This window comes from Sander lucioperca, chromosome 17 (assembly GCF_008315115.2).
Source record: "Sander lucioperca isolate FBNREF2018 chromosome 17, SLUC_FBN_1.2, whole genome shotgun sequence".
NCBI classification, from domain to species: Eukaryota; Metazoa; Chordata; class Actinopteri; order Perciformes; family Percidae; genus Sander; species Sander lucioperca.
Window position 1 is genome coordinate 12870870 of NC_050189.1, and position 121323 is coordinate 12992192.

Consider the following 121323-nt stretch of genomic DNA (forward strand, 5'->3'; position numbering starts at 1 on the left):
AAAAACATACAGACAAAGTCATACTTCTTGGAATAATACGGCCACCGTAGGAGTTAAAACACGCTCGGAATGGGAGGGACTAGAAAGTAATATTCAGGTGGTTGTCATATACAATTTCACCGCTAGATGGGAGAAATTCTTACACAATGTAGCTTTAAGTAAGTCTGTAAGTATCATCAGGAAAATGTAGTAAAAGTATTAAAAGTAAAGAAAAATCCTCCCAATTTAGAAAAGGATCCAAACTGTTGTGTGTTTAATGTTCCAATCATTTCAGCTGGACTTGTAGGCTGTTATATTGTTGGGTAAAATCTTAATTTGTAAATTAACTAGAAACTAAACCTGTCAGATTAATGTAGTGAAGTAAAAAGTCAAGTATAAAGTCACTGTGTGTGCAATTTAAGTGTGACTCGAGTCCGATTCTCAAACTCAAGTCCCTATATCTAGGGCTGTGCAGACCGCCGTTTACTGTAGCTAACACACTGACTATAGAGAACTAGCTCATACAACCACATTTCAAAACATCTGAACTGTCCCTTTAACCTATCTTATGCATAATGTCCTCTGCCGAAAAGATTTCTGACCTCAGACGATTGTGAACAATGAAAACAAACCAGTTTTCAACTATTTCTAATATGTTCTTTCATATCTATTTTTAGACTTGCAAGTGAAAATGCTTTCGTTTTCTGTTGCAACATGTTCTTTGTTTCCATGCATACTTATCCTGGCTCACTTTAACATCTATGACTGGAGAAATCAAATTATTAAACTCCATCTGAATTTTACTTATTGTTTCACCCTAGTTTAATACTGCTTTTATTGTTCTTAATGGCTGTGTCTGTTCTAATTTATATTTTTTTCACTTTATACCGTGTTGTTTTGCCTTGTTGTATATCTTTCTGTTTTTCTGTTGTCTTGTTTTATGCAACATAAGTTATGTGTTGTACTTTGTTTTGTTGTTTTCTGTCTCTGTGACGCGTTATGCTAAGTTTTGTTTTGCTTGTGTTGTTTTTTTGTTTTTTTTGTATTTTAAAAAGCCTTTTTTAACATCAAAGGCAGGGGACTACAGATGAAAAATAGCCGTTTGGCTAATTCTGGCTTTTTTAACCCATGGAAAATCATGTGTTTCATTAATTTGCGCTGTCCCCTTCCATAAATAAACTAAACTCAAATGATTAAACTATAATGAATTTCAGTTTCAATATTTCTGAACAAATTAAACGTTCTTTTAATACAGGACCGACATGACACATCTAAAAATAAAATAAGTGTCATATTTTCTGATGCTGTCAGTATTTATTATTTGGATGTAGACAGACCTTTTTTTTAGGTATGATAGTTAATAATGTACTTTTTACATCTCAGTAAGCAGCTCAAGTTCAGTCATCTTCAGTTAAGTAAGAAATACCAAAATGTTCAGTTTCCATGAATACCAACCATGGCAATACTGTCTGTTGAGTGACATGGCAGCTTGAGTGAGTAGCAAAATCATGAATCCTACTTTCTCCTTCAATTACTATTATTAGTATTATGGTTAATCAAAAAAGTGTGCCAAATAGGATCTAAATGTCGGATACACTGAAGATTTTAAGCTTTATGAATGATACGTTATCACACCGCTCACAAAAACACTTACTTGCATCAGGAGGAACTTACTTTTGAATACTGATTGGATCTTAAAGCTATGGGAGGAAGAGGAATAGTTTGTTCTTTTGTTAGTTATGATTGCCCATGTCCATCTTTCCAAAAAGACTGGTTCTGTAGGTTTTGTTTATGAAATATATCTTTAGTAACAATACAAAACATGGAGATCTATCTTTTTTTTTTTTTTTACAATCCCACAATCGTTGCATCATTAAAAGGTGCTGAAATTACAGTAATATGTCAGTAATAGACCCAAACAATATTTGTAATTCTCAATTTGCTATTCTATTTTAGGGAGTAGTGGATTGAGTGAGTGTTTTGGACAATGCAGTAGAGAATATATTATTATAATTATTTTGTTTTGGGAATTTTGATTGCCCAAAAAATCCATCTTGTGTAAAAGTAGGCTTTGTTAGTTGAGACAAACTAGTAAAGTAGTGTATGAAGATGTTGCAAGACAAAACTAAGCAAACAACCCAGAAGAATTTGGCAGAGAGAGAAACCAGACTGGACTGGCTAGTTTTAAGGCTTGTCAAGCTCAGCAGCGCGTAAACAGGTGTTATGTTGCTCGTAAAATTTGGTTTCTTTTTCCACTAAGGAGCCACACCTTACAGTTAGTTATATATATTGGAAAGAGAAACTAAACTAAACGGGAAAACTGTTGCACGTCCATCTTGAACACATCAAGGTAAGTGTGTCCTGCTTACAGTAAACTGAAACAACTGAAATACACTGTAATATCACTGAAGATATCAGTTCATATCTTATGAGTAGTAATGGGTTTTAGTTGGAATATTCTGCTGTTTGTGTGTTTTTTTTATGTTTGTTTTAGATGGATGCAATATTCAATTTACTTGCGCAGCACAGACTGGAATCTTACTACCTGAAATTTCGTGAGCGTGGTGTGAAGGATGAAAGAGATTTCATTGATGGTGTAACAGATGAAGATTTGAACAACATCGGTAAGTGTAAAGAAATGTGAAAGCACTTACAAGTCTAAAATATTAATTAGATCTTAAAAGGCAACAACCAAAGATTTTTTTTCTCAGTTCTTTAATGTAAACGGACTGTATTTATATAGCGCTTTTCTAGTCTTAACAACTACTCAAAGCGCTTTTACACAGTAGTGGAACCCCTCACACACATTCATACACGTACAAGGTGCCACCTGCTCATCAGGTAAACATTCACAGACATTTAGGGCGTTTTCACACCTGAAAGTCCGAACCAAGGTCCGGACCAAGGTTCATGTTTTTGTTCCATTGTAACATTTGATCCGGTAAGTTTTGGTTTCACACTGCAGTTATGCAAGCGCACTAAAGATCTCTACGTGACTAAACTACGTCCTGCCGTCATCACATACGTGAGCTGCGTCTCCAGATACTTCTAATTGATTGGTTTGTAGACGGGCTTCCCCGTCCTCTCGTCTCCTCTCTCTGTGTCGGAGTTTTTTCAGCTGACTGCTGCTCTCCTCTACTGACTGCTGCTCTCCCCTACTGACTGCTGCTCTCCCCTACTGACTGCTGTTCTCTCCTACTGACTGCTGCTCTCTCCTACTGACTGCTGCTCTCCCCTACTGACTGCTGCTCTCTCCTACTGACTGCTGCTCTCTCCTACTGACTGCTGCTCTCTCCTACTGACTGCTGCTCTCCCCTACTGACTGCTGATCTCCTCTACTGACTGCTGCTGTCCTCTACTGACTGCTGCTCTCTCCTACTGACTGCTGATCTCCCCTACTGACTGCTGCTCTCCCCTACTGACTGCTGCTCTCTCCTACTGACTGCTGCTCTCTCCTACTGACTGCTGCTCTCTCCTACTGACTGCTGCTCTCTCCTACTGACTGCTGCTCTCCCCTACTGACTGCTGCTCTCTCCTACTGACTGCTGCTCTCTCCTACTGACTGCTGCTCTCTCCTACTGACTGCTGCTCTCTCCTACTGACTGCTGCTCTCCCCTACTGACTGCTGCTCTCTCCTACTGACTGCTGCTCTCTCCTACTGACTGCTGCTCTCCTCTACTGCCGCGGCTCTTTGTGTTTTGTTGTGTTGTTGAGAAACAAGACACGGGAACTTTCTTTCTGGAGAATTTATTCAGAGACAAACGGAAACCTACACTGTACATTTACTACCACTTAACAAATAAACTGCTGATGTATTCTCAGCTCTGATAGCCGAAAGCTGTCTGCTCTGAGCTCATTCATCGTCACTCTCACTCTCTCATGTAGCCTACACACTAAGCACCAAGTTATTCCTTAAAGGAGCTATTCCCCGGTCTTGTAACACAAGGAGAGCCTGCCAGAGCTTCTTGTATTTGGTCCGAAAGTCCGAACTATCCAAAAAATGCTTTCACACTGTAAACGAACCGGACCATGGTTCAGTTTGGTCCGGACCGAGACCACCTCTTTTTATCTGACCAAAATTTGGTCTTTTGATCCGGACCGTGGTCCAGGGGAGGTTTCACACCTCTAATTTTGGTTCGGATCAAACTAAAAAGTCCGAAAGTCCGGACCAAATGAGGTATGTGTGAAAACGCCCTTACACTCCGATGCGCAACTCGGGGTTCAGTGTCTTGCCCAAGGACACTTCGACATGGGACTGCAGGGCCAGGGATCGAACCACCAACCTTCCGATTGGCAGGCTCTACAACTGAACCACAGCCACCCCTGTGAAGATATGAACTTTGGTCTTAAACATAAAAATACACAGATTTTCAGTATTTGCATAGACTATGCTTAAACATATGCAGTAAAAAGTAGTAATATAACCAAAAGTCAGTTTAATTTATCCTCCAAAAAATTACTACGAAAGCCACTCATAAGTTTGGAATATTTATTTCTTTTGTAGGCTAATTATAGAGCTTAAATTCATTTGTTTAACGCTATAATGGATATTTCAAGTAATGGTCCAAATAAAACAGTTTGCTATATTAAAATGTACAATTAAAATAATCACACATATTTCCAAACAGGATTAAGTCAGGTGGAAAGGAATCGTTTTTCGACCATGAAAGACTATATTCGCAGACTCAGAGCTCCAGCGGCTGCAATGTCTGTGAAGAAGTCGTTGGAGTCCTTCTGTCTGCAGTACACGTACCCCAAATGCCCTGAACCAAAATATATCAGAGGTAAGAAATTAACCTAATTTATTAAATATTCTTAAGCTTTTTTTCCACTAAACTTTTTGATTTCAGAGTGTAAGCAATCGGCAAAAACTGTGTAAAAAAAAAAAAAATAATAATTAGAAGCAGCCTTTTTTATATTCTCTAGACATGCCCAATATAATCAGATTTGTCATCATCAAATGTGACATATCTGAATAGCAAAACAGCGGCAGCAGCCGGGGGCGGTGACAAAACTCCGCTGTCAAGTCGTCCAGTTTCCAGACATTTCCAGCAGCCTTCAGGCTGAACAGGAAGTGACAGAAACACTCACATCCTGTTAGGTCAGATTCTGATTTAATAAAATGTTATCAGACCCATATATCAGCTTGTACACAAGTCTCAAGTTGTTTTTATTATGACAGAGTAGCTGTCTACATGCGATCTGTTGCGGATTTTAATTAACAACACACTGTAGATGATCCATAATCTGAACAAATTTAGTCTCTCTGACTTCTAAATGTAACTATCAGCCACACATTTGGTTTGTACAGAATAAGCCTTTAAATCAGACAAATAGCAGTTAAAATCCCTCCAATTCAAAATCAATGTTGAGTCGATTCTGTACCAAAGTTAGATCAGCTGAGTGGCCGGCATTTCCCAGCATGCCCTGGGTCCGCCTGGGTCTTGCAGTCGGTGAAAAGCAACTGCGCTGCCTGCGTCTCAAACCTGCGGCCGCCTTGATCTCGTGAGGTTATCATTGCCCACGTGTGCATGACGTCAGAGCAAGTCGGGATCAAGTCGGACACAAATCTAACCGGCATGTATTGGGCGGCGATCGCAGGTGATCGATTCTGCGCAGATCTGGCTCATCTCGAACGAGCCTAATATTAGTGACGAGTCAATATTTGACACTTCCTGTTTTATTTTGATACTCAGACTGTGTCTCCTTTCAGGTTGCCTCACTCTGTAGCTGTGTTGGAAACCGTTCCCTATCATGGAAATAGTGCACTATATAGTGTGTTCGCCATTTTGTAGTGGTGTTCGAATTCTCCGCGGTTAATTTCATTCACTACATAGTCCACTATAAAATACCCACAATGCACAGCTAATTTGTGTGTACATACGGTGTAGCCTACATTTTACTCCTGTATACTACAATGCAATGTAAATTGTTATTTTATACCACTAACAAGGCTCACCACAGTTCAATGGTAGCATCAGGGGTGATTCTAGGATCTGACCTTTGGGGTAATGAGCAGTTGATAGCAGTTAAGCTAGGGGGGTCCGGGCATGCTCCCCTGTAAGATTTTTTTTTTTTTTAAACCCTTAAATTATAACTTCTGGTGAGTTTTGAGGTTAAGAAAGAGACAGATTGAGACATGCAATTATGACAAACTATCAACAGATTCAAGGCATCTGCTGTGAAAAAAGATGGCAACTACAAAGCATGATTATTGCAGCACATACCTTGAACTGGTAAAATAAGCCTTAAAATATTTTTAGACAGGATTATTCATGTTTTTTTCTGCTGTTTCTTTTTCATTTGCATCATTGATAGAAACTGATATGGTTATACAGGGTTATGATGAATAATCTAATCTAATAATGCCTCTGAACCAGATGGGGAAAATCCATCATCTCTTTTTCTTAAGAGCCTGGGCCTGATAATAAAAGCATTTACTCTTATACAACAACTACATTATATGATAAGTAAGACATCAATAAATCTCAGAAGACCAACTTTAATGATTATTATGCAATACAGGAAATAAATCAGAGTGCCAATGAATAATATGTATCATATGTATATGTATATATCAATGGAAGTCGAATATCACAATAAGCAATGAACGAATAATGAATGAATACAACCTAAATTCAGTTGTATAATATATAAGTGTTTTCGCCTGTACAATATATGTCCACTTTCTCACCTGGTTGTTCCAGGTCACTCTCTTTGTCCACTCTCTCTCCATCCTGCTCTCTCTCTCTATCCCCCTCCCTCCGTCATATCACTGACAATCACATACAAAACATTTTGTAATCAACTAGAAAATAATCTTCAAATAAAAGAGAAAACAAAACACAGTAGTCCTACTATATATGTCTTATAGGCTACCTAGCTACCTATCTTGCTCTCTCTGCCCTTCTCCCTCTCTATTCTCCTCACTCCTTTGTGCTGTCAACCAGAAGGCAAATGTAATCAACTAATCAACAGAGAATGTTCAAGGTTCAAGGTAAACTTTAATATCCACAAATAGGAAAGTCACCATTACACACTCCATCGTTATACAGCCTACTGCATAACATTAAAAATATAAATACAAAATATGAAAAGACAGAAAACAAGGACAAGACAGACAAGGCAGGAAAAACATTTAGGAAACATATACATACATGACAAGCATGTATTTAAAAGTTGAGTGTTGATATATACAGTATGCTCATAGTTTAAGATGCCTAAGATCTTATAAGTCTGTTATTGTGCAGTCTAATTGCTTAGGCACAAAAGACTTGCTGTACCTTGTAGTCTTAATTTTCCTTTGCAGGAGTCTGCCACTTGACCTGTTGCTTCTTAGAAAATTCTGATGAAGAGGGTGGGTTGAATCATTTAGAATTTGTTCTGTCTTTTTTAAACTAAGGTCATTGTACAGTTGAGCAATTCCAATGATCTTACTGGCTGTTTTGACTATTCGTTGCAGTTTCTTCTGATCCTTAATATACATGTTACCAAAGGCATAAATAAGGCCAAATGATAAGACACTCTGCAAGAGAGCTTTGTAAAACATCTGAAGAATACAGCGGTCTATTCTAAAATTATTGAGTTTCCTTAGAAAACAAATCCTCTTCTGCAACTTTTTGGACTTGTTTTGTGCACATTCTTTAAATGTCAGTTTATTGTCTATTTCAACACCCAAATATGTGTATGTTGTAACCCGCTCTACCACCACACCATTTATATTTGAAGGTGGAACTATAATTCCCTTTTTATTAAAATCTATGGTCATCTCCTTTGTTTTCTTCGCATTAACCACAAGGAAATTATCTGTACACCATTTAGTAAAACCCTGCACCTCCCTCTCAAAACCCTCTAGGGATGCAATATTAGACTTTACAAAACCCAATAATGCTGTATCATTATAAGTGTGGTCTGAGGAGGTTGCTTGGCAGTTATTGGTGTATAAAGTGTATAGAATAGGAGACAGAATTCACCCTTGTGGTGCCCCTGTATTTATGGCTTTTAACGATGAGACACACAAGTTGAATTTGACTTGTTGACTATGGTTCGTCAAAAAGTCAAAAATCCACAAAAATAATCTTGGGTTAACCCCGAGGTGTACCAGTTTTTTTTTTTACCATCAGGTGGGGTTCGATTTTTTGAAGGCACTGCTGAAGTCTATGAACACAATCTTGACAAGACTCTGTGCCTGTTCAAGGTGCTCATATGTGTTGTTTATCAGGGTCAGCAGTGCATCTTCAACCCCTCTGTCTGCACGATAAGCAAATTGGTTTGGGTCTAAGGATGGTGTGACCTCACATAAAAGCTGTTTCAAGATAATTTTTTCAAAACATTTGATTGCTCTGGATGTTAGGGCAACAGGGTCATTAAGTTCCCTAGGTTTATTGTTTTTGGGTACGGGCACAATCAAAGATTTTTTTCCATACACAAGGAACTACACCAGTGTCTATTGACAGCTGGAACAGCCTTTGAAATGTATCATGTAGGCTACCAAAGGTTATAAATTCCCCTATTTATAACATATGTGAATATAGGGTTGCATTGGAATAATGTTAAAGACTTATCTTATACTTTCTCACCTGAACCTGGCTGTTTTCTTTTAAAAAAGAAATGTATATCCATCTTTGGGGAAACAGACTGTGGGTCAGGGTTTGTTGTTCCAGTGTTTCAGTTCTGATATAAATGAGTCTAATGATCCGTCAGGTCGAATTATTTTTCATGTTCCCCAAAGTTATCTGCGGAGACTGAACAGTAGACTGAGGCCCCCACCAATCACAGACATAGCCTACTCCTTCAGGGAATCACAGATAGGATGTTAACTTTTTTTTTATTTATTTTTATTATGGCTGTTGACTTTAGGCTACAACTGAGCTGAGCCTGTCATCATTGATCCTATTCCATCGCTAAAATCAGGTTTGCAAAAGTAATAAGGTTTGAGCACTAAAGGATTTCACAAAATCACAATGATAAGGACTTTATTTTTCAGGGGGGCTGAGAGGATATTTAGGGTGGTGCTTCAGCACCCCTAATAATAGCTAGGCGCCGCCTATGGGTAGCATAATGAGGGTCCCTACATGTAAACCGAAGCATCGAGAACGTTGTAAGTGTACAGACAGTTTATTAAAAAGATAGATTATAAAGACAGTAGCGTTCATGTTTACATGCGGGCGGCATCTTGGGAAAACAGTCATGAGCAGTCGAATCATTAACGCTGTGTTTGAGCTATGTTACTGGTTACTGGTTGCACGGGGTTCGTCGTTCGACTGCTCATGACTGTATTCCCAAGAACGCCTGTATACGAGAACGCTACTGTCTTTCTAAACTATCTTTTTAATAAACTGTCTGTACAATTACAAAGTTCTCAATGCTTTGGTTTACATATAGGGACCCTCATTATGCTACCGTGGAAGTGTGGTGCTATTTTGACCCTTGTCAATGGTATAGAAATAGCGATTTGTTTTTACTTTCCAAGTGCCCCAAATACTAGCGTTGTAAGGTAATCAGCGGTTCGCGCTAGCTTGTTTCAGGCTACAAACACATTCGATTAGCATGAAAACACATCCCAGGGAATGGTCGACTCTGTACATGTGTTATTAACCCCTAGGTTCGTTTTGCACCGGAATTGTCCTTTAAGTCCATCCTATGACAGACCTGACAGGCGAGGGCTGGCGCCTGGGTATAGCATGCAGCACACAGGACATGACACAGTATTGTGTGCAGTATCATTGTATCCCACATGCCATTTTATACTTTTACCATGGTCATTTCAAATTTGCAGATATGGATCCCGCACATAACACAGTTGAAGATTTAATGTTGAGGATCTGTCACCTTGAAAGTGTAAATCAATCCAAAGGGGTCTGTCTCTACACAGTGGATGGAATGCCTTTGACAGATGATCCCTTCTTCAACACATGTAAGCTAGATTCTAGGTCTTTATTCAGTGTGATAATGCACCACAGTTAAGGACTTTTCAACAGTTATTAGGCCTTTATATAAGCTTGTCTAATTGTTCTACAAAGAAAATTATCATCAGAATAATTTGGAATGTTCTCTCGCCACATGAAAACTAATATACCAAGTGGCTTTGGAAAAAGGAAAGCAAAACAGAAATCCACCCTGTGACTTCTGTAAAAGCTCAGCAACAAAATAGGTAAAGTGTTTGTTTTGTTCACCTACAGGGTCTTTAAAAGACAGACATATTGAAAATAAGGATGTAATCTATGCCATATTCACACCAAAGGAGAACCTGAGAGCAGCTCCTCACATGCTGACGCGAGAGGTTACTGAAACCTACGAGACTGATACAGTTCGATGCCACATCATGCTCAAGGTAAGTTTATGTACAGTACTGTAGGGAATTTCTTCCTCTTAACTAAGCAGCATCGAAGACTTCTGGATATAATAAAATGGCTATCAGTTGTAAATATTGCTTCTTTTGTCTGAACCGGAGGTGTTAAAGTTAACCTAAATACTTTGATTTTTCATCCCTGCTGCTTTTCCTTTTGTATAAGTAAAAGATGTTAAAATCTTTGTAGATATTTGTGAATTATCGTGATTAGGTGGTGTGGGAAATGTGAACAGTGTTTGTTAAATTGTATAACCTGGTGTTTTGTATTCCATTTGCATTGAATTCTGTTATTCATTTAGTGTTCTATCTACCTGCCCAGGGAGAAATAGCGAAAAATAGCAATTGTGCTAAAACCTGGTACAATGCATCTCCTCATTTTTATAAAAGGTTAATGTTCAATTGTGCACTGTCCCTGTCTAAACTTCCTAGGTGTGAACTACTTAATATGGAGGAAATATTTATTCATAATTCAAATTGAAAGTTCAAAGAGAAATTGAAAGTCCAAAGAGAAAACGAAGCGAGATCAAATTAAAATTATATTTTTTTTTAATTTTCCATTGATCAAATTAAAAATATATATATATTTTTTTAATTTTCCATTTGGCTTTTCCATTTGGATTTAATATTTGGCTTTTCGATTTCCATTTAACATTGGCTTTTAATTTGGACTTGATACATGTCAATGTAAATGAGGAGGCGTGGCCCAAAGGCTGGTGGGAGGGTCTGAAACAAAAGGGGTGCATAGGCACCTTATGAACAGCAGGGGGGGCTGACTGCTGGGGAGCACACTGTTGAGCATCTGTCTGCAGCTTGGCCACCAGGCTGGCTTATCCTCTTATTTCACATGATAGAAACTGATGATGTAGGCTAAACACAAACCACATTTCATGCAACAACAGTGAAGTTTTCATGTAGATACTATAATTGGGCCCGTGTTAGTGAGGACTAGATTAGGACTGTATTTAAAGCTGATTCTGGTTTCCAACTTCGCCCCAGGTGTGTCTGTTTAAAACACGGACGGAGACAACTTCTCTCTTTTGATGTTTCACACACACACACACACACACACACACACACACACACACACACACACACACACAATCTCAACCGGGTAGTCATCGTCCGAACTGCGACCTCTCACTTTTTTCTCCGGGTGGTGCGCGCGGTGTGAGGTGCGTGTCCGCGCTATTCTACGACAACAATAACTCCTGATTGACGGCCTTTTGTACAGCCCGTGTATGCTACTTTTTCGTTCATTTGATTTCCGATTTTGAAACAATATCCAAATTTGATAAATGGGTCATTTTAAACCTTGTTAATATTGATGACAATGGGTTCAAATGGAAAACGTGTGTGAAATAGCAGATGGAAATTATAAAAAAGCAATCGATTCTATAATCTAGATCGGGAGTTTGCCGTAGCTGCAGCAGTAAACAACTGGAAACTTTTTACAATTTTTGTCTATTTCACCACTAAATTCACTATTGAGACTTTTTTATGCGAGCAATTAACTGTGTAGAGTTTGAATATGGACAGTTTTACAAACATTGATGGCCAACTGCACATTTTCTCCGATGTTGTCAGAAGCTTCAGTCTGACGGGACAGCCAGCTGCATGGTGGCGGCCGGGATCGCCTCCCTGCTGGCCGGCCAGTGATGCTCACAGACACCGCTGTCAGCTAGAAGTCTCTCAATAGAATCATGGACAAGTTTATTTCCTGAAATATGGCTCGTTTTCACAACACATTGTCATCAATATTAACAAGGTTTAAAATGACCCATTTTTCAAATTTGGATATCGTTTCAAAATCGGAAATAAAATGAACGAAAAAGTACACGGGCTGTACAAAAGGCCGTCAATCAGGAGTGATTGTTGTGAGTACATGTCGGAGAATAGCGCGGACATGCACCTCACACCACTGTTTTAAACAGACACACCTGGGACGAAGTTGGAAACCAGAATCAGCTTTAAATACAGTCCTAATGTAGTCCTCACTAACACGGGCCCAATTATAGTAACTACATGAAAACTTCACTGTTGTTGCATGAAATGTTGTTTGTGTTTAGCCTACATCATCAGTTTTTATCATGTGAAATAAGAGGCTAAGCCAGCCTGGTGGCCAAGCTGCAGACAGATGCTCCTCAACAGTGTGCTCCCCAGCAGTCAGCTCCCCCTGTTGTTCATAAGGTGCCTCTGCACCCCTTTCGTTTCAGACCCTCCCACCAGCCTTTGGGCCACACCTCCTCATTTACATTGACATGTGTCAAGTCCAAATGAAAAGCTAATGTTAAATGGAAATTCAAAAGCCAAATATTAAATCCAAATGAAAATCCAAAGTTAAATTGAAATTCAAAAGCCAAATATTAAATCCAAATGGAAAAGCCAATGTTAAATTGAAATTCAAAAGCCAAATATTAAATCCAAATGGAAAAGCCAAATGGAAAATTAAAAAAAAAAAAATAATATTTTTAATTTGATCAATGGAAAATTTAAAAAAATAATATTTTTAATTTGATCTCACTTCGTTTTCTCTTTGGACTTTCAATTTCTCTTTGGACTTTCAATTTGATTTATGAATAAATATTTCCTCCCTAACTTAGAGGACGGCGCTTTTAATTCCCTTTGATTTACTTTTTCCCTTTATCAGTTTTGCAAGTGAGAATTTCAGGGGTGGTACTGTATAGACTGGTGTACATACCTAAGACACCAATAATTACACACATCCACCAGCAAGTGGTGCTATAATTTTCTATTTTGAATATTTGATCTAGGGAGACTTTGAGGTGACAGTGAATTTGGCAAGCGACACAATAGCTAATTTGAAGAACAAGCTCGCCAATGAAAGTGGAATCCCAGGACATGTTCTTCATTACAAGTATGTCAGAAATATTGTATTCCATAAATAGTATGGCTTTTGATCTAAATAGTGATACTGATTCGGATGTGCTTATCTATATTTTCAGAGGCGGACATGGTAGTGGCGACACATTGGAAAGTTGTGGGATCTCAGATGGGTCGACCGTGCACTTCTCCCTGTCCACGTTTCCTGAAGACGTTTCAGACCACAACGAATTCTTCATCGATGATGTTGTGCCCTCAGTGCAACAAACCCCCAAAGGAATCAGTGTCTTCTTGTCTTCACTTTATATCATTGTAAGCACAGTTTCATGATATATCTGTTTGAAATGCGGATCTATTTATTTTTTACGTAATTGTTTATCTCCCACCCTGCCACATATTGATTTATTGCGCACACATGCAGTTCAGACAAACAGCAGTGTGTGTGTTTGTTTTTTGGCATCAAAATTGGACAAACTTTTCAAGAAAGGAACTACAAACTCTTTACAGTGTTTAACTCTTTTAGATGCTCTTTCCCCTCTGTATGTGCCCAATGTAGTTTGTAATTGTTTTGATATTTTCCACTACAGAAAAATAGGGGTCTAGGACTTGGAAACAAAACTCTCATTGCATACGTACGCAAACTGACTGGATGTAACCCTCTGGCCCAAAGTTTGTATCAGTTCCTCTGGAGGAATGAGGTCATATCCAGGAATCAGAAGGTATGCAAGATCACTTTCATTACCTTTTTCTCATGAAAATAAAAAGGCGCCTTATAAATAAAGGTATTTGCATGGACCACTTTTTCAGCAGTGAAATGGAATTAAGTACATTTACTCCATTGCTATACTTCAGTACAAATGTTGAGGTACTTGTATTGCACTTGAGTCTTTTCATGCCACTTTCTACTTCTACACCGCTACATTTCAGAGAGAAATATTGTACTTTTTACTCCACTACATTCATCTGACTTTTACTTTACAAGTTAAGACTTTTGCACACAAAACACATGTAGTTTATAAAATCTGATGTTTTATTCTAAAGTAAACTAGCCAACAATATAACGGCCTACAAGTCCAGCTGAAATGATGAGACCATTAAACACAAAACGGTTTGGATCCTTGGTAGCGCTTCAAATTGCGGCTCAGTAATAAGATGGTAATAGTGGGGTAACAGTGTGATAATAAAGAGGTAATATATAGGTAATAACATGTAATTACCAAAGTAATAAGTAGGAAAGGGTTCGATAATAACCATATGTATATCTGGGTAATGGTAATATAGTTATATTAATATTGTAATAACATGGTAATAATAGGGTAATATATGTTGATGTTTTCACAGTATTATAGGCTACTATCGGCGTAATACCTTCCAAATTAGATAAAACTTCTTGGAAATTCATCCACCCTTTATGTTCCAAACATTTCGCTTTTGTTTCAAGGTAATTTCTTTTTTTTACAAATTACATGTTTAATCTTGTGACTTCTTACCTGGAAACACATCTGGTAGTTTCTGTGTAATTTCCATTAATCAGTGCCACAAAATGCAAAACTGCCCATTTCAATTGTATTACATGGTAATATTAGAATAACAGGTGTAGAGATTACCTGGAAATGCTTCTGGTAATTTATGTGTAATTTCCATGAATCAGTGCCGCAAAATGAGAAACTGCCTGTTTCTATTGTATTACATGGTAATATTGGGAGTGCTAGGGAGCTTGGGGATACTAGGGAGGCTGCTAGCTAGCCGGGGCTCAGGGAGGCTGCTAGCTAGCCGGGACTCAGAGAGGCTGCTAGCTAGCCTGGATTCAGGGGGGCTGCTAGCTAGCCGGGACTCAGGGGGGCGGCTAGCTAGCCGGGGCTCAGGGAGGCTGCTAGCTAGCCGGGGCTCAGGGAGGCTGCTAGCCAGCCGGGGCTCAGGAGGGCTGCTAGCCAGCCGGGGCTCAGGAGGGCTGCTAGCTAGACGGGACTCAGGGGGGCGGCTAGCTAGCCGGGACTCAGGGGGGCGGCTAGCTAGCCGGGACTCAGGGGGGTGGCTAGCTAGCCGGGACTCAGGGAGGTTGCTAGCCATCGGGGAATTTGAGAGGCTGCTAGCCAGCCGGGGATCAGGGAGGCTCCTTGCTAGCCTGGATTCCGGGAGGTTGCTAGCTAGCCCGGGGTCAGGAGAGCTGCACGCCAGCCCAGGATCAGGAGGGCTGTACGCCAGCCCAGGGTCGGGAGAGCTGCACATCATCCCAGGGTCAGGAGAGCTGCACGTCAGCCCAGGGTCAGGAGAGCTGCACGTCAGCTCGGGAACAGAAGGGTTGCACGCCAGCTCGGGGACGCTAGGGAGCGAGGACTCTGGGGTGAAGAGCGGGGCATGGCGCCGGGAGCCATAACGTCCTTTTCCCCGTCTTCGACCTCTGTGGGTGCAGGTGGGTTCGGCCGGGCGGACATCCTCAAGGGACTGCTGGTTGGGCGCGTATACTGAGCAGGTTGCATGGGTGTTAACAAGCAGGCTGGTGGGTGAGTCACTGGAAGTGGTTTGTAAGAAATGCTCTAGCCACTTCTTAAATACATCTAGCTGGGGAACAAAGTGACTCACCCAGGGCCTCTCCGAAAACCAATGCCGCTGAATGGCGAGCCTCTCCAAGAGAGGAGAATACTGGTCTGGCGAAGAGCAAAAAAGGCTCTGCACAGTCTGGCCGAACTCTAAAACCTTCTCCTTGAATAGAAGCTCCTCCGCTGGGTCCATGATGGTCAGATTGTTAATGTGTTGGTTAGCGGGACATAGAGGACCCAAATGCAGGGAGAGGCAGGCAGGCAGGAGATGGTTTGAACTTCAGGATTTAATATAACAAAAAACGGCAGTACAGAGACTGGAAAAACTCACAAAGTCACACAGGGAGAAATCAAAAAAGCAACGGCAACAGGCGATAACATGCACAGGCTGACGGGCAAAACACAGGCAGCAACAAACACAAAACGGACGCGAACGGATACAAAACAATCTGAGACCAGACAAAGGAAACACAGGAGCTAAATAAACTAGGTAACGAGAAGACGCAAGACAGGTGACACCAGGGCTGGGGGAACAGGTGGAGCACATCAGACAATCACACAGGAGGGAAACCAAGGGACGTAAAACTTGACATGACAAGACAGAAAACAGACTCAAGACAGACTTTTATCAAAATAAAACAGGAAACAGAACATAAACAGGGAAATGCCCAACAGAAAAATACACCACAAAATATACACAGACCACAATACACAACACAGGATAAATTACCAAGACAGGGAACAGAAAAATACAGAATACATATACAAAAACAGGAAACAGCAACAGAAATATACAAACAGGTAACAGAAATGTCCAAAACCAAAACAGTAATTACCAATTTTAAATTCCAAGAAGTTCTATCTAATTTGGAAGGTGTTATGCCGATAGTAGCCTATAATACTGTGAAAACATCAACATATATTACCCCATGTTATTACAATATTAATATAACTATATTACCATTACCCAGATGTACATATGGTTATTATCGAACCCTTTCCTACTTATTACATTGGTAATTGCATGTTATTACATCTGTTCACCTAACCCTAACCCTCTGTACAACTTCTTATCACCTTATTACCCCAGTATTACATCTTATTACTGTGATGTATTACCTAGTTATTACTTTGGTAATTACATGTTATTACCTATATATTACCTCTTTATTATCCCACTGTTACCCCACTATTACCATCTTATTACCGAGCCGTAATTTGAAGTGCTACCATTTACACTTTCTAAAATGTGAGGATTTTTCTGCATTGAGTACTTTTACTTTTAATACTTTAAGTACATCTTCCTGATGATACTTGCATCCTTTTACTTAAGGAACAATTTCAATGCAGGAATTCTACTTTTTTATTTTCATTTTTTTTTAGTATTTTTTACAGTGTGGTATTAGTACTTTTTACTTGAGTAAAGGATCTGAATACTTCTTCCAGAACTGATCGTTTTGAAGTGTTTTGAAGGTTTGAGTACATTCACATTAACACTGCATTGTTTTTAAACTGAAGCATCATTCATTTTGTTTCATTATTTGGCTTGAAATGTTATTGTCTTCATGTTGTCATGGTTTCGGTGTTTTGCTTTGTATTTTGTTCCATTTCTATTACCTGTATTATTGATTAGTGTTTGCCTTTGTCTCTTGTTAGATCGTTTTTTTATCCGTTCGTGTCTGTTAGTATGCTCACTCTGTGTGTCTGTATCTTCCCTGCGCTCTTTGTGTTCCCGCTTTTGATAACCTGTTCTTTTGTTTGACCTTGATTCTGGACTTAGTTTTTTGCCTGCCTCAGTTTGTACCCCTCATGCAGTCTGTTTTGCATTTTTTGTTCGTATTTGCTTCCTGCAAATAAATCATCGTGTGCAACCTTTTCCTGCCTGCCTGCCTGTCTCATCTCTGCGTTTGGGCCCACTTTTCCCTGCCTCCGCGTAACACATTTTTCTATTCCTGTAGATCGCAGTGGTTGAAGGCTTGTACATGCTCTTTAGAGAGCTTTTGCCAACGCTTGGAACAAAACGTGGAGACAGGATCATTGATGACCTTGATGTCTTTGAGTATTCAACATACTGCTGGGCACACCTCTTATCTGAAGCAAAGGTATTTCTACATTAGTTTGGAGGCAGAATCGAAATTCACAGAGGTGATGAGGCAATTGAGGAAATTTTGAGCGTCAAACACTTCATTTCTTGCATTCTGATACATTTTAATGCAGCGATTTATGGTGAAAACATCTTTTTTCATGTAAAGTAAAATACAGGTGACAATTCAAAATATAAAAATATAATGTAATGCAGTAAGGGGGCTTTTACTAATAGTGCATTCGGATCAGGGACCTGGAACGTATCAGAATAGATTTGACCCCAAGTCCAGTTCGTTTGATTAGTGTGAACATGATCCATGCCAAGTCCACTTGAAAAGGTGTTTTTAGTACAGTTCATGTGTTCTCCCGTATGGTTCGCATTCATCAATGTACAATATAAATGTGCAACGTATCTTACGAAATATGACCATTCTATTTAACGACTGCGGTCGCAGTTTGAAACGTGGTTAATATTGTGAAACAGAACTATTTGTTTAGGTTTAGAAAAATATCACAGATTGGGTTAAAATAAATGTGGGATGTAGTTACATACTTGTGTACATGACTTGAAAAATAACAACATTGACTTTAGGTTTCCCAGGGGACATGAACAGTGGTGTCTTGGGTGAAAGTCCTGTGTATGTTTGACTCATCCCTTCTCCCTACGCAGAATTTGTCGCTCTTTAAACTAAGTCACCTTACTTTCTATTTTACTCCCATCATAATAACTATGGGCACTAGAAGTCGCTGCATAACAACAAATTCCAATATGTGTCATAAAAAGCTGCGCCTTCTAGCTCACGATTACGTTAGTTATCAACTAATGATTGTTTACTATTTTTGTAGGTATAAGTACGAACACTGAAGTGAACTGAATACAAAAATGTTAAAGACTTCCAGTTGAGTGTTACTGCCTAATGCCCCTTGTTTATCCTTATTTTCATAGAAAGAAACGTCAGACCACGAGAACTACGCACCATTTTCTCTGATGTCTGAAGAAGGCAGCCGTTTCTGTGATCCAGTCACTCTACCTGGAATACCAGGTGTTTTTGAAAGAGCAGTTGTACTTCAAAAAATCAAAGGTAAAAGTAAAATGTCTTATGGTTTAAAATTAACCTTCCAACACATTTTCAAACAATTGATGTATTTTGAGTGGAATTAAGGTTGTTGTTATTGTAGTTTTGACCATTTTCCTCACCAAGTTAATTGCTAATATGTGTGGATGCAGTTTCACTGTAACAAAGTCCAGTATGCCAAGTAAGCCAAGCAGTTGGGCAGGGACAAAAATCACAGAACCAGTTCATCTAAACTCCTAATGTGATAGAGATAACATAACAAAGGTTATTGTAGCTAGCCTGGTTGACACCAGACCCTTCTCAGTTGTAACTGAGAGTGAGTCTGGGCAGTGGTGTAGTGGTCCCTGGAGAAGTGGGTATACTCTCAGTTTTCACCTTTTTTTTTTTTTTTTTTTTTTTTTTTTAAAGTAGTCCAGAAAAAAGCCCTGTTTTAGAAACAGTGACATGTAAGACTATGATTTAGTTTACCCAAAAATCTGTCATTTCTACTTGCTCACTATTATAAAATGATCATGACTTGATTAGGAGCAGTTTGTAGTTACTACTGGTCATACAAGCAGCCTGGATGAATGTAAAATGTATTTATCATGAGGCAAACATGGTGTTATCTCTTCTCCTCTAAATGTGCAGTCATATTGCCACTGGCAATTTGCCAGTAGTTTAAAATAATGATTCATTTGGAAACCACCTTAAAACTTACCTCAGAATTATGTCTTCCATCAACTGGGGTGGCACACCGCCGCTTGTGTTATTTCTTCAGCTGTTGTTTGGTCTGCTGCCGTTATCGTAGTCAAGTGGCACCGGCACCTGAGGGTTTTTTTTGTTTTTTTTCACTGGCACCTGAGGTATTAGCGATATTTTCCTCGGCATGACCCGCCCTACTCTGCCTCTGATTGGCTCATCAGTCCTCATGCCTAAAGTTAACCAATCTAATCAGTGAAAGCAGCTAGTACCAGCCAATTAGAGGCAGAGGAGGGTGGGTCATGGCTTCACTATCCTTGAGGAAAAAATGGGCAATCTGGCTCACAGATATTACTGAATGGTGCGCATCAGGGGGGATTTAGAAGTGGGTATACGCAAAGCTGACTGAAAAATAAGTAGGTATACGCCGTATACCAGCGTATACCCTGGACTACACCACTGGGTCTGGGAAAGGTTCATTGACAGTTCATTTCCAGATGGGCGTCACCAACGGACGCCGCTCAAATGCCTCTGGGTGCATTGGATAGTCCTTCAACCAATCAGACCAACGATCCGGGTGACGCTGCGCTTCGGTAGCCGTCATGTTGAATGTAAACAAAAATCTGCTCGCCATCGCTGCACTATCGTCGTCGCGTAAAGCCCGCCTCAACGGTTGTGATTGGTGTAAATCCCGCCTCAGTGGTTGTGATTGGTGCCTCGATTTTGGGGACATTGGAAATAGGTTTGAATCATGGATGTATTAAGAGAACTTTGAATGGGCTCTTCGCCAGACTGACTTGCAGAGCAAATCTCAAATTTGCCAGAAGTTCGTCAGGGTTTACCCAGGCTAGATTATAGCTGCAAGCAGCGATAAACGGGCCCTCGCCCCTCCCAGCATGTTGGGGGTACTGGCCGATACCATAGGCACCGATTTATGTTTTCCTCCGTGGGTGCTCACGGGCATGCCCTATAAAAAAAACTATTATAAGAACCTTAGGAAATGGACAGCGGCCGACACGAACGCACACACCTATTAACTCGATTATAAAGCCGTAAAGTAGGCTATCTTCCAACTCAGGACAACGCCACTTCTCACAGATACAGATAGGATTAGAGATGAGAAGTTTCACTGACACATCACGATCAGCTTCGTGGGAAATTTAGGATTAATGCCACTGACATAACCAATCACACTATGATGGATGCTCCACTTAGCACCAACTGCAATGTTTAATTTTAAATGAATGTAGCCTACTGGCAGTCTGGCACACGTGGGTGCTGGCTGATACCCGGTTGCTTATGTGACGCTAGTGAACACATACTAATTATATGTTATGTTGCTGTGTATCATGTGTAGACCACACTATTAAAATTTAATGTAAATCGGATGTTTGTCTCATAAGGCTGACTTCCTGTTGCCAGCAGGTGGTGCTATGACTGTGACTCAATATGGGCATATTTATGTCTCCAGGTCTGGACTCTTATCATGCGTGCAAAGTTTCAGGCAGATTGGACTATGTAAAGGTACAACAGCTTCCTGTGTTATGGCGAAACGCACAAAATGGCCACCACGCCAACATCGTCCTAGGAAAACCCAAGCTTTGCAATTTGGCAGACTGAACGTCTTGACATGCTGCTGACCCAATTTGAGAAGGATATGTTCAATCCTGTAGGAGGACTTTCAAAAAGTCCCAAACCTGTAAAGGGCCTAAAAGGGTGTGTTGTCACATGACCTTTAACATCATCGCTCGAGCTATCAAAAATTCCTTCCAAATTTTACTTTGCATGTCATTTAGCTGATGGATGTCTTTGGTCTTTGGATGAGGTTGACCTGATTGTCACATCATTCCAATTTGAAATATTTTTTTTTCTTCCCACCTAGGCTATTGGTTAAGGGCTGATTATGAGTAATGAAGGGTATACTATTTTGACTTTTTCTATTTCTTTAAGATGGCGAGAAGATTCCAAACTGCCCTGAAGTGGTTTTGAGAGAAACGTCCCTCACCAGAGCCACTGACATTGAGAAGATTTTGCTTAGTGTTCATCCGTCAATTAAAACATATCATCTCTGGATATCTCATAACAGTGTGACTGGTCAGAAGTATGTATTGTCAAATTTCATATTAATGAAAGGTGATACAGTTAGAAAAATGCACATTTTTGGACAAACAATTGCCATACATATTCAACATTTAGTACCCAGACCTAAACAAAAACATTTAAATATAGGTAATGATGTTTCCAGTTAACTGATCAATATTTAATTTGTTTTACTGATTTTGATTGGTTCTTAGTGTGGGCAATGTAGTAAGCCTATACAAGTCCTAATTGGATATTTAGATACAACAGTGCACTACTTCACAAACTTACTTAAAACAGTGTTGTTTTCCATCTCACCTTGTGTGTTAATACAGTTCTGACAGTAACACTATTGATTAAATTACAGCTTTCACATAAATACTGAGATGACATTTGGAGACATGGCAGAGGAATTGAAAACGTTTCCTCAATTTACTGTCACTCCACCACTGCTTCTGAAAGAACTGGGGTTGGATGATGTACGACTGGTTTTCCTGAGTAAAGGTACTGCACAAATCTGAATGCCTACCTTTATAAATTTGATGATGATTCAATAAATATATGACATTTGGCTAAAAGAGTAAAAAATCAGCGTCCAGAGGCTGTTGCAGCTGCACCGCCTCTATACAGCTAAGCTAAAGACAGAGAGTCCATGTTTTGTTTTGTTCTGCTTTGGTTAGAGGCAGCTTCAAGTCAGTGTTCCTAACCAAATATGTCCAACACCCCCTTTACTTAAATAACAGAATAGATCTATTGTAATGACAAATGACATACAAGACCGTTCTATTTAGCATTGTGAAACGGAACTAGTTAGATTTGAGTAACAGAATTGCGTGGTTATGTTTAGGAAACAAAACTATATGGTTAGAATTAGGCAACAAAAAACTTGGTTAGCGAAAAGATCAATCTTGGCTTAAAATGAGTCATGGACGCAACTGCAGCATGAATCTAATTACCTAACCTAAGGCCCCAATCAATTCAATTTTATTTATAGTATCAAATCATAACAAGAGTTATCTCAGTATGGTTTTATTTCAGTTAGCCTAATAGCTGGTTTGATTTGCATTGAGAGATGATCTTATGGAAAGTACCCCATGCCAATCTCTAGGTATGGTGAAGGGCATGTGATGACGTGGGGCTATTTTAATTCCAAAGGCCAAGGGAACTTTATCAGGATGCATAGTATCCTGGATCCATGAAATAACTGGCCTTTAAAAGTAAAAATCTGCCTGGCTCTATGGGAATTTAACATAGGGGTGTACTCACTTATGCCCCCTGTATTTTAAGGAAAAACATTTATTTATTTACGATACATTATTCATTCACAAAGAAAATTGGTGTCCTTAAAGGTTGGATTTTTCCTCATTTTTTTTAATTAAGGCATTAAATCAATTTCCAGAAGATGATTTTTTTATTCCTCTTTTTAGTCAACTTTAGCATGGGTGTATTCACTTATGCTTAGCACTGTAGCTCATGTTACTGTATTGTGTGAACACAACACAATACAACTTCGTCCACATCAATCCCACCAATCGGTCCCAAAACGTCGCCAGTTAGAGAGTAAATGCAGTAAACATATTCTTTGTAAATTTTTACAATCATTCCCTGAAAGAACAAATTAAGCCTGCCTTGATGGCACGATCCTAATTTTCTTCAAAACTCAACATTTTCAGCGTGTAACGTTAGCTTGCTAGCCAGAGGTTCTGGTTGTTGTTTACCCAAGCGACCAGAGTAAAAATGGCACAAAGAAGGCGGAGGGTGAGGGACATCCTGTGGAACTTTCGAAAACACCGTAACTAACTAATCCAGTAAATGAACCATCGTCGATCCAGACTATTTGTATTATGACTGTACCTCTCATGATTACTGTAGTTCGGGTTTCTTGGAATCACTCATACTAGACTGATCACACCGTCACAGATCGGTTGGTTGTTTAAAGGTCCCATGACATGGTGCTCTTTGGATGCTTTTATATAGACCTTAGTGGTCCCCTAATACTGTATCTGAAGTCTCTTTATATAGACCTTAGTGGTCCCCTAATACTGTATCTGAAGTCTCTTTTATATAGGCCTTAGTGGTCCCCTAATACTGTATCTGTAGTCTCTTTATATAGACCTTAGTGGTCCCCTAATACTGTATCTGAAGTCTCTTTTATATAGACCTTAGTGGTCCCCTAATACTGTATCTGAAGTCTCTTTATATAGACCTTAGTGGTCCCCTAATACTGTATCTGAAGTCTCTTTATATAGACCTTAGTGGTCCCCTAATACTGTATCTGAAGTCTCTTTTATATAGACCTTAGTGGTCCCCTAATACTGTATCTGAAGTCTCTTTTATATAGACCTAAGTGGTCCCCTAATACTGTATCTGAAGTCTCTTTTATATAGGCCTTAGTGGTCCCCTAATACTGTATCTGAAGTCTCTTTATATAGACCTTAGTGGTCCCCTAATACTGTATCTGAAGTCTCTTTATATAGACCTTAGTGGTCCCCTAATACTGTATCTGAAGTCTCTTTTATATAGACCTTAGTGGTCCCCTAATACTGTATCTGAAGTCTCTTTTATATAGGCCTTAGTGGTCCCCTAATACTGTATCTGAAGTCTCTTTATATAGACCTTAGTGGTCCCCTAATACTGTATCTGAAGTCTCTTTTATATAGGCCTTAGTGGTCCCCTAGGGTTACCCAGGGTTCGGTTTACACCTATCACCATTTCTAGCCACTGGGGAACCATAGGCAGGCTGGGGGCACTCACAATAATGTTAAAAAACCTCAAAGTGAAATTTTCATGCCATGGGACCTTTACATTTTGTTAAAATATCACTATGACTCTATGATCCTTGCAAAAATAATGTCAGTGAGTGACCAGCAATTATGGTTATGAAGTCTTATGATACTTGACCTTAAAGTGTTTTACTTAAGAGTTACTTAAATTAATTAACTTACTTAATACTTGTGTATTACTTTAATTATTTCTGGCTTTAAGTACAGAATTCCCCACGTCTCCCATTTTGCTTTTCCTTTTGTGCTGGTAATGTTATGTCTTGCTGTACATTTGTTTTTGGCAGACAAGCTTGGTGTCTATTTGACTAAAAATAAGGCAAATCCTATACATATTGAAGTGCATGATTGTCTGGCTGGCAAAAGACAAACTATGGATGTGAATTCATTGGCAAATACGTAAGTACTTTAATTTTTCATTTTTATTTTAAACTAAATAAAAACAAGATATAACTTTTTTCTCATCTTTCTTCTAATTGGCAACAGATCTATTAGCCCAGTAAAAATCTCAACAAGTCATGAATTTACTTAAAAACATAAGGACATAGAGATATAATAGAAACATACAGTATGAGTCATTTGTTAAGAATAACAGTCAGAAGAATGCCACAACTAATGTTATCTCATTTGTTTTCAATGCATATACGTGTAATATTTTCAGTGTACATTTTTGATGAAATTCTTAAATTTCATACAGAACTGGTGACCATAGGGATACCTCTTCAATAGACACAACCGGGACTCCAAAAGAGGCTATACTGGTAATGTTGATTCTCCACTACACAGTAAATACACCCAAACAAATCTGTCTCAATGTGCTACGCAGTGGGCTGAATGAAACAAGTAGGAGCTGTTTCTGAGATGTTTGTGTTCAAGAACAGCTATACAAAGACACGTCATTGTGATCCACTCTCATTTCACTCTTCTTCTTCCTGCTCTCAGCGAAGGCGGTCGCTTTTCTTCTCCCTCTCCCTCCCAGGCCTACCCTACTTGCTATCTTGTCTCGTCTTGTCTGTTGTTAACTTTTAGAGACTCTCCCTGCAAGGCTCTGGCTCTACAAATACCCAAAATCATGGAATTGATTAACTGGTCTCTCAGCGCAATTGACACTGTATTCTCGAGGAGGAGCACTGGTTCGGGTGAGCCAGCATGTCCTGACGGAACGTTTGCTGCGGGGTATACGATGGATGGCTGGGAGAAATGGCGTGTCGTATGTCTCTCTGCTCTTTCTGTGGAGGACGTTGAGGATATCTACCTATTCGGAACCATGATAACTGGACTGCTGCTGATTGGAGGATGCTTCGCCCTGGTTTATCGAGAAATTAAAAAGACTTTGGTAGCTGTCCAAAGCCCAAGGAAGCTGCCTGGCCTGACTGAAGCTGTTGAAAAAGCGATTATCAGTGCGCAAACTGGGACTATTAATCGTGTGATGGAATACAACATGGTAATGACCCGCGGCTTGGATACCATCATGAAGAAGGTCACTGATTTGGAAAGAAAAATTGACCAGTTGAACAATAGAATGAATGTTTAAATTAGAGCAGCCATTCGTGTAAACTAAACAAATTTAATCTTTCGGCTCCCTTATCCTGAACGGCCTTGCCGAGGCCGTTTCTTGGAACAAACAGTCACCCTGTTGGGGCTCTGCAAGCGAGATGCTCTTGGTTCCTCCCCCGTCTTCCCCACTGCCTGCTGATTGTCGTATCGGTTCTGGACTGTTCAAGGGTGTCTCCACGGCAACGTGCTGTGTTATCGCTATAACATTCTGCGGACTGATACACTAGTGGGGCTGCCGGGCTGTGCGTTTCTCAGCAGTCAAACCCCCCCCCCCCCCCCACCCTATCCCCAGTCCCACGCCTTCGCCTCTAAATGTGCAACTGTACATTTCTGCTATGTTATGTTATGTTCAGCAGTGCAAATGTACTGCTTGTGTGCTACGTGCTGAGGTGTTTTTTCCTGTTCCCACACTGTTCTTATCTTTATGAGGATGTGAGTTGCTTTTTTCCCTCTCCTCTCCTTCATGTCATGCTGTATCTGTCCCTGCTATGTTATGTTATGTATGTGATTATTATTATTATTCAGTCAACTAATAAGCAAAATACCAGTGCAGCAGTGCAAATGTACTGTTTGCGTGCTTTAAATGTGCAACTGTACATTTATGTTTGTCCTTGCGAGAGTTGTGTTGAATGTTTTGGATGTAAAACGCTTTGAGCTGCACTCTGTGTATGAAAGGCGCTATACAAATAAAGCTTATTATTATTATTATTATTATTATTATTATTATTATTATTTCTAAATGTCACACTGAGTGTGATCAGATATTGAGCAGGAGCTCTGTGGGTTAGTCTGCTTGCATCATGCATTCACAAATGTAAAAAGTCAGTCCTGCAGCTTTCAACTGTGGTCAAAGACCTCTAGTTCTAAGCGGATAACATTAACTAAGCTTAAAGGAGAATTCCAGTGGATTTCAACACGTAGCTCTGATGTTTGTAAATTTGTAAATTTGAAAACAATCGTTGCTACCTACACCGTGTTATCCTCCTGCTAGTGTTAGCATCCAACAGGCTTAAACAGGGCAAGTTTTAAACTTGTTTTTAGCTCTTAACATGTTCGAAATGTCATTATAAGTGCCTACCCATCACTGTGGTGTCAGGTTACAGAGTTTTGCTACATAGTCATTACTAAGGACATAACAACGGCAAATTGTTTTTTTGTGGAAAAAATGTTGGAATATAGGATTGTATGAGTTTGACAATCGACTAGTGTGGACTTCACTGGAAAACAGGAAATAAACAGAGGCATGGATTAACACAACTTTTTTGCCTGTCACATCTACTGCAGTCAAATTCACTGTGTTCCCTCAGAAGGAATATCTGCACATGGGTAGGCACTTGTAATGACATTTTGAACATGTTTAGAGGCTAAAAACACATGCCTGGGTGCTAACTCTAGCAGGGGGATAACACGGTGTAGGTAGCACCGATTGTTTTAGTTTTTCTTGCTACTGACAGCACTCCAAATTTACAAACAACAGAGCTACATGTTGAAATCCACCGGAATTCTCCTTTAACAGATGCTGGCAGAGAGACATTGTCCAACCGTTTTTTGTCAGATAGTGCTCTTTCAGGATCCCTATGAAGTATGTATTCAAGTTGTGCTTAATTCTTGTATGAGAAGCCAACATATTTATTTTGTTATAACTTCTTGACTTTAATTTCATCAGGTGATGATAGATACAAGTTCATCCATGGCAGAGAAGTGCTATGGAGGTGTGGACATACAGAAAATCCATGCTGTTCAAGAGCTTTTTGACAACTTTGCAACACGGACCATGGCGTATGACTTTCATCATGTCATTGGCCTTGTGAAGTTTGACTCTACAGTGGAAACTCTCCACACATTGACGGAATCACTTGAGAAGTTCAAGGTAAATTCAATACATTGCACATTGCAAAACTCTGATCAACATTTATTGTATCAGATCCTTTTTTTAGAATCAGAATTAGAATCAGCTTTATTGGCCAGGTTTGCGCAAACAAACAAGGAATTTGACTCCGGTTAATCTTTGCTCTCAAAGTACAACACTCACTTATCATATTATTATAACATAATAATAACATATAATAAAATATGTATGTACATGCTGTATTGAAGGTTGTGATCGGCTCTTTCTTTCTGTGTGTCATAGAACATGGGCTCCTGTGCCATGAAACAATATGTTATAAAACCTTAATAGACAGTTATTTTTTACTTTTTCAGGAAGAAGTCCGCACCCTTAAGGCAAGCGGACAAACTAAGCTGTACGATGCCCTGCAACATGGAATTTTTGAGTTGGACAAAGCAAAGAAGTTTATAGACTGTAAACTTCGGATTCTTTGCCTCACCGATGGAAATGATGTTGGGTAATTCTCTTTCTCTATGCTAATTGCCAATGATACCTTTGCTAACATGAGGGATCGGTCAATGTAAATATTCTGTCTCAATCAGCTCTTCATTTATAGTTTTAAAACCATCATAGTGAGGACATTTCTGCATTGTAATGACATTTTGGCCAGATAAACTATTTTAAAGAACTGTTTGAAATGAATACTTGGTTTTAAGGTCAAGTTTAGAATTAGGTTTGTGTTCATGTTAAAGTCTGTGTGTCAATTAGTTTGTCATGTTGCTTTTTAACATGAAAAATGAAAAATGATTGAGAATGATTCTTTGTGCGTAGATCTTTAAACAAGCCTGATGTTGTTGCTGCCAACCTGATAAAATCCAACATCATTGTGGATTCAATTCTTCTTGGAAAAGTGGAGAACAATATTCTCTGTGGAATCAGCAATGCAACAGGTACAGTATGAAAGCTTTAAAGCAGCAGTGGGTACATATAAAAAAAATGGCAGAATTTTAAGTAGAGGCACATATGGTAGAGAAAAATTATTGACCGACAGTTTATTTCCCCTTTGCCTTGTTATGCCTTAGCATTGTCACAGCAGAGTATGATTATGGAACCTGGGTCTAATCTCAAGCTTATTAGATAACTTTAAGATCCTGGAAACGTTGCTGTCCGTTAAAGCTGTGGTAGAAACTTTGTTTTTGGCATTGTTGGGCAAAAGTTCCAAAATGTTGCAGGAAACCAAGTTTTAGGTTTGAATCGTTGCATTCTAAGCTGGTTGATACATTGCCACCGGACAGTCCGAAATATAAAGAGAATGCTGGTACTTCTGGTACTACTACACTGTGTACCATCAAAAGAATTATATTATTTATTTCCATTTTATTAATCAATTTCATCAGTTGATAAAATATTTGCCTTTGACTTGTTAAGTTAGTGGAGGCAGTGGTTTCACAGTGTGCTTTAACAGGGATTAAATAATACTTTAGTCCTAAATGAGTTAATTGTCACTGAATGTACATTGCTTGCAATAAAAACAATGTCAGGTTTTATCCCTCCCCTTCCGCTATCTCCTCTATCTATTTTGCAAGGGCATTGTCACTTATTACTTAATACTTAATTGTGACTGGATTAAACAAGGTGAAGTATTTTCCCCACCAAAAAAAATAAGCAATGTAGCCAGACCACACAGCACTGGAGTATGGTTAGCCTGTGTGGCACCAGACCAGGGGTGTTTCTAGAACTTAAGGAGGTTCGGGGCTTAGCCTTTCTCCATTAAAATAAAGTTAAGGCAATGCAAAATGGCAATTGGCCTGTCCAGCTTCTTAATAGCAGGGTATGTTCCTTTTTAGCTTCCCAGTTTGTAGATGTTACTTAGATGGCACCAATATTTGGCCTAATCACACCTGGCCTGGCAACCCAAAGCCATAGTTGTTGTTTCACAATTTGTGGGGTGGGGAGTCTGGGGGTTCTCCCCCAGAAAACTTTGAGCATTAAACACTTAATTTCCTGCATTCTGGTGATTTTGTTGCAAATTCTTTCCAACTTTTTTCTGCATCAATTTATGATGGAAATATATTTATTTAAAAGGAAACATAAATGATAATTCAAAATATGAAAACATAATAAAATGTATTGCAGTAAGGCTCTCAGGCATTCTGTATGTCGTCAAATATTTATTCTCCTGTAATTCAACTTCTCATTTAATGTTATCTCTGCTGTAGCCATTATTTACTCATCCCTCTTCTTTTTCATCTAACCTCTTTAAATGTGCATGTGGCACATATTCACCCTAATGATACATTAATTCATTTTAATTAATTTGTAAAACCCTGGACTGTAATAGCTCAGATGTGTTTCAGCAAGATTTCTGCTCATGTTTAGAACTTTGTGAACATTCAAAATATAACTCATCCCATCTGTGTTCTCTGGCTTTGGAGGAGTTGTGATATTTTGAGAAAAATAAAGCTATATTATTACAAGAATGAAGTAAAAATATTTGCCTACCTGCACTATAGTCTGCTATACATTATGTTATTGCTCTGCTGATATGGTAGATCTCAGACCTTCTGACAGAAACATTACATTACATATCATTTAGCTGACGCTTTTATCCAAAACAACTTCCAATTAAGTGCTTTCAACCCTGTAGGTGCAAACTCCAGACAACAAGTAGTAAGTGCAAGTACCAGAGCCATATGAAAGTGCAGCTTCGGCGAAACATGCATAGGCTTTTGGCCATCCTGATGTCAATAGGAAGCTCATTCCACCATTTAGGAGCCAGGACAGCAGTCGGGACTTGGTTGAGTGATTAGTTGTCCCTCGCTATGAGGAGGCAGCAAGCAGGTTGGCTGATGCAGAGCGGAGTGGGCGGGTTGGGGTATGGGTTTTGGCCATGTCCTGGATGTATGCTGTAGCTGATCTGTTCGTGGCCCTGTATGCAAGTACTAGTGTCTTGAAGCGGATGCGGGCAGCTATTGGTAACCAGTGAAGAGAGCGGAGGAGCGGTGTAGTGTGAGAGAACTTGAGGATTTTGAAGACAAGTCGAGCTGCTGCGTTCAGAATGAGCTGCAGGGGCCGGATGGCACATGCAGGCAGGCCATTCAGGAGGGAGTTACAGTAGTCTAGACGTGAGATGACTAGAGCCTGAACCAGAACCTGAGCCGCCTTCTGCGTTAGAAGGAGATGTATCTTTCTGATATTATGCAGCATGTATCTACACGATCGGGAAGTTGCAGCAATGTTGGCAGTGAAGGCGAGTTGGTTGGTTGGTTGGGTAGGAGAGCCCTTGTCAAGGTTGAGTTTCAGATGGTGTGTGGACATCCAAGGCCAAGATACGTGCTGCTACTTGTGTAGACAAGGTTCTGAGGTAGATACTCTCCAAGTTACCCGGTAGGTTCGATCTGCCAGGTAATATGTGAGCAAAGAGAGCGCAGAGCCTGAGACACCGAGATCCTGGAGTGTCGAAATGGGGATCTGGTGGTTCACTGTGTCAAAGGCAGCAGAAAGATCCAGAAGGATGATAATGGAAGAGAGAGAGGTTGCTCTAGCAATGTGAAGCTGCTCAGTGACAGCAAGGAGGGCAGTTTCTGTTGAGTGGCCAGCCTTGAAGCCAGACTGGTGGTGATCAAAACGGGTCTGTAGTTATTTAACTTAGACTCGTCGAGTGTTGGTTTTTTGAGTAGTGGGGTCACTCTTGCCTCTTTGAGGGCGTCGGGGAAACAGCCGGTTGACAAGGAGATGTTAATGAGATGGGTGAGGAAAGGAAGAAGGTCAGGAGCAAAAGACTGGAGAGTTGTGTGGAATGGGTGGGATAAGTAAGAGAGGTTGGGTTGCGGAAATATTGCGAACCTATGCAAGGTTTGTAGTAACTCCGATAGGATACAAGAACAGGAATGGAGAAGCAGCACATTTCCAGATAAAGACACCGAGCAGTACAAGTAAGATATTAGATATCAAGAAGATATCAAGCCCACTTAACTTCCCACTTAGCCTCCCACGAAGACTCCTGCGTAGACTCCTTTGTCTTAGTTGTTGTTGTCTTGTTGGTTTTGGCTACAGGTGAGGAGGTCCCACCCTAGTTTATTACTCAACAAAGCACCTGGACAGTCGTTAAGCACCATTCCCCAACTCCACACTTCACACTAAGCTAGTCTGATTACCCTAAACAGTTTCAGTCACTTTAAGTAAGACCACAAAATTCTAGCCAAAAAACAGCAAATCCAGCAAAACACACAGCAGAAGAAGTAGAATAAGCAGCAGAACACACAGTAAAAGCAGCAAAGACAAGTAGCAAACATCTAAAGGCAGCAGAAAGAGCAAAATCAGCAGAACAAACAAGTCAATTTAACCTTGAGGCAGCAGATCTAATGACAGTTGGCAGAGAAGTCTAGTAAGTGGTCTAGTAAGTAAGTACTTATCTTAATATCTAGCTGTAAGTCTCCTCAGAAGTCAAATGCACATCTCACAGAGCCCTGTTTGAGATGCTGGAAAGAGAGTGGAAACAAAGTGACGCTCTGGTTTGCTTTAGAGCTCTGTGTGTTTGAGCCTGAACTGTAGACGTCACGTCACAGTAACAAAATCATTATTATTGCGCACCTAAACTTTGTGTTGCCTACATTTAAAATTTCATTCGGGGCTACAGTCAAAACGTTTGAAAAATTGCATGGCGATGCCTATGTGCCAGACAGGTGGTAAATGAACTTTTTTTTTTTAATCTATATTGCTTTCAGGGGGTTGCTGTTTCAAACCAGAGACGAGCAAAGATGGTCTGAAGCTTTTTGAGATCGAGACTGTTCTCTCTTTGGAGTGGAGGAAACCCAAGAACAAAGCTGACCCATCTTCCATCACTACAGTGAGTGCACCAATGGAGTGCTCTGAGAATTAAACACCATCGCAGTAATGACTTTCAAACATTGTAATGATGTGCTTGTTAATTTCCCACTTTGTATTTTTCAGAGTTTTTTAACAACCATTCATCATGGGTATGATGAATTTCCAGAGACCGTCTTGCCAAGTCAGATGAGCGGTAAAGTGACAGTAACAGAGAGGTAAGCAACAGAACTTTCTTGTATAGATTTGCTTTCTTATATTTTGTCAGGCCCACTTTTTTAAAAGATCACATGGGACATGCATGTAAACAAACGAACATTGAAATCAAGGCTTAACTAATAAGGAAGATACAGCTTTGAAATTTGTAGAATTGTTCAGTGTTCATGGATTTCACTGTGTGAAAATGTAACATCTTTTGTTTTTCTTTTGTTTTTGTCAACCTCTAAAATACAGCATTTACACTGTTAATTTACACATTTTTTAAGAAAGGAACCTTTTGACTGTTTAAATATAACTTATTTTTTTACCTATTTTCTTGAATTTAGGGTCAGTAGTTGATTATTTTGACGCTCTGCCTCAAACCCAGTCTTTCAAACATGTACACCTGAAAAGCTGCTCTATTGCAGTTTTACAGATCCAGGAAAGTTGTATATATTACTTATCTTTCTTTATCTTATTTGTACATATTACTTATCTTTTTTTATTTTATTTGTATATATTTCTTATCTTTTATATTATACTTGTTGTACGTGTCCTTATTGCACCATGGGTCAGAGAGAAAAGTATTTTCAATTGCGTATTGTGTATGTCTGGCACATATTACAGAATTGACAATAAAGTTGACTTGACTTGAAGAACGTTGATCATTAAAGGTGGAAAACACTGGCCAAAACCTTATTTATTTAGCATTGAAAGCATTATAGCAGCCTTTTTGTAGCCAGGTTAACTTGAATGACATCAGGTATGTCTTGCCTATTATACATTGCAACCCAATGAATTTGGAATAAAGTCATTATTTTGTAATTATTGGGTACATATTCAAAATAAGTACTGAGTACAATAAGGTAGTTATGGAAGAACAAAGCCAGAAACCAAATGAGAGTTATTCATTGAAAATCTCTGACAGAGGAACACAAAAAAATCTCATGTTTCACACTAGTGCTCTGAAAAAGAAGATGCGGGACGCCAAAATTGGGAAATTGATGGAAAAGGACAAACGTATCCTGGAGGAGCTGAGGAGCCTGCATTGTGACCCACACCCCTACTTTACTATCCTCCCATCAGAATCTGACTTCAGTAAGTGGCATGGATTTTATTATAAATATTAGAGTTTTTAGCGTTTTTTTTAGTAACTATCCCAACGCTGCTTTTATTACTTTTATATAAATTACAGATCAGATTCTGACAGCTGTTGCTCTTCTCACTAAACCAACAATAAAGTGAGCTGTATTAAATCAAAGCGCACAATTTACGAGTCGTAAGTGTATAGCTGAGGAACTTTTAGCATTAGAAAAATGAATGGTCATTTCCGGTGAACCAGTTAACCCTGCCCAGGCCAGTTGATTCCTTCTTTGGGAATAGAAGTTCCAACACTGTCCATGTATTCTGCAGTTTGAGAACAATGCAGCTAAAGGTTCATCCACACCTGATAGAGAAGCTCAGTGTGTAAACTGAAAAGTGCCCATGAGCTTTTGCACTAGTGAGTCCAGTAAACAACTTGAGGCACAAATAACTACTGCTTTGCAATCAATGCTTACTTGTTTGCATCCTTTTTTCCCAACATAATGCATTCAAATCTTTTTTAATACACTTGTCATGTTCAGAATAATGTGTACATGCTCTTCTCATATGTCAACAGTCAGTTCATTTAGAGCAAAATTGGATAAAGGGCAAACATTGTGTCAACTTTGCGATCTCAAACGTTTCAGCATTCTGGAAGATTCTCATGGATGGACCTCCTGACACAGCTTATGAGAAAGGAGCCTTTGAGTTGTTCTGCCAGTTTGGTCCTGACTACCCAGTGAAGCCTCCACTTGTTCGCTTTGTCACACGTGTATCCTGCCAAATAAGCCAACAGCTTCAGTAGTCTAAACAATGGGAAAGCATTGCTTCAAAGAAAAATAAAATTTCCTGAATTTAAATAATTGTAGGAAATGTATGTTCTTTAAATGCAGTGTCATTTTCTTAACATGTACAAAGATCTACCACTGTAATATCAACAGTGTTGGGCGCATCTGCCACAACATATTTGACCGGAACTACAATGCCCAAATCACCATGAGAGATATCCTCAATGCTGTATATGGACTGCTCATCGTCCCTGAGCCTGACGATCCACTGGACAGGTTAGATTCAAGACCCCACACACTCATAATACACCAATACTGTACATGCCCCTATGTTTTAGTTTTAATCCTATTCCAAACCCCATCTTACATTGTTTGCAGAGAACAACTTCCCAACTTGGGAAATGGGACCATCCGTGGAGCATGTTAATGCTCTATTGGCCTTTGTGGAGGTCTGCAGTCTCCATTTCTAGTTGGATGTTTGTTTTTGTTTTTTAACCTAAAAAACCCCTATGTGAAGAAAGTAATACACAAATAAGCGTAACACTTCACATTGCTTTAAATGCATGATATTGGTGAAAACTTTATCACAAACTTCATGTGGGCAAGAAAGACAATCAAAGGAGGTGTTGGAGGGCTTCATAAGCTCTCTCTGTAACTTAATATTCATTCAGTTTATGTTTTGTGATCTTAATACGCTAATTGTGTGCTTTTAATAATGTATGCATGTCCAAAGAAGACACATACAGGCCTCTAGTTTCACGGTAGTAAAGGTAGATAGTAAATAGAACCTCACATTTGCTCTGGTCCACACCACTGTGCTGGGTGTGTTAATACAGAGGGGAGTGTATAACAGGTGTGTGTGTGTGTGTGTGTGTGTGTGTGTGTGTGTGTGTGTGTGTGTGTGTGTGTGTGTGTGTGTGTGTGTGTGTGTGTGTGTGTGTGTGTGTGTGTGTAGCACAAACTCACTGTTGAGTTGCTATAACTGAATGTATGTTACTATATGATCAATTAAAAATAAGATACATATTAAATCCTGTCATTAGGTAGAAAGACAAAACTAGTGAATGAGAAATATAAGTTACTGTATTTGAATATATGCATGTACTGTAATGGTGTTTAAAATTGCATTAAACCACCCAAGTACCTTAAGATCCCAGTGGCAGTGAAGCATTTGATTTAATAACGTCTTTTTCCTTCAAGCATTCTGGCTGAGGAATTCATGACCAGCCGTGAGACGTATGAAAAGGAGGCCAAAAAACATACAGAGGAAACTGCCTCGCAATCACGGGATGATATGGAGAAGGTAAATGATCAAAGTGTCATAAAGGGTGACAGCTCCTAAAAATTACAATCCTATACAGTCCAGCTGCATTCTTAATTGCTTTATTTTGTCCCAGATTTTGGACATAATCAAAATTTGTTTCTGATTAAATCCAGTCAATCTAATCAAAGTTCAAGACATGGTTCAAACAAAAGCAGAACTTTCACCCAGGAGACAGCAATTGGTGTGAAACCAAAACTCAAGGTTAACTTTTCATTTTTGGTTTCACACGAGCCACTGCGATTAGGACTCAGCCTTGATGGTACGTGCTCTACCCGGTGAACTACCAGGTGCCCCTGATAATGTAGTTTTGTTTCAATTCACATGTTTAAAACTGCAATCATTTAACAACGTGCGCCTGTTGCTGTTACGAAGAAGTGTAATCCGGGAGAAAATACTTTTCTCTTAAAACGTAATTGAGAATGTAGTTTAGTTGTATACAAACATAATCTCTTAGGAGACAGAGTTGCTCCAATAGTGACCATTTTAATAAATAAAGAGGCAATGTTCTGTTGAAGCATCAAAGACTTGTCAGTGATGGTTTGGGAAAAATTGGGTATACAGTCAAAGCTCTGCACTGGTTTTATTTAGGTTATAAACCACCTATGATAAAAAAAATTAGGGGTTATAATGCAACATGCATATTATTTTTTATGTATCACACTATTGGTACACTTTTACATCAATAAGATGTGTTAATATTCACTGTCTTTACTTCCAATTTAAAAGAAATTGGTGGATCCTGGGAAACAGCTTGCACCCCAACATCTAATCTGTCCACTCACCAACAAGATGTTTGTTGAACCAGTGAGAACAAAATACGGAAATGTGTACGAACGAAAGGCCATTGAAGAACACCTCAAAACGTAAGTCTATTTATTTTTGTGTTCATTATTGTTGGGGTTTCATTTTATTTTAATCCCTGAAACATGTATACCATACTCAACACACTACAATGTCATTATGATAGGAGAAGAAGTTAGCATTTAGGAGACAAGGGGGTATTGGGGTATAAGCATTAGATGATTTGGTAATTTTACATTTTTTTTTGTTGTAATTTTCATTTTGTTAACCCGCATTTGGCGAACTGCCCCATGGACGACTCCTTTTTAAATACCCCTCACCCAAAGTTCCAAGATGAAACTGATGGAAGGGCAGGACTCTGAGAAAAAGTCACAATTACAATTACTTCACCAGCATTAAGTGCTACTAATATTTCAGAGCCATGGTCAGGGCCATAGGTTCTCAGTTGCACAATATTCAGTCAGATAAAGGATCCATGAGTCAGGCAGACTAGATGAACATATATTAAACTAAGCAACCCCTTCTGCCCCTGCACTCTCTATAACACTATGGGATGGAGAGGGGGAATGGCAGGTTAACAAGGGGGATGTATTTTGGTCATTTGGCTAACGAGAGGGATCCCCCATCATTGAGTTGCATTTTAGGTAGTGCGGCATTCAGTGTTTTTTGGAGCTTGACCCATACTGGAGATTAATTGTTGGTCTTTTCTGTTGATCAGTGTCAAAAAAGTCACATTAAATTTACTTTAATTCAATGTCATAATACAATAAAACCTGTGAACCATGTGAATACTTAGGTACAGTATGAACTGTATGAGATTGCATGTTAGGATAGGTCACAATTGTGCTGATTAGGTAGTGAGCCTGAAACTACACCCATCTTAAAAAGAAAGCCCCCAAGGTTTAAATTGGGCATGTTTCCTTGTATTTTCTAGTAACTGAACATCATTTTACAGAAACAAATGTGATCCAAAGGGTGACCCAGCAGAATTGCTCACCGAAGCTGATCTCAAACCAGCCAAAGACATGAAGAAAATGGTGATGGATGAGCGTGCGAGACAACTTCAGGAAAAGTAGCAAGAAGTTGGAGCTACAACTGTTGCGTTTTATATTTACAGTAAATATGCCAGTAAAATATGGATAGTTCATGTTGTCCAATTGTCACATTTTATAATCACATTTACATGTTTAGTAATTGAGAAATGTGCATGCAATATTTTAAATGTTTCACTTTTAATTACTACATATATGCTTTGAGTTATACACAAGAATAGTATAGTTATGACAAAGTCATCATTCGACTTTGAACTTCTTTTCTCGTCACGTTCTTTCTCATTTGAATGAATGACGTAGAAAATCGACAATTGGAATTAAAATTGAAGAAACTGCAAGTGCACTTTCCCAAAAATAAGCTGCACAATGTCAGATCAAATAAGCTTCGGTGGTTTTAAAGTTAAATCCATCCTAAAATATAATTTAATATATCATTTCTTCAATAATTTACATCCCATTTTTAATTACTTTACATTTAAGGTCAGAAAAGGAATGCTTCACTACCAAAGGCTGCAGAATTTGTAATCTGCTTTCACTGTGAAATTGATCAACAGGTCTTTTAATACAAAGACGGCAATTTTCTGATGCTGTCAGAAAAGTCTGTCACCATAGCAATACACAGACCTGTTTTTATTTATGTAACTCAACAACTGTTCAATCATATTGTAAACTCTATATTAATATTCCTTGAACCTGAATGGCAATCAGACAGATGACGATGATGATGATGATGATGATGATGATGATGATGATGATGATGATGATAATGTTTCACATGGGATGTGGTGGAAACTTTTTCAGCTAGAAGCCTTGCAATGAAATCAAATTCATTTTCATGTTGTGTCTTAAACACAAATTCTCTACTTTGACTCTCACTATTTTCTGTTGATTGCTACTTTTAAGTTTTTATTGTTAACTTGATCATGCATAAGCAAGCACATTTACATAATACTTTTAATGTTTGTGGGATAAAAATCATACCTGCCAACACTCCCGATATACGCGGTAGTCTACCTACTTTTAACCTCTTCTCCTGCCCTGCCCCCGATTGGTAATTTGTCCCGCTAATCTCCTGATTTCATTGTGATATGACTCAAATGGGTGTTTCACAGTTTCTGTGATATGTGCAGACTGTAGGATATGTAACCTAAACTACCCCGCCTGAGGTGCTGTGCGTCATTCGTAACATTCAAGTTTCCGTTCGAGTCAAGAGTCAACTGACCTGAAAATAGATGAAACTCTTTTTCACAGACCAATGTTGGCAGGTATGATAGAAATGTGTTTTTTTTTGGTGAAATAAAAGTAGATGAGAAAAAGTTACTGCTTAATTGTGTTCAATTCACTTTTTATAGTATGCCTCATGCCAGCGATAGCCAGAGGCATTATGTTTTTGGGTTGTCCGTCCCATTCATGTGAATGCTATATCTGAGGAATGAGGGAATATCTTAAAATTTTCGCAAAAACGTCCACTGGGACTCAAGGGGCTTTTCCCAATTCCCAAATTTGTACCTCCTTGACTTCTTGACTCCTCGTTCCTCCGGCTTGTGACCCAGAAATCATTCTCAGCGCGCCATGTTGAAGGACGTCCCAATTCCTAAAATGCACATCGAGGAGTGAGGATCGAGCATCGAGGAGGCTCTTCCGAGGAGTTAAAATCGAGGATACACTGATGTATCCTTGCGGAAGACTTTTTACCCGCCGTATGTAAACAAAGAGGCGTACCAGAGCGAACGGAGGAGAGAGAGCGAGAAGGGGATAGAGATATAAAGAAAAGGGGAGAGAGAGAATAATCGCAGCTCCGTGGTTAACTTTACGGATAGGGCCGATCAGATCATACAAATTAACATTCTGATTAATAGCGGTTGGGTGAAATAATACACAATCAATGAGGAAAATAGTATTAACTGTTCTCTAAAATGTGAACATAGCAGAGCTGCTGTCTGACAGACAGCTTCATTAGTAAGATAGTCTGAGAGAGGTTTGAGAAACAGCAACTTGACTTCATTAGGATTACTTTAGAATCTAAGGTCTAGTTCTGATTGCTCTGTCCAGTTCATAAAACTACAGTTAGTTTTGCTGCTTAAATATCAGCTGCAGTGGATGGATGGAAACTTTTACAAGCAGCATCTCTAATCATTAAAGTAAGCTAAATTGTTATAGAAAACACTCATAGGCTACATTAATACAATACATAATTTAAAAAGCAACGGGGACTGCCGAGGGACAGTTTAACGTCCATGTAGGTTTTAAAATTAGAGAAAATAATTCATTCAGGTGGGTGGAAGGTGGAAGATGTTAAGCTTACAGGCGGATTCACATCTAGAGCTGATCCATACTTTAATAGAGTGCGTTTGTGTGTATATAATATAGGCCTAGCTTTTATATTTGTATAGTTATTTTCAAACAAACATTTGTAGTGTTTTACACTAAATATATAGCCATACTGTGTATGTAGGCAAGGCTGTTATAAATATATAGGCCTGTGTGTGTTAAATACAACAAATACGAATGTACGACCCCCGTACATTCTCATCCACGTTGCAAATTGAATTCAAAGTAAATATATAGAAGTTTTTCACGAACACATCTGGTCCTCTGTCAGAGATCATAAAATGCAGCATGTGACTAAACAATGGACAGCTGATGCAGTGGTGCTGCACCATATGTTATGCTAATTGCCGTCGCTTTTAATGGTGGCTCGGAGGCACAGATGTCTCGTGTTTGTTAAATGCCCGTTGCCCCGACTCCTCTTTCCTCGAGGCGCTCCCCCGACTCCTCGACTCGAATCTCCTGTGGGCGGGACTAAGGCCATGTTTACACAAATACGCTTGTGGGTGAAAACGAAAAAATATTATCAGATGTGCCTTTCGTTTAGACGCCGTTTGTGGGGCTTAAAAACGCAAAAAAGTGAAACCACCCTCAAGAGTGGGAATCTTAAAAACGCTGCACCGTCACGTTACCGTCTAAAGGGTAAAAACGCACTGTGCGAGTGTGTGTGTGTGTTTGTGCTGTGTGCCGTGTGTGTGTGTGTGCGCGCCGCATGTGTGAGTGTGTGTGCCACATGTGTGCGTGTGTGTGTGTGTGTGTGTGTGTGTGTGTGTGTGCGCTGCGTGTGTGCATTGTTTGGAGCATTAACTCCACCTCCTCGTCTGTCCAGGCAAAATTGTCAGCTTTTGTTGTTCGCTTTGCGCTAGTAGGGAGAGGAGAGGGAGAGAGGAGGAGGAGAGGGTGACAAGTAGGAAGGTTCTACGCAGGCGCGCGGACTTGGTGGATCACATTTCACACACTTTTGCGTCACCATATGCACGCAGATTTCTCCCCCCGCCGTAACACTCGTCTAAACGCGGAATAAAAAGTGAGAACGCAATGCCACTACAACGCCGTCTAAACATAGCCTAAGGAGAGGAGAGGAATCGGGGATGCACAAACTGGGAATTGGGAAAGGGCTAAGGATGAACTGATTAGATTTTGGTGGCCAAAGGTCAAGAGGTCACTGTGACCTCATAAAACCCATTTTTGCCATAACTCAGGAATTCCTGCGCTAATTATGACAGAATTTTACACAAATGTCTAATAGGATAACATGATCAGGTCATGCCATTTTACATCCAAAAGGACAAATGTAAACTTCAACGTGACATCATGACGTTCTGCAAAAACACTCAAAGGGGAGACATTTGGTCGGATACTGAATGGGTGGCACTAATCTTGAAACTATGGTGATTGTACAGATCTTCTGTGCTGCCAGGTTAAAGATGGGAAGCATCCATGTTTCGCCCAAAAATACACTTAATACCTTTTATTAAATTGCTTCGAAGTTTTCACTACACATGAGTCTGACAGACACTCAGTACATTTACATGCACACCAATATTCCACTATTATTCCGAATATGACAATATTCCAAATTTGATACGGGTCATGGAAACAGCATATTCCGGTTGGATATTCAGAATAAGGCCTTTTTCCAGCTTTATTGTCATTGCACAAGTAAGGACAACCAGTACAATGAAATGCAGTTTCGTTGTACGTTTGCAAGGCTGCAGACCCGATAAGAAGGAGAAACAGCAACTTTTAAACATTATCAAAAACTTGGATATGAACAGGTTTTTGGATATGTGCACACATCGCTACGCCGACCTTTTCGAGAAGCTGGTTGGAGGGATGAAAGAGGCACGCTGTGTTGTGTGTGTCCAACAAGTCCGCCGCCGCTGGTAAACTTTGAAAAAATCGTATTTTGCACGGCTACATGTAAATGGAATATTAGTGGAATATTCCCTTTCATTAGCTGTATAAACAGCTTAGTCAGAATATTGTCTTTTCCAGAATTAGGGCAAAAACCGGAATAGTATGTACTGTAAACGTACTGATCGATGTAAACTGCAGCTTGACTGGTTGGCGGAAGCAAACAATTGCAAGGTTCTCTACTTTCAAAACGTCAGTCTGCAGGCATTGCGAAGTAGAGCGATTATCTCTGCACAGCACAACGATCCTGTTCTCTCATTGTTTCTCTCTCTGTCCTCTGTCTCTCACTTTTCAACAACAAGCTTTCTTACTCTGCATAGCTGTTACACATCCATCACAAACTGACCACTGCTACATTAGAAATCAAGTAAATCTTTCTGACAACAACTTATCTAAAACTAAAAGTATCTTTTGGGTGAATTGACTTTTAGGGAACAGACTGCAAATGTCTTCTCTGTGTATCTGACACATGTATAAACTGTTAAAAAAAAAGATCTTATCATTTAATGAGGAAGGAAATGTTAATCTCAATTAAAAATGTAAGAAAAATGTCACGTAGGCTACATGATAAAACATATTTTTATTAACAAACAATCAAAGTTCCAGTATCTCATCCTGTGTCAAGATCTTTCACAGCTTATAAAGCTCTCAACATTCATGTATGGTTTTGGTTGTGGAATCAAAGTATGAGCAATTCAACAATACAACCTCAAGTAGTGCTTTCCAGAAGTTCTTCACAGGGCAGTAAAACAAATGATGCAATAAAGTGAAGCAAAAGCACTGTTAACAGCAGCACAGTAAGGACAACTATTTAATAACTAGTATAGACTTTAAGAATTCCCACACTAAAATAATAAGTATTTTGATATATTTGGTCTCCTTCTTTGGTCAGTCAACTCTACAGTGTGTAGATGGAAAGAGGATGCAGAGCCGTAAGGTGATACGGAGACAGTTCAATTGGACGAATGAGATGTAATCCAGTCAAGACAATCACTTTGATCCCTGAGATGGTTTATAAAATCATGATCTGATGTATCAAAAGCTCAAGTATCAAAAAGCACGTATGAAAAATCCCCTGCATCAAGAATATCACAAAATCAATCACATCTCAAATATTTCAGAGCTCAGGAGAACTGGCACATCGTTTAACATTCTGTACTTGAATTACTTCATAGAAACATGGCTGTCGGTTCTGCTTTAACCATTAGCTGCATCATTTGGTCGTACCGCAGCACTTCCATAACAGATTAACCCGTGGATTAAAACCATATTTTTAACAAGAAAAATACAAAAAGACATACATTTCATGATTATACTGTAAACTATAACCTCTAACAGACGTTCCAAACACTGAGTCAGCAGAGTAATCCCTAATCTAAGTCCTTTCTTTCTTCCTATGTACTTGCAACATAGTTTGTAGGGGTGGGAAGCACCAGAGGCCTTCGTGATGTGATATTATCATGATATATTCTGAGATATATTGCAATTCATTTCTTTTTCTTTCAGCTTCAAATTACACCCCCAAAAGAACGTCTGTGCGATCTAAAAAGATAAAACATGTAGTGGACTGTAAACGCAATTGATTTCCTTCATCTAGTACCTAAAGGTTAAAATCTCATGTACAATTTAAGTAAAGACAAATACTTTGCATCTGTGTATCAATACAGTATTGCCACAAAAAATAGTGCGATATAATGCAGTATCTTATTCTATTGCCCACCCGTACTAGTTTGTGCAATCTCAGTACTGTAGTCTCAGGTGCATTTTATCTCCCAGAGCAGCTGTACTTAAACAAATTAACAGTACGGTAACAGCACCTTCATGAGGTCCAACAGAAGAGCTGCTGCTATCAGGTACATCCAGGATACAGTGAATTAACAAACTCTGGGTTGCCTTTTTTTTGAGAAAAACAGTAGAAAAATAATTCTTTATCATTTTTCTAGCAACCACTGTGTTTTCCTGAAGGCACCTGATTAAAAACAAATAGATGTAACAACAGCTTTTTCTTATTTGGTAGCTTATATTGGTAGCTGAAGAGTTATGTTGAAGTGTTTCTACATGTTGTCTGGGCTTAGGTTGATAGGAATATTATTTTTCTCTTTTTCGTGTTTGTTCGTCCTCTCCTGGCTCGTCTTGAACTCGTACCTCTCGTTTTCTTTTTTACTCCCATCACTTCCACTGAAAGCACATCAAAGGATCTTTTAATGTCCAATGTGAAAAAAAGGAATGATTATGGCAAGATATAGCTGCTGAATGAAGAGAGGAGAAATGTGTGACTTACTGATCGTTCCATATTTCTCTAGTAAAGCAGCAAACACAGCAATACAAGCGTAGCCAATACCAATGTCACTGTCACGTCCTGGAGAACAGATGTCAAATGTCAAGGTTAGTTATTTACTGTGGGATTACAAAACACAAATACTGAACCAACTCATTCAACTGATGAGATATGTCGGTTGTTACTTCAGAGTTTAAAAAAAAAAGGAAGAAAGAGACAATTAAATCAATCGAGTAAATATTCCAACCTGTAATGAACCCTTGATATGTTAATGTGTTAGCAAACAGTTGCTTATTTCCACATCCAGCCGTTATTAGTCTGTTACGGGCTTTCACCAAGGCAAATTCCACATAAGTTTACTTATTGTGGCAATAAAACCTTTTATGATACTGACGTCCTCAAATGTCTTGTTTTGTCCTCCACTCAGAGATATTCAGTTTACTGTCACAGAAGAGAGAAGAAACTAGAACAATATTCACATTTAACAAGCCGACATCAGAGTTTTCCTTTTTTCATGAATGAAATGATGAAATTATAATCATCTTTGCAGCTCTCTAATTATTCAAATGCAAATTTTGTCCGACTGTATGTCGGAGTTCAGCGGCCGGTGCTGCCTGTGTTGCTGCCTCGCCGCCCAGCCTTCCTTCCTTCACAGACCCCGGCCTGCTGGGAGGTAGATGGATCTCCATCACGGCTGGCTGCCCACGGTACTCCATACCCGCGCAAAGTCACCGTTTTTTGGGTTAATGGACTACCAAACGCCGCTGCCCTGACAGAGCTAGAGGGCCTGCAGCTCCTCTCTTCCTGCTAAATGGCCGCTGTGTGTGAGTGAGAGCGCGGTCAGCGAGCTTGTTACGCCCGCAATCTCTTACCACAGGTTCCAGTTAATCTCATAATGGATATGTGTGTTGAGTTATTTAAACAAACGATCGGGGAAATAAACGCCTCTTGTCCGCGAGTCTCATTGATAGAGCCTGCGGCTGGATGGAGCTCTATCAATGAGAGCTAGCTAGCCTCCTCTTAGACCTCTGAAACGAAACCCCTAATGTTCACAAAAATGCATTAAATTGAAATCGGACACCATAGGTAGCTTCATAAGACATTGGGGTAGATGTTCTATAAGTGGCGTGACGAAATTCAAACTGTAAATATACGAAAATTATGCCGAAAGTGTAGCAACGATCTTTCCCATAGGATTAAATGGGACACATAGCTAGCCTAGCAAGCAGCTCCTCCTAAGGAGACCCCTAATGTTCACAAAAATGCATTAAATTGAAATCAGACACCATAGTTAGCTTTATAAGACATTGAGGTAGATGTTCTGTAAGTGGCAAACGAAAGTTATGCCAGCAGCTGGCAGCCAGCCAGCTCCGGAGCTCCGCGGAGTCCCGATCCCCGGTCGTCCAGTACTCAGGGAAACGGTGACTTTCACTGGGTATGGAGTTTGCCGCTTTCTCATCAGACTGTGTGGCGCTCCTAAAGTCCGACATGTCTTACCAAATTTGCAATTAGCCATCAATTTTCGTAAAACGGCCCATATTTGAGCTTTATATAGTTGATTTCTCGCATAAAAAAGTCTCAGAAGTGAATTTAATAACGAAATAGCAGGCAAACAACGTATAACTTTGCAGTGTCTGAAATATGAGACCTGCTGTCTCGTCTCCAATGTGTTTCTATGGGGTTCGCTCAAACCAATCAGCGCACAGCTCATCTAAATATTCATGAGCATACCATATTTGGAAGAAAAACTCTTGTTCCAAATAGAGCCATATTCACAGTGTAGTTAAGGGCCTAATAAAATAGTTTTTGAACAATATTCAGCCAAACCAATGTTACATACCCTATTAGGAGACCTTAAGGAACAGTGTGAAATACCCCATACAATCATTCTATCACCCCTTTAAGTGACAATTACAAAAATGAATGCACTTAGTTTTCTGCCATCTCTATATTTAACTTACGGCTGGGTATTGGGCTTTGTTCTGCTTTCTTGGGTCGTCCACTGCAAAAAAGACAAAAGTGATTAGGTAATCAGGAAAGATGGGACTTGTGTCGTGAAGAGTCTACAGCTACATGCTACATGCTAACAGATCTGTGATGCTGCACTGAGTTCTTCCTGCAGGTCTTTACGAAATGTAGATGGATCTTCAGGGCTCAACAATAAAGGGTTGCCCGACGGTCCGGGGCAACTACAACGCCAACGGGCAAGTTAATATAACAACCCACTTGCCTGTTTGAGCGTCATCGTTTCATAAATGACTATTTTACATGGTAGACTTTTGACAGATTGACATTTTTTATGTATATATGTTCTGTTTTTTTATGCTTTTGAGATTTTTTTGTACTTTTTTCGATTGAAAACCATTTGTATAGGAGCCAGTAAAAATAGACCTTGGGCAAGTAGAATTTTTTTTTCACTTGCCCGACCAGACAAGTGAAAAAAAACCTTAACGTTGAGTCCTGATCTTGGTAGAAGTGTGTTGCGTGTTTATTGGCTTAGTGACAACTGATGAGACTTACTCTTTTGGTATTGACGAGGCACAATGACAAGGCACTAAATGGCCTTTTGGACAATTTAGAAATCTGGTTTTAAACCTGCAAACTTCTGCTTGCTTTACATGGTTGTACTTTCTTTTGCATCCTTATCCTAATTTACTCATCAAATAATTTCTCCAATTAAGAAAGTTTTAGTGTCTTTCTGTCTTCCTTATGACGGTGTCGCTTCTTTTCTGTGATGTTTTTGTCTTTGTAATTTGACTCGATGTCAGATCATTAAGGGCCGCCCCTCAATGATTTGTCGAGTATAATAAAGGTTATATGAATGGGAAAAAAAACATGCTGATTTTACAGTTACTGTAAACGTGTCCCCATTATCACCTACAGTAATGTCTGTATCTATATCATCAAGCAATGAAAGTTTACGTTACACTGTTTGATCTTCAGTTCAGTACAGCAGGGGAGTTGGTGATGTATAGTTCTAGTTCGAACAATGCATCTGTATGTTCCCGCGTCACTTTCTCGAAATGGGGAGATTTTCCACGCTAGTTTCCCTTCTCTTAGTTCCCAGCTGCTGTCAGGAGATACTCTGCCACGGAATCGCGTTGCCTGATCTTCATCAGAAAAACCTCCACTTCTGTAAACCAGGACATTGTCGGAATTCTGTTTGCATTCAAAAACAAAGGCTGTCCACTTTGTCGCATCTTGTCCAGGCTCGAGGTGGAAGTCCAAAGTGACGTCGTCTCCGACCGCTGCGTCCAGGCTCTCTGGGCAAATTAATCGAACATTTTCTGTAAAGAGAAACAACATGAAACCTTCAGAATAGAAAACTGAGCAGTTTGTGAACAGTGTTTTCTGTTGGAGATGGTAAGTCCCTTTGGGGTGGACTTTGGGCTTTTTCACTTTGTAAACCTATAACGTGCACAAAAAAAGATATATAACACAATAAAGGAACGGGAACAAGCCAAAAAAGCATAATATGAGCACTTTAATTAATGTGGTTCAATGTCACTATGAGAGTCGACAAAAATTCACCCTCTCCTTTTTTCAGTAGTGAAATATTATAACTAAAAAAACTAAAACGGAAATGATTTATGCTCAGTTTAATTTATTTTGTATTAGTTTTTTTTTAACCTGGCCTCATAGTTTCAGTTTAGTTTTGCTTCAAGGTTTTATTTTTTTATTTTATTTATTTTGGGGCATTTTGGCCTTTAATCGATAGGACAGCTGTAGACAGGAAAGGGCTACGGCAGAGAGAGGGGCAAGACATGCAGCAAAGGGCCGCAGTTCGGAACCCTGGGCCGCTGGTAAGGACTAAGCCTTGGTACATGGGGCACACGTTCTACCAGGTGAGCTACTAGGGCGCCCCCCAAGGTTTTAGTTTTTATTTAGTTTCAGTTTACTAAAAATGTTTTTCACAGCTAGTTTTTTGTTTTGGTTGACTAGAACAACTCTGCTACACACCCAGCAACATATAGGGGAGAGTGGGGACGGTTGCAATGTGTGGCAGTTGCAACATTGCTGATTTCTCCAATCAGGAATGAGCTAGAGTCATGAAACTCCTAATGCACATGCTCAGTAGGCCCCTCCATCCGTCTGGAAGTTAACAGCCACATGTCATCGTTCCTTATGGGAGAACTGAAATTCAAGGTGAAAAAGTAACTTTTTTTACGACCAGATTTTTTGTCATACTGTCTAAACTGTTTAAGTATTGATCTTTATCATTATATAGTTTGAATGTGCAGTTTCTTAGCTCTTAACAGACTTCAGTACCATGTGTTAAAGCTAATGTGTTAGGCTAGCATCACTAGTTTTAAGATGGCTTTTGGGGGTGGGGGGGACAGTTGCAACTGTCCCTCATGACAACAATAATGACAATTAGATAAAATTGACATAAAAGGCAATTCAGTGGTTTAATAACTCTGGTCTCAAATAAACTAAAAAAATAATTGAATAATTATGCCGAAGTATGAGTTTTATTACATCTAAATGACTGTTGCAACTGCCCCTCGGTACTGTTGCAACTGTCCCCATGTATGGGGACAGTATTTCTCAGGGTCCATTTAAGTTCAAATTACTTCCATATTATCATATGTACACATGTTGCAGCAGTATGGGCAGGTAGGTGACATATATGGGTTTAAAATATTTTTTTTTTTGTCTTTCTAATACATATATAACGGTTGCTGAGAAACTTTAGGAAATGTAAAAAGTGTTGCAACTGCCCCCACTCTTTTGCTATTTGATATTTGCTTATGACAAATACACATCTTAAATCTGCTGATCTTTAACACCTGACTGCTTCGAGATTCAACCATTTCTTGCAGCAATGAAGGGAGGAGTTACGTTGACACTATAAGGGGGAAACAGCATTTTTTTTAACTTACCGTGCCCCTCTCTTCGCTCTCTTTGCTCTGCCTTTGGCACTGTGAATACAGAAAAAATGACAAAAACGTGATATTAAAATATAGCATCACATCAGACTGTCCTGGAGAAACCAACATGTGTAGAATTCAGACTTCCTGTTTGCAGCATCACTCCACACTTTGTTTCACAGTATTGATTAAAACAGAGGTCTAAGCAACAGCTGGTCCTAATTGAGAATGTATTTGCATTATTTGTATGCATATGTGCATGTACATTTCCACAGTTGTCTCTGCGGCCTCAGTGAGATGACTTAACAACCAACCCTGATACAGATCTCTTTGTTCACTCCAAATGAGATAAAATTCATAAATTAAAAATTCAGAGATTACATTAAAAAAAAATCATTACAAAAATAATTAGCCTACAGAAAGAAACAAAGAGAAGACTAAAGTGTTGGTACAGCCGGATGAGTCAGCATTTCCTCCATGATTGGCCTACAATCTCTTCAGCCTGACTACTTTATGATAAGTTTATATTTGAATATTCACCACAAACTGTGCTTTCCTGTCTTATCTACATACTTGTGTATCAGGTAACTCCTCTTATCTACATCATGGAGGATTCATGGACAGAACAATGGCAGTGGTGACATTTTCAAGGAAACCGGTAACTGTCAAAGAAACATTTGACAACTGAGCGGCCGCGGGCCTGCTTTCTTTTATTTTTGCGGTTTTGAACTAAAGTTCAATCAAGCAACAAATTGCAAAAAACAACTGAAATTAACTAGGCTACGCAAATTAACCACGATCCTAAAATGCAAAAAGAAGATATAGCCCATACTGATTTAGCCCAAGTTAGTAATGATGGAAGGTTACCTGTGGTGGCTGCCATGATGACCAGAACAATAATGACAATAGATCCGAACCATAGGATAGTTCTCCAATTCATCGCTGTGTCAAAGTGTCGTTCATATGTATTTTAAAAGATTAAAAAGGTGTTACATGTCGTCGGAGCTTTTGCAAAGATATCTGCGTCATTCCAAATTTTTACTTTCGTTCTGACGAGGAAATGTCAGGACGGATAAGCTCCTGTGTGACTTCGAGGCGTTCAGTTATAACCCCACAGATCGTAGCTCCGCACCATTAGGCTCCTCAGCCAAGCACATACACCAGATGTGACAGCTACAGTGCCGGTTGTGCGGATGCGGAAACCCCGCTGCAGCGTGCCAAAAATAATAATAAATGCAAAAGCTTTTAAACACTATAAGGGTAAAAGCAACACGATAACTTTACTTCCCAGGAGTTTGTGTAACAGCTGACTGTTTCCTGCATCAAGTTCCAGCACATAGCACAGTCCCTCCGTCTCTTTATAAATGATTTCTCTCTTTCTCCGTGAAATGACGCTGCCTTCGGTGTCCCAGGATGCCAGGAACTGTGCTGGGCTCAGTGGTGTAGTCTAATGTATTGGGTATACTGTACTGTATAGTGGCCAGAATCTTGCCTTTGGGGGAGGAGGGAGCCATATCATAGTGGGGGGGTGGGGGGGGGTGGTCTGGGTGTCCTCCCCCAGGGAAGTTTTGAGCATCAACGACTTCATTTCCTGCATTCTGATAGACTTTGATGCACCAATTTACAGTGGAAGTACCTTTATTTGGCCTATGTGAAGAAGAAAAACACAGATGACAATTAAAAATAAATCAAAAATATAATGGAAAGTATGTTGTTGCGCGCCATTGAGCATTTTTAAGTTGGTATATGGAAATCCTGGAGCTTTCTTAGTGGGTATACTGTGTAAACCTGCGTATCACGTAGACTATACCACTGACTGGGCTGTAAAGAGAATTTTGTTGTTGACAAAATGCATTATACAAGGAATCAGGTAAATAGCAAAAGCATGTAGACATCGAGCCTAATTCTAACAGAAATGTGAATAAAAAAAACAATTATATAAAGTGACAATAAATTCACAGATAGGCCTACATTACATACAAAAATAAGGAAATAGAGGTACATGTAAACATATAAATCAATCACATTCAGTCAGAGGTTTCAGCTGAAAAAGCTCTACAGTTTTCCAAAAGTGTCCTACTTTTTTATTCTTTAACAGTCTACGTGTTCCACCAAAACAGATTATTAGTCAGTGCCTTGCAAAATGGCTCATGAGCATTTTCGTTCCGACCACTCTGGTAAACACATGGTTAAGTTTAGATGAGTAAAAACAACTTGGTTAAAGCTCTGTGGCATGATTAATGGCAGCCTTTAACACAATCTCCTCAGGTTGATGGGAAATACAGACTGAAAGTATTTTCTAGTTCTTCTTCATTCATTTCCCATCCTCTGTTTGTTGATGATTGAAAACACTGAAAACACTGGCAATTAAAAAAAGGCATTTTTATAAACTTAGCACAAAAAGTAAGGGAATTTGTGTTTGGTAGATTATTTCTCTGTGGTAACAATGCTTTTTGGCAATAAATCTTATACCGTTGAATGAACCCGTGAAAAATTTCCCAAATCTTCTCTGCCAATGCCAAACAGCATTCTTCTGGTTGAAGAATGGGATCCCATCCCACAGCAGTGTGTGACCAGGCTGATGTGGTCACACACTGCTGTGGGATGGGATTCCATCCCACAGCAGTGTGTGACCACACCAGCCTGGTCACACACTGCTGTGGGATGGCATCCCATTCTTCAACCAGAAGAATGCTGCTGTGGGATCCCATCCCACAGCAGTGTGTGACCACACCAGCCTGGTCACACACTGCTGTGGGATGGCATCCCACAGCAGTGTGTGACCAGGCTGGTGACCAGCATGAGGAGGAGGTGCCAGGCTGTTGTGGCTGTGTATGGTTCTTCCACACACTGCTGAGGCTCCTGTTTGTGAAATGAATACATTGTTAAATTGCCAATATGTCTTGTTTCTTCAAACTTCAATCATCCAATCCACCAAACGCAATGGCAGAATAAGCTGTTTGGCATTGGCAGAGAAGATTTGGCAAATTTTTCATGGGCGCAACCCACATACTCTCATCCCACAAATGCATGTTCCTTACAAATGGGGCCCCATTTGTAAGGGAACTAAACAGGCTTTCCAACGGTATAAGATTTATTGCCATAAAGCATTGTTACCAAAGAGAAATAATCTACCAAACACAAATTTCCTTACTTTTTGTGCTACGTTTAGAAGTTGTGGTCTGTCTGTCTGTCAGAGATCATAAAACGCAGCGTATGACAAACAGCTGACAGCTGATGCAGTGGTGCTGCACCATATGTTATGCTAATTGCCGTCACTTTTAATGGCGGCTCGGAGGCAGAGATGTCTCGTGTTTGTTAAATGGCCGTTGCCCCGACTCCTCTCTCCTCGAGGCTCTCCCTCAACTCGAATCTCCTGTGGGCGGGACTAAGACGCGAATAGAGGAATCAGGGATGCACAAACTGGGAATTGGGAAAGGGCTAAGGATGAACTGATTAGATTTTGGTGGTCAAAGGTCAAGAGGTCACTGTGACCTCCCAAAACCCATTTTTGCCATAACTCAGGAATTCCTGCGCTAATTATGACACAATTTTACACAAATGTCTAATAGGATAAAATTATTAGGTGATGCCATTTTACATCCAAAAGGACAAGTAAATTTCAACGTGACATCATGACGTTCTGCAAAAACACTCAAAGGGGAGACATTTGGTCGGATACTGAATGGGTGGCACTAATCTTGAAACTATGGTGATTGTACAGATCTTCTGTGCTGCCAGGTTAAAGATGGGTGTGAAGGATCCATGTTTTGCCAAAAAATACACATAATAACTTTTATTAAATTGCTTCGAAGTTTTCACTACATATGTGAGTCTGACAGACATTGATGTAAACAGCAGCTTGACTGGTTGGCAGAAGCAAACAATCACAAGGTGGTAGTTCTAGTTTATTTCAAAAAGTCAGTCTGCAGGCTTTGGGGAGGAGAGCGGTGATCTCTGCACGGCAGATACACGTTCCTGTTCTCTCATTGTTTCTCTCTCTGTCCTCTGTCTCTCGCTCTTCAACAACAAGCTTTCTTACTCTGCATAGCTGCTACACATCCATGACAAACTGACCACAGCTACATTGGAAATTAGTAAATCTCCTGACAACAAACAAATAAAAAAAGAAAATTGACTGTTAGGGAAGAGGCTGCAAATGTCTTCTCTGTGTATCTTCAAATGTTTAATGCATTTAACAAAAGATCTTCTCATTTAATGAGGAAGGAAATGCTGAATTCAATTAAAAATGTAAGAAAAATGTCACATAGCCTACATGATAATAACATATTTTTTTTTATTGACAAACAATCAAAGTGTCAGCATCTCATTCTCTTAGTGTCCAGCTTGCACAACTGACCACCTCCATGTGGGATGGTTGGGAATAAAGCTATTCAATATATACAGTTGTATACAGTTGTATTTCCAGAACAGATGTTGTATTGTTATAATAAGTTATTCACAGGACGGTAAGAAAAAAGATAAAAATGAAGCCAAAGCACTTTAAACAGTAGCACAGTACATAAAAAAAAACAATTTAAAAACATCAACATATCTCATGATTATCACAAGAGAACCAGAAATAGTTGCACACAGGTTTCTTGCAAATAGTTGAACACTAAAATGAAGCATAACAGTTTGTTAGTGAGCATAATTTTTCTAACAGAATGACATGCAGCAAAGGGCCACTGGTCGGAGTTGAACCTGCAGCCGCGGCGACAAGGACCGATCCTTTGTACACGTGGCCCACGCTCTAACAGATGAGCTATCCAGGCGACCCACGTTGCAACATTTTAAGAATGCCGCAGAGAGCTTGAATGTGATACTGAGATGTTTAATTAGACAGATAAGATTTAAGCCAGTCAAAAAGACCTGAGAACAACAACTTTCATCCCTGAGATGGTTTATAAAATCATCTAATTTATCAAAAGCTCAAGTATCGAAAATAACATCTGAACAGTCCCTGGATCTGCGTTGAATCAAAAATATACATCTGCCTTAATATCAAGAATAATTCACATATCAGAGATTTCAGAGCTCAAGAGAACTGGCACATCATTTTTACATCACCGTTTAAAAAGAATAAGAAAATGTACACGTTATTTCCATGGATGTTAAACATAATGTCACATTATATTTACTGATTGCCAACCGCACACGTTATTGACTTTGAATCTCCCTAGCATAGCGTTAGCTTTCTGGCTCATTGCTGTCTGAGCAGAGCAGGTATTTGTGAAATCCTCAGGCGTAAACAAACTTTGGATTTTGATTGTAAAACGCACTGAAATATAAATTAATGGTCTTAAAAACTGTTATTTGGCAAGTGACCATGGTATAAGCCGGTTAATGCCATTCGAGGTGTCCATTGCCAGGTATTAATGGACTTGGCGAAGGCAGCCGCCCTCCGTGCACGCCTCGCCATCGTCCATTAATACCTGACAATGGACACCTTGTCGAGCATTAACCCTTACTTAAAAGCCAGAATAAAAACATGCAATAAAAAACCCAATTAAACACACTTGCCCAGTAACATCTTCTACATATAACTACTACTACTTTTCTACTGTCATCCCCACGTTGATGTTTGCTGTAAGGCGGTGACCTCTAGTGGCTGTAGTAATAACCTAGTATGAGACGGGGTCAGGGTGGTTGGTGGTTGGGGGAAAACACAAAGACTTTTTATGACGGCTGCAAGGCTGAGCTGTCTCCTGTTTGTTAAATGCCTGTTGCTTCGTCTCCTCAACCCTCTTCCTCGTCTTCCTGGCACAGATCTCCTGTGGGCGGGACTAAGACTCTTTGGTTTTGTCTTGCACATGTACCTATACGACACAAAACCAGTTATTAGTCAGTGCCTTTCAAAATGGCTCATGAGCATTTTCAGTTTTTTGACAACTCTGGTAAACATATATAAGGTTAGAAGTTAGACTTTTAGGTTAAAGCTCTGTGGCAGATATGATTAAATGGCTTCAACACATTCACCTGCAGCAGAAGTTAAAAAGAAAAAGCATCTAGTTTAAGCAACAAAGAAGCCAAAAGAAAGTGAAAAGGGGATTTTTTTTTTTTATCTATCAGCAATAGTGACATTTGTTGTTATTGACAATAACGAACGCAGGTACTCGCGACTCAGAACTTCTGCTTCCTAATACAATTAAATATCTTCTGCAAAGTCCATTTGAGAGGAAAATCTGGGTGAAGAAACCGAAAGGTAAAGTCACAAATCAGTTCATAACGAGAGAAGCGGGGGGGGGGGGGGGGGTCAAGTGAAAATAATCTGCCCAAGGAAAGTGACACATACAATTATTAAATCCATGCAGTGATCACAGGTAGTTTGTCTAAAATGTGAATGTTTCTTCCTATTTTCTTTTAAAATGAGTTCTAATTACAAATAAACGTAACTGATCTTCAAAAATGCAACACATTTGTTCAAAGTTGTAAACAAAATACCATGCATTTATAACAAGTGCGATATTCCAATAGCTGGGACCACGTTTTTTGGCCGAAATCTGTGGAGCAAAAGGGGGAAACTTTTGTCGACCGACAGAGCGAGCGATAGTTTCTGGTCTCGGCTAAAAACTATTGATTTTAAAACGAGTCAGTTTTCACCCACTTGTGGGAAAGTATAGGTTCATGATTTTTGGTTCACAATTTTTGTCTTCAACCAATAGCGAAAGAAAACCCGTTAACACTGTACATATCAGGAGGAAGGGAACGGCTCCGCAGCCCCTTTGCATTCTGGGTGGAGATGTGGACATGGTTGAGGAGTACAGATACCTGGGTGTCAACATCGACAGCAGGCTGAACTGGAAGAAGGGGTTCAGCAGACTCCTGAGGAGGCTGAGATCCTTCAGTGTGTGCAGCAGAATGTCTTTTGTGGTCAGCGCCCTGTTCTCCTCCGCCATCTGCTGGGTCAGCAGCATCGGAGCCAGCGTCATAAGCAACAGTAGGTTCGGCTCCGTTATTGGCTGCAAACAGGACACATTAGAAGCTGTGGTGAAGAGGAGGTCACTGAACAAACTGTTATCTATCATGGATAAGGAGCACCTTCTCTAAGAGGCTCCGACAGCTTCGATGTCGCACGGACCGCTATAAGATCTTTATCAATACTAGTTAAACAGTTGTACATTTTTATTCCCAACTTGTATATATTTCAAATATTTGTTCTTGTATTCTATCCTATTATTATTTCTTTTTTTTATACTTTTTTATTGTGACATTGTTCTTATTACAATCATACATACACATAATACATGTTCTTGTATTCTATCCTATTATTATTTCATGTATATTGTATCCTATTATTTCAAGTATATTATGTATGTGTGCTGTCTGTCTGATATTTTGCTGCTGCAACACTATAATGTCCCATTTTTGGGATAAATACAAAATCTATCTATCTATCTATCTATCTATCTATCTATCTATCTATCTATCTATCTATCTATCTATCTATCTATCTATCTATCTAGTTTGTCTAAAATGTGAATGTTTCTTCCTATTTTCTTTTAAAATGAGTTCTAATTACAAATAAACAAATGATCTTCAAAAACGGAACACATTTGTTCAAAGTTGTAAACAAAATACCATGCATTTATAACAAGTGCGATAGTCGCAATAGCTGTGACCACATACGCCCACTGCCCCACCAAATTTCAGCTGAAATCTGTGGAGCAAATGGGGGAAACTTTTGTCGACCGACAGAGCGAGCGATAGAGCTTCTGGTCTCGGCTAAAAACTATTGATTTTAATACGGGTCAGTTTTCACCCACTTGTGGGAAAGTATAGGTTCATGATTTTCGGTACACAATTTTTGTCTTAACTAACTAAAAGCGAAAGAAAACCTGTTACACTGTACATATGGCCACTTACAGTAACTGCTGTTTTGAGACAGGGTTAAAAACTGTGAACCTATTCTTTTAAACGGGGAAAATGAAGAGAGGAGAAATTTGAGACTTACTGTTGTTTCCACATTTCTTCCATATGACATAGCCAGCAGCTGTGACAGCAGCAATGACAGCAATTACAGCAACAGCTATTATTATGTTAACAGTGAGTCCTAAAAAAAATAGAGGAGAGATGTCAAGATTTGTTTTTCACTTTGGATCCCACATAACATCCATCCATCCATTAGCATCCACTTTGCCTGCTGAGGGTCACAACTATCTGTTTTACTCTCATTGTGGTAGAAATGACCATTTAGAATATTCTCCTGAAATATCAGAACAATCAACTCTCTGCGATCATTAGTGAACTGAATTAATTTGGGTTGCAAATTGCTTTACAGTTACAACAAATAATAAAATTCCTCTTTGACTAAATATTTAAACTTGTAATAACACGAGTCCAATAATAATGAGTTCTGGGGCCTCATTTATAAAACTGTGTGGCAAATTTGCTTCAGAAGTATGGATGAAACATAGGATGCGAGTATACGCACAGAAATATTCTGATTTATAAAACCGTGCGCACACACGTCCTACGCCAATTTCCCTTTATAAATTACAATCGACTCTAAATGTCATGCCCATAATTTCTCTTAAATAGTCAGTGAAACGGCCCAAATTAATATTCATTCATACCGACATTATGCGCAGATTTTAGCTGTAGATTTACATCAAAGGTTTACAGTGTATGTATTATTTAAGCTAAAATTAAAATGCAATAATCCAATTTGCTATTTCACATCCTCGTACGGGCATTCTACGACGCTATAAAATTGAAATTACATTTTCCAAGTCTTACCACGCCACAGTGGAATATATTTATTACATTACATGTCATTTAGCCGACGCTTTTATCCAAAGCGACTTACAATTGCTATATATATGTCTGAGGTTGCACGCCTCTGGAGCAACTATGGGTTAAGTGTCTTGCTCAGGGACACATTGGCTGATGTATCGCAGGGGGAATCGAACCCGGGTCTCCCACACCAAAGGCATGGGTCATATCCACTGCGCCATCACCACCCATTAAATGTTTACTGAAATTTTTTTAAATTGAAATGCGATATAAACAATGTAACTCGGTTCTCCATTTATGCAAGCAATGTTTTAGTCAAAATGAAAATGCAATTTTCTAACAAGTTGGAAATGATGAATTACAAAAGTGTAATATCTGCATGCACATTATAGGGTATACAGGAAAAATAAGAACTTGTTTTTCCTTACCTTGATGCTTTTCTGTCTCTGGCTCTAAAAGATAAATTAAATATTAAAATATGTGATACATTTATGATCCACAGGAAGAGCAGTTATTGTGCTGGTGACAGCTTATGTGGAGACAAAGAAATGGAACTCAAGATATTTACTTACTATCATACGTCTGATTCCTTTTGTTGCTTATCTCCACTAACTCTGTTGAAATAAGTGGGTTTTAATTGTTATTTTGTGTACATTGTGTTTAAGCAAGCTGCTCTCATGAACCATTCATACACATAGATATAAAAAGTAAAGCACTGTAATTCAAAGTATTCCACATTTTTACTGCTGTATGCACCACATGATACAGGTCATACATTTCATTTATAGTTATCTAAAAAAGGTCTTAAATTTGACTTGGTAAAGCCTGCAGAAACCCTGCTATTGCAACACTGACTGCTGCTGTGTGAGAACGCTGTGGACCGCGTAGGGAGGAGGAGGTGGGGGATGTTTTGGGTCATAAAACACAGGACTTTGAAGCCAGGGAGCGGAGTTCCCTTCCTAGGGAAACATAAGACTTTCATCCAGGAAATGTGTGTTCCTTGGGAGTGTTTTAATTCAAACCACAATCTTTTTCCTAAACTTAACTTGTCGTTTTGTTGCCTAAACATCGCCGCCGCCATATGACGCTCACGTTTTGTCGGCTAAAAACCACCAACGGCCGCTGATACGACCGACAGCTCACAGAGCTCTGTAGCCGGCGCCATGTGATCAGCCGGTCGCCTATTTCTATCATACCAACCCGTTGGTTTAAGAGCTATATAGTTTTAGTACACTACTAATATATGAAGTTTTCTCTTATTTCATTAAGCAAATAATGTCGAGCGAGCCGATTGGCTGAACCCTGACCACAGAGGGGTCATGAATCAGTCTGATAGGGGTTCAATTCACAAAAACGACAGCCTCGCTCCACTTCATCCTGCTCATTACATGGCTACGTACTAAAGAAATCAATAATTGTAGAGATGCACCAGTAGACGGGCCGGTGAACGGAATTGGCCGGTTTTCACGTGCTCGGCCATGACCGGCGACCGGCAGGTCAGTCTGACATATGCCGATTTCATGCCGGTCAACGCTACAATTAACTGACAACATAAGTTATACGAGTTATAGTTCTCAAGGACGCCACAGCACAGTCTCTTTTTTCCTTTCGCTCAACTTTTCCGCCGTGTGTCACGCGTACCCACTCGCGGTGTAAAGCGTGTGTCCGCGCTATTCTTGAACATGTAGGGAACCTGGTGAATTAACCTGCAACATGTCAGCTGTTTGGGAATTCTTCAGCGTGTGTGCAGAAGATAACAAGTTTGCAATATGCAACACCTGCAAGGAGAAAGTAGGGCGTGGAGGGACGACACCAAAAAATATTGGATGTGAAAAGAAGGAAATGGTTCTAACATTGCACTTTAGATGTGTGTGGAGAAATTTATATAGTTCTATTTTATAGTGATCCATTATCTGTTCAAAAAATGTTCTATGTTCTGTGCAAAATGTTCTATTAAAGAAAAGATAGAAAATAAATATGTGTGTGTGCTGTAAAGTGGTTAGAAAAAATGAAATCGGCTAAAAGCGGTATCGGCTGGCCTAACTCAAAGAAAAAAATCGGAATCGGCCTAGAAAGTTGTAATTGGTGCATCTCTAAATAATTGGAAAAAAATATTGATTTGCAACTGATTATATTGATTTCAAAATGGTTCTCCAAAGTCCATGATCAGAACTGCGTGCTTATTATTATAATTTATAGCAATGGTCATAACAAGACCGTACAATGTAGGGATGAACGATTTGGGTAAAAACTCTAATTGCAAGTTTCCTGCCGAAAAAAAAAAAAAAAAAAGTTTAGCTAGCATTATACCATGAGACAACATCAAAACTGCTTTCTTCTGCAGGGATGAGACCATGGACATGACCTGCCAGCAATTCATATCCACGTTCTGTGTTGGTTATAATAATAAAAATAAGAATTTCAATAAAATAAATATCAGTACTGTCCTGTAAACTAGAGCTGAAGATCTTTGCCCGAACCTGACAGGACCCGGTGGGTTCGGTCTTAATTTCTATCATTTTACACAGGCTCGGGCTTGCGCTCCGGATTGGGCGGTAAATAAGCGGTCAGGTGATTTGGACTTTGCAATTCGATTGATTGCATTTCGATTAGCGCGAAAATGGATGTTGAAGAGGTGAAATGGAGGCTGGCCTCTGGCGATTACGTTTTGGTTGCACCGGCAAAGAAAGCAAAGTCTGGTGTGGAAAACTTTTGACCATGTTCATAGTGAGAAATGACTCATTCGTGACAAAAGGCAAAAGAGCTGTGCGCGTGCGTACATTTGAATAATGTCGGGCTGTAAAAGGGTTCGGGCTTTTAAAAAGCTGTCAATCAAAATGTACTTGTCGGGCTCGGGCCTTGTCGGGCCGAACTTTTAAGGCCCAATAACAGCTCTACTGTAAACTGAAATGTCTGATAGGCCTCCGTTCAACAGCAGCATCTACGTATGTTGCACCTTCTACCATTGTGTAAAATAAAGTTATACAAATATAAATTAAAAATCCACTGAAAATAGGACATTTCTTTTAACAATCTGTGAAATGTAACATCTTATGAAAAAACAACAAATATGGTAATAAAAACAGGAATAAAAAAAGGTTATACCAAATGTTCCACCCAAACATTCAACTAAATTTGATTAATCACAGTCTTCACAATTAGCTCATCGCATTCTTTCAAATCTCCATTTTGATTTGAAAACGATTAATCCTTCAGCCCTAGTAGAATGCCGTAATTAGCCAATCAGAATTGAGTAATCAACAAAACCGTGTGATAAATATGTACTAGGTTAGATGCACTCACCAACAATGAGGGTAACGTTGCCACTCATAACCTTACTCTGCAGAGTGGGAACTTGACAGGTGTAATTTCCTTCATCCAGTTTAGTTACGTTGGTCAGTTTTAGTGAAATGTTTCCTTTGGCCATTTCATCATGGAAGAGAGATGTCCTGTTTCTGAAGTTCTCGTGTTGAGCGACATACCCATTTCGATGGACATGCACAACAATTCCATCACGTTTCCACACCACTATCAGAGTGGTCACGTCGAATGGGGGCTCCAGGTGGCACGGCAGAGTGGCGTCATGACCGACAACGGCTCTAACTGTTTCATTGGAGCCAGTCACGTTAGACTGCCCTGGGGAAACAAACAATGCATTTCAGAATCAGAAAAGGGTTTGTTGCCATGTAAGTTACGAGGAATTTGCATTAGTTGTTGGTGCATACAAAAACAAACATATGAACATAAATATTTAAAATATGAAATAAAATGAAATACTGAAACAAATCTATACATACAAAATAACTGTTTAACATAAGAAAAAGGGGGATGAATTGATTTAGTGCAGAATGTGCAAATACTATATAGTATATGCAATGTGTATTGATTCTATCAAGGACTTGTGTTTAGATTAAAAGTAGGATGGCTGGGGTGCCCGGGTAGCTCAGTTGGTAGAGCACGTGCCCATATAAAGAGTTTTATTCCTTAACGCAGAGGCCCAGGGTTCAAATCCAACCTTCTCCCCCTCCTCTCTCTCTCTCTCCTTTCATGCTGTCCTGGTAATTAAAGGCAAAAAATGCCCAAAAAATAATCTTAAAAAAAAGTATGATGGCTGAACAACAGCCATTGAGAAATATTTTATTAGTGCACACAACTTCATTTGTTGTTTTCTCCCTTTTGTGTGAAAAGGGCCACTTTGTGACTGTTTGTACACTATGACCCACCCAGACCTCTCAGGTGGTCTGGGACAGGTCTGCTTGTTGTCCCCAGAGTCAGAACTAAACAGGGGGAAGCAGCGTTCAGTTTTTATGCTCCACATATCTGGAACAAACTCCCAGAAACCTGCAGGTCTGCTGCAACTCTCAGTTCTTTTAAATCAAGGCTGAAGACCTTTCTTTTTTATGCTGCCTTTCTTTAAATAATAAAAATAAAAAAAACTTCACATACAATATAGTGAAATTCTATTTCTGCATTTTGAACCCATCCTAAGTATTAGTAGCAGTGGACAGCTATACATACAGCATCCGGAGAGCTACTTGGGGTTCAGTGTCTCGCTCAGGGACACTTTGACATGTGCCATATGCCACCTACTCAAGGACTGTATACTTAAATACAGTTTTAACATACTTGACTTACACTTTACTTGTGTATTTTCATTTTCTGCTACTTTATACTTCTACTCCTTTACAGTCAAAGAGACATATTTGTAATATTATAGTTTTTTTGTTTTTTTTTACAGCACTACATTTATTTGTTCAGAAGCTGTTCAAATGATCAAATATGCTTATACCTACTGTCGTGGGTAGGTACCCCCCCCCCCCCCCCACACACACACACACACACACCTCCCTATTTGTGTCTCAGAACATTAATCATCTCAGTTAAATCTCAGTCAAATCTAATGTCACACAGAATCAAATATCAGTCAAATCAGAGACATGTTGCTCATAATAGGCTAAGTAGGACGTTGACTTGCAACAGAGTATATGTACACCACTGCCTTGGTAGTCTACTTTTACTTCATATAATTCCTTGATGTTCAAGTCATTTCCTCTAAATATGGTTTGGCTGATGCCCAAAGTCACTTGAATGGAAAATCCCCGCTGAGCAGGAAATAAATTTTGTTTTTGTTTTGGAAATGCAATATATGCAATAGTTGCTACTATTACACACATTTGTTTAACATTTTCATTACGTTGTTCAAAAAAGCAAATTTGTATTTTACTACTGTAAATTGATTACTGTAGCTGCCATTTAAAACTGACTGACGGGTTTTTAATCTACCGTGAGGTGGACACAAACATAGGATATATATATATATATATATATATATATATATATATATATATATATATATATATATATATATATATATATATATATATATATTCGGTTGCTTCACTCCCAGTCAAGAAAACGTCAAAACATGTCAAACATGTCAAAATAAATGGCCTGAAATGAACTCGACCGATCGATTTATAGCAAGTGTGTGATTCATTAGCAACTTCATCAAGGCAACAGCTGAGGGGGAATTATATTCCAAGGTGGCGGTGAGCTGACTGACTGAATGAACGACTTTAACTTACCTGTACCGCTCTTTACAGCGAGATAAACCAGCCACATCGGAAGCATTAAGTTCATCGCGGTCGCTGGATGAAGACCCTGAAAGCCGCTGAAGATCTCACCGAGATGATTTCACTCTATGAACAATACAAATATGGCCAATATAAATATTTCTAATGCGGTCCATGTGTGGGTTAGCCAACACTGACCATTTGCTTTCTCTTTCTCTTTACATTTTTTTACATTTATTTTTTTTTTATTTAACCTTTATTTAACCAGGTTAGTCTCATTGAGATATACAATCTATTTTTCAAGAGAGACCTGGCCAAGGTAGCAGAACAAATTAGTTACATATAAAAACATTTTTTTACAAACAAACTCCAGCAGCTGTGGCGGAATGTAACTGAGTACATTTACTCCAGTACTGTACTTAAGTACCAAATGTTGAGGTAGCCTACTTGTACTTGAGTCTTTTCTTTTCATGCCACTTTCTACTTCTACTCCGCTACATTTCAGAGAGAAATATTGTACTTTTTACTCCACTACATTCATCTGTTACAGCTTTAGTTACTAGTTACTTTACACGTTAAGATTCCTGCACACAAAACACATGTAGTTTATAAAATCTGATGTTTTATTCTAAAGTAAACTAGACAACAATATAACAGCTACAAGTCCAGCTGATATGATCAGACCATTAAACACACAACTGTTTGGATCCTTTACACTTTCTACAATAGGAGGATTTTTATTTACTTTTAATACTTTAACTACATTTTCCTGATGATACTTACACACTTTTACTGAAGTAACATTTTCAATGCAGGACATTTACTTGTAACAGAGTATTTCTACAGTGTGGTATTAGTACTTTTACTGAAGTGAAGGATCTGAATACTTCTTCCACCGCTGATCATCAGACATAAACATCTATGGTATTGGTATTATCTGGAAACAATTTACTTTAATTTAAAATGACTGTACATCTTTGATCTGCTCATTGATTTGGTCCACTGATCTATTCATGGCTTTATTTTACATTTTTTTTATTTAAGCACAGTGGTTGCAAACCCTAAACTGACACACATTTAACCATGCACACCCATTTGATAAGATTTTGTCCCAGGGTCCCCTAACCTGTCAGGGTTTCTGCTTTTAGATGTTGTAGTACAGGAAGTGTATGAAACCCAATACCAACATAGACATACATTTGTCATTGTGTTGCTTATGGATGGAATTATAGTGGAAATAAAGTATTCCACTTTTTTGCTGGGGACTCCCTAGAACCCCCTCAAGGACCCCTGGGTGTCCCCCAGACCCCACTTTGGGAACCACTGTTCTAGTGCACTGACCTCAGAACTACAACAGAACAATATCTAGGCTATCTAGTTTTAGCCACATCAGGGCCTGCATTCATCTTGTCATGATACACAATAAGATACATGTTTTGGATCACATTTTTGGCTTCCTATTTTCTGAAAATTCAAATGATTGTATGTGATGTTTTCTATGTTTTATGTTGTCAGAACAGTGCCATACTTAGCTATGAGGAATGCATGTTGGCCAAGCTCAGGGGGCTGAAAATATTATAATTATGGGATGCTTTTTGTACATTTTCCTCCAGACGTTTTCCACCCTGTTAGGCACATACATGGTAATCACAAAGTTTTAAAAATGTACAAGTGAAACAATACTGAACTTTTCTTGGATATAATGTGTCCCTTGTGCTATGATAAAAGTGTCATTATTGTTGCATTAACAGTTTTAATTTTATGAAGAGTATATATCTTGAATATTAAGAATCTGTACCTTTTTGGTCCCCATTTTGTTGTCTAGTATGGGGAATTTAAGCAATTAGAAATACATGTATATGTATATGCATTACATGTACCCCACTTAACAAAACAACATATAAATATACCAAACTCTTAATGTTGTGGTTAAAATATAAAACAAAAAAATCCTTGCCTAACAGGGTGGAATGGAACATAACAAGGTGGAACCAAGTGGGCCTCTAACAAGTCAGATTCAGATTCACCACATCCAATGATTTCTCCCTTAAGTCCTTCATGGTTAACCTACTGTATTGTCTGGAATAACATCAAAATAATAACAAAAACCCTGTTAGGCATACATAACCTAACAGGGTGGAATTTTTTAGCTAAGTTAGCTGTAGCTCTTTGAGTTAGCAACATTTAGCTAGCACAGATAAACAGGACTTAAATAACTATTTCTAACATGTTTTTAAAAATATTTTATCCAATAAACATTTTTCATAATATACACTAACAGGGTGCAACTTTAAGGGTGCCTCAAGCAGGTGCGTCACCTGAAATTGAGAAAAATAAAGGAGAAAGTGACTGTTGGAGCTTACCTCAGTTTTCCAGTTGAATTCCCTCCAAAAACAAATGTCACTTCCTGCAAATGGCTGTATTGATTTGTAGTTTTTTTTGGTAGGCAAGGAAATATAGACTAACAGGGTGGAAAAGGACTGTGGGGACATATCATATATTATATAACTACAGAAAACAAATGTAGTTTCACCAGATGTACTTCCTTGACTAAAGGAAGTGTGCCCTAGTCTATCAAAGTAATAAAGAATAAGTTGAGGTTTTTTTCATTTTATGGATTATATTTATTGAAGTTAATTACATTGCATTGGGGACATGCTGAATTGAACGCATATACGACAGAAAAAGGTACTTTAAAAAGACGTAAAAAATAAATAAAAGTAATTTATCTATGTTAAAGCAATAGAGAACACCTTAACACATAATAAAATTAATTTGTTATAAATGTTTGTCTAATTTTAGACAATACTGTTCCGATGCCGATACCAGTATCTGAAAAGCCTCCGAGACCGTCTAAAATACTGGTATCGGTATCGGCAAGTGAAGTTTATGCACCGTTCTTTTTTTCGATATGACTCATTGTCAAACTGGATAATAAAAGATTGTTTATGTTTGTTCATATTTCACAAAGAGTTTCACAATCATATTACATCCATGTAGGGATTGTATCGGATCTGTACTCGGTATCGTAACATTGCTGTTCTACCAACATGCCAGTAGATGGCAGTCCTAAACTAATCCTAAACAGGCGACTTCCCCTTGTGTTCCTACAGTTTAACTTGAACATGATTGCTTGGGGCTTTAGGTGTCATTTGTCATGTATTCCTTTGTTCAGCTCATACAGTACAGTAACTAAGTCTTTGTTTTTTAAAGATTTTTTTGTGCCATTTTAAGGCCTTTATTAGATAGGACAGCTTTAGACATGAAAGGGGAGAGAGAGGGGGAATGACATGCAGGTCGCAGGTTGGAATCGCTGCGCTGACAACTAAGCATCTGTATATGGACGCATGCTCTACCAGGTGAGCTACCCAAGCACCCTAAAGCCTGGTTCACACGGCAGGATAATTAGGCCGATTTTAGCCCCGATTCCCCCCTTCCGACAATCTTAAGGATGCTCCGATTATGGTAAAATAATCTGATCAGATATTCCTGCCGTGTGTGGTGTGTTAAGACTGCTCTCGTCTGCTCGGAAGGATGTCGGGACCGCTGCCATCTCAAATCGGGGATATCCAACATGTTGGATTTATTTGGCCCGATTTCTCCTCGTGTGTGGTGTCCCCCGGGGACAAACGAGCACGCAGCCTGGGGACTGTGGCGTGTAGCCAATCAGAAAGCGAGGTGACGAGGCGGCGAGGAAAGCACCGGGAAACAACATCAAAACAGCCGGCGGCACGGCGCACCAGAAAGTCCGGTGGACGTCGGAGATAAGTAGAGCAAGTACAGTCCATGCTCGCGTTGTCTCCACTTCTTTGACCATCGCATTTTCTTTTGATAACGTTTTTTTTTCGGTTAAAAACAAACTACAAACTATCGCCACTGCATCCTCTTCGTCCGCCATGATTGTTTACTCTGAAGTCACGTTTGATCTCGAGGGATTTTGCGACGGTTCGTGTGTGATGTGTTGATTTTGCCGTGTGCTGCGCACCACACGCTGTACGACCAAAACTGGTAGACCCGTGATTTTTTATCGCCGTGTGTGGAGTCTCTCAGGATTGGAAAATCGGCCGACAATTTTAAAATCGTCCCGTGTGAACCAGGCTTAAGTCTTTGTTTTAACAAACACATTTACAATGAATTTTGGAGTTTCACCAAGAACAGTGTCTACATCTGCAGTGTGAACCTAAATGTATTTAGTCTCACATTTAGTTAGCACAATTAAAAATGTCAGGACAAAAAGATCTACGAGCTTCTCCTGTGCCTTAAAGTGACCTGAAAGTTCACCCCAACATCCAAAAAAAAACTAAAAAACAAATATTTTAAGTATTGCTACTTTCACTTAAAAGAAAAGTAAAGGATCTAAATACTTCCTCCACCAGTGATTACTGACAGCATAGAATGAAATCATCACTTTCCAAATTATGATTTTTGTAAATGAATGCATGCTGACGTCTGGCTCCATTGCTTTAAACACGTTTTGAAAGCTTAGAGCTCAAGCAAGTTTGCAAAATGTCTGAGTTCCAATGCAGAACAGTGATTTTTTTTTGACGTCAGCAATGGTCGTCATGGTTTCCTGTACTTGGTAAGGATGTGGTCGACTGCTTTGAAAAACCTGAAAGAGGAAGACTCACAACACGAACAAAGAATGGAGATCGCATCACTCTACCTAATGCTCTGTAAGTCATTTAACTTAAAATATAATCAAAATCATTTCTTTTTCTCTGCTCATTCACCTGCCACTTCAGCCCTTAACATACTGTACGTACTAACTTCACGAAGCAATGGTGGAAGAAGTATTCAGATCCTTTACTAGAGTAAAAGTATGAATACCAAACTGAATAGTAAGAGTACTCAAAATGCAGTAAAATGTTTTCTTGTCAGTTATATCCGATGTTTCTGGATTAATATTCCTGCCGTGTCAATGTGTATGTTGCATTTTCCTGCTGTAGATGTTTATGGTTCATTTGAACTCCTTTATATACAGTTGGGTAGTTTAATGTACAGCAACGCATCACGGTCTATAAGATCATCATATGTGTGTAGCGTCGTTGGCCTGTGAGAACCATGTATCTCTAAAAAGTTGTCAAACTTTTCATGGTGTCAGAAAAACAGCCCTGTTTTCAGCTTTGTGACGATGCATTTTCCAGCTGATCCGAGAGGCTTTTTAAAGACTTTATTTAGCTTTAAGAAGGAGGAGAGTTTACTCAACACATAAAGGAAGACTTCATCCTTCAGATTATCACAAACATTCAACATCAACACATCTGGAGATACGAGGTTTTCACTGGACAGGAAGGGGAGGAAAAACTGTCGTCTGAAAAGTAACAAACTGTCAGACAAATGTAGTGGAGTAAAAAATACAATATTTATGTCTGAGATGTACAAGAGTATAGGTATACAGTTACAGAAAGCACTCGAGTAAATGTACTTCCAACACCTCCCCTCGGTTAATGTGCTGTGAAACTACAGCAAAGACCTAAATGAGGTCAACACGTGCTGTAGCACTGCTGGTAATTCTCTGTGGCTTTTTCTCTCTTTTCACATGACACACATATTCATTTAATTAAATATTAATACAAACAAATTGATGAATGTCGCTTTAGGTTTTACCCTTTGGCTTTGAAAAGCTTTTAGTAGCTTATTTTGGGTTCCCCATTTCGCGTGTCTTACATATGAAAATTGTAGCCTACCTTTTGAAATTGTGTCTTAATGATATGATGATGACGTGTGAATAAACTGAAACCTTAAAGGTTCCCTGCCGCACAAAACAATTTTTTGAAATATGTTAGGTCCATATGTGTTTGTGTCGTGAACGTGAAAATGAACTGCTACCTCCTCTGTCACCTCTAGCTACTGAAAAGAAATAAGCAGAGAAATCAGGCCAATTACAAAATCTGGTCAGTCTGACATCATGTTGCCTGAGCTCATTACTATTCATGAGCTCGCCCAGTTGCGCTGGGTAAAGGATGCTGATAGCCAGGCTCTCATTGGCTAGCTGTTAGCCAGTCAGAGTCAAGCAGCTTAGCTCGTTGAATTTTAATGAGAAATGGCACAAATCGAGCTGAGTCTTCCTGCAGGCATTCTATAACACGCTAGAACGGCTTGAAACAAGGTAACCAAGGCATTTTTTCCACAAAAAATGTTACAGAGTCCATGGAAGAACTTCAGACATTACCACAAAGTAATGAAATATGTGTGGCAGGGCATCTTTAACAACAGTTGATCACAGCAATGCCTGCATTTAACAAAACCTGTCACCTCTTCATCAGCCACACTGGTCGTCACTCCCGACAGATCTCAGTTCTTCCGGTATGAAAAAATCTCTCTGACTTGTGCTGCCAACTCCAGCGGCTGGATGGTGAGAAGAAAGACTACCGCTATGACTCCTGAGGCATGTACAGTGCTCAGCTGGGGGATCCCAGGCGAGTCGTCCTGCACCGTTAAAGATACTGGTGTGAGTCTCCGCAGGGAGAGCGCAGCAACACCGTCGAGATCCACGTGGCAGGTCATATACCAAATATGCATGTTATTAATCTAATTTATTAACTGTCTTCCCGTCGACCATGCAAGTTGTTGTCCTCCCAGGTCAAAAAATAGAAAATTCCGCTTTTGTCAATGTTTGTGTTGCATTTTTAAAAATGTTTTTGGCGAACCTTTTTCAATGTTTTGATGCTTTTCCCAATGCTTTTGGCACTTTTTTTATCATTTGTTTAACTTTTGCCAAAGTTTTTCATGCTTTTTTCCAACATTTCCTGATCATTAATTGTACTTGTGAAGAGCAATGTTTGGAACTATCCATGTTATTTTTGGGCAATTTGGTTAAAAAGAAACCCATATTTCTTATATAGAAACTTGGAAAATGGGACCTGAGGACAACAGGAGGGTTAAAAACACTTTGCAAACTCTACAAGTCATGAACAAAATGCAGAAAGTATGGGAATGGAATTCCTCTGTGTTTCAGCCGATGTTGTGATCCTGGAGAGTCCTGCACTTCCTGTGACGGAGGGAGACAAAGTGACGCTCCGCTGCTCCTACAGGGAAGAATATGAACAGGAATCTACATCCAACTTCTCCGCTGCGTTCTTCAAAAACAACGTGTTCATCGGCACCGAGCCTGCAGGAGAGATGATCCTCCCAGCGGTGTCCAAAACTGACAAAGGCTTCTACAAGTGTAAACACCCAACCAAGGGAGAGTCTCCGCAGAGCTGGCTGGCTGTGAGAGGTGAGAATCCTCGAATCATCTCAGTGGAGGATTAAAACCCCAAAAACCACATCTTCACATCGTTTACTTTAGTAAAAGTACTAATACCACACTAAAAATAATCTGTTACAAGTAAATGTCCTGCATTGAAAATGTAACTTCAGTAAAAGTGGGTAAGTATCATCAGGAAAATGTAGTTAAAGTATTAAAAGTAGTAGCTTTTGCTACACATCTACACTTGAATTTCTCGCCGTGCCGCGACTTTGCGTCTATTTGTGTCTTTGCATTGACTTTGTATGGAATTGCGCCGCCGATACAGAATATTTAAACAGTAAAGAGGCGATTTCGTCTGACGTCTGAGAAAAATAGCTCAATAAAATGTTTTCAAAATTAGCCTATTTTCATTTCCTGACAAGCTACGGTTATGAACAAACAAGGTTTAGACTTAGACTTAGACTTCTCTTTATTGATCCTTTTGGGATGACTCCCGCAAGGAAATTAAATATCCAGCAGCAGATTTTAGCAGCATACAAACAAAACACTCTTTAAATAGGTTAGAGGTATAGAAAACAATACAGTATAAGAATGACAATACACATAGACTTTTAGCTAAATATTTTTTACAAAAAGTAAACAAACAGTAAAACAACAATAAACTACAGATAACTATATATATATATATATATATATATACAGTCACATACACAGTCCTATATATATATATATATATATATATATATAGGACTGTGTATGGTATTGTGTTATTGTACAGTTAATAAATAAATGGCATTTAGCATAAATTAGAAGTTAAGAGCAGTTAGTGTCCAGGTATGTATGTGAGTAGATTATAAAATTATTGCACAGTGAATGAATGAGTGAGTGAATGAGTGGCTACCACTCCTTCCCTTCCTTTCTGTTATGTCCTCTTTACCCTATTTACCCTATTTCCTCCTCCCCCCGAGTGAGGAGTTGTAGAGTATGATGGCATGAGGGACAAAGGAGTTCTTGAGTCTGTTGGTCCTACACTTGGGAAGGAGCAGCCTTCCACTGAACAGGCTCCTCTGGTTGCTGATGACGGTGTGCAGGGGGTGGCTGGCATTGTCAGTAATGTCCAGCAGTTTGTCCAGTGTCCTCCTCTCTGCCACCGTCACCAGTGAGTCCAGCTTCATGCCGACCACAGAGCCGGCCCGCCTGATCAGTTTTCGCCCGACAGTGACGATATATGTGATATATTTCCTCCCAGCTCAGCCTGCAAGTGCTTCTCCTCCTCTTCCTCCTTCTCCTCCTTGGATGATGCCTCTGCCCCGGCTGCTCTGCTCCATCCTGCTCTTCCTCTTCTACACAGCCATCCTCATACTGGGTATCTTCAAGTACCGGAAGTGGGCTCGAGGTAAGAACTTCTCTGAAAAGTATACTACGCTGATGACTTAGTCCTGTCTCAGTATATTGCTGGCCGTCAACTTATGGCATTTTTTCATTACATGGTACCCGCTCCACTCGCCTTGACTCTACTCTATTGGTTTTCCATTATGAAAAAAAGTCCCTGGTACCTGCCAACAGGTACTTTAAGTATCACCTCCGTCGAGGTTCCAAGCGAGCTGAGGCGAAACCAAAAGGTGACGTGAAAACCTGCAGACTACTGATTGGTCGGAGAGAAACTTTCACTCAAGTAATATTCTAAAAGGAGACTTTAACTTCTACCAAAGTCTACCAGTTTTCTGGTAAGATACTTGTACTTTTACTCAAGTATTGCTTTTTAAGTACTTTATACAAGTCTGATGACATCAAATTTAACTCTAATGATGTCATGATTGCAAAAACCGAGAAGGATCAGAGGCAAGTTTTTCTAACCCTTCTAGCTGACCAAGCACTAAATGTGGTAAACAAAGTGAGATATTTGGGTCACATCATCAGAAATGATTTATGTGATGATGATGATGATGATGATGATGATGATGGTGATGGTGATGATGATGATGATGTGCAGCACCAGTGTTGCAAACTGTACCATATGCACAAACTTTTCCCTGCTCTGGTTTCTCCTGCAGCTCGAGCCGACAGAAAGAGGAGAGTTTCTGATCGTCGCACGCTGGAATAACGAGTTCTATTTCCTGCTCGGTAACAGACGAAAAAGAAGATGAAGTGCAGTTTGTATCTGACATTATACAGCCTGTTTATAAGCTGACCAATATCACTGGAGATAAAACTATAGGCTTTATCTCTTATTATCCATCCTATGTTTATAATTGAGTATTATCTCTTTTTTTTTATAAGCTAATAATGTGATGCTTCCATGAAAATCAACATGTTTCATATCAAACTGTTGATAAGTATGTTCTGAATGTTATTGTTTTGTATAAATTGTCTTTCAATAAAGAGTGTTTATGGCTGATGTTTTTACGGACAGGAAGGGCAGAGAAGCTGGCGTCCAATCAAACCAGAGTTGGAAAAAACTGGGTTGGATTTATCCCAACTTGGGTTGATGGTACAAATATGGACCCGTTATGTTGGAACCACCTTAGGTTGACCCAGTATGTTTGTCATGATTGTGGGTTTTCTGTTGATGTTTCTTCCTGTTTTATTTTGTAGTCTCTCTGCTCTCCCATGTTATGTCTTGTTTTACTTCCTGTCTTCTGCTTTCCCACCTGTGTGATTACCTGTCCCCGCCCCTGTGTGTTGCACCTGTGTCTCATTGTCTCCCCTGTCTTGTGTATTTGAGTTCAGTCTTTCCTTTACTCTTGGTCTGTTTTCCGTGTGTGCAGAATTCTAGCGTTTTTCCCCGTTTCCTGTGTTCCTGACTTTCTGATTCCCGTGGATTTTTGACTACTGCCTGTTTTTCGGATGTCCCTTTGCATGTTGTTTTCTGGACACTGTTGCCTGTAAGTTTTATTAGTGCTTTCATAAAGCCATTGAACTTTACTCACCTGAGTCGTGCAGTCGTGGGGCCATCTCCTGGTGTGCTTGTCAGTGTTGGGTTGTACCATCAACCCAAGTTGGGTTAAATTCAACGCAGATCTTTTGATGTGTAAACCAGGGAATTTTTTTACTGAACGCACTTTATTAAGCTACAACATAAAACAAACAAATACAGACGTTAATAATTGACAAGGCAACTACTCATCTCAATACATTTTTATAAGCATTGACCGCTCAACATACGCAGCTTTGAATCTTCATGTAATTTAACTGCAGGTATACTTTTTTTTTCTTTTTAGCTACACAGCAATTCAGAGACTCATTCAAATATGTATAGTCAAATAGAAGTACCTTAAAGCATGGTTTAGATTTTTGGAGGATTTATGAATATATTTACCTAATATTAACACAAGGTTAATACTTGTTTTGTTTTTTTTTGTAGTCAAAACCAGTGACAACACTCTTACAGTCTTCTTCAACATGGATCTTGGTTTTGCATAGTATAAATTCTTCCAAGTTTGATCAAAGCCTTGTGGAATAATAGCAGCAATAAAATAATAGATGTACCAATGTTTCAGTGTCATTATCGCAAAAAGCTACATTTGGCATCAATCTCTGTGAATTTTGATAAGTGAAAGTTGGATGGATACAGTGGCACTCATAAGTTTATGAACCCATGCTAAAGTTGACTAAAAAGAGGAATAAAAAAAGGCATCTTTTGGAAATTGATCCTAATGCGTTGATTAAAAAATTAGGAAAAATCCAACCTTTAAGGACACCAATTTTCTTTGTGAATGAATTATGTATCGTAAATAAATAAATGTTCTTCCTTAAAATACAGGGGGCATAAGTGACTACACCCCTATGTTAAATTCCCGTAGAGGCAGGCAGACTTTCAAAGGCCAGTTATTTCATGGATCCAGGATACTATGCATCCTGATAAAGTTCCCTTGGCCTTTGGAATTAAAATAGCCCCACATCATCACATACCCTTCACCATACCTAGAGATTGGCATGGTTTTATTTCAGTTAGCCTAACAGCTGGTTTGATTTGCATTGAGAGTTGATTTTATGGAAAGTACCCCATTTATTTATTTATGATACATTATTCATTCACAAAAAAAAAATTGGTGTCCTTAAAGGTTGGATTTTTCCTATTTTTTTAAAGGCATTAAGATCAATTTCCAAAAGATGATTTTCTTTAGTCAACTTTAGCATGGGTGCATAAACTTATGAGTGCCACTGTATATATTATGCGTAAACCAGGGAGGGGTCCCGCCTCCCTGAGATAACTGACGATGACTCTCACTTGTGTCAGGAGGATCATGCTGGGATAAAAGTGTGTGTTGACCAGCACTCAGACCATCAATGCCGTGTTCTTTTCACCAAAGTTTGAACACCATTTCATATTCAAAGCTTTAGTGCGTAACTTTTTGATATTAATGAACGTCCGTTACATTCAAGCTATTGCCAAATGAGTTGCTACAAAGCTAATTAAGACTATCAGCTCCACACAACTCTCTCTGTATTTCTCAGTATGACTATGTTCAGAAGATTGTGGCATCTGGTGACTTTCCCGCGCAGAAACTCAAGTGAAGATAATGACCTCTTCTGAAGAGTCCCATCATGTTATTTAAATCCTGGGGTGCGAGATCACGGAAGGCTTGTATCGTGGACGCGCCGACAGATTTGTTGTCATTAATTAAAATACCTCATGGGGGCGACAGAAAATACATTGTCTTGTTAAGAGTTGGTAGAAATGACCGGCCTACAGTTTGGAGTGGTCCTTAATTAATAAGTGCTGTGCACTTGATACTGGACTTAAATAATGAGTAGTGTTACTGACTGTGGTGGGTTAAATTTACTGATGTGCGTGTGTGTGTGTGTGTGTGTGGGGAGATTGGCCAAAGTCACTTAATGCTCACTCGTACGGGGGCTGAGGTACCCATGAATGGTGTACAATTCAGTTTATTTGACTTTGTAAGGTGAAGTCACGTTATTTGGGACACTTTTTGGTAGATTTAATAAAAAAAACATTTCTGGTGTTATACCCTTTCTGTTTTAGCTACGTGCCACGTGGCTTAGCATGCAAGTTCTGCATGGGACCAGCGACCGTGCACCAGTCCTATTAATCAAAATTAGCGTTTTAATGTAAAGGACATATCACAACATAATAAAAAGTTGGTGGCAGCAACTGGCCGTTAAATCGCTTTGCCGGGAAATAGCTTTGTAAATGTTTTGATGGATGAAATGCAGTCAACACATTTGTTGGTTCTTTACAAGAAAACTTGAAAGAAAAGTACAGCATGTAGGTCGATTTGACACATTTATTTAAATAAACGGCCATTTGATATAAAAATACAAAAGTGTGATTTCATTTGGCCATATAAATACACTCCAGTAAAACAAACATATTAAAAACAATTCACATTTCCCAAACATCACACAACAGGCTTCATTTGATCAGTAACCGCACTTAGTTGTACAGTTCATGTGCATAATTACGAGAATTTATCTCCATATGGGGTCTACCTCACTCCGATAACTGGGTCGTACCATGTAAACAATCCTTCATGTGTGATTTATGCTTCATACGTGCAGAGTGCCCCTTTATAAATATAGCATGACTTTTTAAAGTGTTTAGCACATTGCACATATTCTGGGTTCTATATAGTTTTCAGTGGGGATGTCCTGATCAGCTTTTTTGGCTCCTGATCCACTTTTTAAAATATTGAATATACAATCTGATACTTTGTATTAAAATACTTCCACACTACTGACAATTTAGCCATGTTATTGAGTAATGCCCCTATTGGCTCGGAACCAATACATCCCTAGTTTTCAGTAAACATTTTACACATTCCATCCTCTTCATCCTTTTAAATTGTAAATGTAAAAAGACTTTGGCTTTCCTTTCTCTTTGATTCTTAAAAAGGCGAAAAGATAAATGATCAGAGGTAAAACAGCGAGGTAGAGCAGAGTGCAGGCACTCGGTGTACCTCATTATTGCTTCTTGTCTAGTTGCGCCTTGAAAGGTCTTAAAACATTTCAACTTGGAGCGTAGCGCTCTGTGGCAATTTTGAGCACCAAAGGTAGAGCTTCCTGAGTTTCTCCACCGCGCTCCCCAATATTAAAACAAAAGGCACAGCCAGCGCAGTGTTTTTACTGCAGATCATGTGTAGTTAGGTCAACTCACTAATTATGTTGGCAAATTCCTCGTATGTGAACACTAAACGCTGGGCGGTATGGCTTAAAATTTCAAAATTAATAAAAAGTTGTAGCTGCTGTTTATACGGTCCAGCCGTAGTGAAAACCTATTTGAAATAAGCCTGTTTCTGATTCTGAGGATGATTGGCTACGACTGTTTTATACTGTATGTTGTGACACACCGATCACCGATTGCTGTGAGCCGTGTCGACCGATGCCGATGACCGATCACCGGGTCTATTTGAAACCTTCTATTTATCATGTCATATTTATCATATATTAATTTTAATATTCTTAACAACAATGCATAAGTATTAAAATTAACAGAAGATAATGTATTGTGAATTGTCAACGGTCTACTTTTATTGACAGGAAACATTCCACTTCCTCTGTTAGAAACACACCTTAAACAGCTTAGAGCTTAACATAGAGCTAAAGCCTTATTCAGAATAAATTACAAAAAAAACTGTCAGTGTGTTCTTCAGTGTGTCTTTAGTGTGTTCTGAGCAGGGTGGGGCCACTTAAATTTTTTACCAGCCACTTTTTCCAGAATTCAAATTTATAAAAGAGTGCACTATCATATTTTGAATTGCTTTATTAAATTATGTTTTATTATTAATACATATTTTATTAAAATAATGTATTTATTATGTGTCAGTAGCTTGTTGATCTTTACATTGTAAGTTAATTTCATATCCTGGCCTGGGACACACATTCATACGGTTTGATAAAGGACTTATTGGACTTTAACTTATCATTGATTTTACAATAACGAGTGTAGCTCATGGATGTATTAAGTGCAGCTGTCCTCAATTTAGGTCATCCTGTACGTCTCATCTCCGGTTTTTCCTGCATCCACTGTGTGTGTGTGTGTGTGTGTGTGTGTGTGTGTGTGTGTCGTCAGTCGCGGGGTAGAACTGAGCAGCAGAGAGCCAACAGATTTAAAACGGCAGCAGCTTTCAAGCGACTTAAACATCGTTACAGTCTACATTGACGTTAAAATGTAAACAGGTTGGCAGGACGGTCTGAAATGTTTTGCACGGTCTTTCGCTGTACGTTTTGTCAATGCGCCACTTGTTTGAAAAGTACCTTCTCTTTTTCTTTACTTCGCCCTCAACAGCTTGTACATCCATAGATACTGCTGACTCCGCGGCGGGCCTCTTAACACCGGGGATATGTCGCCACATTTTTTAACAGATAATTTTCCTTTCGTCTGTACCTCAGCTCAGCTAGCTAGCTAGCTAGTTACACGGCGGCGTCCCGGACTAGCGCTGAAAACTAGCTACTCGACTGGTCAAAGCCCCGGCTGTGAACGGTTTCATTTCCTGTAAGTTCTTCACAATAAAAGTCCTCCGTTATTTTCGTATTTGAATGTTTTTATTATGAAGCAGCAAAATCCGGCATTTATGGGGTGAGTTTATTAACCAGTGGAAAAATGTAGTCACTGTGTCAACGTTCTGACAGGTTTTTAAATGGTTCTCATCCCCCGGTTAACAGACCTAGATAACTCCTGTAGTAACCGGGGGATTCCTGCATGTATGCACCCTAACATAACATTGATTCTGCAAACCCTCGATTACATTCAGTTACAGCTTTTATCAATGTTCAGCGCCGGGCTTTCCACTAATGAGTTACACGGTGCACCCAACAAAGAGAGAAAGTTGCCCGGCTGTAATGAATGGGGCTGGGTACCGAATTCAATATGTTTTTAAACACAGACCAAACTGCCTCGAAAGTATCGAGTATTAAAAAATGGTCATTCAATTCCCAATTTCAATACCTAAGGAATAAACATCAGCGTCATTGAGCCAATCAGCACGCAGCATGCTTCTACCAAGATGTAATAATGTTTGTGATTGGCTGTCTAATGTTACGCTTTGTAGAGACTCGCAAGAAGTACTGGTACAGAACATTTTTGAACGATACCCAGCCCTAGTCATGAATCTCTTTTTTTTTGCTTCCATCTCAGATGAATCTGCCCCCGTACCCTCCACACCCTCCAACAATACATCCTAATAAATCATCTGGCTTACCTTGGACTCCAGCTCTTTCCTCGACCGCCTGCACTGGCCGGTGCTGAGCCACAGGAGCATCTGACCTGTTCTGCCTAACACCTTCAAAACGTTGACAGAAGCAAAGGTCTGATAAAGATAAGAGGAAGGGACACCTTCCATCAAAACCTCCAGCTGAAAGAGGAAGAAGATGGAATAATGCACACTTTCCAGGTAGAAAAGGTCTGGACCACACTCTATAATTTACATAGCCAACATTGCATTTTAAGGTTAGGTAAGGGACCGTTCGGTATTTATGGAATGGACCACCGGAGGAAAATAGGGGAGGGTCATGTCTTTTTATATTATGCTGAGGGGAGGGTCATCCAACATTTTTTAGTCTGGGTGGGGGGGTGGGGGGGGTCACCCAACTTTTTTATTCATGAAAAGAGCAAAATTTCAAAGTGGCTTGTTTGGTGCATATTTATCCATGTAGCTCTCAGTCTCGGCCCCCTAGCAGATGGGTCTGACCCCATACGCGGAGTTTGCTGGGGGGGGCAGGAGGAGCACTGCCCCCCCTGGTGGCTCAAACGGGTAATTGCATTGTTTAAAAAAATTAGTGGAATAATTAGATCTGGCATGACCAGATATTTTATAAATATCTTAAATAACACAAAACAACTAAATGGTGATAGGTAATACATCAGATTTCATATACTGCTTTGGTAAAAAAAATTATTACCTGGCTGACGATGGGAGCAGCAGGACGCAAAAAAACGAAAATTACTGTTGCACTAGTCTGGACATCTTACCGTGCCAATCTTGTAATAAAGGTTTCCTAAATGCCATGTATATAAAAGTGATGTCAGCTTACTAATTGATTGCGGGTTTTGTGTAGATTTGGACTTTTATACATTTATTCCACTTTGTTTAAACAGCGAAGTGGAGAGGCCTCGTATGTGACGCTCATATCGGCCTTGCTGGATACACCGTATCATTTACCTTTTTGTGGATCTACTGATTACTGTGGATTACTTTTTTTTTTGTCATTGGATTACGGCAAAATACGGATCTTTTTTCTCAACGTGTCTTAACGTTTTATGGTGTGACTGCGCTTGATTTCTGCGTTTGGAGAGGCATCTCAACAGACTGTAGGTCCAACACGGATTGTTCACTGTTACATTTTAGTTGAATTTAAGCGTCTGTCTATTGCGTTCCAAAACAGCCGTGCCGCGATTGGATTTCATAAGGGCGAATTGTTAAATTGTTACAATGTAACTTAAAAACTTTGAAAATAAACAATGTGTTTTGGAATATAATGTTCAGCTTCGGCAGCTTTACCTATGTGCTAAAATATACAATGACGATAGTGACAAGTCCATAGCAACCAGTGTTGAATTGGTGTGTGTGTATGTGTGTATATGTATATATGTGTGTATGTATATATATTTATTAATTAATTAATTAATATATATTAGGGCCGGGACTCGATTAAAAAAAATAATCTAATTAATTAGAGGCTTTGTAATTAATTAATCGCATTTTAATCGGTCCACGCTAACTCCTATGTGTTTTGCGTTGAGGTGATATTTGAGGCTCGATGTGCTGCGGTGATACGCTAATTCCTTGTTGCATAGCTTGCACACAACCATGCTCTTGTCGACGCTTCCATCCTTTCGTTTTTTAAAACAAAATTTCCCATCCACGGGGCCAAGCAGAGCGGTCTCGTCAGCTTCTTCGTTCATGTTCACTGTGGTTTGTTGTTGTCGGAAGTCAAGAACGCTAGTTGGTGCTCCAGTATAATCGGTCTGTCGAAACTCATTCATTGAAAAACGTTCCGTGGTGCAAAAATAAGTGTGGTTAAAATTATGTTATTTATTTTTTGCGTAATTAATTAACGCGTTAAAGTCCCGTAATTAATTAATCTTAATTAACGCGTTAAAGTCCTGGCCCTAATATATATATATATATATATATATATATATATATATATATATATATATATATATATATATATATATATATATATATATATATATATCTATCTATCTATCTATCTATCTATCTATCTATCTATCTATCTATCTATCTATCTATCTATCTATCTATCTATCTATCTATCTATCTATCTATCTATCTATCTATCTATCTATCTATCTATCTATCTATCTATCTATCTATCTATCTATCTATCTATCTATCTATCTATCTATCTATCTATCTATCTATCATCTATCTATCTATCTATCTATCTATCTATCTATCTATCTATCTATCTATCTATCTATCTATCATCTATCTATCTATCTATCTATCTATCTATCTATCTATCTATCTATCTATCTATCTATCTATCTATCTATCTATCTATCTATCTATCCCAGCGTCCTTTGCTGAATGGTCTCAATGTCTTATTGTTTTATTTCATATGAATACTAGTTTACTAGAGGAGGAACTTAGTATTTGAAGTAATGCATGAAGTGTGCATTTAGTTTCCATGCTTATTGTGTTTCCACAACAATATTAGTAAGTAAATCTACTGAAATGGCCACCACACCATAACAGAGGAGTGGGATGTGTAAGATGAGAATGCAGAGGTTAACTCCTGTACGTCATGGCTGTAAAAATCAAATGATATCTGTACTTCTTTGTTAAGTGCAAACTTGCACGCGAGGGGAAGGTCATTCCTTTTTTTTCAAATCGTTTTGGAGGGTCATAGGAAAATTATTTCTGACAAGGGGAGGGTCACGTCTTTTTAGGTTAGAGTCCACAAAACTCCTCCGGTGGCCCCTTAATTAAATAACGAACAGTCCCTAATAGTAGATAGTTGCATCAAGGTTTGGTATGTGACGGGACACAAACTATCTACATCTCCTAGAATTCTCCAAAATAAACCTAATGTCCAGCATCTCAGCACTGGTGCAGGATGTTTTTAAGTTTACTGGCCACACCCGTCAGTGATGTAGGTTTGGGTCAGTCAAACAACTTCTCAACTTAGTTCTGAGTGCCTCTTTTAATTGGTTAAGCATCCGTAATAAAAAGCTGAAAAATGTATTACTTACAGATCACCCCAGCGATGATGATGATGCTGATGATGCCAGCTGTGACTATGCCGGTGATGGCCCCGCCAGACAAAGTGTTGGTAGAGCCAGTGTTGTTACCATCTGAAAGAATGTAGGAGAGATATTAAGGTTAGTGCTACTGCAAACTCCTAACATTACAGTTGTTCAGACTATCCCTCCAGGCTTTTGGCGAGAGGCAGGAACACAAAAAAGACAAGTTTTTGATCAGGGGGAAGCATACTCCAGCTAATAGAACAACTCTGATGTTACAAATGGTTCTCGTCTCCCGGGTAACAGACCTAGATAACACCTTTAGTAACCAGGGTATTCCTGCATGTATACACTTTAGACTTCGCCATGGCAAGGACTATCAACAAGACCCGTTTCTGGACGGACCAGGAGACTTATTTCTCGCTTTCCAAGTTGTTGTGATTTTGACAATAGTCAACCAGAAGAAAAAAGCCTTAAACCAACCAGTTTTACGTTGGCAGAGCGCCACCTACTGTACCGGAGGTAGAGTTACTCTCGTCATTCTTCCCACTCTTCCCCTGCTCATATATACAGGGAGAAATGGCCAAACCCTACCCCGGTTACTGCTGTGCATGTAAACGCACTGCATTGGAGCAAAGTAGGATTTAGTAGGGATTTCTGATCCACCCTCACGGAGCTGATCACTTTCCCGCTCAAAGTCCCTCCCTCCCACTCTGCTCAATATCGCTTTGCTCTCAACTTAGACATCACTTCACTCCACTCAAAATCGCTCACCTTACGCTCCCAAAAAAAAGGAAAAAAAGTCTGCGTTGTTTTTATCAGATGAAGGCCGCCCTCCCTTCATGCCTGGAGCTCCGCCAGTAAAACATCAGCCGGAGGCACTGGCGGCATGGAGAGGGAGTGCAGGCATCCATTTGCATTAACAGTAACACAGAGACAGGTTCGGGCCTTAGTTTTTTGTGTAATGTTATTCATGTATTTCTCCACATGATTTGTATATGCAAGACCAGAAGATGTCTGTTAAATCCCCTGGTGGTGTCTTCTAATCCCATATGGGATGGGCCATAGGACACAGAAATAAAATAAAACTAACTGAATGTATCACTCTTCTCCTAACTGAAGGTATCCCAGGTGACCTGGGACTTGTACTACGGAGCAGGTTAAAGTCTTTGGGTTACCTGTGGGCTTTTCAGGTATTGAAGAGCTGGTATCATGTCGATGGTAACCATCTGATGTATTGAGTTCATGTGGATGGACTGTAGAAAAAGAAAAACGTTTAAGTATTCAGAAAGCATTAAGATCTAAAAATCAGTGCAGGCATTAAAGGGTAATTTTGTTTTTTGTCAACCTGGACCCTATTTCCCCATGCATTTGTGTCTAATAGACTGATGTGAAAAAAAAACTTTGAAATTGGTCCAGTATTGAGCCAGAACCCAGTAACCAGGCCCTCGCAAACCAGGCTGCAATTGTGCACCCTCGATTTGTGTCCACTAAAAGTGTTGTCTTGTTTTGCCTGAATGTCTGACAACATAATGGAAAGGAAGAGTAAGATCCTTTCTTTAAACATAAAATCATCTGAGAAATTGAGTTCGCTAAACTGAGTTTTGGTTGAATATAACACATACATTTACTCTTTTGTTATTGATGAGGCACTAAGGGCGTTTTCACACATACCTCATTTGGTCCGGACTTTTCAGTTTGTTCCAAACCAAAATTAGAGGTGTGAAACCTCCCCTGGACCACGGTCCGGATCAAAAGACCAAATTTTGGTCAGATAAAAAGAGGTGGTCTCGGTCCGGACCAAACTGAACCATGGTCCGGTTCGTTTATAGTGTGAAAGCATTTTTTGGATGGTTCGGACTTTCGGACCAAATAGAAGAAGCTCTGGCAGGCTCTCCTTGTGTTACAAGACCGGGGAATAGATCCTTTAAGGAATAGCTCAGTGCTTAGTGTGTAGGCTACATGAGAGAGTGAGAGTGACGGTGAATGCGCTCAGACAGCTGTCGGCTATCAGAGCAGAGAATACATCAGCAGTTTACTTGTTAAGTGGTATTAAATGTACAGTGTAGGTTTCCGTTTGTCTCTGAATAAATTCTCCAGAAAGTTCCAGTGTCTTGCTTCTCAACAACACAACAAAACAAAGAGCCGCGGCAGTAGAGGAGAGCAGCAGTCAGCTGAAAAAACTCCGACACAGAGAGAGGATACGAGAGGACGGGGAAGCCCGTCTACAAACCAATCAATTAGAAGTATCTGGAGACGCAGCTCACGTATGTGATGACGGCAGGACGTAGTTTTGTCACGTTTAGATCTTTAGTGCGCTTGCATAACTGCAGTGTGAAACCAAAACTTACCAGATCAAATGTTACAATGGAACAAAAACATGAACCTTGGTCCGGACCTTGGTTCGGACTTTCATGTGTGAAAACGCCCTAAATTGGCTTTTGGACCATTTAGAAATCTGGTTTTAAACCTGCAAACTTGTACTTGCTTTACATGGTTGTACTTTATTTTGCATCCTTATTATCCATCATTTACTCATCAAATCATTTCTCCGATTCAGAAAGTTTGTGTCTTTCTATCTTCCTTATGACGTTGTCGCTTCTTTTCTGTGATTTTTTTTTTTTTTTTTTTTTTTTTTTTTGTCTTCATAATTTGACTCGATGTCAGATCATTAAGGGCCACCCCTCAATGATCTGTCGAGTATAAATAAAGGTTATGCATGCTGATTTTACAGTAACTTACTGGCAGCTGGATGCCAGTAAGTTACTGTAAACGTGTCCCCATTATTACCTACAGTAATGTGTGTATCTACGTCATCAAGCAATGAAAGTTTACATTACACTGTTTGATCTTCAGTTCAGTAGAGCAGGGGAGTTGGTGAGTTCTATTTCGAACAATGCATCTGTATGTTCCCGCGTCACTTTCTTGAAATTGGGAGATTTTCCACGCTAGTTTCCCTTCTCTTAGTTCCCAGCTGCTGTCAGGAGATACTCTGCCACGGAATCGGTTTGCCTGATCTTCTTTAGAAAAATCTCTACTTTTGTAAACCAGAACATTGCTGGAATTGTATTTGCATTCAAAAACAAAGGCTGTCCACTTTGTCGCATCGGATCCAGGCTCGAGGTGGAAGTCCAAAGTGACGTTGTCTCCGACCGCTGCGTCCAGGCTCTCTCGGCAAATTAATTGAACATTTTCTGTAATGAGAAACAACATGAAACCTTCAGAATAGAAAACTGAAAACAATCTAAACGTATGCTTTAACCCTCAAGTTGTCCTCTATATTTTTATATCAGAAATTTGGGTTTCCATCAACCAAAGTGCCCAAAAATAACATGAATTGTTCTATACAATTAAGGATTAGTTCACTACTTTCATTGCATGTTGGGTGTTTTATTCAATTTTATAGCATTTGAAAAAAATTGAGATGGTTTTAAAACACTATCCAGACTAAACTTTGACAAGAAAAAGCTTTGAAAAAAAAAAAAAAAAAAAAAAAGGACAATGAGTTGCAAAGTCGACAGAATGACAAACACAAGGGTTAAGAAGTGGAACTATGTTCCTGCATTTAGGGCAAAAGTTAACTTAATAAGTGGAAGTTTTGAACAAACATCAAGGTTATTAAAGTTTCTAATTTTCAATTAGTTTGTATTTCATTTCAGTTTGGACTTTTGGATTTCATTTGAGTTTGGTTTAGTTTTTATATATGTAGTTTCAGTTTGTTTTGTCATGGCCAGGTATAATGTCTCAGAAGTACGTAGCTACATCAACATGCAGAAAACTTGGGTTTGGACAATAGCCATGATGTTTAATGCTTAATCTTTGAGCTACTTTAGTGTCCGATGTGAAACAGTTACAGCACAGCAGGGGACCGAAGTTCGGAATCGAACCCTGGGCTCCTGCGGTAAGGACTGAGCCTTGGTACATGGGGCGCACACTCTACCAGGTGGGGTAACAGGGCACCCCAAGGTTTTTGTTTAGTTTCAGTTTACTAAAAATGTTTTTCACAGCTTATTTTTGTTTTTTGATGGACATTTACACCTCCCGTTGCCTCAGCAGAGCATCACCAAGGACAGCTCCCACCCTGGCTCTGATCTCTTTGACCTGCTGCCCTCAGGGAGGCGCTACAGGTGCATCTGAACAAGGACTAACAGATTCAAGAACAATTTCTTTCCAAAAAAAAATGTTGGTTTGTATTGTTTTACTACTTACACAGATATTTTAAGTATACATCATTATGTTATTTACAATATACAGCATTGTTTTAATGATATTTCTAGGGGGGGGGGACAACCCTTAGATAAGGGGGGTCGGGGGGGTCAGGATTTACGCCCTTGGCCATAACCACTTTGAACTCACACATGCAGTGACTTCACAGTCTAACCCCCCCAACCCCCGGACTTTCTTCTACCCACCTACTGTGCAATATTTAATACTTTTGATAATATTGATAATACTGTGCAATTTTATTACTGTGCAATATCATTACTTCACACTACATATCACACTGTATGTAAAACCATACTTATCTTTTTATTTTTTTATATACATACATCTCAGAACTGTGCACCTTACACCCTTCCCCCCCCCACAAACACACACACACACACACACACACACACACACACACACACACACACACCACCTTTCTTTATCACTTCTTACTTTATTCCATGTTTTTACATTTCTTTTACGTAAATGTTGGCACTGGAAAAGGAGTTGCTTTTAATCTCGTTGTACATGTGTATAATGACAATAAAAGGCATTCTATATTGACTTTAGTTTGAGTTAGTTTTCAGACTGTTTCTTTGTTTCACTTTTTCAGAAAGTTTAGTTTGAGTTTGTTTTTGCCAGTTCAGGTGTAATGTCTTAGAATGAAAAGAAACCTTGTTGGAGAATAGCCATGATGTTAACGTTAAATCTTTGAGCTAATTTAGGGATCGTTCGGTATTTATGGAATGGACCACCGGAGGAAAATAGGGGAGGGTTGTGTCTTTTTATTCTTTGTTGAGGGGAGGGTCACCCAACATTTTTTTAGTCTGGGGGGGGCACCCAACTTTTGCATTCATGTAAACAACAAAATTTCAAAGTGGCTTGTTTGGTGCATATTTTTCCATGTAGCTCTCAGTCTCGGCCCTCTTTCGCTACCAGATGGGTCTGACCCATGAGTTTGCTGGGGGGCAGGGGGGGCAGGGGGAGCATTGTTGTGTATTGTGTACATCTGGCATGACCGGATATTTTATAAATATCTTAAATAACACAAAACAACTAAATGGGGGTAGGTAATACATCTGATTTCATATACTGCTTTAGTAAAAAAAATATTACCTGGCTGACGATGGGAGCAGCAGGACGCAAAAAAAGAAAGTTACTGTTGCACTAGTCTGGACATCTTGCTGTGCCAACCTTGCAATAAAGGTTTCCTAAATGCCATGTACATAAATGTGATGTCAGCTTACTAATTGATTGTGGGTTTTGTGTAGATTTGGACTTTCATATGTTTTATTCCACTTTGTTTAAACGGCGAAGTGGAGAGGCCTCGTTCACCTGTTTGGAGCTGGCTGGTGAATGTGACGCTCGTATCGGCCTTGCTGGATACACCGTATCATTTACCTTTTTATGGATCTACTGATCGCTGTGGATTACTTTTTTTTTTTTTCGTCTCATTGGATTACGGCAAAATACAGATCTTTTTTCTCAACGTGTCTTAACGTTTTATGGTGAGTTTGGAGAGGCATCTCAACAGAATGTAGGTCCAACACTGAATGTTCACGTTACATTTTAGTTGAATTTAAGTGTCGGGGCATCCCGCCACCGTCTGTCTATTGCGTTCCAAGACAGCCGTGCTGCGATTGGATTTCATAAGGGCGAATTGTTAAATTGTTACAATGTAATTTAAAATCTGCTTTAAAAATAAACATATATGTTTTGGATAATGTTCAGCTTTGGTAGCTTTACCTATGTGCTAAAATATACAATGACTGAGGAAGCCTAGTGACGAGTCCATAGCAACCAGTGTTGAATTTGTTACCCAGCGTCCTTTGCTGAATGGTCTCAATGTTTTATTGTTTTATTTCATATGAATACTAGTTTACTAGAGGAGTAACTTAGTATCTGAAGTAATGAAGTAATGCAGGAAGTGTGCATTTAGTTTCCATGCTTATTGTGTTTCCACAACAATGTTAGTGAGTAAATCTACTGAAATGGCCACCACACCATAACAGAGGAGTGGGATGTGTAAGATGAGAAAGCAGAGGTTAACTCATGTGTTTCATGGCTGTAAAATATTAAAGGGTATCTGTACATTTTTGCCAACCACAAACTAGAACATAGGGCATCAATAAGTTGCTGGGGAGGGTCATGCCTTTTTTTCAAATCGTTTTGGAAATAGAAAAATCATTACTGGTGAGCAGGCCTAACTTGATTCCTTTTAATGATTCGGGTTATTCGAGCCCGAGTCACTCGCTAAACTGATCCGGGTTGTGCGAGTCACTTGAGTCACTATTGTATGCTACATAGAATCTTTTAATTTTATTTGGAAAATGTTATATCCATAAATGTAAATGGTCTGAAGGAAAACCGAATATTCATTTAAAAATGACATGAAATTATATTTTGAAACTTTAATAGAACTGACAAATAAGAAAGCCATCCGGACTCTGAACATTCACAATGACTTACAACCTCTTTAATGTAAATTCCATGTGCCCCTTTCTTATGTATGTATATATGCATTTAATGTTTTCTATGTGTATCTGTACTTGAATAATAAACTTTTTTGAAGACAAAAAAAACATGAGTTGTCGGCAAGGTGAGCTTCCGGACTGTCTGCTCGACCTAATTGCATTTACATTTATACACCAAAACCTACAGTAGGCCTAGCTAAGCTATGTGCAGAACATTTTATGTTATTTCAGAAGTGAAAGAATAGCTTTTGTTGTGGATTTGCTTTACTCTGAGCTCGAGGAGAGACTTCACTCGCTCGTCTGAATCAGACCCACTCATATAGCCGGCTGATTCGCGCCAGAACTCATGAATCCCCGACAACTCATGAATCCCCGACAACTCATGAATCCCCGACAACTGATGAATCCCCGACAACTCATGAATCCCCGACAACTGATGAATCCCCGACAACTCATGAATCCCCGACAACTCATGAGCCCTCATTGACTCGTGAGTTCTCGAGTGAATCCCATGGTCTGTGAGCTTCCGGCTCTGAGTCTGCGGGTCAGGACTGTCTCTCTGCTCACTCAGGCGCTTGAGTTGACTTGTGGAGTTGCTGTTACCTACGAAATTGTAAGTTATAAAGCTTTTTGTAGCTAAGATGGCTAGCATAGTAGAAGCTAATGTTGCAAGAGGTTTGTGTGTGGCGCTGTTATCATTTTAGATTGAACTGTAGTAGGACTCAACTGATCAGAGTTAATGATGCTAGAGACTCGCGATTCGTGAGTTAATTTAAAGACACGGGTTAAAGATCCGAGTGAATCACGACTCAAACAGGTTTACTGGTGAGGGGAGGGTCAGGTCTTTCTGAGTAAAGATCCCAAAACTCCTCCAGTGGCCCCTTAAATAAATATCGAACAGTCCGTTAGTGGCCGATGTGAAGTGATTATGACACAGCGTCGTCTCATGTCAAGTCTGTTTAATTTCTGTGGTTCAATGTCACTATGAGAGTCTACAAAATATCATGGTGTCTCCTAAATATTATAACTAAAAAAAACTGGAAGTGATTCATGCTCATTTTAATTTATTTTGTATTAGTTTTTTTAACCTGGCCTTATAGTTTCAATTTAGTTTTTTCTCCAAGGTTTTATCTTTTTATTTTATTTATTTTTAAAGATTATTTTTTGGGGCATTTTGGCCTTTAATCGATAGGACAGCTGTAGACAGGAAAGGGGGCAGAGAGAGGAGCAAGACATGCAGCAAAGGGCCGCAGTTCGGAATCGAACCCTGGGCCGCTGGTAAGGACTATGCCTAGGTACATGGGGCACACGTTCTACCAGGTGAGCTACTAGGGCACCCCGAGGTTTTAGTTTTTATTAAGTTTCTGTTTAATAAAAAAAAAAAATTCACAGCTAGTTTTTGTCTTGGTTGACTAGAACAGCTCTGCTACACACCCAGCAACATCAGCTTTATTTGGAGAACTTAAATCTGCTGATCTTTAACACCTGACTGCTTCAAGATTTAACCGTTTCTTGTAGCAACGAAGCGAGGAGTTACGTTGACACTATAAGGGGGAAACAACATTTTTTTAACTTACCGTGCCCCTCTCTTCGCTCTCTTTGCTCTGCCTTTGATACTGTGAATACAGAAAAAAATGACAAAAACGTGATATTAAAATATAGCATCACATCAGACTGTCCTGGAGAAACCAACATGTGTAGAATTCAGACTTCCTGTTTGCAGCATCACTCCACACTTTGTATCACAGTATTGATTAAAACAGAGGTCTAAGCAACAGCTGGTCCTAATTGAGAATATATTTGCATTATTTGTATGCATATGTGCATGTACATTTCCAGTGTTGTCTCTGCGGCCTCTGTGACATGACTTAACAACCAACCCTGATACAGATCTCTTTGTTCACTCCAAATGAGAGAAAACACTACTTCAGAGATTAAATAAAAACATTAAAAAATGTAAATATTAGGCTACAGAAAGAATCAAAGAGAAGACTGCGTATTCACCACAAACTGTGCTTTCCTGTCTTATCTACATACTTGTGTATAGATAACACCTCTTGGCAATGGTGGCATTTCCAAGGAAACCGGAAACCATTAAGTGAGCGACCGCGGGCCTGATTTCTTTTCTTTTTTTTGTAGTTTTTAACCAAAGTTCAATCAAGCAACAAATGGCAAAATAACTGAAATTAACTAGGCTATGCAAATTAACCAGGATCCTATTAAAAAGGAAGATCATTTAGCCCAAGTTAGTAATGATGTAACGTTACCTGTGGTGGCTGCCATGATGACCAGAACAAAATTAAAAACATTAAAAACAATAAAAACAATAACTCCAATACATATGATAGTTTTCCACCTCATCGCTGTGTCAAAGTGTCGTCCATCTGTATTATAAATCAGAGTCACAAGTCACAGCTTGAACAAAAATTGCTGCGTCATTCCAAACTTTTGCTTTCGTTCTGACGAGGAAATGTCAGGCTGCGTTAGGATACAAAACAGGACGACCAAGAAATAGCCTACATAGAGTAAAGATAAAAGTTCGTCTTATTCGTTGTCAAAAAGCACCTGACAGCTCCAGAGCTCCCATTCATTCACAATCGGGTTGGCGCATTTACGCTGCGTCGGCGTGTGCGCAAAAGGGAAGTGCGCTGCGCTGTAAAGAGAATTTTGTTGTTGTTGACAAAATGTATTATACAAGGAATCAGGTAATAGCAAAAGCCCGTAGACATCAAGTCTAATTCTTACAGGAATATGAATAAAAAACACACAAAATAATACAAACGGACAATACATTCACAGATAGGCCTACATTACATACAGAAATAAAGAAAAAGAGGTAGCCTTCATGTAAACATAAATAAATCACATTCAGTCGGAGGTTTCAGCTGAATAATCTCTACAGTTTCCAAAGCTTTGCTACTTTTTTGTTGTTTAACAGTCAAAGTGACTTGTGTAGAGATTTTGAGAAATGAGAGAGAAAAATTAGGAGTGAATATAAAATTTGGCATGTAGAATAATGAAATTAATTGAATACCCAAGAGCTCCATTTCCCAAATCATCATAGAAACAAATAATATATTCATGGTTAAAAGAGTAGACAGAGTTAGTGGGTGCTTTAAAGCAAATTAACCATAGCCAACGGCCACACTTTGGAATTACAACTTCCTGTCTCCTTGGCCTCCCTTCCTCGAGTCTTAGTCCCTCCCACAGAGGAGGCATGGAGGAGACGCGAGGAAATCACGGGAGGAGAGAGGGAACGAGCAAATGTGTTGTTAGAGGGATGAGACTTCTGCAAAATAGCCTCGGGAAGGAACTTGTTTTAGTGGAACGTGTGTACGTTCAAAAGTTGTTTTAGTCGTGCAACAGAAAACTGAGATTGGACAGATAGTCTAGTTAGCTGTCTGGATTTACCCTGCAGAGATCTGAGGAGCAGTTAGATAGTCCTCAGAAATCCACCGGAGGTTAGAACGCCAACACAAAGACAGAGGAAGGGGACGGAAATCCGATTGAAAAAAAAAAGGACATATGGTGGAAATCTGATTTGGTTAATCTGATTGTTCTCATTGGTAAATATCATCTGGTCTTTGGTGTTATTTTGCCCCGAACGTCTCCTCCCAGGCAGCACGGCAATGGTTATGTTTAGGGTTAAGGTTATCAGCAATGAAATATATACAGTTGTATACAGTAATATTCAAATAAAATACAAATATTAAAAATACAGATCTCACTCATTTACACACCCGGGCAGGCCTGAATGACCTGCAGCTCTATATCATTATTTTTGGCTCGTTCGTTCCACGTTAGTATGAATCTGTTGGTTAGTGTACAGCATGTGGCAGCAAAGTAACACTGTCAGAAAACTGGCAGCATCTACTAATTCTTGAGAATGCGTACCTCAAATAATTAGTGTTTAAATGATTTGTATTTTCCCCTCCAGTCAGTCAACTCTAGAGTGTGTAAGAGGCGGACAGGGGATGCAGAGCTAAAGGGAGACACTGAGAAATATATTTTATATCTATGAGACGTTCTATTGGACAGATGAGATTTAATCTTGTTAAGAGGACCTGAGAACAACAACTTTAAACCCTTAGATGGTTTATTAAATCATGGTCAACACACACAAATACTAAAAAAAAGTGCTCATAATCAATGCCCTCCCTCTATTTTAGTCAAGAATATAAAAAAAATAAATCATTCACATATAAAACATTTCACATTGTTAAAAGTTCTGGATAAAAAGTTTGCACTTTCAATTATTTTATGAAAAACATGCCCAACAGTTCTGCTTTTACGTAAAAGCAGAACTGTTGGGCATGTTTTTCATGTTCCTTCAATGCATGGGTGATTTATTTTCACAGAAGCAGATTAAGGCATATATTAAGAATGTCAGAATGCATTATCAAACCCATCATGTCACTGTGCAACACTTTCTCATCAACAGGTCAGGTTTGATATCGTGCAAAAGATTATGCACAACAATTTGTATGCTATCCTAAGAAAATGATGCCGACTGCCAGCCGGTCACATGACAGTTGAGTTCATCGGACTTTAGAGTTCATTTTAGCCGACAAAAGGTGACTTTGGGCCGGGTACAGAGAACCGTGAGTGGACGGTCGTTTAAGAGGACTTTACAGTTCAGCCGACAATAAGTGGCGATGATAGTTAAGGCACCAAAACGACTAGTTAAGATTACAAAAAAGATTGTGGTTTGGGTTAAAACACCGGTCCCTTTAAGTAGTACTTGTGTAGTAGTAGTGTTGTGTGTGGACATTGGACTGGAAGCTGTGGAATTAATTACTGTTGTATTGGTGTCATGTAATTCCGTGTGGGACGGGCCACTTAGTAGCATGACACGTAACTAAAAAATATTTTTTTAAAAATCAAATCATCAGTACTCCTGGGACATGAACACCCGTTTCCTGGATCAAAGTTGTTGTGTTTTCTCCTTTACTTCTTCCCGGACATGAACTCCACTCCCCGGCTCGAAAGCCCTGTGTTTTAGGACCTGAGTGCTCTTATACAGCAGCAGTCATTGTGGTGCTGACAGTTATAAATACATGGAATACATAACAATTACAGTGCTTTATGGCCATGTATGTATGTATGTATAGGTCATGAGAGCATCCTGCACTGTGACAGTAATCTGATTTAAATAAAGTTTGTCATCACAGTCTCTTGGCTATTCAGTCATAGTAACAGCAGGCAACTGTATGACAACAGTGCCATCATGAGGTCAGCTGCTAAAAGCTCCCATCATCTTGGCCCACCTTCAACCTGAGCAGAGTTTAATCAGCCAGAATATCTGAAAACACCTGTGTGGGTGAAAACTTCGTATGCACGTTTGCGTGTGAACTGAGACAAACGGAGGTTTAGGCAGCCGAGGAAGTGAGGAAGAGAAGAGAGAGGAAGTGATTGGTTGCTGTTGTTGCTGTTTTCGGGATTCTGATTGGCTGACGTGGGCTTGAGCTTCTCGTTACACTGCCACCTACAGGTTTGGCATATATATGCTCTTGACGGCATTGACGGCGTATATATACACTGGTACGTGTAAACACTTTTCTGAAAACTGACAGCTGTGCACGATGTTATTTTTGAAAACGGAGAGGTTGAAATGTCCGTTTATGAAAATAGCCGGCCACGTGTAAACGTAGCCTTAAGAGAGAAATGCTGACACCTGAACAATAGTTTTTGAGGATTACCAGGGAGCCTGTGCGCCTAATTGATTGAAATGACTTAATTAGAGCAGTGGTTCCCAACCCATTTCCAACAATGCCATTTAGTTTTCTTCACAAAAATTAGTGATATGCTCCGTGTTGTAGCCAATTTAGACATGTGCTGCGTGCGTGTTATGTGTATAGTGTGTATAGTGTGTATAGTGTGTGTGTGTGTGTGTTAATCAGAGGTTAGAAAGGGAATCTCAGGTGAGGGAGAAGGAGGAATTTTGATCCCTCATTGTTAATCTTTCACAGTCAGTCTTTTTGTAGGTGTTTTTAAATGCATTTATAAAATAAAGAATTATTTGCACCATTGCACATTTTTTGTGGTCAGATTGCCACTACACTCTGACATAGACCAACTGTATAGACATACAGTATATAAGTGTTTGATTGTATTATTTCAATAGAATATACAGGTTTTTTTTTTTACTAACCCCTGTATATTTAACTACTAGTTTCACTGGTGCTTTGCATGTTGTCAGAAGTTTTCTTTTTGTTGTTTCTTCGCCTTTTGCGTCCTCTCCGGTATCGTTTTCCAGTCGTACCTATACGACACAAAACAGATTATTGGTCAGTGCCTTCCAAAATGACTCATGAGCATTTTCATTCCGACCACTCTGGTAAACATATGGTTAGGGTTAGATGAGTAAAAACAACTTGGTTAAAGCTCTGTGGCATGATTAAATGGCAGCCTTTTAACACAATCTCCTGCATCACATACACACAAAATTCATCTTTCTGAGGCAGCAAAGAATTTAAAAAAGAGAGACTAAAAAGGCTACGTTCAGACTGCGGGTAAAAGTGGCCCAAATCAGATTTTTTTTTGAGGACAAGTGACCAGGTCAGACTTCTTCAGAAGTAGTGTGAACACATTTAAATCTTGCCCGGATCTGATTTTTTTCAAATCAGCTTTAGGGCGTTTTCACACCGTACCCCGTACGTTTTCTTTGGCCCGAATCAGTTGGTGAGTTTGTAAACTTGGAGCAATTTGTCCTTGTTTGGTTCGGTTCGGTTTGGTTTCACACCTGGAAAAATCCAAGAGTACCAAAATGCGCCATTACAAATCATGCAAGAACGTCCACTCCTCTTATTTGTCGGATGTGTCTGGGGGCGGGAGCAAGAAAGTAAATACAGGAAGAAGGTCCTGTGTTCTGGACTAGTGCATATTTCTTGCATCTCCATGGTCAAACCAGCTCATTTCATTAAAATGATCAGACATTTTTTTGCGAGAGACGTTACTACGTCTGCTCTGGTCACCGAGACTTCGCTCTACTCTGCCGGCGTCTGTCTCCAATTTTAGCGGCAGCTGGTTTGACCACAGAGATGCGAGTGATGGACGCCGAGCTTGACCGCAGTCTATTTCTGTGATAGAAACACTGCAAGCTGCTACAGTTTGCTGCTCTGCTGCATCAGATTGTAAACACACCTGACTACAGGAGACATTAGCTCAGACTGGTTCGAGTACGGATCACGTTCTCACCACAAACTAACCGCTCCAGAGTTGGATTGAAAGCGTACCGAGACCACCTCTTCAGGCAGGTCTCGGTACGCTTGTGTGGTCTGCTTTTGGTGCGCACCCGAATGCGAATGCCGCGTTCTCACCTGCCCTGACAAACCACACCAGCGGGACAAACGAACTCTAGTGCGATTCAACCGAACTAAAGGCTGTCGGTGTGAAAACGCCATTAGTCCACTTCCATATGTGGTCCTGAATCAGACCCAGGTCTGATCTTTTTTTCAACGCGGCCGCAGTGTGAACAACCAAGGCGGATTTGATGCGACTTTTACGTCAATCTACATCGACATTTGTCACAATTATGCGGGAGTTAGCCGTAGACACAGACGGTAGAATTAAAAACTTGACTAGGCCTACAAAATGGAGAACAGTGATGGAGCAAGTCAATGGAGGGAGAGGGAGGTGTAAGACTTTTGTAAGACCTTTGGCTCTCTTTCTGTTCATTCTTCTCCTCCTCGGCACCTGCTCATTAATGTTACGGCTGCCATTACACAAACATTTTGAAATAAAAGTGAAAAATGCTTACTTCCTCTATAACCTCCCTAACTTTAGTGAAACAGCGTGCTGCGTCTGATGTCATTGTTATTGTTCTTTTGCGCATGCGGGTCAGTTCAAAAGAGTTCACACTGGAATCTGATATAGGTCACATTTTAAAAAGGTTATGTGAACAGCTAAACAAAAAATCGGATCTGAGCAAAAAATCCGAAATTAAGGATTAAGAGTTCCGGTGTGAACGTAGCGATGTGAAAAGAGCGATCAATTCATTCAGTCATTGACACGCTGTTAGAGACTCCTAATATCTGACTGGTTGTTGTTTTATGCCATTAGTAGCACCAGGAGGAGGCAGAGCAATGTCATTTTTTCACAGATTATCTGATTCCCGTAGTGCTGTCAGGATATAGTGACAGATTGAGCAAATGTATTTGTCTTAGGGAAGTCATAACTGTAGCTTTCATTACCACAGTTACTTCCGTTTCTTCAAGTTCTTTTCTTTTAAAATGTGTTATAATTGCAAATAAACATTTTTGAGGAACTGTATGAATGAGGAAGGAATGGCACAGGAGTTGTATCTGCATGTTCATTATAGCGTACAGGACTTGTTTCTTACTGTTATCTGTTTTTGGCTCTGGCTCTGTGGAAGAAAGGAAAAAAAAAACAGCATGTTAATTTGCTTACGATAAAAGAAATAAACGAAAACTGATCTTTAATAAGAATGTGTGCCTTTATAACAAAAACTATTAATTTTTTTTCAGTCTGTTTTCGAGCCACTTATCAAGTGTTAAAAGGATAGGTTCACAATGTTTGTCTGAAAAACAATAGTGAAAGAAAACCTGTTACACTGTACATATGGCCTCTGAACTGTTGTTTTGAGACAGGCTTAAAAACTGTGAACCTATTCTTTTAAACGGGGAAAATGAAGAGAGGAGAAATTTGAGACTTACTGTTGTTTCCACATGGCTTCCATTTGACACAGGCAATGACAGCAGCAATGACAGCAGCAATCACAAATACACCAACAAATGCTCCTAATATGCCAATAACTGGTACCGGGTTTTCTGAAAGAATAGAGGAAAGATGTCAAGATTTGTTTTTCACTTTGGATCCATCATAACATCCATCCTTCCATTTTTCACACCAACTTCGCCTGCTCAGGGTCACAACTCAGTGCACAGCAGTATTACCGTTTACAATATTCTCCTAAAATATCAGAACAATCAGCTCTCTGAGAAAAAATTGCAGGTCCCTAAATTCCCCTGCTGATGCTGTTAAAATGAATAATATTCCTTAATGGATCCTAAATCAGGACTTCAATATAGGTCGACTATTCGCGTCTTTGCATTGACTTTGTATAGAATTGCGCCGCGTAATTCGCCAGAATTTACATCCTGGTACAAAACACACAGGCACAGTCCAGATTCTCTGCAGGGGGGCCTCCAAATTATTGTTAATTTTTTTTAAGTTCTTTCAAAAATGAAAATGTCTTAACATGAATCCAACACATTATTAGCAAATATAAATCCCCACTGATGATAGGCTTACTGGCCTATAGGTAAGGTAGTCACTAAGGTAGCCATCCACATATACAGTTAATCCTAAGGATTCACTGTGTCACATGTATGTTTAACATTAAAAGATAATTTATAAAATCATGCTGACAATCACTATTTTAATAGCTTAGTATTCCATGCACTAAAAAGGTATGTAAAGGCTTTAGGCTGCCATACACGTTACTGTAGGCCCAGCTTAATATGCAACTTCATTTGTACAATATATGTAGTAGGGGGTCCCTGCTCTGTCTCTCTTTCAGTTAAAAAACGTTGAAGACCCCTGTTATAGGGTACAGTAAACTCAGCCCTTACCGCCACTTATGTTTGGATCTGGCCTTGGCTTTGACTCTGTGTCTGTGGAAAAAAACAAATTGTAATGTTGTGTAAATTGTGTTTAAGAGCTAACATGTTACAATTGTATAGCCTAATGGTTTCTCTTATGTCATTTAAATATGTATTAGGTTAGATGCAGCCTACTCACCAATAATGAGGGTAACGTTGTACATTCTGACTTTATTTGAGCCAGATACATTTTTAAAGCGAACATGGCAGGTGTAATTTCCCTCATCCAGTTTAGTTACGTTGGTCAGTTTTAGTGAAATGTTTCCTTTGACCATTTCATCCCGGAAGAGAGATGTCCTGTTTCTGAAGATCTTGTCCTGATTATCTAGATTGTCAGCCTTACTTCGATGTAAGTGAACTTGTTTCCCATCACGTTTCCACTCCACCATCAGAATGGTCTCATGGAATGGGGGCTCCAGGTGGCATGGCAGAATGGCGTCACGTCCGGCTACGACTTTCACTGATTGGTGGGAGCCAATCCCAACAGACAGTCCTGGGGGAAACAAACATTGCAATTAGACTTTCTTTTTCCATCATTTATCTTATTTTATTAGTACACAGTACCCAAGTTTCCATCTAAATGTTTTGCAAATAGTATCCAGGAAATCAGGAAAAGAAAATGTGAAGAATTTCTATCCACTAATGTTATGCAGGGACTTGGGCGCATCAAAATCAAGGAACTGAATATCGCATTCGAAAATGACGCCCATAAACTAAACTAAAATGAAAAATTTGCTCACTTAGTACGAAATTTCCGCACGTTAAAAAATAAATACCACTTCACGTTGTGTCAGTCACATTTACAAACTACCCCTGAAAATTTCGTCCGTCATGAAAAAAATCATACAGGGTTAAATTGGTGTTTGTTCAGGATCCACTGGTTCGCGGAAATTTGTCTACTTTTTAATATGTGGCTCCAGTATCGACATCCTGAAGTAAACTCCGAATCTTTTAGGATAATCCTGCAGCTCCTTGATAACGAGGTGGAACTCTCCTCGCTCTCTGGCCAATCTCAGGATTGGATGGAGCAAATGATTTCCTATTTCTTCTTCTCTTTTTCAGAAGAGAAGACAAGAAAATCATCATCACTGCTTCAAGACTCCATTTTGTATTGTTTTATGAAATGTTTTGTAACAGATTAATTAACACGCATTGGACTCAGTGTGCAAGTTTCTGTGACTAATTTTTAGCATGACATGTAGGAAATACGAAAATTTCTGACCTTGAATGCATAAGCCAAAAAACCGTTTTCTTGCTTTCACTGTGTTACTGTTTTTCCCACTGGCCCCCACCCAAGCATTCCTGCTCATCCCAAAGACTTCACATTGGATGACATAATGCACATACAATAAAATCACTTTTCTAGGCTCTGGGAGTTGAATTGCTGTAATTTGGAACACTGCCTTATTATGCAATAGTTGTAGGAGTTTGTTTAAACAGTTTATGAAGTGGTTGTATTGTTGTGGTTTTCATTTCTGCCTTTATTTTGGAGCACTTGATACTGTTGTCTGTGATGGGGTATTGTGAAATACCACATCTGTGTGCTTGTGACCTTGCAAATACCTGCTCCCCAAGAACACAAGTCTGTTTATTTACAGTCTTTTTCAATATAAGAAATGAAAATAAAACGTGAATGAAATAAATGTCGTAATTAAGAAATAAAAGCCCCCCCTTTTTTAAAAAAAAAATAAAACCCTATTTATATATTTACGTCTCGTTAATTTATTACAACATGTATTTCATAGTCATAGGCTATTTAATATTATGTTTATATATTTATTTATTTATTTATTTATTTATTTATTCATGCATTTATTTATTTAATATTGGACAAAATGGCATTCTGTAGGAAACTGCTACTTTAGGTTATTACATGTTACATGTCATTTGAAAGTCAAAACATAATCTTGATATCAGAAAAATGACTTTGTCACCTGAAAATCATGTTTTGGTAGTTCTATCCAAACTGTTGCTGGCAGACCGACATGCCACTTCTCTTTAGAGCTCCAAAAGGAAATTGGAGTGTACGATATATTGCCTGACCCTATTTCTGATTGCTTGAACTGATATAACTGTAACAACTAGCCCCGAGTTGGAGAATCCTCCTGACTAAGTTCTAACATATTGACCACTTGTCCAGCATTCAAAGGAAACTGTCTCGTAGATGAAATATGCTCACAAGGGTCTAGCAACGTGAAGCAAATGTAGTTAATAGGTCACTTTGCAGATAAAGCAGAGTCAGATTCAGCGACTCAATAACAAATTCAAAGTAGGCCTACTGAAAATAACATTTTAAACTGATTTAAGGCTTTGTTGTTATTGACTACCTGACGTGAAGAGCGTTAACACACCGGCTGCAGAACTACGAGTTTCTGTATTCAAGTTCTGTTAAAGTTGGATCTGAGCAACTACAGTTAAGCCTACATGTATGTCATTTTAACGTTATCTGGGTCATAATAAATGGTGTGAACCCGACCGGTCGAATGATGTCTGATCATGAGGCACACAAACAGCTGATTAAGTTCTTTTTTTCTTTAAGAATGACTGAAGTTTACTTACCGGCAATGCTGTACACAGCGACATAAAACAGCCAAGCCTGACGCATTAAGCCCATCGCTGGATACAGAGACCGAGATAATTTCACTCTTTATGAAATATTTAAAAAAAAAAGATCTAGACCTATATATTTGTCAGTGAGATAATCAAACGCTGCACTCGCCACGGTGACCTTGGAAATAACTTCGCCTATACTTTCATTTTTGTGAAGGAAGTAATCAGACGCAAACAGATGACGTTCAAGGACTCTCATTCATGTAGTTGTATTGTTGTTATATTGTAGTATCTGATGCTATTTGATACAGACTATACTGACTCTAAAGTAAAACTGTGATGACAGCTGTCACTGTAGGCTACCTCCTTTGATCTGCTGATTGGTTTGGTCCATTGATCCATTTCCTATGCGTTTATTTTACTTTTTTTTTTAAAAAATATTCTACACGGAACTCAGAACCATTCAAACAATAACATATGTTCCTGGGGAGATATGGATCCGTGCGTCCCACCTCCTGTGCGCCATGGATGTCTGAGCCTCAGCAACTACACACTTACAGACACTATTGCATTTTTCCGTGCCGATCTTTTTGTTGCACAGAGTAGATGTGTCATCTATGGGAAATACAGAGGATGACTGAAAGTAGCCTATTTTCTAAGTGAATTTTTCGTTCATCGTGTTTAACACTGCGGTCAAGCCAGCCTCCACCTCGAAATAAGCGGTCAAACTAGCCGCCCCTATATTTCGCGGTGCGCGTATACACTTGCTATTACGGTGAGACCGTCAGAACTAAAAACAGGGAATTTTCCGACGAAGGCAATTTCCCATTCATTTATTCTGTCTGCCTGTCTATCTGTCTGCCTTCCTGTCAGAAAGAAAGAAAGAAAGAAAGAAAGAAAGAAAGAAAGAAAGAAAGATTTTAGCACACCTCACAACCTTTCACTGCATGATATGCTGAATTCCAAAATAAGAGACCCCCAAAAATCATATATAAGCTGTTTGTCTACACATTCAGAAAATCATAAAAAATAAAAGTCCTAGCTTCCACAGATCAATTTCACCTCAGATGGAGAGGACTCCATCTCAAGGTGTCAACTACAATGTTTCAGGACATTCTGATGTTTTTTTCCAAAATAAGAGCCCCCCAAAAATCATATAAGCTGTTTGTCTACACATTCAGAATGTGTAGACAAACAGCTTATATATGATTTTTGGGGGTCTCTTATTTTGGAATTCAACATAGCATGCAGTGAAAGGTTGTGAGGTGTGTTAAAATCTTTCTTTCTTTCTTTCTTTCTTTCTTTCTTTCTTTCTTTCTGACAGGAAGGCAGACAGATAGACAGGCAGACAGAATAAATGAATGGGAAATTGCCTTCGTCGGAAAATTCCCTGTTTTTAGTTATGACGGTCTCACCGTAATAGCAAGTGTATATGCGCACCGCGAAATATAGGGGCGGCTAGTTTGACCGCTTATTTCGAGGTGGAGGCTGGCTTGACCGCAGAGGTTAAGTAGCATGCGAATTAAACAGTTAGTAGTGTGAAAGTTGTGAAACATTATCCACATAAATGATCCAACTTTTATAGAGTATCAGCGGATATAATTATGTTTTTTTCATAAACAACGTCACAGACGTATGCCAGTAAGTGACGCAAGCTTTTCGTGTGTACGCAACTTTTATATATGAGGCCCCAGGTGTTGTGCAAAAAAGTGATTTCCTACTACAGGAGTGCCCTGTACCCTGCATTAGGATATAACGATCCAGTCCTTTTTTCCCACTTGCGATTGTGATTGCAGCTCCTACCTTGTGTTTGAAAGGTTCTGCCTCCAAATACCTTGATTTCAATAATTACGCTTATATTTGACAAATTATAGCCCACCCAGTAGTTTTTTTTAAGTGTTTAAATAGCTATTTAAAAGGAGCAATACAACCAGTAACACACAGTTTTCCTAATGAGCTGCACACATACATATATAAACTTGGCAATACAGCTTTAACAGGCTGTGCACACTCCCACAGACAGCAATCACTTTTGGGGGGGTTGATCACTTTTTGGTATGACACCTGTTCAGGGGGCTGATACATTAATTATTTTTTACATTCGTGAACATTGTGAGATAGGGCATTTGTACGGAAGACGATTAGGGCCACGTGAAATTTTTTAGTTCTGACTTAAATCTCAGTATCGATCAAACAATTGCTCCGTCTTCCTTGATGTATGTGGGTGCCTCCCTTTATAACTGTTGACCCTCTCTATTTTGTCCTACCCTTGCGTTCACGTCCCGCTGATTACCCGGGCCGGGCTTCAATGACCAAGCAATGCTTATACGGTGGTTACCACTGATAACGCCGTCCTGACCCACGGCGACGGGATGCCAGTGCAACGCTGACACTCGGGTCCCCTGGGGGGTGTGAGCTAACCCCCAATAAGCCTGATTCAGACATCCTGCGTCAGCCGTCTGACGCTCCGGCAAAAACGCAGGTCCATTCCATTCTTTTTGAATGGGGGTAGTGCGTTAAGGCTGCGGTAGTCCATATCCATGACCTTCCACTTCCGGGATTGCTCCGTTGCCACCGGAAATTCCGCCGGATTGTCCTTTTTTCCACTTTTTTTGGTCTGAATGCCCCGTTACCCCATTACATTAGGTCTGTCAGCACTGTAGCCGTTGTTAGCGCCGTTAGCCGCCACAATTTTGGCTCAGCCACATCCATGTTTGCATGTTACGTCAAAGGTGAGACAAGAGGTGCAGGCAATCCGAGGCCCAGACTCTTGATTGTTGTACAGCACCTTTAATTTACATCTCCGCGCAGGAGTGGTGCGTGCATTTCTGCCGCTCTAAAGCCCCTGACACACCAACCCGACGGCTGACCGTCGGCAGAAAAGGCAGTCGGACTGATCAGTCGGCTCCCCGAGTTCCAAAAAGTGCCTCGGAACATACTGAAGCGACACCGACTTGAGCGTTTGTTCTGTGCATGCGTGAGATGAAATACAAAAAATGAAAACCATAAATGACGAAACACGTCACGTGGGTCTGGCTTCTCCAGCTGACCGATAATGGCGGCTTGTTCGAAAATAGTTCACCGAAACGTGTTTCTGAAAACCTTTTAAGAGAGAAATAGGCCGTGCAGTTGCTGAATCTGTCTTCATTTCAGATCGACAAAGGTCAGTTTAAAAGATTTTCATCAGATTTTGAGAGGCGTTCGTCACTCATACCGCTCGCCGTTTCCGGGTTAGCACTCCACCAATCAGACTCGAGTCACTGACCTCGCCAGACTGTCCGATGGCCTTAAGGGAAACACAAGGTGCAGCCCCTCTATTTGCAATGTAGGCTAATATACACCGACAATAACACGGTGACCTATAAAAGCAAAAAACAGCAACAACACACATCACGCAAATAGAGAAGTGCAAGCCACAAAGTGTCAACAATTATTAAAGTAGGCCAACATGTGCGTATATGTGAATGCCACAACGGCACCAACAGGGTGGAGCGTAATAAGTCCAATAGGTTCCAGACTCCTTTACAGCAGAGTCATGACAGCACAGCTATTTTCGAAATAATTACATTTCTTACGTATCTTTATACAAAAAAAAAACCTTGTGTGTAAAATACACACAGGTGTGCAGTAAGGTATCATCAGCAGGTTCAGAACTTAAAAACTAAAGGAAAAAAAGCTTATCTGACGCTAATTGGTGATTTTGATTGACAGACACACATTCCTCACCAATGCCTATAGGCCGTTGCCTAGTCTGCCTATACGCACATGCCGGCGCTGCCTCTGCTCACAGAAAACTGAACATAATGCATCTTAAAAGTAAACTTTGTTGCATCGGACTGCATTAGATTGTACAGGTGTACCTAATAAAGTGGACACTGAGTGTATTTCCATTTTCTTGTCACAGTTTGTCTGCACCATTGTTTTGGTAATTTCACTTCAGTAAAATATCTGAATACTTCCTCTAACACCGATTACCACAAGCATCAAGTGACACAGTCACTTTCCAAGTAATTCTGTATTTATTTCTGTTGGACGGCTGCAAAACCCACCAACAAAATGTCCCTGCTGGTGATCAATAAAGGTGTGTTTTATCTTAATTTAATTGAGTACATGCTGACATCTGGGTCTTTAAGCTTAGATCCCAGGCATGTTTGCAAAATGTGTGAATTTCAAAGTTTCAGGTGATTGTTTTTGTTTGACGTGCTGTTTCTCAGCGATGGCCGTCATGGTTTCCTGTACTTGGTAAGGATGTGGTCGACTGCTTTTGAAAAACCTGAAAGAGGAAGACTCACAACACGAACAAAGGATGGAGATCGCATCACTCTCCCTAATGCTCTGTAAGTCATTTCACTTTTTTAAAAAAAATGTTTCTCCGCTCATCTTCCAACTGACTTTCATTGACTTATCCTCTTCCTAAAATCCGAGCCTGCTCATAAATAAACCCAGAACTATGTATGTGTTGTTGTAGTTTATGAAACAGAGCCACAAAGCGTTTCCTGCTCACCCACGTATTGTTAGCAGAACTCAAAGGTGTGCACAACCTTCAAGTATCTGAATATGCTAAATGTGTGCCGCTAAAAAGCTCGGAACTCATTTCAGAGATAGTGAGGGAAGCTGTCATTGTGTTATCTGAAGTAAGTTTTTCAACAAATGATTATTTTTCTGAGATACAATCATTTTAAAGCTGCATTGATCAATGATTGGCTACTGGAGGGCAGAACAACATTAAAACAAGCCGGCAGACAGAGTAACATTATGATAACAATCCCTGCAGCGCATTCTCATGAACGGGTTGGTATTGATATTGTAGCGACTTCTTTGCAACCTCCGAGAGGCTGAGTCAGGGAATAATCACCTGTATGACGCACCGTTTGAATAACTCAGATCCACTCCGAGATATGCTTTCAAAGATTTATTGTTCATTTGAAAGTCGGAAAAATCATTAAGAAACGAAATACTGCAAAAAGGTGAATGTAGAGAAACTTGCGATGAAACCGCAATAAAACTTGCGGTCAACAGAAAATGCAAAAACCCAAACTCACCCCCTCTCTAGCCTCCGCCATGCAGGTGCACAGGTGTATAAATAGACTGATAATTGTCAGACCCCCATGACGTCCTACGTTACGTTATAGGTGAAAACTATGAACCATAAACAAACATAATATACATGGCTCCTATAGATATTTTACGGAAAATGTATGCAACCATTTGTATGATACCCAACGAAATTAAGGTGACCGCCGGCCGGTCACATGATAGTTCAGTTTAGCGGTCTTTACAGTTGAATTTAGCCGAGAAAAGGTGACTGTGAGCCGGGTACAGAGCACCGTGAGGGGCGTTTCAGCGGCTGTTACAGTTGAGTTTAGCCGACTAAAAGGTGACTGTCTACGGTGACAACAGTTACGTTTAGACACCCAAACGTCTAGTTAAAATTAGAAACACCGGTCCTCTTAAGTAGTACTCCTGGGACACAAACTCCTGTTTCCTCGGTGAAGGTCTTGTGTTCTCTCCTTTACTTCTTCCGGGACATAAACTCTACTCCTTCCTTTTGAAAGCCCTGTATTTTAGGAGCACAACATCCCACAAACACTGACCAATCAGAGCAGACTGGAGGCGCCTGGGTAGCTCACCTGGTAGAGCGTGCGCCCCCATGTACTGAGGCTCAGTCCGACCTGCAGCCCTTTGCTGCATGTCATTCCCCCTCTCTCTCCCCTTCCCTGTTCTAAGCTGTCCTGTCAATAAAAGCCTAAAAAATGGCCAAAAAAATCTGAGCCTACTTGGCTTTTTCCGGGGTGGGTTCTTAAAAACGGAGCGTTTCAGACAGAGGATGAACACGGGAATATTCAGACTGACAGTATGAGAAAAATAAAGTGTTATTTGAACATTAAAGCATGTAAACATGTTCTAATAGAAACCCAAAATACAAGTGTAAACCTGAAAAGGAGCATGATATGGGACCTTTAATACTTTTGATCAGCCGTGTACACAAAAAATAGTTTAAACCGTTCATAACCATTTCTTGTGTCGCCCCACCAGCCGCCTCGCTGATTGTCACTCCCAACAGATCTCAGTTCTTCCAGTATGAAGAAATTTCTCTGAGGTGTGCTGCCAACTCCAGCGGCTGGACGGTGAAAAGAAACATCTCCGCTAGGACTTCTCAGGCATGTATGTTTGGCTGGGGGATCCCAGGCCAGTCGTCCTGCACCGTTGAGTCTGCCTTCCCATCCGACACCGGAGTGTACTGGTGTGAGTCTCCGCAGGGAGAGCGCAGCAACACCGTCGGCATCAACGTGACAGGTCATATACCAAATATGCATGGTTTTTTTATTAAATTAACAGTCCCGTCAAACATGCAACTTGTTGTCCTCCAGGGTCAAAATTAATAATTAACACTTTTGTGATACTTTCTTCTGAAGTTTTCGGCACTTTTCTTTTACATTTTTGACGGGTTTTTTTCAGAGTTTTCTTCACTTTTTGTCAAAACTTTTGTTGTTTTTTTCCAAAATTTCGGCACTTTTTCCAACGTTTGTTTATTTTTTTCTACGTTTTTTCACGCAATTTTTCAACGTGTCACTTTTTTTCAGTTTTCGAAACTTTTTTCAAATTTTTCGAAACTTTTTTCAACATTTTTGTCATTTTTTTTGGATGTTTTTAGCATTTATGCATTTTTCGACACTGTCGTTTGTTGAAAGCGAGTCAAATTTGACCCAAGGAAAACAGGAGGGTCAAAAACACTTTGCAAACTCTACAAGTCATGAACAAAATGCAGCAGGTATAGAAAAGTATTCTTCTGCATTTCAGAAGGTGTTGTGATCCTGGAGAGTCCTGCACTTCCTGTGACGGAGGGAGACAAAGTGACGCTCCGCTGCTCCTACAGAGAGAAAGACAAACAGGAATCAACATCCGACTTCTCCGCTGCGTTCTTCAAAAACGACGTGTTCATCGGCTCCGAGCCTGCAGGAGAGATGATCCTCCCAGCGGTGTCCAAAACTGACAAAGGCTTCTACAAGTGTAAACACCCAACCAAGGGAGAGTCCCCGCAGAGCTGGCTGGCTGTGAGAGGTGAGAATCCTCCAATCATCTCAGTGGAGGATTAAAATCCTAAAAACCAGGGCTGTACCCACCAATAATCAGCGCTGGAAGAAGTCTTCAGATCCTTTAATTCAGTAAAAGTACTAATACCCCACTAAAAAAATAATCTGTTACAAGTAAATGTCCTGCATTGAAAATGTTACTTTAGTAAAAGTGGGTAAGAATCATCTGGAAAATGTAGTTAAAATATTAAAAGTAAATAAAAATCCTCCCATTTTAGAAAGTATAAAGGATCCAAACAGTTGTGTATTTAATGGTCTAATCATCTCAGCTGGACTTGTAGGCCGTTATATTGTTGGCTAGTTTCAATTATAATAATACATCAGATTTTATAAACTACATGTGTTTTGTGTGCAGGAATCTTAACGTGTAAAGTAACTAGTAACTAAAGCTGTAACAGATGAATGTAGTGGAGTAAAAAGTACAATATTTCTCTCTGAAATGTAGTGGAGTAGAAGTAGAAAGTGGCTCAGAGTACCTCAAATTTGTTCTTAAGTACAGTACTTGAGTAAATGTACTTAGTTACATTCCACCACTGCCAATGACGACACTGATATCATGTCCACAGTGTTTCTTTATGGAAAACTCGCGGTGGCACGAATGAGGCGAATTCGCACCGCGTGCCGCGACTTTGCGTCTATTTGCATCTTTGCATTGACTTTGTATGGAATCACGCCGCTGATACAGAATATTGAAACAGTAAAGAGCCGATTTCGTCTGATGAAAAATAGCTCAATAAAATGTTTTCAAAATTAGCCTATTTTCATTTCCTGACAAGCTACAGTTATGGACAAACAAGGTTTTCGCCCGACAGTGACGATATATGTGATATATTTCCTCCCAGCTCAGCCTGCAAGTGCTTCTCCTCCTCCTCCTCCTTCTCCTCCTTCTCCTCCTTGGATGATGCCTCTGCCCCGGCTGCTCTGCTCCATCCTGCTCTTCCTCTTCTACACAGCCATCCTCATACTGGGTATCTTCAAGTACTGGAAGTGGGCTCGAGGTAAGAACTTCTCTGAAAAGTATACTACGCTGATGACTTAGTCCTGTCTCAGTATATTGCTGGCCGTCAACTTATGGCGTTTTTTCATTACATGGTACCTGCTCGACTCGCCTCTACTCTAATGGCCTTGTTTGGTTTTCCATTATAAAATTATGTTACCTGCCAACAGGTACTTTTTTTAGTATCACCTCCGTCGAGGTTCCAAGCGAGCTGAGGCGATACCAAAAGGTGACGTGAAAACCTGCAGACTACTGATTGGTCGGAGAGAATCGTCACTAATCACTGCGTCATCATTGCTAGCGACAGACGGGGGGTGTCCCGAACAAACCCACCATTTTTAAATAGGCACCGCGTCGAGCTGGTACTAGCATTTACTAATTTGTTACTGTACATATCTGTTATTTATATTTCTGGAAACTTTTACTCCACTACCTATCCTAAATAGATTTTTTTTTTTTAAACCTTTATTTATCCGGGTAAGTCGATTGAGAACAATTCCTCATTTGAAAAGACGAGCTGTCACATTCACACAGTTCCACATTCATACCTGGAAGCTGCCCAGTTCAACCCCAGTCTGATCTGCTGGTCACTGAGCAGCTCCACTGGAGCGGTTGGAGGTTAAGAGCCTTGCTCAAGGGCACCTCAGTGGTGGTGATGAGGGAGGGTGACTTTCCCCATCCAGATTTTATCCTGCCGGTCTGGGGATTGAACCCAAACTCGCTTCCTTAACCCCTAGGCCACCACTGAACCCACTGAAGAATATATACTTTTACTCCACTACATTTCCCCTAAGCATTTTGTTGATCGTTACTTGCAAGAAATGTTTTCATACGTCGGAATGAAAGATTCTTTCTCACAACAAAATGAAAAATCTGTTTCTGTTTTTCTTTTTGTAGATTTCAGACTTTGATTTTGATGTTTAAGAATGTGTGGAAACCCTGAATATTTTTGCTTTATTAAAAGGAAGCCACAATTAAGTTCATAATCAAAGTAAATGAAAATAATCCAAATACTTCTAAAAGTTAACATTAAACATCATAAAATTACTTTTGATACATAGGTACAGTAAATATCAGATACTTTAAGACTTTCACTCAAGTAATATTCTAAAAGGAGACTTTAACTTCTACCAAAGTCATTTTCTGGTAAGATACTTGTACTTTTACTCAAGTATTGATTTTTAAGTACTTTATACAAGTCTGATGACATCAAATTTAACTCTAATGATGTCATGATTGCAAAAACCGAGAAGGATCAGAGGCAAGTTTTTCTAACCCTTCTAGCTGACCAAGCACTAAATGTGGTAAACAAAGTGAGATATTTGGGTCACATCATCAGAAATGATTTATGTGATGATGATGATGATGATGATGATGATGGTGATGATGATGATGATGATGATGATGATGTGCAGCACCAGTGTTGCAAACTGTACCATATGCACAAACTTTTCCCTGCTCTGGTTTCTCCTGCAGCTCGAGCCGACAGAAAGAGGAGAGTTTCTGATCGTCGCACGCTGGAATAACGAGTTCTATTTCCTGCTCGGTAACAGACGAAAAAGAAGATGAAGTGCAGTTTGTATCTGACATTATACAGCCTGTTTATAAGCTGACCAATATCTCTGGAGATAAGACTATAGGCTTTATTTCTTATTATCCATCCTATGTTTATCATAAAGTATTATCTCATTTTTTTATAAACTAGTAATTTGATGCTTCCATGAAAATCAACATGTTTCATATCAAACTGTTGATAAGTATGACGTTCTGAATGTTACTTGTTTGTTTAAATTGTCTTTCAATAAAGAGTGTTTATGGCTGATGTTTTTACGGACAGGAAGGGCAGAGAAGCTGGCGTCCAATCAAACCAGAGTTGGAAAAAACTGGGTTGGATTTATCCCAACTTGGGTTGATGGTACAACCCAACATAACCCGTCAAATATGGACCCGTTATGTTGTCCCTTTGCCTGTCGTTTTCTGGACACTGTTGCCTGTAAGTTTTATTAGTGCTTTCATAAAACCATTGAACTTTACTCACCTGAGTCGTGCAGTCGTGGGGCCATCTCCTGGTGTGCTTGTCAGTGTTGGGTTGTACCATCAACCCAAGTTGGGTTAAATTCAACGCAGATTTTTTGATGTGTAAACCAGGGAATTTTTTTTATGAACGCTCTTTATTAAGCTACAACATAAAACAAACAAATACAGACGTTAATAATTGACAAGGCAACTTCTCATCTCAATACATTTTTATAAGCATTGACCGCTCAACATACGCAGCTTTGAATCTTCATGTAATTTAACTGCAGGTATACTTTTTTTTTCTTTTTAGCTACACAGCAATTCAGAGACTCATTCAAATATGTATAGTCAAATAGAAGTACCTTAAAGCATGGTTTAGATTTTTGGAGGATTTATGAATATATTTACCTAATATTAACACAAGGTTAATACTTGTTTTGTTTTTTTTTGTAGTCAAAACCAGTGACAACACTCTTACAGTCTTCTTCAACATGGATCTTGGTTTTGCATAGTATAAATTCTTCCAAGTTTGATCAAAGCCTTGTGGAATAATAGCAGCAATAAAATAATAGATGTACCGATGTTTCAGTGTCATTATCGCAAAAAGCTACATTTGGGATCAATCTCTGTGAATTTTGATAAGTTGGATGGATACAGTGGCACTCATAAGTTTATGAACCCATGCTAAAGTTGACTAAAAAGAGGAATAAAAAAAATCATCTTTTGGAAATTGATCTTAATGCCTTTAATTAAAAAAATTTTGACTAACCTTTAAGGATGCCAATTTTCTTTGTGAATGAATAATGTATCATAAATAAATAAATGTTCTTCCTTAAAATACAGGGGGCATAAGTAAGTACACCCCTATGTTAAATTCCCATAGAGGCAGGCAGATTTTTATTTTTAAAGGCCAGTTATTTCATGGATCCAGGATACTATGCATCCTGATAAAGTTCCCTTGGTCTTTGGAATTAAAATGACATACCCTTCACCATACCTAGAGAGTGGCATGGTTTTATGTCAGTTAGCCTAACAGCTGGTTTGATTTGCATTGAGAGATGATTTTATGGAAAGTACCCGATGCCAATCTCTAGGTACGGTGAAGGGGATGTGATGATGTGGGGCTATTTTAATTCCAAAGGCCAAGGGAACTTTATCAGGATGCATAGTATCCTGGATCCATGAAATAACTGGCCTTTAAAAATAAAAATCTGCCTGCCTCTATGGGAATTTAACATAGGGGTGTACTCACTTATGCCCCCTGTATTTTAAGGAAGAACATTTATTTATTTACAATACATTATTCATTCACAAAGAAAATTGGTGTTCTCAAAGGTTGGATTTTTCCTCATTTATTTAATTAAGGCATTAAGATCAATTTCCAAAAGATGATTTTTTTTTTTTTTTTTTTTATTCCTCTTTTTAGTCAACTTTAGCATGGGTTCATAAACTTATGGTTACGGTTTGGAGTGGTCCTTAATTAATAAGTGCTGTGCACTTTGATACTGGGCTTAAATAATGAGTAGTGTTACTGACTGGTGGGTTAAATTTACTGGTCTTTAAATGTGTGCACTGCTGCTGTTTAACGGTGTGTGTGCATGCTAAGATTGGCCAAACTCACTTAATGCTCACTCGTACGGGGGGTGATGTGCCCATGAATGGTGTACAATTCAGTTTAATTGAATTTGTAGAGTGAAGTCTTTTGTTTTAGCTGCAGTACCCAACAGGCCACGTGGCTTAGCATGCAAGTTCTACATGGGACCAGTGACCGTGCACCAATCCTAATAATCAAAATGATTGTTTTAATGTAAAGGACATATTGTAACTATCTTCAGCTCTAAAAAAAAAAGTTGGTGGCAGCGCCGTTAAATGTACACAGGTAATGCACCGGGAAATAGCTTTGTAAATGTTATGATGGATGAAATGCAGTCAACACATTTGTTGGTTCTTTACAAGAAAACTTGAAAGAAAAGTACAGCATGTAGGTCGATTTGACACATTTATTTAAATAAACGGCCATTTGATATAAAAATACAAAAGTGTGATTTCATTTGGCCATATAAATACACTCCAGTAAAACAAATATATTAAAAAAAATTCACATTTCCCAAACATCACACAACAGGCTAACCGCACTTAGTTGTACAGTTCATGTGCATAATTACGAGAATTTAAAAGTCAGTGCTTCATCCAAACTTACCTTTTTGTATCGAGTTAAGGAGAATGCTATAGAATGGGGAGGCAGCAGAAAGGTTCAAGTTTAAAAAGGGCAAATCCAGAATATTGTAGTGTTTGTTTGAGATGTGTTTGGAGCGTACTGTGCATTAACAACAGATCTTGAGATGTAGTACCGTAGTGCTTTGCCTTTTTAATGCTAGGTGACTACTTTCTTAACATTTCACATGTAGCTATGAAGAACCTGAATGAGTATTTGATACAAAAATACAATGTTTGGATGAAGTGCTCTTTGACACAGATGTTTTAAGGGGCACTCCAGCGATTCAATATTGCACTCTTTACATTCTCATAACGCCACATCAAGAGATTCTATAGCTTTTCATGCTGGGTTGTACCAAGTTAGCAGCTCCATGGCGGGGGGAGTGCCCCTTTATAAATATAGCATGACTTTTAAAGTGTTTAGGGACCGTTCGGTATTTATGGAATGGACCACCGGAGGAAAATAGGGGAGGGTCATGTCTTTTTATTTTATGCTGAGGGGAGGATCATCCAACATTTTTTAGTCTGGGCGGGGGGGGTCACCCAACTTTTTTATTCATAAAAGAGCAAAATTTCAAAAGTGACTTGTTTGGTGCATATTTATCCATGTAGCTCTCGGTCTCAGCCCCCTAGCAGATGGTCTGACTGCATACGCGGAGTTTGCTGGGGGGGGGCAGGAGGAGCACTGCCCCCTGGTGTCTGAAACGGGTAATTGCATTGTTTAAAAAATTTGTGGAATAATTAGGTCTGGCATGACCAGATATTTTATAAATATCTTAAATAACACAAAACAACTAAATGGGGGTAGGTAATACATCTGATTTCATATACTGCTTTGGTAAAAAAAAATATTACCTGGCTGACGATGGGAGCAGCAGGACGCAAAAAAAGAAAGTTACTGTTGCACTAGTCTGGACGGTCCTTGCTGGATACACCGTATCATTTACCTTTTTGTGGATCTACTGATCGCTGTGGATTACTTTTTTTCCGTGTCTTTGGATTATGGCAAAATACGGATCTTTTTTTCTCAACGTGTCTTAACGTTTTATGGTGAGTTTGGAGAGGCATCTCAACAGACTGTAGGTCCAACACTGATTGTTCACTGTTACATTTTAGTTGAATTTAAGCGTCTGTCTATTGCGTTCCAAAACAGCCGTGCTGTGATTGGATTTCATAAGGGCGAATTGTTAAATTGTTACAATGTAACTTAAAAACTTTAAAAATAAACATATGTGTTTTGGAATATAATGTTCAGCTTCGGCAGCTTTACCTATGTGCTAAAATATACAATGACGAAGCCTAGTGACAAGTCCATAGCAACCAGTGTTGAATTGGTTATATCCCAGCATCCTTTGCTGAATGGTCTCAATGTTTTATTGTTTTATTTCATATGAATACTAGTTTACTAGAGGAGTAACTTAGTATTTGAAGTAATGCAGTAATGCATGAATTGTGCATTTAGTTTCCATGCTTATTGTGTTTCCACAACTATGTTAGTGAGTAAATCTACTGAAATGGCCACCACACCATAACAGAGGAGTGGGATGTGTAAGATGAGAATGCAGAGGTTAACTCCTGTACGTCATGGCTGTAAAAATCAAATGGTATCTGTACTTCTTCGCTAAGTACAAGCTTGCACGAGAGGGCAGGGTCATTCCTCTTTTTCAAATCGTTTTGGAGGGTCATTGGAAAATTTTCACTGATGAGGGGAGGGTCACGTCTTTTTAGGTTAGAGTCTACAAAACTCCTCCGGTGGCCCCTTAATTAAATAGCGAACAGTCCCTTAGCACATTGCACATATTCTGGGTTCTATATAGTTTTCAGTGGGGATGTCCTGATTAGCTTTTTTGGCCCCTGATCCACTTTTAAAACTATTGAATATACAATCTGATACTTTGTATTAAAATACTTGCACACTGCTGACAATTTAGCCATGTTATTGAGTAATGCCAACTCACTTCCGTGATTACGTTTAATTGTAAATGTAAAAAGACTTTGGCTTTCCTTTCTCTTTGATTCTTAAAAAGGCGAAAAGATAAATGATCAGAGGTAAAACAGCGAGGTAGAGCAGAGTGCAGGCACTCGGTGTACGTCATTATTGCTTCTTGTCTAGTTGCGCCTTGAAAGGTCTTAAAAAAACATTTCAACTTGGAGCGTAGCGCTCGGTGGCAATTTCGAGCACCAAAGGTAGAGCTTCCTGAGTTTCTCCACCGCGCTCCCCAATATTAAAACAAAAGGCACAGGCAGCGCAGAGTGTTTTTACGGCAGATCATGTGTAGTTTGGTCAACTCAACAATTATATGGGCAAATTCCTCGTATGTGAACACTAAACGCTGGGTGGTATGGCTTAAAATTTCAAAATTCATAGGGGTGTAGTTGCTGTTTATACCGTTCAGCCGTAGTGAAAACCTATTTGAAATAAGCCTGTTTCTGATTCTGAGGATGATTGGCTACGACTGTTTTATACTGTATGTTGTGACAGTTTTAGCAGGGCATTGTAAAAATATTTTCCTGACCTTGTTTTACTGGAATGTAATAATAAAATACTTTTGTCAGGTAAAGAGCACGTACAGACTGGCCAAAGACTAAAGATGTCCCTGCTCCAGAAGGTTCTGGTCCCCCATCACTCCCAACAGAATCCCTTCCTCTCCCTCGTTTTGGTTGTTTGGTTCTTCTGTGAGAAGAGAAGGTGAGAGAAGTTAACAAGGCAGATAATGAAAATGCATTGTCAATCACACATTAGTCTTCTTTAAGGTTAAAATAACAGTTCTAGTTCTGGGGTCCGAGACCAGGTTGCAGTCAACAAATGTTTTTGTATTGTTTTTTCGCATTGAATTTGGAGAGATTTCAGTCTCTTGGCTACCTCATTTAACCAAAGGACACAATCTTCTGTCTCATTTTTTATATTTTACTTAGATGTGAAGTGAGAGCAATAAGTGAACGTTGTGTGAGCCTTGCTGGCTAACAGTTCTTTGTGTTGACAAATCAACCGTGTTCATTGTTTTTTTTGTAGATCCAAGCACTAAGTTCTCTCACTGTTACACTTCGGAGAGACTCACAAGAAATACTCTACACAGAGACGGAACTCACGTAGTAGGAGCCAAAAAATAGATAACAAGATTTGTGCCGTAATGTTGTAGTTGTAGTTTTTGATTTATGAAATTGGTAAGGATCGTTTAGGAAACGGTAGCAAAGCCATGGTATTGGTATCGGTACTGGTACTGGTACCGAACATTTTTGAACGATACCCAGCCCTAGTCATGAATCTCTTTTTTTGCGTCCATCTCAGATGATGAGACTATCTGCCCCCGTGCCCTCCACACCCTCCAACAATACATCCTAATAAATCATCTGGCTTACCTTGGACTCCAGCTCTTCCCTCGACCGCCTGCACTGGCCCGTTGTGAGCCACCGGCGCATCTGACCCGTTGTGAGCCACCGGAGCATCTGACCCGTTGTGAGCCACCGGAGCATCTGACCCGTTGTGAGCCACCGGAGCATCTGGGTCGTTCTGCCTAACACCTTCAAAACGTCGACGACAGGGAAGGCGTGAAAAAGATAAGAGGAAGGGACACCTTCCATCAAAACCTCCAGCTGAAAGAGGAAGAAGATAATGCACACTTTCCAGGTAGAAAAGGTCTGGACCACACTCTATAATTTACAGAGCCAACACTGCATTTTAAGGTTAGGTAATAGTAGATAGTTACATCAAGGTTTAGTATGTATACCATCCCCCCCAAAATTCCAAAGATGTTACCTAATGTCCAGCATCTCAGCACTGGTGCAGGATGTTTTTAAGTTTACTGGCCACACCCGTCAGTGATGTAGGTTTGGGTCAGTCAAACAACTTTGTGTCTCTTTAACTGGTTAAGCATCAGTAATAAAAAGCTGAAAAATGTATTACTTACAGATCACCCCAGCGATGAAGATGATGGCGATGATGATGCTGATGATGCCGGCTGTGGCTATGGCGGCGATGGCCCCGGCAGACAAAGTGTTGGTAGAGCCAGTGTTGTTACCATCTGAAAGAATGTAGGAGAGATATTAAGGTTAGTGCTACTTCAAACTCCCAACATTACACCGATCTGTTCATCCATCTGTTTTCTCTACCAGTTGTTCAGACTATCCCTACAGGCTTTTGGCGAGAGGCAGGAACACAAAAAAGACAAGTTTTCGATCAGGGGGAAGCATACTCCAGCTAACAGAACAACTCTGATGCTACAAACCGTTGGCAGGACACTGTTTTTAAATGGTTCTCATCCCCCGGTTAACAGACCTAGATAACTCCTGTAGTAACCGGGGGATTCCTGCATGTATACACTTTAACCGGGGTAAACTCAGGTTACACATCTCGTGCATTCTCCGTAGGTTATAACTGCCCCCACCCTACTCCGCTGCATGGTTTCTGACCCGGACATAGAAGACTGTTACCTTTTGGCTTTTCGGTTATCGAAGAGGTGGTATCACATTGCTGGCAACCATCTGTTGGATTGAGATGTGGATGGACTGTAGAAAAAGAAAAACTTTTAAGTATTCAGAAAGCATTAAGATCTGAAAATCAGTGCAGGAAGTGTGAAAATAGAACTGGCTCTATACACACTAAAAGTACTGTTTTTTTAAGTGGTCTGGTGGATTTACCGATGGTGATCTTTGAACTGTTTCTGGTTGAACAAATTCAGACTGTTTCATAACTGGTTAACAATGTCTCGGAGTCACTTTGAATAGTAGTCAACTTCTGTGTTTTGGTACAGTTGGTTTTCACACCTGATGCGAACCGTACGGGTGAACGCATGAACTGTAGTACACTTACCGGTGAGGTATGTAAAACAGTGTTTGGTCTCATCTCCAATTCTAACAGAGCAGCGGTATCTCCCAGTATGAGACATCTCGGTTTTCAGGCGCAGTGAACAATTTCCTGAAGGTAGTTCACTGTCAAAAAGAGATGTTGAGTTTTTGTAGTCCTTCCCCTGATGCTCAAAGTCAGGTTTTCCCTTACGGAGCAAATGGACATCAACTGTATCATTAAGCACCCACTCCACTCTGTTCCTGACATCCATTTTGGGCTCCGTCCAACACGGTAGAATTACCATCTTGTCAACTTCTGCATCCAGTGATGTATGTGGGCACAGTAATTCTGCGGAAGAAACACACAAAAATAAATGTTGGCCACATTGAGCCTTTCTATTGTTTTACGTAAAATACACACAACGTCGACCTGATTTTTAAATTCCATTGCAGAGGGGTTTGTGTTTTAGAATAGCTATTTGATAAACAGTGTCTGAAATGTAGAAAAAATATTTTGTAAGATGCTTTGTACAGAAGACGAGATTCTTTTTGCACCAGCTTTACGTTGTCAGAGAGAGCAGATATTTTCTTATTGGTTAGACATTATGAAAATGCATGTAGATGTAAAGATGGATGGAAGTACCCTTACTTCTGATTGGTATTAACAGAATTATGAATAGACTGATATTTATACCAAAATAAGCTATGTATCATGATGTATTGTGAAGAAACAAGCAACTCTATGTAAAATCAGACATTCAGCTCCTCCATATAGCCCAACTGGAATGATCCTTTGTTTTTTCAGTTGCTATTCTAAGGTCAGGGCTAATTAAATTCACTTCCATACTGTGGCCAAAAGTTTTTTTCAATACAGGGAAGTTAATGATTTGAGAGGTATTTTTATGTTTACTTTTCAAAAAGCAAACAAATAGATTAAAATGACATATATTTCTGTTGTTGGGGTAAAATTATCAAGCAGCCCTACTATGAATATAAATATATCCAAGGCACATGCAATGATCATGTCATGATGACAGTGCTAAAATCAGGGTGTACTGGCGCCTTTTGTACTCCAAATAAGGTGTTGGTGATGACATCAGCCATGAATATGAGCCAGGATGTGGGCAACCTTTCATGGCGTACCCATGGCAACTAGCACATTGCTACAGTTGCAGCGCACATATATATGCGCTGCAACTGTAAATGCACGGCGCAACACGTTTGCAATGCATTTATAACATATTCCCTCAGATGCGAATATGTAGGCCTATTGCTAATAGATTTAATACTGACTATTAGAGGACTCTCAAATAAGTTGATTAGCAGTGTTGGAATGTAACTAAGTACATTTACTCCAGTACTGTACTTAAGTACAAATGTTGAAGTACTCCGCTACATTTCAGAGAGAAATATTGTACTTTTTACTCCACTACATTCATCTGTTACAGCTTTAGTTACTAGTTACTTTACACGTTAAGATTCCTGCACACAAAACACATGTAGTTTATAAAATCTGATGTTTTATTATGAATGAAATTAGCCGACAATATAACGACCTACAAGTCCAGCTGAGATGATTAGACCATTAAACACACAACTGGTTGGATCCTTTACACTTTCTAAAACTTTTATTCACTTTTAATACTTTAACTACATTTTCCTGATGATACTTACAGACTTTTACTGAAGTAACATTTTTAATGCAGGACTTTGACTTGTAACAGAGTATTTTTACAGTGTGGTATCAGTACTTTTACTCAAGTACAGGATCTGTATTCTTCTTCCACCTCTGATCCTAACATATATGTTTGGATGCTCCAGGTGGGACGGAGCTTCATGACCTTTCCTGCATGTGAAACAAACAAAGAGCTCATTTGCATTTGCATTTGTTTTTTTGTGAGACGTACAACGTTTTCCATTGAGCTCAGGATGTGGATAAACTGTTAAAACTGAACTGAAACTGAACAGAACAAGGACGACGTCGACACAGGATGGAGCTCAGCTCACTCTGCCTGATAGTTTGTAAGAAATCTCACTTCTTTCAATCATTTCAATAGATATACTTTTCTTTCTTTTTCTGGTTTTCCTTTGTTCAGTCAACCGTTGTTTCATGTTGTTCCAGAGTTAGATTAGATTAGACTCAGCTTTATTTGCAAGTACCGAGACCACAAAATGGACAACATTATGTGTGGATAACTAAGTTATCTTGATTGGATATATTGTCCCAGAGGAATATTTGATTTCACAGCCAGTGAACATAACCAGACAGTTCTGGAGTATGATCTGGCAATGTGAGACTAGAGATGCGTTGAGTTTATTGTCTTTTATTCTCAATTTAAGGTGCAAATGTCCGTATTTATGCAGGGTTTCCGCGGGGTCTTAAAAAGTCTAAAATTTCAAAAAACAACATTTTAGGCCTTAAAAATAAAAAAACATTTAAAAAAATTACCAGTTTTTAAAATTCGCTGACGTATTGTGTTCTAGGTCTGAAATCATTTTAAACAGGTCTTAATTTCCCTTCGTCCATGCAACGCTACCTTTAATGCTCATTGAAATTTTAGTTCTTCGTTTCAATATATAAAATAATAAAAAAAAATATCAACTATAATTTGCTGTATATGTACGGATTATTATTACTTTGTGTCGCTTTTATTCAATTTGAATACATGTATTTACTTTGCATGTACTTTTGTGACTGCATTTTGTTGTACTTTAATGTCATGATGTAGAGTGCTCAGCATAAGTGAATACACCCACGTTTAAGTTGAGTAAAAAGAGGAATAAAAAAATCAATGGTTTTATGTCAGTTAGCCTAACAGCTGGTTTGATTTGCATTGAGAGATGATTTTATGGAAAGTACCCCATGCCAATCTCTAGGTATGGTGAAGGGTATGTGATGATGTGGGGCTATTTTAATTCCAAAGGCCAAGGGAACTTTATCATGATGCATAGTATCCTGGATCCATGAAATAACTGGCCTTTAAAAATAAAAATCTGCCTGCCTCTATGGGAATTTAACATAGGGGTGTACTGACTTATGCCCCCTGTATTTTAAGGAAGAACATTAATTTATTGACGATACATTATTCATTCACAAAGAAAATTGGTGTCCTTAAAGGTTGGATTTTTCCTCATTTTTTTAATTAAGGCATTAAGATCAATTTCCAAAAGATGATTTATTTATTTTTTATTATTCCTCTTTTTAGTCAACTTTAACATGGGTTCATAAACTTATGGTTACGGTTTGGAGTGGTCCTTAATTAATAAGTGCTGTGCACTTTGATACTGGGCTTAAATAATGAGTAGTGTTACTGACTGTGGTGGGTTAAATTTACTGGCCTTTAAATGTGTGCACTGCTGCTGTTTAACGGTGTGTGTGCGTGCAAAGATTGGCCAAACTCACTTAATGCTCACTCG

General features: G+C 39.4%; 4 protein-coding genes and 3 long non-coding RNA genes across 9 annotated transcripts; 3 read left to right on the top strand and 4 right to left on the bottom strand.

The window, feature by feature from the left end:
• Positions 1-2246: 2246 nt before the first annotated feature.
• Positions 2247-37963, top strand: LOC116063676. 3 transcript variants are annotated; one of them, XM_031318593.2, is made up of 25 exons: positions 2253-2329; positions 2474-2603; positions 4608-4763; positions 9758-9895; positions 10161-10312; positions 13102-13205; positions 13294-13483; positions 13759-13890; positions 17670-17813; positions 18743-18878; positions 21504-21654; positions 22000-22136; positions 24700-24811; positions 25110-25173; positions 27636-27839; positions 28172-28314; positions 28629-28747; positions 32525-32646; positions 32751-32842; positions 33784-33920; positions 34553-34677; positions 34824-34969; positions 35894-35996; positions 36744-36880; positions 37774-37963. In XM_031318593.2, exons 2-25 carry the CDS (start codon positions 2474-2476, stop codon positions 37892-37894), a joined length of 3195 nt encoding a protein of 1064 aa, XP_031174453.2. In that variant the 5' UTR covers positions 2253-2329; the 3' UTR covers positions 37895-37963. The 3 variants fall into 3 exon arrangements, 2 of the variants coding, with proteins under 2 accessions (XP_031174453.2, XP_035849908.1); XR_004895555.1 differs by lacking the exons at positions 36744-36880; positions 37774-37963 and having other exon boundaries at positions 2247-2329; positions 34553-34675; positions 35894-35944; XM_035994015.1 differs by lacking the exons at positions 21504-21654; positions 22000-22136.
• A 2751-nt stretch (positions 37964-40714) lies between these two features.
• Positions 40715-71967, bottom strand: LOC118493609. Its single transcript, XR_004895558.1, has 4 exons — positions 71703-71967; positions 65645-65652; positions 40932-40976; positions 40715-40813 (listed from the first exon to the last, which is right to left on the bottom strand). It is a non-coding gene; the product is annotated as an uncharacterized LOC118493609 (long non-coding RNA).
• Positions 61147-63773, bottom strand: LOC116063684 (V-set domain-containing T-cell activation inhibitor 1-like). The gene is made up of 2 exons (XM_031318605.2): positions 63586-63773; positions 61147-61636 (listed from the first exon to the last, which is right to left on the bottom strand). Exons 1-2 carry the CDS (start codon positions 63638-63640, stop codon positions 61290-61292), a joined length of 402 nt encoding a protein of 133 aa, XP_031174465.1. The 5' UTR covers positions 63641-63773; the 3' UTR covers positions 61147-61289.
• A 3345-nt stretch (positions 71968-75312) lies between the features above and the next one.
• Positions 75313-112604, top strand: LOC118493610. The gene is made up of 3 exons (XR_004895559.1): positions 75313-75564; positions 96253-96256; positions 112511-112604. It is a non-coding gene; the product is annotated as an uncharacterized LOC118493610 (long non-coding RNA).
• Positions 81925-91252, bottom strand: LOC116063675. Its single transcript, XM_031318592.2, has 5 exons — positions 90889-91252; positions 90199-90237; positions 84779-85132; positions 83117-83194; positions 81925-82049 (listed from the first exon to the last, which is right to left on the bottom strand). Exons 1-5 carry the CDS (start codon positions 90980-90982, stop codon positions 81940-81942), a joined length of 675 nt encoding a protein of 224 aa, XP_031174452.2. The 5' UTR covers positions 90983-91252; the 3' UTR covers positions 81925-81939.
• LOC116063680 (Fc receptor-like protein 5) lies at positions 104677-111495 on the top strand. The gene is made up of 5 exons (XM_031318598.2): positions 104677-105131; positions 106831-107091; positions 107596-107856; positions 108731-108886; positions 110362-111495. Exons 1-5 carry the CDS (start codon positions 105101-105103, stop codon positions 110409-110411), a joined length of 759 nt encoding a protein of 252 aa, XP_031174458.1. The 5' UTR covers positions 104677-105100; the 3' UTR covers positions 110412-111495.
• Positions 112605-116605: 4001 nt separating the features above from the next.
• On the bottom strand, positions 116606-117585 carry LOC118493607. Its single transcript, XR_004895556.1, has 3 exons — positions 117553-117585; positions 117030-117143; positions 116606-116715 (listed from the first exon to the last, which is right to left on the bottom strand). It is a non-coding gene; the product is annotated as an uncharacterized LOC118493607 (long non-coding RNA).
• Positions 117586-121323: the final 3738 nt, after the last annotated feature.

Coding starts and splice junctions, on each gene's coding strand:
- LOC116063676 (XM_031318593.2), top strand. CDS start 2,474: ATGGATGCAATATTCAATTTACTTGCGCAGCACAGACTGGAATCTTAC. Junction 10,313..13,101: donor GATGCCACATCATGCTCAAG/GTAAGTTTATGT, acceptor TATTTGATCTAG/GGAGACTTTGAGGTGACAGT. Junction 35,997..36,743: donor CACGGGATGATATGGAGAAG/GTAAATGATCAA, acceptor CCAATTTAAAAG/AAATTGGTGGATCCTGGGAA.
- LOC116063684 (XM_031318605.2), bottom strand. CDS start 63,640: ATGAACTTAATGCTTCCGATGTGGCTGGTTTATCTCGCTGTAAAGAGC. Junction 61,637..63,585: donor CGCTGTAAAGAGCGGTACAG/GTAAGTTAAAGT, acceptor TTGTTTCCCCAG/GGCAGTCTAACGTGACTGGC.
- LOC116063675 (XM_031318592.2), bottom strand. CDS start 90,982: ATGAGGTGGAAAACTATCATATGTATTGGAGTTATTGTTTTTATTGTT. Junction 90,238..90,888: donor CATCATGGCAGCCACCACAG/GTAACGTTACAT, acceptor CTGTATTCACAG/TATCAAAGGCAGAGCAAAGA. Junction 83,195..84,778: donor TGAACTGAAGATCAAACAGT/GTAATGTAAACT, acceptor CTTTTTCTACAG/TCCATCCACATGAACTCAAT.
- LOC116063680 (XM_031318598.2), top strand. CDS start 105,101: ATGGAGATCGCATCACTCTCCCTAATGCTCT. Junction 107,092..107,595: donor CGTCGGCATCAACGTGACAG/GTCATATACCAA, acceptor TCTGCATTTCAG/AAGGTGTTGTGATCCTGGAG. Junction 107,857..108,730: donor GAGCTGGCTGGCTGTGAGAG/GTGAGAATCCTC, acceptor ATTTCCTCCCAG/CTCAGCCTGCAAGTGCTTCT.